General features: G+C 41.0%; 1 protein-coding gene across 1 annotated transcript; it reads left to right on the forward strand.

Moving 5' to 3' along the window:
- The first annotated feature begins 14,996 nt into the window (after nucleotides 1–14,996).
- LOC122563980 (doublesex- and mab-3-related transcription factor 1-like) lies at nucleotides 14,997–105,595 on the forward strand. The gene is made up of 6 exons (XM_087992915.1): nucleotides 14,997–15,296; nucleotides 17,822–18,002; nucleotides 101,593–101,879; nucleotides 104,282–104,302; nucleotides 105,146–105,326; nucleotides 105,549–105,595. Exons 1-5 carry the CDS (start codon nucleotides 14,997–14,999, stop codon nucleotides 105,245–105,247), a joined length of 891 nt encoding a protein of 296 aa, XP_087849041.1. The 3' UTR covers nucleotides 105,248–105,326; nucleotides 105,549–105,595.
- Nucleotides 105,596–144,179: the final 38,584 nt, after the last annotated feature.

Consider the following 144,179-nt stretch of genomic DNA (forward strand, 5'->3'; position numbering starts at 1 on the left):
AGGAACAGGATACTGATTGAGGATGATCAGCCATGATCATAATGAATGGTGGTGTTGGCCTACTCCTGCACCTGTTGGTTATAGTGGGCTAAAGTTGATGCCACCATTACATTGTTACTGTGATATTTTGATGCATAGAAGATGCTATAGAGATACAAATCATCATTGGTGAATATCAGAGAAAATGAGTTCAGAAACATGTGTAGTATTCAGGCAGCATTAAAAAGTAGTGAACACACAGTTGAACATTCCTCTGAACAGACCACATTAAATCATTATTAATATGTACTGATTAGAATTAGAATATTAGAATGTATTTACTAAATTGATAGTTATAGGCACATTGGATTAGTAGTTTTGTTGCTGATTGCCAATGAAGCTTTAACTAATATTCCAGAAGATGAATGTTCAAATTCCTACCTGACAGCTTGAGAATTTAAAAGTAGTTTAAAAACAGTAACAATAACATTGTGGTAATGTTATTGGATTAATAATCAAGAGCCCCAGAGTAATGTTTCAAAGACCCAGGCTCAAAGTAATTATTAAACCTGGCTCACCGATGTCCTTTAGGAAAGCAAATTAGCTCTCCTAATTTAGTTTGGCCTCCATGATCTCCATGATCCACCCACGCACAATGACAAGAACACATTGTGTCCAGTCGAACCTACAAAGTCCTCCTCAGTAACATTTAGAGACTTGTGCCAATATTGCAAGAGCTATGACATAGATTAATCAAGTTATAGCCTGTCATAGTCATACCTACCATGCCTTAGCTCACAGCCAATGTCTTAGAAACTTTCATCACTGTGTGTAGGAAGGTGGGAGTAGGGGCTGGCCATTCAATCTGTCGAGTTTGCTCCACCTATCCATTAGATCATAGATGATGAACTACTTTTCCCCCCACACTATCACCACATCCCTTGATGTCACTGGTATCCAGAAATCTATCTATTTATACCTTGAACATGCTCAATGATTCGGTTTCCACATCAGGTAGAGAATCTTAAAGATTCATTATCCTCTGATGGTAGAAATTCAGCTTTGCCTCAGTTTTAAATGCTGAAATTATGTCCCTTGATTCTAGACTAACCAGCCACATCCATCTAATCCAATCCATCGTGCCATGACCTGTAGGATTTTTTTTTCAGTGAGATCACCTCACATTCTTCAAAACTCTACACAAAGTACAGGCTCAATTTCCTCAGTCTGTCTTCATAAGAAAATCCCACCATCCCTAGTGAGGTAAACATCCATTGCACTCCCTGTAGAAAGTATATGTCTCATAGAGAAGGAGACAAAAACTGTACATAATATTCAAGGTGAGGTGCAATTATAGTGAGTCTCTTTGTGATAAAGGTGAACATATTATATTCCTCCCTAATTGTTTGTTGTACCTGCATGCTCACTTTTAGGACTCATGGAGAAAGGCATCCAGTGCTTAACCTTTCAGTATCATTGTCCACCAACAGGACAGCTCATCCAGAGCTGGTGAAAGAGTGGCATAGAATTAGAGTGAGTAGTCTTGGGAGTCCTCAACATTAATTTGAACCTCATATAGCCTCAAACCCACAGGTCAAATAGACAAGAAACATCCTGCTAATTACCACCAACTGCCTTCCCAAAAAATCTCTACTCCCCCTTATTGAACACCATCTGGTGAACAAAAAGTGGTCAGAACACAGAATGTAATTTGGACAAGGAACTTTAATGTCCATCACCAAAAGTGCTTTAGCACTATTACTATTGATTAAGCTGCTCGACTCCTGAAGGATATATCTATCAAACTAAGTTTGAAGCATTTGTTGAGGTGAAGAAAAATCTAAGATGGCCTCACCCTCACCAATCCATTTGCTACAGATACACCTGTTAATTACAGTACTGATAAGGGTGACCAATGCACTGCCCTTCAGAGATGGACTCCTGTCTCACATGGAGGATACTCCCCATTATATTGCAGGATAATACCACATGTAAAATAAAATGGAATAAAAACACATCTGGCAGCTTAAAACTGGGCATGAGTTATGTTAAACAACAGTCTATAACTTTATGGCCCAACATATCCCCTTTGCTACCAAGAGCAGAGAACATGATGCAAATCCTTCAGGATCAGACCTTGGAGTGCAGATTTATAGTTCCTTGAAGATGGATTCACAGGTAGATGGGATAGTAAAGAAATCATTCAGTATGCTTGCCTTTATTGGTCAGTGCATAGGAGCTGGGAGGTCAGGACATTGGTTAGGCCACTTTTGGAATACTGTATGCAATTCTGGTCTCCCAGTGATAGGAAGGATGTTGTGAAACCTGAAAGGGATTAGAAAAGATTTACAAGGATTTTGCCATGATTGGAGGGTTTGAGCTATAAGGAGAGGTTGAATTGGCTGGGGCTATTTACCTTGGAGTGTCAGAGGCTGAGGGGCGACCTTATATAGGTTCATAAAATCACGAGGACCATGGATAGGGAGAATAGAAAGGATTTCTCCCCGCGGTGAGAGAGTCCAAAACTACAGGACATAAGTTTAAGTTGAGAGGGGAAAGCGGGAACTTTTGTCATACAGAGGGTGGTGCATGTTTACAATGAGCTGCTAGAGGAAGGGGTGGAGGTTGGTAGAACTACAACATTTGAAAGCATCTGGATGGGTATATGAATAGGAAGGGTTTAGAGGGATATGGGCCAAATGTTGACAAATGGGACTTCTCCAAACTCTCCAATGGGACTAGATTAATTTAGTATGCATGGTCGACATGATGAAGGGTCTACTTACGTGCTGTACATCTCCATGACTCTATCTCACCTTCTGACCCCACAAAACCTGTCCACCATCTAAAACATAGGTTAAGCTTGGGTGCAGCTGCAACAATACTCAAGAGGTCAGACACCAACCAGGGCAAAGAAACACACTTGACCAGCACCCCATCCAAAATCGATTTACATACTCCTTCACTGGTGCATGACAGAGGCAGTATATATCACCTCAAGGATGTACTGTGGCAAATTGCCAAGCCTCCTTATACAGTACCTTGTCAACAATACCATGAACCAATTTTATAAAGATAGAAATACAAAATTGGTATTTGTAAAAATGTTTATGTTTTCTTGGACTTCTGTATTGTTGGCTTTTAACTGTCCTCTGCCCTGGGCCAGCTAGCCACTCAATTGAATTAACAGATATAGTTCCAGAAGACAATCCCCTGTTATATTTAAGGGTAACTTGTGATGGGCAATAAATGCCATCTTTGATAATAATTCTCCCATCCAGATAATGACAATCCTTCTTAAACATACATTTATCAATCAGAAATGACTGTGCTTCCAGACAGCCCAGCCTCCCTCTGAATACTGCTATGTCAAGATTTAACAATAAGTGGCTGCTTATAGTGGAAACAACTATTCACAAAGGCTTAAAATTAATTTTAAACAGTTTATCAAAGATTTTCCAAAGTAAAAATTAGTAGGCAATCATAAGGTGAGGCACAAACAGAATGTTTGGGCAGGCAAAGGTAACACACAACATAGCAATGCAGCCACCTATTTAAAAACAAGGGATATTGGTTAAGTTTTACCTCTATTTTTGAGATCCTTTGACCTTACCCTTAAAATAAGTATTTTTACCCCACAACAATGCACCTCTAAGATGTCCACTATGTCATCTCTATTCTAACCGGTGATTGGAGTATCATTGCTTTTTCTTTTCTTAACAGGTGTACAAATCTTTAATCAATTTCCACCACCAGGAAGAAAAGAAACCAAATGGCCAGTGACAAACAATTCCCTTCTCATCAAAGAGCAATGCTGTGTGTTCTCCAGGTTATATATTTTTTTCTCCTTACCCCCACACTATCGCCTTACTGCGGGAGCGTTCGCATTTTCCCCAGTACCCATGGTGTGTGTGTGCAGGTATGAAACAAAGTGAAATACACAGGGTGCACAAATCTTTATCCAATTTCCACCACCAGGAAGAAAGGAAACACCCGAGGGGCCAGTGACAAGCAACGCCCTTCTCATCAAAGGGTAATGCTGCATGATCAAAAAAGTGAAGGGGAGGGCAGGGATTAAATCAAAACAGAGTTGGAGGAAGAAATAAGACACTCCACTCCCTGTGGTACCCACCTCCCCCTGAACAGCTCGAGGGTGTTGATAGACACCGCATACTCCTTCTCCAGAGACACCCAGGCTCGGATGTAGCCGCAGAAGAGGGGCAGGCAATCGGCCATAATGACCCCCCTCACTGCTTTTTTATTTCATTTGTAATGATTGAAGTCAGGTTGACTATATGTTTGTTGATTGGAGTTATTTACATGGCTAATTAGGAAAGCCCTAGCTGACCAATCTAAACAGAGGACTAGAAGCTCCTCAGTTCAGGCGACTGACTCCGAGCTGGCTGGTCACAGCCGGTGTACTGTGCACAAGTAAATAAAGGGTGACTTGGTGACAGGATACTGGCCTCAGTGCAGTTAGGTCACATTGGTGCAGCACTAGTGTCCCTACCTCTGGGTTAGGAGGCCTAGGTTGAAGTCCCAGCTACTACACAGGTGTGTCATGGCATTTCTGAATAGACTGAATTAAAAACAAGTACATTCTTGTCTGTGTGTTTTGGTTTCTTGTTTTATGGTGACAGTGTGGTTCCAAAGAACTGTTTCCACAGAAGGATCATTGAACTTGAAAATTTAACTCTGCTTTCTACCCATGGATGATGTCAAACTTGCTGAGGTTCTGAACAATTTCTGTTTTTGATATTAACTGCAGATTTATTAATTTATGGAGTCTTAGATAGTGGTGAATAAAATGATATGTGGATTTTGTAAGTAAGGAGGACTGAAACAGTATCAGACAATATGATAGTCCCACTTCTTTTGTGTTTGGTGATGAAACTTGAAATTACTACAAACGGTGGAATTCCATGTATGATAGCAAGGGTAAGTCACTTCATAAGGTCAGATTTGGTATTCAGTGAAATACTTGCACCCTTAGTCAGCCTTCCACACAAAAGGCTCAAATCACAAAGAATTACACAAGTGTTACAGTGTAGAAGGATGCTAGTTGGCCCATCATGCCTACATTGGCTCATTAAATAAGTCTCATTAACTAATGCCAATCTCCTGCTTTTTCACCATATTGTTGCACATTATTTTTATCCAAATAATTATCCAATGCCCTCCTGAATGCCTCAATTGAGCTACTTGTTAAGTGAAAACGTTTTCTTTCACTTCCCAGTGCTTCTCTTGCCAATCACTTTAAAAATTAAATTGGATTATATATGGAATGTGGTGAAACAATTGTCTTTGGAAGTCTGTATTTGCAATTTACACAACTGGGACATTATTGCATTCCTTTAACAAGACATATCATCTCAAACAGAATTTTCTAGAGGTAGTAATGGCATTCGAGGGTAGGGATTTAAGAAAAAGAAGCAAAATATTTCAATGCTCCATCAAAAATTTGATACCCATTTAATCATTTTTAAGATTGCATGAAAAGTCACAGGCATATAGATGATGAATACTCTAAATTCATCAAAGGTATTAATGAAAAAATTGAATATTTGTAACAAGTGCAAGAGAATACATTGCAAGCCAAAGAAAGCCTTCCATTATTGAGCAATTTTACTGAAACCATAGTAATGGAGTAAAAAAGAACCAAATCTTCCACATTTTATAGGCATTGTCTAGATTTAGCATGTCAACAGTAATTTATAGTACAGACAAAAAAGTAATTGACAAAATAATGGAAAGATGGATAAAAATGGGGTTGGGAATATCAACTAAATTCCAAAGGACAATGGAGGAGAATTTGCCAATGAGGACTTCAGGAGAATGCGTGAGAATCTGATTATTACAGCAATGCACATAGCAGGAGCAAGTTCCTTTAACTAATGGGATTTAGGAGATAATTCACACTGTGAGTGACAAATACCTCTTAAAAATTTTAGCTGGCCAAAGGAATTGCCAATTGACAACTTCTTTAGTGCATATAGTACATGCAAAACAAAATGCTCCCAAGGCTGGAGTTTACAAGCTCTATCAAATAAGTAATGGCAGGAATTTGAAAATAACTTCAATCATATGGGATTGTGCTCCGGTTATGAAGGGGTCTTCAATTTGTTCACTTTTTGAACAACATGTGAATGAATACTATGCATGCTGGTAGAAAAGCATTTATTAAGGTGGAGGGTTGAGAGAGGAACTGGAGGGTTTTTAGGTATACCATCAGAAAGAAAATTAAATCTTGGGGACATGAATTACAAAAGGGTAGACCAATCAGAATGCGGAGGCTCAGGAAAAGTTATAGTCACTGATGTCAAAATGATAAACTTGCAACAGTAACCAAACTGTTAAAGCACATTCCACAAAGCTTATTGGCATCATTTGCAAGTTGATGGAACCTTGACAGATAATGGAAACAGAAGACGCATCATAAAAATCGCATAATCACATGATGGACATTTATGGACAGCAGATTGGGGGAGAAAATGGGCAAATTGCAAGTGAACCAATTGATAGTGAAGATTGGGATAAGACAGTTTATCAAAAAGATAAACTGCCAAAACTTTGACATACATAGCTAAGGGGCTAGTGGGTAGAATGGCAGGAAAAGCCGGAGGGAAATACAAAAACAAGGCTGAATGTTAACAATAAGAAGCAGAATATCAGAACGATAGATTGCCAGAAGGAAGTAGAAATGTAGAAAGCTAGGAAACTTGTGGAGGTTCACCCAATGGGCCTAACTAAGGCTGACCATAGTTTGGGAGAAGATTTGTAGCTCGGGTGCTTGTTGTTGTGGTTCTGTTCGCCGAGCTGGGAATTTGTCTTGCAAACGTTTCGTCCCCTGTCTAGGTGACATCAACAAACACATCGACCTGGACCCAATATACGGCCACTACAGCAGACAGCTGGAACTGACAACCCGAAGCGGCAGAGGAAACACCACAGAAGCGCTTCGCAGGAGGCTCCCAAGCACTGAGGATGTCACCTAGACAGGGGATGAAACGTTTGCAAGACAAATTCCCAGTTCGGCGAACAGAACCTCAACAAGGCTGACCATAGATCAAAAGCTTGTAAAAAGGAATCTAGTCTTAGGAGAGAGAGATTGAATGGTAGTAGCCCAGTCAAGGGTTGGAGGTTAAGTAGGGGGCATAGTTTAACAACAACAAGGATCAGAGAACAAGTGAGGAATGCCATAAGAAGCAAGATTGTCCTTACAATAGCAGGGCTCTAGTAACTACCAATATCACAGATGTTAAGTCAATAACTAAGGCAAAACAAAAAGAACTTGATAGTTAAAGAGTTAGACAAATGCACTGAGGAGCCAGACATGAAACAGCCAACATTATATCATTGATGAATATATGTAGAGTATGAACTTCTAGAAGACACAAATCAAGCTTGGGGATTTGAAGAACAACTGGGCAATCAGAAAGTGAGAATGGTGCACAGATTTCCAGCCCTGGATGAACCAGGACATTAAATTTGTTTGTAATGCCTCACATACTGATCTTCCTAATGGTTATTCATGTACGGGAAGATTCATTACATTTCTTGTGAGAAGAAATTACAAATGTTGTCCATTAGCCCAGGAATCAAAATGAAAAAGAGAGTTGCTAAAAGAACCTTAGTGGCAAAGACACTTATGCTGGTACAAGTGACAGATATGTAGGTATTGAATACATTAAAGGGACTCCTATATAAGGGGCAGTCTGGGAAAAAATGTGCCAACAGAATGCTACATTGACAACCATTTACGCTGAGTCTATCCACTCAACAAAGAGTATCACGGGTAAAAGATTGAGGATTGAGCTCACATATACAAAGGAGATTTTGGAAAGAAAGATTTCGAAAATAAAGTGAGTTGTCACAAGTCACCAGCTATTGGATTGTTTTACAGCAAGAAGTGCTTAACTATAGAAATTGTTGCATGTTCTCAAAGATGAACACCTTGAGTTAGAATTAATTATGAGAACATGGAAATAACCTGTTATAATTTTGTTCAAATTTCTTTTTAAACTCAACACAGGGAAATATGGAGTAGGTCAAAGATTATTTGTTCAATAATGTAACATAAAATGTATGATCATTTGTATCTTTTTTCATGAAGTTTTTTTGTTTGTATCTTAATTTAATTTTGGAGAAGAAAAATGAGAATCTGTTAGTATCTTCAGACTCTGTTGATGGATGGCAGATACAGGGAGTCCCTGATTTACGATCATCCGATTTACAAATGCTGGTACTTATGAGTGTGATCCTAGCTAGGAGTGCAACTTTAAAGATCAGACATGCGAACATTTGTTTTACTTATGAATGACTGCTAAATATTGTCCTGTGTTGTGTTCTAACTTGCGTACAAATCAACCAGCAAACAGACTCCAATGGAACTGAATTATAGCCGGGTGTCTGCCTGTATGTAGCAGCTGAAGGTAACAAGACGTTGGGTATTGATTAGTGTTCCACCTGCTGCAGAGATATGTTTAATATTTCTGTACGGTAGATTTAAAAATAACTGTAGTGAGATATATGCAAGCTCTTGTGGTGCAATGGGTTTAAGTTCCACGTTCCTTGCAGGTGTATCATGACATACCTGAACAGGCTAATTAAAAACTACTGAGTTCTACAAAGAGCCAACCTATACAAGGGGGAGTTATTCAGAAAGAAGTTGCAAGTTCTATGGCAAGCAATAAATAATATCCATCAAAGTATTCTACTCTCAGCCTATTCATAGAATCCTGACAGTGTGGAAGGAGGCCATTCAGCCCTTCGAGTCACGCTGCCCCTCCAAACAGCATCCTGTCTGGACCTACTCCCATTCTCTATCCCTGTAACAAAGCATTTTCCTTGGCTAACCCACATAGCTTGCTCATCTGTGGACACTATGAGCAGTTTAACACGGCCAATCCACTTAACCTGCACTTCTTTGGACTGTGGGAGAAAACTGGACCATCCCAAGGTAACTCACACAGACACAGGGAGATTGTGCAAAGTCCACACAGTCACAGACAGTGGAATCAAACTTGGATCCCTGGCGCTGTGAGGCATCAGTGCTAACCACTGAGCCACTGTGCTGCCCCAATCTTCACTAATAGACATAAAAGTCACTTCACATACAACATTTAGGAGGGTTCTTCTGACAATAATGCTGAGGGATTTTTTTATCTCATCTTATCCGAAAGACAATATCTCGGACAGTGCAGCACTCTCGCAGTACAGTCTTGAATTTTGTGCTTGAGTCCCAGAGAGGATTTAAACCACCTGTTCTTTAACTTATGAATGTTTCAAAAGTATTTACATATATTGATGTATAATATTGGTTATTTCCTTTAGTCTTTTTTTGATGAATTATCACCAGCATCCAGTGCTATTGCCCTCCTTTGCACCATTAGCAATATGTTTTATTTTAATTACTGCAATTTTTTTTCTGCTTAATAAAAATGAAGGAGTTGTATTGCTAAGTAGCCTTTCACATTTCACCAATCCTCAATTAGCATCTTTCAAACCCATGAACACTTCCATCTAGAAGAACAAAGACAACAGATACACGGGGACACAACAGCTTCAATTTCCCCTCCAAGTTATTCATCATCCTGACTTGGAACTATATTCTTTCACTGTTGCTGGGTCAAAATCCTGGAATTCCTTCCTTAAGGACATTGTGGGTCTACCTACAGCACATGGATTGCAGCGATTCAAGAAGGCAGCTCACCACCACTTTCTCAAGGGCAGCAATAAATGCTGGTCCACCCATTGTGCCTATGTCGCATGGCCCATGAGTGAATATAAAAAGTGGCTCTGATCTAATCAAAATTAATTCTTGTTTGGTTTGCTGTCATGTGAACTTTATTTCAAAAATATAAGCAGAAAAATAATTGTAAGAATAACAGACATTTTTAAAATTTAGACCTGCATAGTTGTAATAACATAGTAAATTAAAGACGCAATTGTTAGGACATGGAATGCAGAGAGCTGAACCAAATCAGCCTTTCTACCTCTGCATTCTCAACAGTGCAAAGTTAAAACCTTCAAAGACACTCAAAATTGACCCCAATGTTTGCTAACCAGACTTTTGAATAACCAATTTCAGACTCTGTGATAATCAATTCCAAACATTGGTTTGTGGGCATAGATAATGGTTTCTTGGTTGATTTTCTGAAGATGTTGAGTAGGATCACCTTCATAGTTCACTCAGATAAAGGCAGTAATACTTATAATTTAGTTTTCTGTTCTCTGAGCTTCCACAAGCTGCTCATGGGAAGTTAGGCAGAGAGCTTTCAATCTTCATGCTTCAGCACCAACTTCCAGGATTCATTTCCAGAAAACATAATCCAAAATACAATTCAAACTCTGACTGTTTCATGACAGATTGACCACCTCCTCTATGAGGTACCAGTTACCATTCAGCATCTGCCATCTGTTTGACCATAAGATATTTTCCGGACTTGCTGGAACCACTTCCCAGGTACTGACCTCATTAGTAGCTAACTCCTGCTCTCTGTTGAAACGTAATGCTCTTCCCCAGTGATGAAGCGTATGTAGAATCTTTTGATCAGGAACCCTTGCAATTAACTTCTAAGCCTGGCCTCATGAATAAACCAAAACTTGTTTTGTCTGTTTTCCTTTTAACATAAGCTATTACCTACAGTCCAAAAGTCATCCTTAAATCATAGTTCCTAGTTCACAGCTCCAAACCAAAATAGATAAAAGAATAAAATAAGAATAATGAAAAATCAATGAGGGTACTAACATAGTAAAGTATTTTCCTTGTAAAATACAATTGAAAATGTTGAGAAATACAAGTTACTCACAGGCTTGGCTGAACTATAGTGTAAAATACCCTTAATTTACATCAATGTTCTGAAGCTATCCCCAATCTCCCCACAACACTGCATTTGCCAAGGCTAGCCCACCTAGTCTGCACATCCCACCTAACCTACACATCTTTGGACTGTGGGTGGAAACTAGAGCACCCAACAGAAATTGGGAAAACGTATACGCTCTACACAGAGAGTCGTCTGAGGCTGGAATCAAACACAGGTCCCTGGCAATGTGATGCAGTAGTACTAACTATTGAGCCACCATACCTGGCACTGATGTGTCTGTGTGGGTTGTCAGTGTCGACAAACATGCATAAGTACACTCTAGGAGAAAGTGAGGACAGCAGATGTTGGAGGTCAGAGTTGAAGAGTATGGTGCTGGAAAAGCACAGTCGGTCAGGCTGCATCCGAGGAGCAGGAGAGTCAACGTTTCAAGCATAAGCTCTTCATCAGGAATGAGGGGGTAGCCAAGGGGACTGAGAGATAAATGGGAGGAGGTGGGGCTGGGGGGGGGAAGGTAGCTGGGAATACGATAGGTAGATGAAAGTGGGAGTGAAGGTGATATGTCGGAAAGGAGGGTGGGGCGGATAGGTGGGAAGGAAGATGGACAGTTAGGACCATTCAACAGGGTGGTGCTGGGTTGGAAGGTTGGATCTGGGATAAGGTGGGCAGAGGGAAAATGAGGAAACTGGTGAAATCCACATTGATCCCGTGTGGTTGGAGGGTCCTAAGGCGAAAGATGAGACATTCTTCCTCCAGGCATTGGGTGGCTAGAGTTTGGTGGTGGAGGAGGCCCAGTACTTGCATATCCTTAGTGGAGATGGAAGGGGTGTAAAAGTGTTCTGCCACAGGGCGGTAGGGCTGTTTAGTGCTTGTGTCCCCGAGATGTTCTCTGAAACGTTCCGCAAATTAACATCCTATTTCCCCAATGTAGAGGAGACCACATCGAGAGCAATAGACACAGTAGGTGACATGTGTGGAAGTACTGGTAAATCACCGTCAGATGACTGTTCCTCTGATGGAAAAGACTTTTTGTTTTCTCGAGTTCTAAACGTTTCAGGCTCTTAAAATGTTAGAAATGCAAACCAGCCGCTGAGAAGGACAGACTATTTAACATTCTGAGTTTTCACCTTTGATCAGAATCTACATTTAAGTTGGAAAAAGTTAAAGATTTTATACTGGTTCTTCACTCAGTATTTAGAATAGGGTTTTATAATGAATTGGTTGAAGGAGGTGGCCTGGAGTTATGAAGAAACTAATAGATGTTGCAAAGAGGGATTGTAGAGTTTTACTTCCCTCGATTAATTACCTCAGATGGACTCAAAGGTCTTTATTATTGATATTGATATTGTGATCAGAACTGGTAGAGAGTGGTCAGCATAATAGCATGAACATTTCCAGATGGTAAATGGGAATTCAGAATACAATGGACAGCACAATGTTCAATTGTGTTCATGCTAGAGTTAGATATTTTCCTAATCAATTTGTTTAGTGATGTTATTACATACTTTTTGGTACAGGTGGGTCTTGAAGCTGGGTCACCTGGCTCAGAGATAGAGTCACTACCACTGTGCCACAAGACCTTACCTCATGCTAGTGTTGTACCATCAAGTCAACTGTCTCATTGTCTTTCTCTGCTTTCTAATCCAATTGGCACAACAATTACTCCCTTGACCCCCTCAAACATTCAGATTTCACCATAACTGCAATTTTATTATAAGTAATGTATTATAAAAAGTGTGTTTTTGTGATGATCGATCAAGCCTCATTGCATGGGCTGAGAAGTGGCAGATGGAGTTTAATTCAGATAAATGCGAGGTGCTGCATTTTGGGAAAGCAAATCTTAGCAGGACTTATACACTTAATGGTAAGGTCCTTGGGAGTGTTGCTGAACAAAGAGACCTTGGACTGCACGTTCATAGCTCCTTGAAAGTTGAGCCGCAGGTAGATAGGATAGTGAAGAAGGCTTGTGGTATACTTTCCTTTATTGGTCAGAGTATTGAGTACGGGAGTTGAGTGGTCATGTTGCGGCTGTACAGGACATCGGTTAGGCCAATGTTGGAATATTGCATGCAATTCTGCTCTCCTTCCTATCGGAAAGATGTTGTGAAACTTGAAAGGGTTCAGAAAAGATTTAGAAGGATGTTGCCAGGGTTTGAGGATTTCAGCTATAGGCAGAGGCTGAAAAGGCTGGGGCTGTTTTCCCTGGAGCGTCGGAGGCTGAGGGGTGACCTTATAAAGGTTTACAAAATTATGAGGGGCATGGATAGGATAAATAGGCAAAGTTTTTTCCCTGGGGTCGGGGAGTCCAGAACTAGAGGGCATAGGTTTAGGGTGAGAGGGGAAAGATATAAAAGAAACCTAAGGGGCAACTTTTTCACGCAGAGGGCAGTATGTGTATGGAATGAGCTGCCAGAGGATGTGGTGGAAGCTGGTACAATTGCAACATTTAAGTGGCATTTGGATGGGTATATGAATAGGAAGGGTTTGGAGGGATATGGGCCGGGTGCTGGCAGGTGGGACTAGATTGGGTTGGGATATCTGGTCGGCGTGGACAGGTTGGACCGAAGGGTCTGTTTCTGTGCTGTACATCTCTATGACTCAATGTTGAGAGTTCACAAGAAACCTATCATTTGCAATCTCACCACATCTGTGCCTTTGAATGAAAGTGCTGCACTCTAATCCTGCCCATTCCCACTGTCCTTTTGCTTTGTTTCCCTAACAAAGCAAGCCAGTAGTCATTATGTTGGTGCTGCAAACAGGAGAGGCTTCAAGGAACATCGAGTGCCAGCTGAGAAAGAAGCAGGAGAAACGGAGGAGAAAAGCAAGGGGTCGGTGAAATGTTTGCACTGGATATTTGCAAAGGGCAAGATAGATATTTGCAGAGGGTGAAGGGATGTTTGCTGAAGGTGAGTTAGAAATTTGCAGAGGGTGGGTCGAGTGTTTGCAGTGAGTTAGGATACTTGCAAAGGATGTTTTGGGAAATTTGCAGTGTGTGCGTTAGATGTTTGCATGAAGCAGGTCCACTGATTGCAGAGGGTGGGATGAATGATGTTTGCAGAAAGTGATTTGGATGTTTGCAAGTGATGGTTGGGATGTTTGCATTGTGTGAATTAGATGTTTGCAGGGACTGAGTTAGATGCTATAGGGTCAGGGGAGATGTTTGGAGAGGGTTGAGTTTCACAGAGAGTGGATTGGGTATTTGCAGAGGGTGAGTCTGATGTTTGTAGGGGGTGTATGGGATATTCGTAGACAGTGAATTTGATGTTTGCAGAGATTGGGTGGAATATTTGCAGAGGATGAGTGGTATACTTGCAGGAGGTGATTGGGATATTTGCAGAGCATGAGTGGAATCTTTGCAGAGGGTGAATGGGATATTTGCAGAGGGTTTGATGATTGCAGGGAGTGGGCGGAATATTGACAGAGGATGAGTGGAATATTTGCAGAGAGTGAGTTTGATATTTGCAGAGGGTGAGTGGGATATTTTCAGGGGGTGAGTGGGATATTTGCAAAAGCTGAGTGAGGTATTTGCAGAGGTTGAGTTTGACGTTTGCAAAGGCTGAGTGGGATATTTGCACAGGGTGAGTTGGGAAGTTTGCAACAGGTTGATTTTGAATTTTTGCAAGGGGTGAGTTGGGAAGTTTGAATTAGGTGAGGCGAGATGTTTCCAGAGGGTGGAGTTGGGAAGTTTGCAGAGGGTGAAATGTTTGCAGAGGGGTGAGATAATTGCATCGGGGTGGGGGAGCCTTGATGTTCCCGGGGCACGAGCGGAGGGGATCGGGGCTGGAGCGCGGGCTCCAAGGGAGGGGGAGGCGGTGAGGGTTGATTGGTGGGGGGTGGGTGTGTGCTCGAGGCCCGGAGCCAATGGGCTGTCGGGGAAGTGGCGCCACGTGACCGGCGGAGCTGTCCCGGGAGGTGGGAAAAAATAAACCGCCAACGGTCAGCTCGACGCCTCAGAGCGGCTCCGGGGGAGCGGGAGGAACAGGGAGAAGAGGGACAGCAGGCAGCCTTCACAATAAAACCCCACACTCAAACTCAAAACTACTCTGTTACAACTCACCCAGACCTCCCAATTAAATTGCAATCACCAAAACAAAAAAAGTAAAATAATCAGTGAAGGGGGTGGTGGGGGGGGAGGGAGTTGGGTTCGGGGAGGAGGGGGCGGTAGGGGGTGGAGAAGACTCGTCCGATCGGAAGATGCCAAACGGAGCTGGCTCCAAGTCTTCAGCCTCGGCGGCGGCCGGGGTGAGCGACGGCGACTCGGTCCTCAACAGCGGCGGCGGCGGCGGCGTGAACGGCAGCTTCTCCAAGGCTCTGAACCCCGGCGCCGTGTCCCCCGCCTCCAAGAAGTCACCTCGCCTGCCCAAGTGTGCCCGCTGCAGGAACCACGGCTACGTGTCCGCCCTGAAGGGCCACAAGCGGTTCTGCATGTGGAGGGAGTGCCAGTGTAAGAAATGCAACCTGATCGCCGAGAGACAGCGGGTCATGGCAGCGCAGGTAAGCTCCAAGGGGCGGCCGTTCACTCACTCGGGGCTGTTCGCACTGACAGCGCCCGGGCTGGGGGAGGGGGTGGGGGTGTCTGTGTCTCGGGGTCGGGGGTGGGGCGCGGGGGGGGGGTAGATCTGGGTGTGTTGAGTATATTTAACACTTGAGATAGGTAGGTTCCTGAGTATCAAGGGTTAGGGGGTGAATGAGGTTGAGAAACTTAACAGCCATGATTGAATGGCGGAGCAGATGCGATGGGCTGAATGGCCGTGGGTCTGTGTGTGTGTGTGGGAGGTGTCTCTGGATCTGTGTGAGTGGGGGGAGATCTCTGTCTGTGGGGGTCTGTTTGTGTGTGTGTAGGAAGGGGTCTGTCTGTGGGGGTCTATGTGTGGGTAGGAAGGGATCTCTGTCTGGGGGTCTATGTGTGGGTAGGAAGGGGTCTCTGTCTGTGGGGGTCTGTGTGTGTGTGTGTAGGAAGGGGTCTGTCTGTGGGGGTCTATGTGTGGGTAGGAAGGGGTCTCTGTCTGGGGGTCTATGTGTGGGTAGGAAGGGATCTCTGTCTGTGGGGGTCTGTGTGTGTGTAGGAAGGGGTCTCTGTCTGTGGGGGTCTATGTGTGGGTAGGAAGGGGTCTCTGTCTGTGGGGGTCTATGTGTGGGTAGGAAGGGGTCTCTGTCTGTGGGGGTCTATGTGTGGGTAGGAAGGGGTCTCTGTCTGTGGGGGTCTGTGTGGGTAGGAAGGGATCTCTGTCTGTGGGGGTCTATGTGTGGGTAGGAAGGGATCTCTGTCTGTGGGGGTCTGTGTGGGTAGGAAGGGATCTCTGTCTGTGGGGGTCTATGTGTGGGTAGTGTTTGATCAATGCACGAGAACCACTTATGGTCAGGGGTGAGCACAGACAGTAGGAAGGGGTCTCTGTCTGTGGGGTTAGGAAGGGGTCTGTCTGTGGGGGTCTATCTGTGTGGGTAGGAAGGGATCTCTGTCTGTGGGGGTCTATGTGTGTGGGTAGGAAGGGGTCTCTGTGAGGGTATGAAGGGGTCTCTGTGGGGGGTCTATGTGTGGGTAGGAAGGGATCTCTGTCTATGGGGGTCTATGTGTGTGTGTAGGAAGGGATCTCTTTAGGGGTCTATCTGCGTGGGTAGGAAGGGATCTCTGTGGGGGTCCATCTGTGTGGCTAGGAAGGGGTCTCTGTCTTTGGGGGTCCATCTGGGTGAGTAGGAAGGGATCTCAGTCTGTCTGTGGAGAGGGCTGTTTCTGTGTATCTGTGTGTATGTGTGGATTTGTGTCTGTGTGGGCTGGGGAATGGGGTTCTGCTAAATCAAAGAAACAAAACCTGCTTGCAGCTCGAGTCTGACCAAAGACTCGTTACTGCAATACAACCGTGTTCAGATAAGTCTAAACTAACCGTGGCATCGAACAAAAAACAGTATATAGAGTTTTCATCAAAATGAGAGCCAAAAACATTGCGAGGTGCTGGAATAAAGTCAGGAAAGATGGGCAGACCCGCAGAGTAATCCCGTTATGATTTTTATCTCCAAACTCAATAAATCTGAAATAACAGGAATAACCCAGGGACCGGAGATTTGACAAAGACGATTGCAATAACTTCGTCGCTGTTGCAGCATTCTGAATCCACGCGAAAAGTTTCAAAAACCTGGATTTTCTTTGCCAGTTAAATACTGGCGGCGAAATAATTTTAAATCTGGAAAGACACGACCTTGATTTAAATTCTCTTAACGCCTTTGTAATGGAATCAGTCATGCTATTTGTTAACTTGAAGTATTTGCAACATTCAGTTGAATAAATTATGATTTAAAGCATATTGGTGTTTGCAGAAATACTGTTACAGTGCAGTCACCGAGAAATAAGTCTATCAAATAAACTACTTGAAATTAATGGTGTTTGATGAAATGATGCTATTTTGCTGTTCGATCCTGGAGACATCAAAAAAATGTGAACAAGCGAATGAATAATTTTAAATTTAAAGAAAGCAATGTTACAAAAATTTAAAACATTGTCTGTGCTAAATTTCGTTCTGGAGTTGAAATGACTTTATTGGAATGTCATAATTTGTTAACTGGGGTTGAAGGTACATGTGAATTGCTGTAAACCAATATGTGGTACATGTTAACGTGTTCGTTTTCGCTAATAGATCAATTTGCTGCGAAGCCTGTTTATAATGTGCGCAGTGGTCATGCGAAATCATTTTAATCATTAAATAGTTTCCGATTATATTCTGCGGTTGCTGAGTATTTACTGCATTACAAACCAAATCGTTTTCTCGTAAGATCTTAGTTATTACATTTTTTCAAAGTTCATTTAAAACTGACTTTTTCAGATTTTAAATTTCACGTTCAAACTAGTTTTCCTGTTTATGTTACAAATCAATTGGTGGTGCAAATGATAAAATCAGAACAAATTTATCAAATTTTTTTGGCGGTAAACCAATCGGCGACTAAGATTAGGATCAGAGCATGGCGCTGGTCTGAAGGGTACGGTCAGACCTTTGCTCCGCCTGAACTGGCTGTTCTTCTGTTTGTAGGTGGCCCTCAGGAGACAGCAGGCTCAGGAGGAAGAACTGGGCATCAGCCGACCAATTCCACTCCCCGGAGCCGCGGAGCTGCTCATCAAGAGAGAGAATGCAACCCCGAACAGTTCTTGCGCCCTGGGCACTGGAGGGTCTGGCTTGACCTCCAACCCCAACACACCGGTCACTTCCTCAGGTAATCCCCAGGCAGGCGGACACTCAGCGCCGGGAACGCTGGAGCTCTCGGTGGCGCGGGGGGAGGGGGAGGCCGCACTGCATTTCGCTCCAATTGCTGCTGCTGAACTTGCATCGTTTGCACCCGGACAGTGCCAATTTGCATTTTGGAATCTATGATGTTTCGAGTTCCTTTTTGCATCATATGTTTATATCAGAATAAAAAAAAGAGAAATGATCATTGGGAGCCAACACCTGTTTAACTGAAGGTTTGCAAAAGCCAGAATTGTAAATCGTTTACGATCTCACGTCAAATTACAACTGTTTATAATAAAGTTAAAAGTATCTAAAGTATAAAACAATGTTAATATGTTACATTCAGATCAAGTGACTAAAACTCCGATAAAAATATTGCAACAGAAGCTGCCGTTTAATAAATAAATACAAACTGCTGATAGTGCCATTTCATTCAGCCTGTTTGAAATCTTCCTCGCTGGTTCAGTTTCATACATTTCCCATTTAAATAGCGACGATTACTCCTCCGATTTTCCAAGGGCTAATGTATTGTTGAGAGAATGTTGGATCCTATCGTGATCCATTGGGACAATATCCGATCCTGTAATGATCTGTTGGGAGAATGTTGGATCTTGTAGTGATCCAGTGGAGACACGTTGGGTCTTGTAATGATCTGTTGAGAGAACGATTTGGCAGTACAGTTGTCGGACTGCGGTGTACAAAGTTAAAAATCACACAAGACTAGGTTATAGTCCAAATTAAACCTGTTGGAATATAACTTGGTGTTGTGTGATTTTTAACTGTTGAGAAAATGTTGGATTCACTCTGTTCTGTTGGGAGAATGTTGGATCCTGCACTGTTTCCTTGGGAGAATTTTGGACTCATCAATGTTCTGTTTGGACAATGATGTGTTTCTATCATTTGATGTTTCTGTTATTCTATAAGTCTTTCTGAGGAAAGCAATTTAACAATCCTATTTTGAGAATCTTCAAAATAATTTGTTAAATAGTTCATGGCAACATTTAAACATATTTAGGTATATGTTGCTACAGCAGCAATATTTTCTGAATAGCTAATTTGGCTAATCAGTAATTTAAGTAATATATACTGAAGCATAAGTTACAACACATTGTGAGACAAGAATAAATGGTTGGTATTGTACACTTTTTTGATATTCATTATATAAAGGAATTAAAGTGGTGGTTGTTGCAGTTTCAATAAATCAAATTCTGTTGGAAACAAACTGGAATTTATGGTGTAGATTGAATATTAAACTAAAGTAAGATTGGCATATCAATGATCTGAAGAATGGCGCTGCTTTTCCAACTCAAGTTATACTGAAAATTTTCATGTCATTGTAAAGTGGAAGCTGTATTGTAGCAACACCATGGTTTTGGTACAATCACACCCCAGGTCCTTTAAACCAGATTATTATTTTACCTTCCTCTTGTAGTTTCAATCGTTATAGATTTTGTTTTACTGTCCTGAAGAAAATAAGTAATCTAGATCATTCCTCTCCCAAAAATCTGTTACGAGTCTGGAGTCATGCAATATTTGAGCCATCACATTCTACAGCCAAGAGGATATGCTATAAGCGTGAAAATCAGGTTTCTACCTTGGAGTGCACTGGATTACAGTCAGTTCTTCCAATTTTATGCACTTCCTCAGATAGGAGCTGATCTAAGTTTGACTCTTCCCAAAAAGGGCTTTTGCCTGGAACGTCGATTTTCCTGCTCCTCGGATGCTGCCTGATCTGCTGTGCTTTTCCAGCACCACACTCTCGACTCTAATCACCAGCATCTGCAGTACTCACTTACGCCTTCTTTCCAAAATTGCATTGTTAAGTTTAGAAACTGGCAATAGTATTGGTAGCCAGTATTATGGTACTATATCTTGGTGTTTGATATGTCCTGCTATAATTATAATCTGAAAAATGAAGCTCTTAAAGATAAAATGTAATTTTTATTACTGAAAATGGTAGAACTATAACGTTAACACATTAACAGTAAAAGTGCCTTGAATTTCCTGGAACTACCAGATAAAAAGGGCAATTTGTGAAGAAGCGATATACTGCAACTGCTGGAAATATGAAATACAAACAGAAAATGCCTGAAATAAAACACTCTATAAATAATAATAAATAAAATGACAGAAACCATTACATTTTAGAAATTAATCTTAAATATTAAACCTGTTTCTGCCTGTAGAAAGGCTGCTAGACTTGATTATTTTCAGCATTTTTTGTAGGGCGATTGTGAGTTTTACTAATGAATCCAGGAAGAATGTGTACTATACTTGGTTTATAGGAATTGCTACTATTTTAGTTGGAATAATTCAACCCACAATTTACATATGTATGTTGTTACTGTGTATTTTTGTAAACAGCTTGATTTACTATATGATGATGGCATGCACGATTGAATAATTGGCTAATAAATTGTTCCAAACAATCTGAGACAAGTTAGGTTATTTGGTAAAACTATGCACAGTTATTAAAATCACATTCCACATTCCATCCGATGATTTAAAGACATAATAAGTAAAACAATATTGAATATTCAATATATTAAAATATTGACTGAGAATGTTTACCAATGTTTTGGAAATGGATCCCTGTTGCTCTCTATCATACTTAGTGACTTAAAATTAAAGGCACATAATTATCTTCCTTTTACCCTACTTAATCGTTGTACAAAAGCATGAGAAATAGGACTCAATTATGATGAAGAGTCATGTAGTATTGAAGCATTAGCTTGCTCTCACTCCATGGTTGCTGCCTGACCTGTTGTAATCTCCAGCATTTGTTAATTACAGTGCAGATTCCACATGTGCAGTAATTTGCTACTATGTAAGAAATAGGAGCTGGACCAGACCATTTGGCTCCTCAAGCATGCTCAATCATTCTGTAAGATCTTGGTTAATCTTCAGATGCACCCTCCCATATCCCTTAATTTCTTTCGTACCCCAAATTCAGTTGACTCTGTCACAATTTCATTCTCCATATACCAAAAAAGAATAGAAGTACTGGAGATGATACAAAAAATTACAAGGATGGTACAGAGTAGAGTGCTTATAACTACCAGGAAAAGCTGAACAAGCTGAGTGGTTTTTCTGTATGAACAAGAAGACTATCCTGTGATTTAGCAGAGATCTTTAAAATTATGAATGATTGTGGGGGTCAGCATTGAGAAGATGTTTCCGCTGTTGGCAAGTTCAATGTTAGAGATCGTGCAGAAATATAGGGTGGTCACTAATAAATCCAATAATGATTTCAGGGAAAATCTCTTCACCCAGGAAATGATTAGAGTGTGGAACCTGTAACCTCAAAGACCAGTTGAGGCCAGTAACGAAAATTCATTTAATGGGAAGCTAGATGAGTGCATGAGCGATAATGAAAAGCAGGATATGCTGATCAGGTTAGATAAAGGTGGGTAGAAGCTCTTTATGGAAGAGATATTGTTATTTAGTATTATTTTGATTACTTTTTCATGTTTCTATTTATTGACAGTAAATCATTTCTTGTTATGAGTGTAAACATTACTCTTCAATGTTACTGTTATATGTCTATGATTGAGGGTATGTTATTGACACAAAATTGCTGTCTAGGAGAAAGTGAGGACTGCAGATGCTGGAGATCAGAGTTAAGAATGTGGTGCTGGAAAAGCACAGCAGGTCAGGCAGCATCTGAGGAGCAGGAGAATCGATGTTTCGGGGATAAGTCCTCTATCAGATGAAAGGCTAAAGCCTGAAAAGTTGATTCTATTGCTCCTCGGATGCTGCCTAACCTGCTGTGGTTTTCCAGCACCACACTTGACAAAATTGCTGTCTCCCATATAAAACAAAGGCAGTATATTTCAAGTAGGATTAAGTGTTGAAACTTTGTTTTCTTTTAGCTACTTCTAAACCCCATAGTTAGATTTCAGTTTCAGATAGCTCATTATTATTTGTTATATTTACTGCCAATATATTAATCTAGCCAATTTCAGGTAATTCTTGATTTTGCAAGAATATTTAAATATTTCAGTGAAGATCTGATTGCATATATTGTTTATGAATTGTCAAGTCTACTGTTATACCTAAGGCTGACACTAAAGCAGCAAACAATCAAATTTGTGTTCACCAATCCCTCAATGCAAACAGCAAAACATAGCAGTTTTGGCAGCATCAGTAGAGAGTTAATATTGCGACAGATTTGTTAACTCTGCTTCTGTCTTCCGTGATACTGCCAGACCTGCTGAGTTTCTCCAGTACATTCTTTTTCTGATTCAGATTTCCTGCATTTGCAGTTCTTTATTTTTGTTTTAACCCTGCAGCGGTTTCAGTTTTACACCAAAGTTGCTTTGTAAATCATTCAGGATTTGCTCCTTTAGTTTATGTAGCCAGTTAAATCCCTCAGTGAGATTATTGCCTGGTAATTACATCCTATGTAATTATTCTCTATTATTGAGTCAATTTTCTTTGCCTTTCCTCAAAGTTAACATATGCAGACTTCAACTTACTTAGGAGCGGAGTAGGTGAGAAATAGGAGTAGCATCCATTTATTTGTCACAAACCTGCCTTCATGAGGAATTTGTTTAAAATTCAGGTTTTACACAAGGCTGAGTCTTTAACTGATATCGAGGCAGGTTTCCTGTACAATTAAACCTGTAGGGCTGCAAATAGAAATGCAATTCAGAGACCTTAGGCAGTTTAATTTGCTAGTTGTCCTGAGGGTGGGAGTTTGAGCAAAAGTGTGCCATTACACCACAGAGAAGTGAGATATTCCAGAGGAGCCAGAGGACTGACACCCATGAAGGAGAGAGGGGGGTCTTAATCTTGGAGTACAAAAAAGGCTACCTTGTACTGCCACGGAGACAATGATTTTAGAATAGTTTACCGTCAAAATATTGGACTGTATAAAAGAAGATATCAGTTCACTTTCTGAAAATGTACATAGCCAAAAGATTTTTGAAATGCAATTTGGATATTCAGAGATAATTTATGCAATTAATAATTGGTGGAGCAGTGATTATATTGTGTTGAGTTAATTTGTTTTTAATATATTTTGGTAACTTTTTGGTTACCATGCCTAATCCACCTAACCTGCATGCCATGAGGCAATTTTCACTCAGCCCTGTGAAAAGATGTTCTTTGGTTATGATGCACTCATTTTCATATTTTGAAGCATTTCAGTGAAAAAAAGCCTGTTGTACTTTGAGAAATATGAAAAGAAGTTTCATTTTGTCTGCATTGTTTGAATTATGATCAACAACCTATTTTTAAAGGCAGAGCTTTGAATTATTGTTTCATAATCCAATACCTCATAGAATCCTGACAGTGCAGAAAGAGATCATTTGGCCTATCCAGTCTGCACCAACCCTCTGAAGAACATCCTACTCAGACCTGTCCCATTCCTGCAAGGGGTTTTTAACATGGCTAACCCACCAAACAGCACGTCCGTGGATACTGGGGGGAAGTTTTAGCAAAGCTAATCCACCAAACCTGCACAACGTTGGAATATGGGAGGAAACCCACAGAGACACCAGGAGAACACGCATCTTTCATGCAGTTGCCCAAGGTTGAAATCAAATCCATGTCCTGGTGCTGTGAGCCAAAAATGCTAATCATTACGCCACTGTAACATACCTCATGACCAGGTCTATTATCCTCTTTAACGCCAAGGCAACATGTTATTATCAGCTTCTGTATGGATGACTAGAGTGGAATCTCTCCAACAATATGCAAGTATATCCAACGTTATGTAAAAAAAGATATTGCAAGTTAAAGCCAAAGGTAAAAGATGCAATAAGCCTGAAACAGAAATAGAAGAACAGTAACATGAGAAGGCAGACTGTCTGTATGGATGTTGCAGATTCTCCCCATGTTTGCCTGGGTTTGCAGGTTAGGTGGATTGAACATGCTAAGTTGCCGCATAACTTGCAGACTAGTTGAATTGGGCATGGTAACTGCACTGTTAGGGGATAAAGTTGGGGGCTAGGTCTGGGTTGGATGCTCTTCGGAGATTTGGCGCAGACTTGATGGGCTGAACGGCCTGTTTCTGCACTGTAGGAATTCTGTTCAATGATATAATCGGAACAGTAAGCTGTAATAGAAAATGGCCTGTTGTGACTTTGCTGCTAATTGTTGTCCATGTAGAAATTAACTGGTCTTCACTTTCTTATTTTAATTTGGACATTCAAGATTAGAAACTCAGCATGTGAGAATTTGTAAACTATATTTAGCTCTTTCTTGAAAAGAAAATTGGATTGAAAGATTCTGCTTGGTTGATATTACATTGAACCTTCTGGTGAATTAGGATACAAGTGGGAGTATCCACGTGCTATTTTGTTTTAAAAATTGACCAGGGTATTCACTGAAGTCACTGAATTGTGAAACCACCTCTGGCAGCTTGTTTCAGTGTTTGAGTTGGAATTATCTGGAATGTTCCATCAATAGTGTGACTCCTGAGATAGACCACTGATTTGGGCCTGATTCAGAGTTTAAACCTATCTATTCTGAAGTGGTGGTGTGAGCAATAGGCAAAAATATAAACTGCAACAAAGTAATTTAATGATTGTTTAAGGACTTTTATATTCATGTTTGTAAACACATTTTTTCATTTAAAGCTATCAGCATCTTATTACTAAAATTGATCTTTTGGTATTGATTCCTTAACTGCACACTGTAGATATCGATCTTCAGCTATTAGGAGCACATATCCTAATGATGCGACTCTCCTGATTTTTGATTCCAGAACAGAAAATTCTGAGGAAAGTCTGGGTTAGGATTCCACTTGTCCTTGTCGTATCCACCCCTTGTTCAAAATGTATTACGTCTCTGGTTTTTTTCCAGTACTGATGAATGGTCATAGATCTGAAACATTAATTTTGTTTCTGTCACTCAGATGATACTTAAACTGCTGACTATTTTGAAACGTTTTCTGTTTTTATCTCCTATTTCCTAAACTTTCTGTTTAAAGAACGTCTTTTGGTACTCAAATAAAAGCAAAATACTTCAGATACAGGAAATCTGGAATAAAAACAGAAAATACTGGAGAAATTCAGCAAGATTGGCAGCAGCTGTGGAGAGAGATATAGTATTAATATTTTGAGTCCTATAGAACTAGATTGGACTTGAAACATTAACTTTATTTCTGTCTTCACAGATACTGTCAGACCTGCTGAGTTTCTCTCGTATTTTCTGATATTATACCTTTTGCTTGTCAATTGCTAGAGTACCTTAGATAGATTCGGAACTTACATGATTCTGGCACTCCTCATTACTGGTATTTAAGATCCTACACATCTCCCAGTTTTCGTTATCTAACTCTCTTGGTGTATCCCTATATTCTTTTCACCTTCATTTATGTAGCTACAGTTTAAGTGCCTCACAGTTTACCTCAGCTACACCTTGTGGTAGTAAGTTCCACATTCTAACCATTTTCTTGGTAAAAGCATTCTTCCTAAATTCCTTACTGGATTTATTAATGATTATCCTACACTTATTTCTCCTAATTCTGCTCTCCTCCACGTGGAATCATCTCCTTATGTACTAGCCCCCTTTTTTAAAAAACCTTTCAATTTACCTCTCAGTCTTCAGTCTCAGAGCAAAGTGCCTGTTTTCCTTGAGTTAAATACATCAGCCTAGATTTTCTTATGGCCAGACAGATGTTTCTGAAGTGTAAATGGGAGTTGCATGTGGGACCCCACAGAATCCTGTCATAGCAGGCTCTGAATGAATTACCTGGGAATTGAATGTGGAATACTCGAAAAGCCTCAATTTAATTTGGAATCTGATGAAAATAAGTAGGTAGTTATGCTGGAGGATATTGACTGTTATGTACATAGTCCCCAACGTGAATGAATGAATGAATAAATGATAATTTATTGTCAGTTGTACTTCATACAGTAAAATAGAGTGAAAAGCCACAATCCAGCACCATTTGATTGCTTCAAGATTAAAATGCAAAGTTGAAACAAAGTCCATCTTTGTGCTGCCATCTCCATGATGAGTCCTGAGGATGCCAGGTCCTGTGCTGGACTCATACTTGCCCCGCCGCCGGTAGCCCCTTACCAGCTCTGCTGTTGTCTTGACCAACCAGGAGATCCAGGCTCCGGACCGACCTCAACCAGAAGCTGCTGCCACTGCCAGTCCGATAGCCAGGAGTCCCACCTCTGGACCGACCATATCCAGGAGTCCCTGGCTCCACTCCTGACTTGTCTGTGCCTGGAGTCCCTGCTCTGGATCCACCACAATCATGGAGTTCCTGGCTTCCCTGCTACCGCTGCCTCACTGGTGCCTGGAGTTTCCACTCTGGGCCCACCACAACAAGCAGTCCTTGGCTCCCCTGAAGCTGGAGCCTTGCTGATGCCCGGACTGCCTGCTCTGGGCATACCACTGCTGACACTTCAGCCACTTCCTCACTGATGCCTGGAGTCCCTGCTCTGCACCCACCATGACCAGAAGTCTGTGGCTCCACTGCCAGACCTCACCAGAAGTCCCATTCCGGCTGCTCCTCTCCATCATGTCACCCCCTCAAAAAGAAGATGAAAGTTGTACAGCATGGAAACAGACCCTTTGACCCAACTTGTCCATGCCTACCAGGTTTCCGAAACTGAGCCAGTCCAGTTTTCCTGAGTTTGGTCCATATCCCTCTGAACCTTTCCAATCATATACCAATTCAAATATGTCTTTTAAATGTTGCACTTGTACCCACCACCATCACTTCCTCTGGCAGTTCGTTCCATATTTGCACCATCTTCTAAAAACGAGGCTTTTTAAAAATTCTACTCTACCTTATATGTGAAAACATTTCCCCGTAGGTCCCTTTGAAATCTTTCACCTATCACCTTAAACCTATGCCCCCTAGTTTTGGATTCCCTTACCCTTGGGAAAAGACCTTGGCTATCCACCTTACTTCTGCCATTCATAATTTTATAAACCTCTGTAAGATCACCTCTTGGCCTCCTTCGCTCCAGAGCCTATCCAGTCACTTCTTATAACTCAAACCTTCTAGTCTTGGTAACATCCTTGTAAATCTTTTTGTCCATCCTTCCCAGTTAATATTCTTTCTATAGCAGGGCAATCAGAATTGTACGCAGTACCCTAGATGTGGCCTTACCAGTGACTTGTACAGCGATAAAATGATGTCCCAATCCCTGGGGTACTGAGTATTCTGACGAATGAAGGCAAGCATACGAATGCTTTCTTCACCACCCTGTCTACCTGTGACATCACTTCCAAGGAACTATGAACCCGCACCCCTAGGTCTCTGTGTTCAACAACACTTCCCAGAGCCCTACCATTAACTGTGTAAATCCTGCTCTGGTTTGTCTTACCAAAATGCAACATCTTGCATTTATCTGAATCAAACACCATATTGTGAATCCTTGGTCCACTGGTCCAACTGATCAAGATCCCAATATATTCATAGACAGCATTAGTGTGGGAGCAGTATGAGTGAGAAATTCATCGTAAATTTTAGTAAAACTCCTTAAAGCTTTAAAAAAAACTTGAAATTATCGCGTGCACATATTAACTCACCATTAATTATCTGCTTAGAATTACATTTAATATTGGAGTCAGAGAATAGTTTAAGAGAATAGTGGAGATGCAGGCAAAGAAAATTGATTTTAATCTGCCTTATTATAATGTAGATAATGGTTGTTGCACCATAATAATTGTAAATAAATTCTGCAGAACTATTCTCTTACTTATACAAGTGGTTTGTCAGCTTCTGAAGAAGGAATTTGTTTCTGGTTGTGAATGAGTGCTTATAAATATTGGCTTGTGGAGATCAGTTTTTGAGCCATTGCTTCTTTATTGTTTTTACAAATGATCTAAATACAGGCGTGCGGTAAATGGTCAACAGCTATCACATTGGGATGAAAATTTGGTCTAATGACAGGACTCTGTAAAGGAAGGGACTGCTCCAAGCAGATTTACCTCTACTTTATCTGCTTTAAGCTATGACAAAAACTCTTGAACGTGTCTAATACTCAATGTACTTGCTACATTATATGAATTTAAAATCAGCTGAGAGACAGTGATCTTGCCCTATGTTCCCAACTTGCTAAAGATTTGTGGCACATGCTGAGAAGCCAGATCTAAAACATGAGCTTTATAGAATAAGTTGCTCTAAATAAGACCAATTGGCCCATTGTGAATATGTGTCTGTGCCAGCTCTTTGAAAGAGCTCCTACTTAAAATTCAACCGGCATTGCTGATGATTTGTGGGGGTGGGTGGGTGGTTTGAATTGCAGGTACTGCCTTTATCCTGCTAGATGGTAGTGATACTGGTAGTTGGAAGGTGTTGCCAAAGCAGCCTTGCTGAATTTTTATAGATATTACACATTGTTTTCATGTTTTTGGGAGTGAATGTTTGGATGTGGTTGCTAGTGGGTTGCCAGATGGTATCGAGTATCCTGAGAGTTATTAGAGCTGCTCTTATTCAGTCAAGTGGCAGGGACTCCTGGATATGGTCGGTCCAGAGGTGGGACTCCTGGCTATCGGACTGGCAGTGGCAGCAGCTTCTGGTTGAGGTCGGTCCGGAGCCTGGATCTCCTGGTTGGTCAAGACAACAGCAGAGCTGGTAAGGGGCTACCGGCGGCGGGGCAAGTATGAGTCCAGCACAGGACCTGGCATCCTCAGGACTCATCATGGAGATGGCAGCACAAAGATGGACTTTGTTTCAACTTTATTCGCTCACAGTCCTTTTAGATGGTGGACAGGCTTTGAAAATTATAGAATCCTTATCCGTGGCAGTAAGCCATTCAGCCCATCGAGTCCATATTGACCCTTCAAAGAGCATCCCACCCAAACCCATAACCCCTACCTTATCCCTATAAACCCACATTTCCCATGGCTAACTCCCCAGTCTGCACATCCTGAGCACTATGGATAATTTAGCATGGCTAGTCCACCTAACATTCATATCTTTGGATTATGGGAGGAAACCAGAGTATCTGAAGGAAACCCATGCAGATATGGAGAGAATTTACAAACTCCACACAGACAGTTGTTTGAGGGTGTAATAGAATCTGGGTATCTGGCTCTGTGAGGCAGCAGTGCTAACCAGTGAGCCACCCATTCCACCACAGAAGTCAGGAGGAAACCTTTTGTAGCCACAGTGTTTAAATTGCTAGTCTATTTCAGTTTCTGGTTCATGGTGCACCCAGGATATTGATAATGGGCTATTTAGTGATCGTAATGCTGTTGAATATCAAAGGAAGATGTTAGGTTTTATTTTTGTCAGAGATATTCATTGCCTGGTATTGCATGGTGCAAATATTATTTGCCACTTATCAATCTAAGCATGGACAATGTCCAGGACTTGCTGTATTAGGGCACAGACTGCTTCAGTACCTGAGAAAACATGAATAGTGTGAGCATTGTGAAATCATCAGCAAACCTCCCCATTTCTGACCATATGATGAAGGGAAGTTTATTGATGAAGCAGCTGAAAATGAATAGGCCTAGGACCTAATTAATCTGAATCCTGCAGGCTTTCCCCTTAGCCCTTTACAAGTGTATATCCAATTTCTTTTAGAAATATACTATCTTGACAAGTTTCACTGCCCTTTCAGATAGTGAATTTCAGATCAAAGCAACTCCTTGTATCATTGTTTTTCTGTTCATTACTCCTCTGGTGCATTTGTTAATTGCCATAAATCTGGATATCCTCTAATTACTACAGTTCTTGATAGTGGAACACTTTCGCCCAACTGACTGCACCAAACATTTAAAAATTTTGAATACCTCTATTAAACTACTCTATAACCTTCAGTGCTGTAAGGAGAACAAGCTTCTGTAGTCTCTCTACATGTCTGTAGTGTTTTGAAATAACAACATAGAGACCAGTATCTGGTCACAAAGTCACCCTTGATTTACGTGTGCACTGTGCATGGGTTCTGACCAGCCAGCTCAAAGTCAGTCCCAAGACTGAGGAGACTGTCTGAGGGCTCCTTGATTATCCCAGGGTTTTTTTTAGATTAGATTACTTACAGTGTGGAAACAGGCCCCTCAGCCCAACAAGTCCACACTGAAGCGCAACCCACCCAGACCCATTCTCTTACATTTACCCCTTCACCTAACACCACGGGCAATTTAGCATGGCCAATTCACCTAACCTGCACATTTTTGGACTGTGGGAGGAAACCAGAGCACCCGGAGGAAACCCACGCAGACACGGGGAGAATGTGTAAACTCCTGAGGCGGGAATTGAACCCGGGTCTCTGGCACAGTGCTAGCCACCGTGCCGCCCCTATCGTTAACAGCCCCAATTATGTATCACATAGTCAATGAGATCCACCTGGCCCTCATTCCAATCACTACAGTGTCATCCTTCCATCATTATTGGAAGTCTTTTCTCCATCATCTTCAAGGATTTTTTATAGACCAGATTCTTTGTACAACAGCATTGTTAGACAGCATTGAATAACCAAATCTAAGTTTGATCCCTCACATGGTGAACAGTATGGAAGCTTTGGAAGTTAAGGGGATTGTGCTCAACCTAAAAGGCTGTAGCTACTCAAAAAAGGCTTTTCTTTTGAATGTGAAAACTTTGGGAAGATTTGATAGATGTCCATAAATGTAATTGTTAAAGGGCTGTTTGGATTCTTCCTGAGAGGCAATTTCAAATGGGCTAGTTTCAGAATTCCACAGGTCACGCAGCCAAACTACGTTTGGATAGGGCTAGGTTAGAAGATGCCAATTGTGGCAGAGTTGGGGGAAGAGGGATTTCCACCTGGCAGGCAATAGCTGGTGTCATTGCTTCACTCCCTGATAACCAGGATTGCCATGGATATGGGCATGGTGGTATGATAGCAGTAGGGAGTCACATGGAGGAGTGACCTGACCCAGTGGCACTACCCCATTACCTGATGCTGACCTCTTGATCAGGCAGCAAAGGACCCCCCCCAACCAAACGCCCAGAGTCTGTAATCAAAGATGTCGGGGTTTTCTTTTGCATCTCTGCATGACGAGATCTCCCATCTACCACTGTGTGAGTATCTGTGTCAAAAGACCATCCATGTCCCTTAATGCTTTGGGAGGGCAATAGCGAAAGGCCATGGGGCATTCAGTAATCTCCTTTATGCTGGAACTGTGTAAAATGTTGGTTTGACCACAGCTGGAGTACTGCATACGCTTCTGATCACCACATTAAAGGAAGAATGTGCTTGCACGAAAGAGGGTGCAGAGGAGAGTAACCAGGACATTGGAGGGTTTGAGATATAAGGAACAATTTAATAACCTGTGGTTGTTTTCCTTGGAGTAGTGAATGTTGGGAGGGAACCTTATCAAGGTGTTTAAGATAACAAGGAGCATAAATAGGGTGGATAGAAAGGCACTTTTTTCATTAGTAGAAGAGTCAACAATGGGGGGAAGAGGGTGGGGGTGGCGTAGGTTTAAACTAAAAGATGAAAGGTTAAGAGGAGAATCGAGGAGAAACATTTTCATGCAGAAGTTGGAGCGAGTCTGAGTCTCTCATAACATTTAAGCTGCATATTAGATATTCACTAGTAGTCATAGAGATGTATAGCATGGAAACAGACCCTTCGGTCCAACCTGTCCATGCCGACCAGCTATCCCAACCCAATCTAGTCCCACCTGCCAGGACCCGGCCCATATTCCTCAAAACGCTTTCTATTCATATACACGTCCAAATGACTCTTAAATGTTGCAATTGTACCAGCCTCCACCCATCCTCTGGCAGCTCGTTCCATACATGTACCACCCTCTTCGTGAAAAAGTTGCCCCTTGGGTCTCTTTTATATCTTTCCCCTCTCACCCTAAACCTATGCCCTCTAGTTCTGAACTCCCCGACCCCAAGGAAAAGACTTTGCCTATTTACCCTATCCATGCCCCTCATAATTTTGTAAACCTCTATAAGGTCACCCCTCAGCCTCCGATGCTCCAGGGAAAACAGCCCCAGCCTGTTCAGCCTCTCCCTGTAGCTCAGATCCTCCAACCCTGGCAACATCCTTGTAAATCTTTTCTGAACCCTTTCAAGTTTCACAATATCTATCCGATAGGAAGAAGACCAGAATTGCACGCAATATTCCAACAGTGGCCTAACCAATGTCCTGTACAGCTGCAACATGACCACCCAACTCCTGTACTCAATACTCTGACCAATAAAGGAAAGCATGCCAAACACCTTCTTCACTATCCTATCTACCTGCGACTCCACTTTCGAGGAGCTATGAACCTGCAGTCCAAGCTCTCTTTGTTCAGCAACACTCCCTAGGACCTTACCATTACGTGTATAAGTTCTGCTAAGATTTGCTTTCCCGAAATGCAGCACCTCGCATTTATCTGAATTAAACTCCATTTGACACTTCTCAGCCCATTGGCCCATCTGGTCCAGATCCTGTTGTAATGTCCACTACACCTCCAATTTTGGTGTCATCCGCAAACTTACTAATTGTACCTCTTAGAGACCTGTCACTTAGTGACCTCTAAGGCTATGGGGCAAAAGCCAGAAAATGGGAATGAGGTAGTCAGATCTCAGTTAATCAGTGCAGACATGATGAAACAAATGTCCTCCTTCTTTGTTGTGTCACAGACTCAAAGAACACTGATGAGTCTACTCTTCTGCTATCACCATCATCAAACCTGCCATGCACAAGAACATAAAATTGCTCCTTGTGCATGTAGGAAAACCACATGTTTTTGTGGTCTGTCCTGGGACATTGCATAACCGATGCTAGGCAGGTGGATTTATGAGCTGTTGGATATGGGTGTCTAATCATGAACATCACAATGTATAACATTGGCAGAATGTACCATTTAATCCTTTTTTGCCCATCATATTTGTATATTTAAAGTTGCCCTGTCACTGCAATTTTGGAAGCTAATAGCTTTGTAATGATGTAAAAGAAAACAGAAAAAGTCAGTGATGGTATGTGGTTGTTGCTACAAGGCCAGCATTTATTCTTCATCATTAAAGTGCTCTTGAGACATTTGTAGTTAGCTGTCTTTTTATCGGGCTGTAGTACTTACGGTGTAAGCATGCCCACAGTGCTGTTAGGAAGGGAACTATGATATATCTTTCTAAGTCAAAATGTTGTATGTATTTGAGACAAACTTAACAATTGGTGATGTTCTTATGCACCAGCTGAGCTTGTCCATCTTGGTGGTAGAGGTTGTGAGTTTGGAAAATGCTTTTGAAGAAGCCTTGACAAGCTTTTGCATCTTGAATATGGCTGATAATTTGTCGGTAAGTGAATATTTACGGCAGTGGATATAGTGCTGATGAATAGAGCTGTTTTATCTTGGATGGTGTTGGGTCTTGAGTGTTGTTTGCTCTGCAGTGATCCTGGTAAGAAGGGAGAGATTTCTGTCACACTGCTTATTTATGTTTTATAGGTGATGAAAGAACTTTGGGAGTACAGGAAGTGAGTTATTCACTGCAGAATATTCAACCTCTGTCTGAATCATATAGTCGCAGTATTAGTGTAGCTGTTAAATTTCTGGTCTACAGTGATCTCCAGTATGTTGCAGATGGAGGATTTGATGATGATATTGCACTGAATAACGCAGGAAGATAGCTAATCTCACTCTTGTTGCAGATGGTCGTTGCCTATCACTCGTTGCCTGTCACTTGTATGATGTGACCGTTTCTTGTCACTGCTGGCATGGGTGTTGTTCAAATCTTCCTATTTGTGGGTATACATTATTTCATTATGTGTGAATTGCAAATGGAACTGAACACTGCAGTTACCAGGAAACATCACCATATCTGAATTTTAATGGTAGAAAGATAATTAATGAAGCAGGTAAATGGTTGTCAGAAATGGGAATATCGTAGAATTGCACTGAATTCTCCCTTATATTCCTCTTGACCACTCCAATTTGCTTTGGTCGTGAATTCCATATTGGAACCACTCTTAAAGAGATTTCTTTCCCCCTGAACTTTTTGAGGGAGGTAAGTTACTTGGTGATCGTCTTGTCTAGATGGTTTCATGTTTACATAATTCAAAACGTTCTCTTGCTGTATAACTCTATTAAACCTGTAATTTTGAAGACCTTTCTTAGGGACATCTCAGCCTTTTCTATGCAGTAGAAAATGAGTAAATTTGATCATCCTTTGCTGAAACTTATGACTCCATATTTATGGTATCATCCCTGCAAGGCCAAAAGAGAAACCTTGTAGCAGATACCAAAAGTATCGACAAAGATTGTAGAAAGCCTAGTGCAGCATAGAAGGTACAGTTGTGAAATTACAAAAGGCATTTTGGAAAAGGAAGGGAAGGCATAGGAAAATACTTTTTGATGTAAGTAAAGTGAATAAAATTAAGGAAGCTGTGCAGATTTTCTATGAACATATAAAGACCAAGAGGATAAATAATGAAAAAGTAAGGCCAGTTTGAAATCAAATAACTAGTCTTTGGAGGTAGAAATTGGAACCATTCTTCAAAAAGTTGTGATTGTTTTCACCAAAGAGAGGGACGAAGAGATGAGAAGGGAAGAAACCTGAGATGGGGTAACCATAACAAGGGGAAATACTAAACTGTTCAAACTTCTTTAAAAAGGATGTATCGCTAATCCCGTTGAAAAATGTCTTGGACTATTAAGAGGAGAGGGAACAAACAATGGATGATCTGAATATCATTTTTCAAAGCTCACTGGCTAGGGGTATGTTGCCAGAGGACTGCAGATGTTGTACCATTGTTTAGAAAGGGAGGAAGGATAGTCTTAAGTAATTACAGGGCAGTCAGTATAGCTTTGGTGATGGGACAATTATTGGCAAAAATTCTAAGAAATAGCTGTGACTTTCATTCAGTATGGGATACTCAAGGAATGTGAGCATGTTAAGGGAAGGTTATGTGTCTGATTAATTTGATTGAATTTTTTGGGGTGGTAAGAAGCATGCTTGTGTGAATAGCACATTTGATGCAGTCGACATGGGTTTTACTAAGGCATTTGACAAGGTCTGTCTTGTTAGACTGATCAGAAAATTAAAAGCTTATGGGATCCAAAGGAAAGCTACAGATTGTTCCAGAATTGGTAGGAAATAAAGGTATATTGTCAATTCTGTTATATAACTAGAAGGCCTTTTCCAGAAGGGTTTGTAAGGCTCTTTATTGTGCCCCTTTCTGATACTGTATATGTACCAATTTTCAGACTTAAATTATTAAGCAGATTGCAGAAGATATGAAAATTGGCTATGATTAATCAATAAGATGTAAGCTTAAGTCAGCAGGAAAATATCAGTGGTCAGGTCAGATGTGTAGAAAAGTGACCAGTAGAATTTAATATGTTAATCTATTTAGGGAGGCAACAAAAGAGAAGGAAATGCAAACTAAAGCGTAGGATTCTAAGAAATAAACAAGAACAGGGTGACCTTGGAGTACATGTCCACAAAGCATTGAAGGTAGCTGAACAGATGAGTAAGATGGCCAAGAGAACATGTAGCTGAAAATGTGTTGCTGGAAAAGCGCAGCAGGTCAGGCAGCATCCAGGGAACAGGAGAATCGACGTTTCGGGCATAAGCCCTTCTTCAGGAATGAAGAAGGGCTTATGCCCGAAACGTCGATTCTCCTGTTCCCTGGATGCTGCCTGACCTGCTGCGCTTTTCCAGCAACACATTTTCAGCTCTGATCTCCAGCATCTGCAGACCTCACTTTCTCCTCAAGAGAACATGTAGGATAGTTGACTTTATTGGCTGAGATTTAGAGTATCAGAATTTGGACTTCAATCAAAATCTGTAAAAAATATTTGTTAGACTGCAGTGAAGGTACTGTGTACACTCCTGGTACCATATTACTTGAGTAATTACATGAGAGACTATACAAAGGACAAATATGATGATGTTGTCATGAATGTCAACTGCAAGAATGGTTTGACAGGTTGAGCTCTGTTCCCTTTGGAACAGAAGATGCTGAAGCGACTTTAAGATATATAAAATTGTGAGGGGCCTAGATAGAGTGATTTCTGGTAACAGAGAAATCAATAATTGGGGATGATAGACTTAAAGTAATTGGTAGAAGATTTAAAGAGGAGTTGAGGAGTATTGTTCTCAATCAGATAGTTGTGGGGGTCCCCAGTATCTGTAACATCACTTCATCATCTGCTCCAATTGAGCAGAGCTCAGTACATCAGGATGATGTGACACATGCTGTTTGGATTATACTGGAGGGCCCCACCAGACAGTCCAAGCAGTGGAACTATATGTTCAGCAACACTAATGTCTGCTTCATCACAGTCCTTATTGAAGCATTGGCAGCAATATATTTGTGCTCTGCATCACCCAGGGCAGTTCACAATGGTTTCATAAGCCTTGTTGCAATGAATAGGCCTTGTTCCCCAGTGACAAGCTTTGTAAGACTCCTGGACCTACGAACATACCAGGTACACAAGAGTGCACCAGGATGCATGAATTGTGACAGCTGCTAGGGTAGTGGGCACACGCCACCATGAAGTGGTAAAGGTAGTCACAGATTTTCTGAACATTAATTGAATGGAAACCCTTCCTGTTCATGAATTCAGTGATGGCATTCCCTGTAGAGGAGGGCTGCACACATTTTCTCCACACAGTGAGACAGCAGCGCCCTGATAATGAGGGCCATTATTCATTCAGCTTCAGACTCGGCATGTGCACCAATTTGGTGATGGTGCTGTATTGGTGAGTGACCAGCACAATACGGGAGTGTCTGCTGTGCTTTGACCCCCCCCCCCCCCCCCTTCCCTTATCACAAACCAACATCAGCAATGAAACTTATCATTGAATTCAATAGAGTCCATCTTTGTACTTGCATGATAGCTGATGAAGCAATATATCTACCTTCCATAGCACCCTTCATAGTTTCATGTTATGTGTCACGTTTGGCCAAGATTCACCTCTTTTTAAGTCTCTGCTTGTAACCTCTGTATCATTGAGTTGCAGTGTTCATCTTGTAAGGACAAATGCCATGGTGCAAATTGATTTTGATCAATCTTCGAAGCCTACACTTTTTTACTGCATGCATTACAAATGGATGATGAAATAATTGCAAATTAAATGTAGCTACGATTGCAAAACATGTTTCATGTATTGGCCCCTTCATTGTCCTAGCATCCTACATGTGTGGATCCAGTGCTTTCACCCCTCAAATTGACATTGACTCAGCTCACCTTGGGCATTGTCCCAGCTATTTTCCACTTGAAGTTAGCATCCACTGAATGGCAAGTAATGCTTGCACTTTAGCTTGTCATGGTCACTGTCTTCTGACTAGTCAATTAAGATCCATACCCATAGAGTCTCCATGACCTGTTTTACTTTGCAGAAACTGAAAGCCCATTTTCACTCAGCCCCTAATATGGAAACCTAACATATTGAATATTCCTCCTGCTGACCCCAGTTCCACCTGATATTACGATGTCTACCCTATGGAGGCCAAAGTGGTGGTCATTGCCAATAGCACCGCTCACTGTAACCTACCATGCCCTCCAGTACTGTTCTGCCCGTGCTGTGTACATCTTGAGTTGTTCCACCATCACATCATCACATCTTTGCCCCCACCTCTCCACATGCCTCTGCTTTGCTCCCTATAATCTTGACTGCCATGTGCTCTTTTGGAAATGATCCCCTTCTGTGCCCTCCTCAACGATCAACACGTGGACTCGTGGATGTTTATACCCTTGACCTCTGCCGATCTTTGAGTAATGCCTAAACATGACAGATCAGAATCTTGACCTCAATCCTTGTAGTTCACCAATTAATGATTCTTGATTCCTCCAATTGTTTGTGAAGGCCCATCAAGACTGGTCGTTGCCCACACTCTGGATTGTGGTCAAGCATAGGCCCTGATTGTATGCAAACTGTGCCCATGACTGACGGTAATGGGAGTTCTGGACTGTCACTGACCCACCCCTTCAGACTGGTATTTGGTGTAGCCCCCACCTGCGTTCCAACATGGCTATTTAGTTGAATAAAGGTGCAGTGTTTCTGCCACACAGCACATGCTATGGCTATTAGGTTGATGATGAACCTGTCCTAGTGCCTGCGTAAAAGAAATGTCACTTCAACAACAGTGATCGCCTTTAGGTTTTGGCTGAAGTGCCAACGCACCAACAAGCATGGCACAGAATAGTTGTTGCAAGCATGCAGGTAAGTGCTAAGTGAACAAGTGATAAGAGAGAAAGTGAGCACCCTTAAGAAGCAGCCATGTCCATTCTGTGAGCTGGGTGCCTGTTCCTCATGTGCAAAGTGTTCTTGCAGCAGTATTATAATGCTGGTTGCCAGAGAGGTCTGCAGTGCAAGGTTGTGGTTCCTAAACATTCGGCAGGTGGGTTAGAGAAGGGACTGAGGATCCTGAGGAGTTGGCAATTATTGGATACCGATGTCCGTGGATGAGATTGCGCGTAGCTGCCCATGGATCATACCCTGAGATGCTGTTGGTTCTTGACCAACATTGTGGAGGCTGTTCACAACTAGAGGTGAACTGAAGTCGCCAGGTACCTGACCTGAATTCCATGTTGAGAATTCTGAGAATCTTGTTTGCTCTCAGTAGCTGTAGGGTAGGAATTTATATATTAATAAAGTGAGGTATGCAGTTGATAAGGTTGTTAACAAGCAATAACCCCCCCTTAATAGGTAACTTGCTACTTCCTAGTGAGAACCTTGTGTTGATGCCCAGAACTGAGTTAAGAGATCAAAAATCACACAACACCAGATTATTGTCCAAAGGTTTATTTGAAAACACTAGCCTTCGGACCACTGCTAACCTGGTGTTGTGTGACTTTTGACCTTGTCCAACCCAGTCCAATGCGGTATCTGCACACGTAAGTTAAAAGATGCAGTAAGTGGTTCCAGACATTAAGATAGGCCTTGCTGGATTTGTCACGATTCTGCTATGAATATCATCATCAGCCAATGTCATTCAGGCTTTTATTTCATTTTCCCTTGTTCTATATTGATTTCAAGATTTTTAGCTGTAATATCCCAGTATCTTGAAAAGCAAGAAATGTACTTCTTGTATGGATTGAGGGAGAAGTGATCTAATACTGTGGAAATCTATTATAGCATAGCCACTGGTGTCCAGAACATTCCACCATGTTTTGGTGAATTGTGGATGGATGAACACATGCAGGAGGGAAGGAATGTAAGAGAAGTGAGCAAAGGGAAGTGTTGGGGACAGTGGAGAGGAAGTGAATTTGATCTGGCTGGAACTGATGGTAATCAGGTTGAGCTGAAAATTAGGATTTGGGTCACATCAAGAAGGATGTCAGGACCCATGAGACTTTTATTGTTTGTTTTATGCATATAGGCTGTGCTAATGAATTATATAAATCTCGAAAGAGGGCGTTCAAAATGACCGAAGTATCATAGAATCCCTGCAATGCAGACAGAGGCCAAGAGCAAGTGACTGACGTGTTAGTAGGTGAATGCTTTGGGACTACAGATCAAAATAGTTTTGTAAAACGACAAGCCTTCTGCAGAAGTTAAATTTCTTAATTGGAGTAGTGCAAATTTTAATGGTATGAGACAGGTACTTTCAAAAGTTGATTGGAATAGATTGTTCGCAGGTAAAGGAATGATTAACAAATGGGATTTTTTCAAAAGTGCAATGGAACATAGAACAGAACAGCACAGAACAGGCCCTTCAGCCCATGATGTTGTGCCGACCACTGATCCTCATGTATGCACCCTCAATTTCTGTGACCATATGCATGTCCAGGAGTCTCTTAAATGTTCCCAATGACCCTGCCTCCACAACTGCTGCTGGCAACGCATTCCATGATCTCACAACTCTCTGTGTAAAGAAAATAATGAGAGTTCAGAGGCATTATGTTCCTGTTAGGTTGAAAGGTAAGGCTGGTAAGATTAGGGAACAATGGATCAATAAAGATATTGAGGTTCTAGTCATAAAAAGAATCATAAGTATAGACAACCTGGATCAAATTAATCTCTTGAAGAGTATAAAGAGTGTGGGGGCATCTTTAAAAGGGAAATCAGGAAGGCAAAGAGGGGTTATGAGATAGCCTTGGCAGAAAAGATTAAGGATAATCCAACGAGATTCTGCAAGTGTGTTAAAAGAAAAAGAGCAACTAGAGAGAAAGTACGGTCCCTTAAAGATCAACGAGGTCTTAATGTTGAACCTCAGGAGATGGGAGAGATGTGAAATGAACATTTTGCGTCAGTTTTTACTTTGGAAAAAGAAATAGAGGCTAGAAAACTCAGGAAAATAAATACTTATGTTTTGAAAATAGTTCACATTACAGAAGAGGAAGTGCTGGAGGTCTTAGAAAACATGAAGGTGGATAAATCTCTGGGACCTGATCAGGTGTATGTCAGCGTGTTGTGGGAGGTTAGATAGGAAATTGTGGAGCCCCAGCAGAAATATTTTGTATCATCTATAACCACGGGTGAGGTGTTGGAGAACTGTAAGGAGAAGTCTGGAAACTGTAGATCTGTGAGTCTGACATTGGTGGTGGGTAAGTTGCTAGAAGTGATTCTGCAAGAGAGGATTTACATGCATTTGGAGAGGCAGGGAATGATTTGGGATGGTCTTAATTGTTTTGTGCGAGGGAAATCATGTCTCTCAAACTTGAACATGTTGTTCCGGAAAGACCACTTCCTCAGCGACTTCCTCGTCAGGTCCACACCCCTCACCAACCCAACCTCCACTCCCGACACCTTCCCCTGCAACCGCAAGAAATGCAAAACTTGTGCCCACACCTCCTCCCTCACTTCCCTCCAAGGCCCCAAGGGATCCTTCCATATCTGTCACAAATTCACCTGCACCTCCACACACATCATTTACTGCATCTGCTGCACCCGATGTGGCCTCCTCTACATTGGGGAGACAGGTCGCCTACTTGCGGAACGTTTCGGAGAACACCTCTTGGACACCCGCACCAACCAACCCAACTGCCCCATGGCTGAACACTTTAACTCCCCCTCCCACTCCGCCAAGGACATGCAGGTCCCTGGCCTCCTCCATCGCCAGACCATAGCAACACGATGCCTGGAGGAAGAGTACCTCATCTTCCACCTAGGAACCCTCCAACCACAAGGCATGAATGCAGTTTTCTCCAGCTTCCTCATTTCCCCTTCCCCCCACCTTATCTCAGTCCCAACCCTCGGACTCAGCACTGCCTTCTTGACCTGCAATCTTCTTCCTGACCTCTCTGCCCCCACCCCCTCTCCGGCCTATCACCCTCACCTTAATCTCCTTCCACCTATCGCATTCCCAATGCCCCTCCCCCAAGTCCCTCCTCCCTACCTTTTATCTTAGCCTGCTTGGCACACCTTCCTCATTCCTGAAGAAGGGCTTATGCCCTAAACGTCGGTTCTCCTGCTCCTTGGATGCTGCGTAATCTGCTGCGCTTTTCCAGCAACACAGTTTTCAGCTCTGATCTCCAGCATCTGCAGTCCTCACTTTCTCCTAGATGAGCTGAATGGCCTTTCTTATCCATAATTGTGGTGTTGAGATGCTGATTTTGACAAGTTGTGAATTGGGAATAGACTGTCATCTCGTGCAGTGAGTGGGGGTTCAGCTGAATAAAAATAGATTATGTTGTGGTTTAACAATGAATTCAGTACAGATGTGCCATCAGGGAAAGAAAAATGAACATTATTTGCCAGGTGATATTGTTCATGGTTTATTTCTTAATGTATTTCAACTTAAGGAGCTTATCATGTGTTATCTTATGTGTTATTCAGCTATCTTGAATTCTGACAGGTAGATGTCTTCTTATTAAGTGCCTGTCGGTGGTGCTTTCCCTTTCTACAAGGTAGACAAGCAGGACGCTAGGAGAACACAGCAAGCCAGGCAGCACCAGGAGGTGGAGAAGTCGACATTTCGGGTGTAATCCTACTTCAGGACTAGGGCTGGGGGTAATGAGAGCTGCAGGTAAAGGGGGTGGGGGAGCAGGATGGTGAGGTGGGGACAGGCGGAGACAGGTAGAGGGTGCAACCTGGTTGGTATATGGGAGGGATGAATGTAATAGGTGAGAGAAATATAATGGAGGGAGAGGAGTTGGGAAGGGATTCGGGGACGGGAAGGGAGGTTATTTGAAATTGGAGAACTCAGTGCTGAGACCTCCGGGCTCTAGGCTGCCCAGGTGAAAGATGAGGTGTTGTTCCTCCAATTTGGGGTATGATTCATTGTGGCAATGGAGGAGGCCAAGGATGGTCATGTTGGAAAGCGAGCGGGAACGAGAATTAAAATGGGTGGTGACTGGGAGGTCAGGTTGGCCCCTGCAGGCCCGGCTGAGATGCGAAATGTTCCCTTAGTTTACGTTTGGTCTACCCAATGTAGAGAAGACTACATCGAGAGCACCGGATGCAGTAAGCTACGTTGGAGGAGAGGCTGGTGAACCTCTGTCTCACTTGGAAGGACTGTTTGGGGTCCGGGATGGGGGTGAGGAGGTTGGTGTGCCGGCAGGTTTTGCATCTTTTACAGTTTCAGGGCAAGGTACCTGGGGATTTGGGGGTGGGTTGGTGGAGAGTGTGGAGCAGTCCAAGAATTGGCGAAGGGAACGGCAGAGAGGGGTGGGGAGGGGAAGACGTCCTTGGTGGTCAGGTCTAGTTGGAGTTGGCAGAAGTGTTTGAGTATGATGTGTTGGATGCAGAGACTGGTGGGATGGTAGGTGAGGGCAAGGGGGACTCTGTCTTGATTGCGTTTGGGGGAGAGATTTAGAGCAATGGAACAGGGAATGTAGATTGTGTGGTGAGGGGCTACCTGGATGACAGGGAGGAAAAGCATGTTGATTGAAATAGGTGGACATCAGATGCTAGAGAATGGAATGTCTCCTCGTCTGAGCAGATGAGGCGGAGGAATTGGGAGATGGATGGAATTCTTGCAGGATACTGGATGGGAGGAGGTGTAATCCAGGTAGTTGTGAGAGTCTGTGGTTTATAATAAATGTCCATCTGGAGACTCTCACCGGAGATAGAAATGAAGAGATCAAGAAAGGGGAGGGAAGTGTCTGAGATAGACCAAGTGAATTTGAGGCTGGGGTGAAGTTGTGGGTGAAGTCGGTGAACTGTTCCAGTTCAGCCTGGGTGCAGGACACTGTACCGATGCAGTCATCGATGTAACGGCAGAAGAGTTGGGGCACAGTGCCTCTGTAGTACGGAAGAGGAACTGTTTGACTTGGCTGACAAAGAGGCAGGCATAGCTGGGGCCATCCGAGTGCCCATAGCCATCCCCTGGATTTGGAGCAAATGGGAGGAGATAAAGGAAAAGCCAGTAAGGGTGAGGACTAGTTTGGCGATTCAGAGGAGGGTATTGGTGGAGGGGGAACTGGATGGATCTGTTGGAGAGGAAGAAGCTGAGGTCCTGAAGGCCATCCTTGTAGGGTATGGACATGTATAAGGACTCCACGTCCATAGTGAAGTTAAAGCGCTGGGAGCTGGGGAATTTAAAGTTACTGAAGAGATGGAGGGCGCAGTTGGTGTTGCAGATGTAGGTGGGAAGTGCCAGAACCAAGGGGGAGAGGGTGGAGTCTAGATAGGATGAGATGAGTTCAGTGGGGCAGGAGCATGCCGAGGGTTGGCCGGGGTATTGGGCTTGGTGGATCTTGGGGAGTAGGTAGAACTGGGCAGTGCGAGGCTGGGGGATTATGAGATTGGAGGCAGTGGAGGGAGATCACTCGAGGCAATAAAGGCACAGACAGTGCGAATGATTTTGGGATCATGGTAAAGGGGGAGGTAGTGTCGGAGGTAGTGTCGGAGAGTTGACGTTCGGCCTCTGCAGCATAGAGGTCCGTTCTCCAGACTATCATCATCCCACCTTGCGCCCCCGCCTCCCCACCTCCTTTATCTACAGCTCCCCTTACACCCAGCCCCAGTCCTGAAGAAGGGTTGCATCTTCCCCTTCTTCAGACTTCTCCACCTGTTGATGCCACCTTGCTTGCTGTGTACTCCTAGCTTCCTGCTTGTCTACCTTGGATTCCAGCATCTGCAGTTTTTTTGTCTCTACAAGAAAGGTTTTGTAAATCTAATAATAAAATGTGGTTAGATGGTTGCTTTAGCAAGTTTCAGTTATTAATGGCAGAATTAGAAACAGTGTTCCTTTAGATTACAGTAATGCCTGTATTGTTTGCACCAGTGGCCTTTGTGCATTCATTTTTTGTTAAAATATAAAGGCATTTGTAATTGCAGATTATAACCTGTCGAGAGATATTGTGCTAATATTAGTATGGAAGCATTAGCTATCAACCAGTCAGGAAGAGGCAATATGTGGAAGGAATTTATTGAAAAAAGATTTTTTTTGTTGTTATTGTGGAGTTTTTATCTAAAAGATAAAATATTGTCAATACATTGGTAACATTTTTAAAGCAATAGGGATTATTTTGTGAATTTTACATTCTGTGTACATTTCATGGATACTAGTTGAGAATATATAGTCAAAGACTTCAGTGCTACTGTGAAAAGTTGCAACAAGTTATTGTTTAATTATTTGATTGATTAATTTTTATTATGATATTTTCAAAAAAGGGAAACTAAAGTAGAATTAAACAGTGGGGTTTCAGATATCCAGTTATACAATTAATTCTGAACATTGTGAAAATACATGCTTTCAAAATGTTTTATAAACTGCAAGATAGATTTATAAACATGCTTTAGCTTTTCTAAATCCTGTTTAGTTTTGAAGATCAAGACTTTTAATAAATACCAATTGATGAATGATGCTTTTGTAAACATCAGTCTCAACCATAAACATTATATTTTGACAGCAAGCTAAATTGCTGATTCTCCTCATCTGTTGCAAAGTTTCATTGCTTATAAAAATAGACTTTTTAAAATATCTAATGATTCCAATGCTCCAGTCAAGTACTAATATGTTTGTAGATCTGAGTCACAGTTTGTTAGAATTAAATTTTAACTTGCTTAGATTTGATCTTTAAATCACATTGAAATTTACTTTGTATCATTATTTTTGAAGCAAAACCTTAATATATCAAAATAATTTATTGGCTACAGAGACATTCTGCCTTTTCAGGAAAAGAGATGGTGCAGCTGTTGGATTTCTTGACACAGCAGTCCTCAATGTAATTTGCCTGACTTGGCTTGTTTTAGTGGCAGTGGGCACCCATTTCTTATGGATTTCCAGATGTGCTGCAAGAACAATTTCTCCAGTCAATCCGTTGGTTTAAAAGGTTGAGGACAGAGTTCAGATCTGAAACGTGAGAGCATTGTAATGCTATCATTTTGTATCGTTTTGTCTCCAATCCAAACTGCACAATGATAGGTCAGAAAAGCTTGTTCTATGGCTTCAACCAAAAAAAGACTTGCTGGCTAACATGATGTTTGAATTAACAGGACAACATTTGTACATGTAATATTGAGTTTGTGTTTGTTTAATGAAGTGAAGCGCAAACTTTTTACACTAAATGGAAAATGTAATATTAAGGATTCAATCCTAAAGGATCATATGAAGTGATTATTGTACACAATTTTCTAATGGTTATGGCCTTGTTGTTCTTCATGGGGAGTATACAATATTTGTTCTTGGCTAAAGAATCAGTTTCTACAGAAGTCTTTTATGCTTGTCTTTAGCCAGTGACATCAGTAAATACTGTCTAGAGAAACTTGCATTTTTCTTGTTTATATAAATCAGTTACTGTTTCCTGCATCATGCATACAGTAAATAGTGTGACAATGCAATTCTTGAGAAAGTTGGGAATGAGCATTTGACGTCTTCAAGGGTAATCGTGTCGCAGCTCCCGATTGCTGCTCCAGAACACTGTTTCTAACCAGAGATTTACAGCTCTTTCTGATTTGGTAAAAGTGTTCCCTCAGTGCTGCATGACAGGTCACTTTGGATTCAAAACATTTCAGAAGTATTTTCATTTCTGGTACACGGTGAACGAACAGCTCCATGCATTGCTTCCCTGCGACTTTGACAAATACGTGTGATTTCCTTCTGTTGATGCCTATAATCAGTATAAAGTCAGGCTAATCGAAAGGATGAGTAATCAGTTTCTTAGGAAATGTTCTAAAATAAGTACAGTCAGTTCTTGTTATCTTGCAGGCAGGTTTTCTTTTCCTTCCTGTAGACCCTTCTTATAGATCAGATATTGTAATATACTTGGTTCTGTAAATTGTAAGAATAAACAAACTTATGCATGATTTAAGATAATAACTGAACTTTTTCTACCTGTGGAAGCCGGATTCTCTTTGGACATATTAACTTTGCAATATGGGCATGACGTAACAAGGTGATATTTTTAAAGAATGTTTTAAAAATGTGCTTACAAAGGAATTAACAATGGGTTATAGTTAAATTACAGAGTTTAATTGATCCAATAATTCTAACAGTTACTTGATTCCTAACAGCAGGTTGAAATTCATATTCTCACTAGTCCCTCCCTTTTTAGTTTAAGATGCAAAGAAAGTACTGTTATTAATTAACAAGCCATCTGAACTGTTCAGGTTGATTCTACTTTGTAATCTATTCTCAGGAGTTTACTATCTGTATATTTTACTGTAGCGCTAAGATCTGGCGGATGTAATCTCTTACTTTACATAACTTACATAAAGATTTAGATGTACTTCAGTATGGTCAGTAATAGGTGTAATTTAGCTCCAAGTATGTACAATCTATTGCTTAGTTGTAACATTCAACTGGTAGTAAATTACAAAAAAAAATTTACTGGCAAGCAAGATGTTTTAATGCTGTAATATGCTTGAGGCGTTTTAACATCATAAAACTAGTGGGTTTATCATTGCTATCCAGAACCCTTGAGCATGTTGCACTATTAAGTAAAAAAATCTCCAGTCATGCATTTTTTTGGCAGTTATTTTGATAAAACACGTTTCTACATTTTCCAGGCCTAAATGGTCTCTTTTCGGATTTTATTGCCCAGAATTTTTGTTTTCTGTTACTGTTACCAACGTTGTGATCAGCATTACATCTTGCTTGCTTTGTGACGGAAAGATGCTAAACTCTAAAGTTGCTAGATTGACACTGTAACTATCAGCAGGCAGAGCAGAGTTCATAGAAGCTGTGAGTGAGGCCCTCTTTAGAGCTTGATAAATTATTTTCAGTTTCATTTCTGAAAAGGTTGATGTCATTGAATTTGTCATCACTTTATGGCCTCAGGAGAAAAACAGCAGCAACAGCATTAACAGGGACGAAACAAGCTCTTTTTATCCAAAACCTCCTTATCTTCAGGATATTTATCTTGTACCTGTAGATGGTTTGGCTTTTTTGCAAATTTAATAACAGGAGAAATATATGTGCATAAATACTGACAGCGAACTCTTGCAATCCAGCTAATTATCTGACCCTTTGGTTATATTTGTGCTTAATAACCAGTTCTGGGCCAAGCGGAATGCTGTGACAGCATATATTCTTCTTAGATTGGAGTAGAACTAATGTATCCAATGGAAATTGTCAGCTGTCAGATGTTCAGATCTAATCAGAAGAATGTTTGTTTATTCAGCTGGTGTAAGGAATGAACTTGAAATCCTTGTTTTACCAATACAGATTAGTTCAGTTTGTTTTACATACAAAACTGTGTGGTTTTTAATTACTTGTTTTATTAATTTAAAGAAAATCGTACATATCACATCCAACTCACAAATGAAAAGTAGAATAATACTGGATTCAACTTTGTGCTTCTTCAGAAATCAGTGTTCACCCACTGCAAGTTCAACTGCCAGTGAAGTGAAAACTGTATTAAGTGTAGAAAGGATGGTACTTCGCTCTACAGATGACTGCTGTTGGCAATGAGCTCGTAGTTTTCTGCAGAGGAACATTAATTTGCTCATTTGATTGGAATTTATATAAAACAAATATCAATTGCATTGTTCTGTTCAAATGTTTCAGATGTAGATCTGTTCACTGGATTTGGAAGAATAAAAGGAATACTGACTGTTCCTACACCATGAACAGTTGGCTAGTGGTTTGTTGCTTGCTTTTCTTGCATTTTATCTCTTTGTGCCTAACTCCACTGTTTCACAATACAAGTGAAATAGGCGGTCCTTTGCCTTGGCCCTTCTATTGTGAAATAGATTGTTTTAACCCAATAATACTGCAGACTAACAATTAATATTTTGCTGAAGCCAATTAAACATGTGTTTTTATCCAATTTTAGATGTAATGGATAGTTGGTGTCGAAAAGTGTGGTGCTGGAAAAGCACAGTGGGTCTTGCAGCATCCGGGGAGCAGAAAGGTTGACATTTCAGGAATAACTACTTCATTCCTAATAAAGGGCTCATGCTGGAAGCGCTGACTCTCCTGTTCTTCGGATGCTGGCTGACCTGCTTTGTCTTTCCAGTGCCACACTTTTCGATGCTGATCTCCAGCATCTGTAGTCCTCACTTTCTCCCAATGGATAGTTGGTACCTGTTGTGTTTTATTGTTAAGTCCAATGGACACTTGAAGCTTGCCATGGTTTAAGGTGGTACAAAAAGATACACGTAACGGGGAAAACATATACAGAGACATAATGCTGATGCTGGAAATAGGAAATAAAGCCAGAAAATGTAGCAAGTTCTCAGCAGGGCAGACAACATGTTTGGACAGAAAAATAATTTTTTGGGCAGAATCCAATAGGCCCTTGAACTAAGTGGGCCTAGGCAAGGCCCTTTCTGTACTGTATGATTCTATGAATGGTGGCAGAATTGCATGGGAAGTCCATTTAAGGCCTGTCTTGACTTCAAGAACAAGTTGCTACATTCTTTACTTAAGTTCTGAGTTCAAAGAAAGATTCTGGCTAGGCAGCGGCGAGTTGCCTATTAAGGGAGATTATTGCTTGCTAATTACTCCAGGCACAAATATCCCAGGGTATGCCCCATGGACAAAGGCCACAAGCATGCTACATCTATGGACAATGGCCAGCCTCTTAAGAATCCTCATGACACATCTCCAATCCAGTTGCAGGATGCTTCTGCTCCTGGTTGCTGCAGCAAGGACACTGTGCAGTCAGGGACAGACTGTGGACTAGACCAGGTTGCCTCACTAACCTTTTCACTTGGTGTCTGAATGTTCACTCACCTTGATCCTACCTGGACACTGGGGAGAAAGTGAGGACTGCAGATGCTGGAGATCAGAGCTGAAAATGTGTTGCTGGAAAAGTGCAGCAGGTCAGGCAGCATCCAGGGAACCGGAGAATCGACGTTTCGGGCATAAGCCCTTCTTCAGGATTCCTGAAGAAGGGCTTATGCCCGAAACGTCGATTCTCCTGTTCCCTGGATGCTGCCTGACCTGCTGTGCTTTTCCAGCAACACATTTCCTACCTGGACACTTACAACTTTGCCTTGCTTTTTGTTACTTGCCCCTCAGCCAGATACATGAGGCTCAGAGTACTGCTGTGTTGTCCCTAATTAGAATTGATAAGATAATGCTGAATGTAGACTGGTTTTGAAGCCTGGGTTCATGTTCCTTTCGGACTCTCCAAAATAATTATTGCCAGCATGTAGAGAAGCAATTCGTTGTTGTTTCTGTTAGCTGCATATGAAGTCAAGTCTCAGAAATTAATCTTAACTAATTGCATTATCCAGTTCCTTAGTGTTGTTTAACGTTAGTGTTGTGTATTAAGACTCTCTGCTTTCATTTCCTGGGATAGGAAAGTGAAGGAAACCACACTTCAAGGTATCGCTTTGCCTCTCACAACCTCTCCTCTGAGGGTGCTCAGGACTTCCCAGATAACAACAGCTTTCATCCAATTGCCATATTTCAAGTTTAATGATAGACTGTAGCTAGGCAGAAGTAGGTACTGCAGATGCTGGAGATTAGAGTCAAGATTAGAGTGGTGCTGGAAAAGCACAGCAGGTCAGGCATAATCCGAGGAGCAGGAAAATCGACATTTCAGGCAAAAACCCTTCATTAGGAATTTTTGGTAATGGTAACTAACGGCAGACTGTTAACTGTACAAGCCAGAAGAGCTTATTCCAATCTTTTTCACTGCCATTCACTCATATTCACTGACTAGCAGAAGTCACTCAATGGTAATTAAGAGGGAGGACCCCAGAGAAACACTCTTCTCCCGTCTCAGGGATGACATTACAACTTCTGCCTGAGTGCGGTCAGCGAAATCCAAGACTTAAGATAATATTATTTTGAGACAGAAAAATATTTTGTGTAACTTGTGGAGCTTGTGGGGAATATAATTATAAAGACTGTAGCCATATTTAATTCAAGGACAATAGTTTTGTGCTTCAGAAACAAAAGTAAAAATTACGAGAAAAGCTCAGTGAGTCTGGCAGCATCTGTGGAGAGAAGTCAGAGTCAACGTTTCGGGTCGAGTTACCCTTCCCCAGTTCACAGATGCTGTCGGACATCCTGAGCTTTTCCAGCAATTTCTATTTTTGTCTCTGATTTATAGCATCCACTGTTCTTTTGGTTTTTAATTTTGTGCCTCAGTCTTATGGATTTACTTGACTGCTGCCAAGTACAATCAGCCCGACTAGATAGAGACTTTGGAAGAACTATGTCTCAATTTCTCAGTCACTGAGGTGCAAAAGATGAGTTTTGCATTAGAAAATTCTGGACAATCTTGAAACAATCTAAACATCAGAAAAAGATAGATGGGCTGAATTGCCCGTCACTTTTGCGTGGGTTTCCTCCGGGTGCTCCAGTTTCCTCCCACAGTGCAAAGATGTGCAAGTCAGTGAATTGGCCATGCTAAATGCCCGTAGTGTTAGGTAAGGGGTAAATGTAGGGGTATGGGTGGGTTGCGCTTCGGCGGGTCGGTGTGGACTTGTTGGGCCGAAGGGCTTGTTTCCACACTGTAATGTAATGTAATCTAATCTAATCTAATCTTAATTGATGGCATGTTCTTATATTCTTGAATGAATATTTATATGTGACAGTCGCAACATGCAGTTCATTTTGAGTTAAGCCACCACCAGTTAAGGCACTGATATATTACCCAGTAACCACATGGCGACCAAGGCTGTATATTGGATGTATTTGTACAGAAATGGTGGTATAATTTGAGGTAATTGTGTTTCTGGCATTATTTAATCATTTTACACATATGTAATGTGCTTATCATTGAGCTTAGTGAAAGTTACCTGGTCGATCAACTCAGAAACTGGTATTCTGGCATAATGCGCGCAACTTTTGTGAAACAATCAATCTTTGAAATTTCTTAAAGTAAGAAAATCATTGAACACTGAAGATAAATTTGCAATACGTATGATCACATTAATCATTTTGATAATTCACTATTTTAATATAAATACTAAAGAATATAGGAAAAAGTAAATCTGAGAAAGGAGATTTAACCAATTGTAATGCATTTAATATTTTAACACATTTGCCTACTATTCAACTGAATTTGAATGCTCCTCAATTTGTTTAGAAATAGAATAGAAATTTATTGTCATGTGTACTTTTAAGTGAAAAATACGGTCAAAAGTTTTATTAGTTGCCCCACCATGGTGCCTACAGCAATGACAAAGTCATACATAATAGTAAGACAAAGTAAAATTAAGACAAAGTTCATCACAGTTCAGTTAGCAGCTCCTGGGCTCAGGGAAAACTGGTTAAGGAACGATGGAATATCCTGAAGACACAGCCTGCATGAAACCGCCATGTTAGGTCGCTGGAATACTGGGCCAGATGCCTCAGTTGAAGAAGACCACCATTTCAGGACGAGACCTCCCATCACTGGGGCCACAGGAGTACCTGAATGCAGAAGACAAATAAGACCTAAGCACGAGGACGAGACCTCCACGTTGGGACAAGACCGCCACACAAGGAGATTGACATACAGGAAGACTACCGCGCCAGGCTGAGCGCGCATTTTTGTTCTTTCAGGTGCCCGGGCCTAGCTGCGGACCTGGACCCTTAGCCTGCCTGCCGGCCCAGGCAGGGAGAGTCAGCCGGGAGCTGTTCCTCACATGCTGGGAGACCCCAGGCTGGGTCCGGTCCATCCTGGCATTGCTACAGCTGCAGCCTCCTCCTTTTCTTGCTGCTCTCCAGGCATGAATCTTGAATTCTTCTTCAAAGTATTTTCTATTTAGGTGAAGCTCAGGACCCTGTGTGCTTCGCTTCATAGAAATCTGTTAAGCTGTGTCTTAAGAACATGCTTTGAATCTGCTTTTTATTCACTTAGCTTTATACATCCAGGTCCATCTGACATGACCTATTTTGAATTATTAGTGAGATCGCTATTGAATGCTTTATAGATCCTAGTGGATCCTGATCCACTGTGGTAATCCACTGCGATGATAAATGCCACACTCTAGTCCAACATAGGTTCTAGCAATATTATACCATTGCTTTGGCAAATGCTATTCTCCTACCCAGCAGTAATCCCAACAGTGTAAAATCACTGATGCCATATGTCCTATCCAAAGATCATTCCAGTATTTGGAACTGCAGAGTTTCAGCAGCATTATTTGAATTAATGAGAGTAGGCATTAAACTTTGGGTAGATGAGCACATACTGGCAGATAACAGCAGTTGGGACACACAAGTGGGTTTCCTCTTTCCTGCGTGGACATAACTGGCCAATTGGACAGAATGTGCTTTCTTAAGTGTATGAGACCACCTTAACAGTCTTCTTATTCTTTACTTGAAGATTACACGTCCAGGTTAATATCTTAATGGTGGTAATACACTGTCAGATTTTATTAGCTTTTGACATTCACTTTGATTATCTGCTGTTCCCCCAGTGAAGGCTAAGCCTAATGTTTCTTTGTCCTCGCTGGAAAAAGATATGAACGGCTGTTGTTAGGATTAACTCCGGGGTGACTAGCTCAATGTGATCCTTTGTAGCAATGGTTTGCCAGGGAGGTCTAATGTGCTAGATTATGATAATGTGATTGACCTTCCCTAAATAATGGAATCTGGAAGGGCAGATTTGTGACTGAGAGCTGAGGTTGTTGCCCCTTAGTTCCATGCAGTGCTACTTGAGTAACAGAGCTGAAAATGTGTTGCTGGAAAAGCGCAGCAGGTCAGGCAGCATCCCTGGAGCAGGAGAATCGATGTTTCGGGCATGAGCCTTTCTTCAGGAATGAGGAAAGTGTGCCAAGCAGGCTAAGATAAAAGGTAGGGAGGAGGGACTTGGGGGAGGGGCGTTGGGAATGCGATAGGTGGAAGGAGGTTAAGGTGAGGGTGATAGGCCGGAGTGGGAGTGGGCGCGGAGAGGCCAGGAAGAAGGTGCCTCCACTCCCGGCACCTTCCCCTGCACCCACAAGAAATGCAAAACGTGCGCCCACACCTCCCCCCTTACTTCCCTCCAAGGCCCCGAGGGATCCTTCCATATCCGCCACAAATTCACCTGCACATCCACACACATCATTTACTGCATCCACTGCACCCGATGTGGCCTCCTCTATATTGGGGAGACAGGCCGCCTACTTGCGGAGCGTTTCAGAGAACACCTCTGGGACACCCGGACCAAGCAACCCAACCACCCCGTGGCTCAACACTTCAACTCCCCCTCCCACTCCACCAAGGACATGCAGGTCCTTGGGCTTCTCCATCGCCAGACCATAGCAACACAACGGCTGGAGGAAGAGCGCCTCATCTTCCGCCTAGGAACCCTCCAACCACAAGGGATGAACTCAGATTTCTCCAGTTTCCTCATTTCCCCTCCCCCCACCTTGTCTCAGTCCCAACCCTCAAACTCAGCACCACCTTCCTAACCTGCAATCTTCTTCCTGACCTCTCCGTCCCCCACCCCCACTCCGGCCTATCACCCTCACCTTATCACTCTCACCTTAACCTCCTTCCACCTATCGCATTTCCAACGCCCCTCCCCCAAGTCCCTCCTCCCTACCTTTTATCTTGGCCTGCTTGGCACACTTTCCTCATTCCTGAAGAAGGGCTCATGCCCGAAACGTCGATTCTCCTGCTCCTTGGATGCTGCCTGACCTGCTGCGCTTTTCCAGCAACACATTTTCAGCTCTGATCTCTAGCATCTGCAGTCCTCACTTTCTCCTACTTGAGTAACAGTTTGGATGATTGGGGCTGGATAGATAATGAGGAAGAAGCTTACTAGTGGCATATATAGATAAGCTAGTTAGTTAAAATTAAGTTAAATCCTAATGTACAATCTATATCAGAGGAACATCAATTCTAATTGCATTAATTTATTTGTAGTTTAATTGTCTCGTAGAATAATGGGTTTCCGCAAATCAGATATTGAATTGATCAAGTCCTAATAATGTAAATATGGCACTACTGCATCCAGGAGGGCAAAGTTTGGCAACAAATTCACAAAGATTCTTTGGAAATTAAAGCTATATTTGATAGTTTGACAGGCATATTCTGAATATATATTGAGTGTCAGATAGTACTCAAATTTCTCATTGTGTACTACGATATGAAAGTTTGATTTTCTTAACAAATACCTACAACAAAATGCTCTCATTTGGAGGAAGATAAAAGTAACCTATTGTAGTTTGCTAGAAAAAAATATTTATGGAAGATATTTCCAAGAGCAGATTATTCAACAGAATAAAGGACATAATTTCCATAATTCAAAACAAATGAGCAAAAAGCTTTATTGTTTAGATATTGTAGTGATCAGTAATTATTTTTCCATTCTAAATTACATGAATACATAAATGATTGAAATGTTTAAAAACTTTGGAGAAACGTTTTTTGATACATAAGTACTGTAAAATTCAGCACAGCACAGTCTGAGGCAATCCCCTGGAAAAGAGACAGAACAGAATGATCCATAATGTAATGTTCTTGATGGGATTACTGTACCCAATGTGCAAGGAATGGTACTTGTCATAGTAATCATAGTTAATTTATTAGAACGTCCAAAACTGACAACAAATTACAATATGTGTTCATCACAGCTGAAATTATTTTTTTGAGATTCATAGGGTTTCATAGATTTCAATTTTGCTGCAAAGTTCCTGTTCCGTCAATTCCATCCTCTACCTTGGCTGCTTTCTCATTCTGAACTAGATTGTGTTTAGCCTTGCAACCTATACAGTGCTAAGATGAATTTTTGATTTGGAGATGCCAGTGTTGGACTGGGGTGTACAAAGTTAAAGATCACACAACACCAGATTATAGTCCAACAGGTTTGGAAGCACACTAGCTTTCGGAGCGACGCACCTTCATCAGGTGGTAGTCTATCACCAGATGAAGGAATGTCGCTCCGAAAGCTAGTGTGATTCCAATTAAACCTGTTGAACTATAACCTGGTGTTGTGTGATTTTTAAAGATGAGCTTTGATCCCCATAGCTCTTGCAGAGTCTGCTTGCTTTCACCACAGTACCATTGGCCTCCTTATCTCTGACCACACAACTGCCAATGAAATCCAAATTCTCGCCTTTGTTTCCTGAAGAGATGGCTATACCACTGTTCTTTTACCATATTTCGTCCTCTACTCCCTATAAAGTTCAGCTCATCCAGGACACTTCTAGCTCTGTCCTATCCAGCACTAAGCTACTTACTCTGTCACTCCTGTTAATGATGGACATTGGCAACACTTGAATTTTAAAACTGTCGTCCTGTGTTCAGTTTTCTTCATGGTCTTTTTAACTTGTGACTACATCTACCCTGACAACTCTATATATAGCTTCTCTCCTTCAATTCTGGCCCCTTGCACCTCCCTGATTTTCAGTGTTCTGCCTTTGATGGCCATTCCATCAGCTGCCTGTGCCCGAACTCTGGAATTTTTTCCCTGAAACTCTCCACCTGAACTTTCTCTTTCTCCTTTTTAACTTGAGCCTTAAAACCATCCTCTTTGAATAAATTTTTAGTCACCTAACTTAATATCTCTTTCTATGGCTTGATGGCAGACTTTGTATGACAGTTCTCCACAGAAATGTCTTGGGGGTTTTTGTTAGTTAAAATAACCATATTGATGTAAGTTCTTCTCCTTGTGTTCAAATTCGCAATAATTTTATCTAACTTTAAACGTTCCCTCTCCCAAACTGTTTCTTTGACTCTTCTCTCTAATACAACCCAGCCTCCACTGCCCTAGCAATGGCAGTAGTGCCTCCAACCGCGGAGCCGCCATGGTCTGCGGTTCGCTCTTTGAACTAACACTGTCACTTTTCTTTATTCCTTTAAGACTCTCTTTAAGCTATTGGTCAGCCCCCTAACATCATCTTCCTTGATTAACGATCAATTCTTGTTTTGATGACATTTTTGCTGTGCACTTGCGGATGTTCTATAGGTGAAAGTCATTGTATTTCACTTTAAAACACAAATGTATTGCATTGCAAGTTGCACACCATAGAATTGAAATCAGCTTTATTGTCACATGTACAGTGAAAAGTTTACAATTCGTCAGTTACGATGCCATATTAGGTACAAAGGTACCTAGGTACAGAATCTTAGGTACAAAGCAGAGAAACAAAGAAACACAGTTCACCGTTCAACATCACAGTCTGTAAGCACCAAGCCATGCTGGGTTCACACTCCTGACAAGGGCTCGACCTCTCCTGCTCCGGGCTCAATTTGGCCCTCGCGCTAGTCCCTGCCATCCCGGGCTGCTGGCTCTCGCCGCCTTGCAGGCTGTTCTTGCTCCTGCTGCACTTGCGAGCTGCTGCTTCCTGCTCTTGCCGCCATCCAGGGCTGCCCACTCCCACTCTCACCATCGACTGTCCTGGGTTGCTTACTCCCACTCTTACTCTCAGCTGTCCCGGTTTGCCTACTTCCCATTCTTGCCACCAGTAGTCCTGGACTGCCCTTACTTCTGCGCTCGCCGCCATCTGCCTTGGGCTGCCTCCAACCCAGGAGCAGTTGCCTGCTGTCACCACCAGCCAGATTGGGCTGCATGTTCATGCTCTCCTCACTGCTCGGAATGACTGTCATTGACATTGTGGACCACTCTTACCTCCACATTGGGCTTGCCTGCCCAGGCTAGCTCGATTTCCTCTGCAATGACCTCCTTTGCATTGTACAAACTCACAGTGGATTAAACTAAGAAAAATAATAACAAAAGAAGATAAAAAAAAGAAAAAAAAACCCAACGTGGATGCAGCAGGTGAGGTCCAAGCAGGAGCGCTCCTACTCTGCTCCCACTTTGAGCAGTTCAGCAATTATATTAATAAATTATATGGGTAATTAAACCTGAACTTCTTGTACAGTTTAAAGCATGCACATCATGTTCAGGAATATCCAGGGTACCTATTCTTCATAATAAAACCAGAGATATGAAACACCAAAAACAAAAATTGCTGGAGAAGCTGAGCAGGTCTGACAGCATCTGTAGAGAGAAAGCACAGTTAATGTTTCAAGTCTAGTGATCCTTTCTCAGAACTGATAATAGCTAGGAAAAAGTGTTTTTTAAGCTAACGACAGGGTGGGCAGAGGAAAGGAGTGAGTGGATAAGTGGAGACAAAGCTCAAAGAAAGAGACAAAATGTTAGGTGGACAAGATGAAATGAAGTGCAGGTACAGGTAATCTACTGCTTCACCTGGTAGTTGTGTAGAGCCTTGGATATGAGAAGGCAGGACATGAATTGGCAAGTGTTGCATTTTGTGCAATTACAGAGGAACCTTGATTATCCGAAGGACACAGGCGGGGAGTATTTCGTCCAGTTAATTGAATTCCGGATAGTTGATCGCCGGATAACATTAGGACCTTGTGATCTTGTTCGGATAATCTGAAATTCTGTTGATTGAATGCTGAATAATCAAGGTTCCTCTGTATATGGGAAGGTGCCGTGGAGATATTGGGAGTGAAGACGTGGACCAGGGTGTCCCAGAGGGAACAGCCCCTCCAGAATGTTGACAGAAAAGGCAAGTTGTATATTTGTATGGTGATGGAGTCCTACTGGAGGCATTGGAGGATTGTTTATAATCCTTTGAATGTTTATGCTGGTGAGTTAGAAAGTGAAGACCAAGGGGATCCAGTTGGTGTTGTGGGATGGACGGGAATAGATGAGAGCAAAAATGTGCGAAATGAGTTGGTCATAGCCAAGGGCCTGTTCACCATGGTTGTTGGAAATCCTCAGTTGAGGAAAAAGGTGCAAACTTCTGTTCTTTACCTGTGTCAGAAAACAAGGTCATGATTTAATCATAATGTCTTTTTTCTGTAAAAGCATCTTCTTTACCATTTTAATTTCGACATTTGAACTGAAAGTTACACTCCAAACAGTGATCTGTTAACGAATTGTAGTTTTCTCCTTGTTTTAATTGTTGTATGATATTATGATAAATATTGCTGATGTGTAGTTCATGTTCCCTAAACATAGAATTGTAATTTGATTGTGCTTTCATTGAACAGCAACCGAGATATACTGATACAACATACTTTTCAGGTTTGATATTACAAACTTTAATATGTTGGTTTCACCAGATGCTTATGGTTGGTGTATCTGCTTTAATTTTGGCAGTGAACCTACGAGAAAGAACTTGAGTTTATCTGACAAAACATTTTAAAAGTGATAGATCATAAATAAACTGCAATCTCTATCGTTTTAGGTTAATTAACAAGCTAATTGATACATGACAAAGCCCCATAAACATAGGAGATTTTGAAATTAAGTTTTGATCTTCAGATGTCAATGAAGTAGCATCTAGTTGCACAAATGTCAATAGCAGTCAATTGTGTAAAGTGAGAAAGCAGCTACACGTTGTCTAGATGAAGTAGGAATGGCACATGCCCATTTCTGAAAACTTGGTGCTTTAATGGTAATATTTTTAGCTAACCTATCAATTATTAGTTTTGTTGAACTTGGTTTCACTGCTTGCTTCGTGGGATTTGAAATCGTGTGCACAGCATTCATATGTTTCATCAGATTCTCTGATACTTAGCACAATCGCAAGCCTCAAATCTACATTTCACAGTTTGTGTACACTGCTTGCTATTCACATAGAAACATAATTAATCATACAAACCGATTGCATAATACCCCACAGTTCCCTGCCCTTTGGTAGGTCAGAGTGCACAATTGGAGTTGCAGGAGCCAGCTAAAGATGGAGAAGAATGCTTGAAGGCCCAATTCCCCAGCGTTAATGTTATATGGACACTGTTGCTGAGGCTGGCCTGGGACTTTGAAGATGACAGTATCCTCATACTTAATTCTTCTTCTCACATACCACACACCATACCATGTAAACTACACAAATAGGCATCAACTGCAAAAATGACAGGCACAAGTTGCCCCCTTTAAGTCAAACAAATCAGCTGCAACCTACAAAAGAAATCAGAGGGTACATTGAGCATGCATTTCCTTAACCCCAAACATACTTCCAATTTAAAACTGTTTCCCCTCCTGCATCTCAACCTTACCATTGTGTCTTTTCCCATGCAGCTGTCGAAGGTGCCCAGCCTGGTCAGGCAGTGGAGACCACCAAGAAGACAACAGTGATGAAGACACAGCATCGTCACTTGATTTTGCACTCACAGCCACCAGTTTAGATATTGACATTACAAATACCTTAGAAAGTAGCTTAGAGATCGAATACACAAGTGGTGAAATGTTCAACATTCGTGGGCTATAGTGAGGACAGGGAGCACAAAGAATACAGGTGCCAACTGGTTGAGTTTGCACAAGAGTTCCACTGCAGAGACTCTTTGTGAGGACCTCTTTGAGGGAGCCTAATGATGGTCAAGTACAACAAAATGCCTCATACATTGGGAAAACTGCCAGAAGGCCAGTAGTTAGGTTTAAGGAGTATGGAAGAGTCCAGCACCAACTGGGCACAGAACTTTGAGTCCAGCTTAGGATCCATAGTTTGTTATTTTGGAAATGGCAGCCAGCTGTTTTGAACCCATCCCTGGTGCAGTGCCTGATGGCCACTGCCATAGCTTCCGTTGCGATGATAGTATGAATACCCTTGTCTGGATGCAAATGGATTTTGTGGAAGGCTTGAAGTTGGCAAGAAACATTTGCACCTACAATAATAACTTGTTGAGGATGTTTGCAAGCAACATCAACCAAACAAAGTGTCAAAAGCTTACAGGATCCTAGCAACAGTCAGAAATCATCGAACAAGTGACCTCTAAGTAGTTGGCGATCCCCTGAAACAGGCTGGTGGGAGGTTCTTCCTTCTGTTAATACCATCTTGAGCTGTGCAAGGCTAAGAGAGGACTTTAGCAGGAACATTAAGTTCCAATATTGATTTGATTTATTATTGTCACATGCACCAAGATACAGTGAAAAGTATTGTTCTGTGTGTTAGCCAGACAAAGCATACTTTGCATAAGTACATCTGGCAGTAGAACAGAATGCAGAATATAGTGTTGCATCTACAGAGAAGGCATAGAGAAAGATCTCTAATATGTAAGATAACAGTGTGGAAGAAACTGTTCTTAAATCTATTGGTACCTGTTTTCAAGCTTTTGTATCTTCTACCCAATGCAAGAGGATGGAAAAGAGTATAGCTGAATTGGGAGAAGTCTTTGATTATGTTGGCTGCTTTCCCAGGGCAGCTGTAGATGGAGTTAAAGGAAGAGCTGTTTTCATGATGGACTGGGTTGCGTTCACAACTCTCTGTAATTTCTTGCGGCCTTGAGCAGAGCAGTTGCCATACCAAGCTGTGGTGCATCTCGATAGGATGCTTTCCATAGTGTATTTATAAAAATTGGTAAGAATCATTGTGGACGCACTGAATTTCCTGAGCAATCTGAGGAAGTGGAGGCATTGGTGTGCTTTTTTGACTGTGGATGGACTAGGATAGATTGTCGATATTTGTTCCGAGGAACTTGAAGCTCTCGACCACCTCCACCTCAGCCCCATTGATACAGACAGGGATGTGACCTCCACTCTGCTTCCTGAAGTCTATGACCAGCTCCTTTGTTTTGCTGACATTGAGGGAGACATTGTTGTCTTTACAACATGCCACTAAGAAGTCTGACTTTTTCCTGTACTCTGTCTCGTTGTCGTTTGAGATCCGACCCACTGTGGTGGTGTCATCAGCAAAGTTGTAAATGGACTTGGAGCTGAATTTGGCTGCACAGTTGAGAGTGTATAAGCAGTATTGTAAGGGGCTAAGTATGCAGCCTTGCGGGTCACCGGTGTTGAGGATTAGTGTGGAGGATGTGTTGTCGCCTGTCCTTACTGATTGCGGCCTGTGGGTCAGGAAGTTGAGGATCTAGTTGCAGATGGGGGAGCAGGTTTTTTTTAGAATTATAGTGTTGAAGGAGATGCTAAAGTCCATATATAGGAGTCTAACATAAGTGTCCTTGGTATCCAGATGTTCCAGGGATGAGTGGTAGTGCTAGGGAGATAGTGTCTGATGTGGACCTACTGTAATGGTAGCGGAATTGTAGTGAATCAAGGCAGTGTGGGATGCTGGATTTGACTTTTGCCACTATTGACCTCTTGAAGCTCTTCATAGTAATCACTGTCAGAGTCACTGGACGGTAGTCATTAAGGCACGTTGCCTGATTTGCCTTTGGCACTGGAATGATAGTGGTCTTCTTGAAGCAGGTGGGAACCTCACATCAGAGTAAGGAGAGGTTAAAGATGCCTGCGAATGCTCCTCCCTGCTGGTTCTCAAGATGTCATTGCACAACCCAGGGACTCCATCGGGGCCGGTTGCTTTCCACGGGTTTACTCTCGTGAAGGCCAATCTGCCCCCTGCAGCAGTGACTGTGGGTACAAATTGACACCACTGGTGTCAAATTAGCATTAACGAGAGATTGACATCAGGATCTGCCTGCTTGGCTTAGTTTTGATGGCGAATCACTGCATATTCACTAACATCCTCACCAATAAGATGTCCTACATGACAAGCATTCCTGAATGCTTTGATGCCATTTTGGAATTCTGAGGGCAGTTGTAGTTCTCAAAAAAAAAGTGCACCTGAAATTCAGCTTCTCATGAAATGAGTCTGGTATGCTAACCTTGCATCCTCCTTTAGGCCACATTTAGGGAATGATCAAATAAACGCTGTATGCTGGAGAAACTGAGCAGATCTGGCAGCATCTGTGGAAAGAGAAACAGTTAACATTTTGAGTCCAGTATGATTTCTTCAGAACTCAAGTTCGAAAGAGGAATCATTCTGACTTCAAATGTTAACTTTGTTTTTCTCTCCACAGATGCTGACAGACCTGCTGAGTTTCTCCAGCATTCTTTGTGTTTGTTTCAGATTTCCAGATCTGCAGTATTTTGCTTTTATTTGAGTGATCAAATAATCTGTTTTTGGGAGTGTTAATTGTAACATTAACATTCTGCAATTACTTCTAAGTAAAACTAATTAAAAATAAATAGTGCTGAATGTGTAATTTCTTATAATTGACTTTGATATAATGGAATGTGGGACTTGCCACCTGCATTGTGATGTTATTTTGTTTTGTATTATGGAGACAGTATATGGGAGCATTTGTGAGTACCGCCTGTCACTCCCCTGTGCCCTTGAGGTTCGTGTACCCAGTTTGGGGTCAAGGCTTCCTGTCCCACTCTCACTCTATCTTTGGTCACGAAGACCAATGCATGGGCGATTGAGTGAAGGTGTTGTCATCTCTCCAACAGCCCCCGAGTGTGCTTACCTGACTCTCCATGGCAGTCACCAAGTTGTGCATGGAGGCAGATTGTCACAGGACATCTGATGAAAAACCTGGGCTGTTCAGGGTAAAGTTTGCAAAGCTTTAATCTAATATGTAGCTTTGAGAGCAGGTTGAAAGTCATTTGTAGATTTTGCATGTGTCATAATGTTGTGCTCCAGATTTTGTGAGGACTAAAAAAAGACATTTGTTTTAAACTGTACTTTTAACATAGTATGATCCTCATAACTCTCAAGTGCATGATAATCGGCTGCATATTGAACTTGATGTATTCCTCATCAATGGAAACTGCTACATAACTTTGGGGTTTGCTGGGAGTTAGTTCATGTTCATTTTATTACCCTCCATTGATTTTATGCAAATAAGACTATATTTGATAATGGGTTTATAATATTCATATCAACCATGTTGTAGTGAAAATTCATAATACATCATTATTATTTATAAAATTGTTGAACATCTCTGTAGCATGCATAGCTTACCCTGCTGTGCCTTGCTCGGTAATTGGCACACACTGCCTAAGTTATAAACTCCTGTACACACACAGCTGAACAGTAGACAATGATGAATGCAGGGTTGGGAATGACACAGAGCACTTCAAAAGACCTACAGGCAAAGCAGATATAGAGATGACCAAATGCTCATTGAAATGCATGGATTTATGAAATATAATAACTACCAAACTAACATTATTTGAAAATCAAATTTGAAGCATGACATTGTTTGAAAAGCAGAGGTATTCCTGATGAAGGGCTTTTGCCCGAAACGTCGATTTTGCCTGTCCTCGGATGCTGCCTGAATTGCTGTGCTCTTCCAGCACCACTGATCCAGAATTGTTTGAAAAGCACACTATGTATATTCTATCACATGCTAAACAACTATTACATCACATTCTGTGCTGCACAAAATATTGACATGAGTTTCCCAGTTGATGCCAATACGTGCCCTTAAGAGAGTTTTATCCTCTTTCTCCTGCTGTGATGCATTGAATTCCCTGTTCCACAGATGGGGTGGAGGGAGTCTGCTCTATTGTGGATCCCATTGGCCCTGGAGGTGTAGTTGGGCAACCCCTGGTGTGTTTATGACTGGATGGCCAAATGTGGTGGGTGTCTTCTTGCCAAAGGCTTGAACTTCCAACAACCTGTGGAGATGTAGAGATAGCAGAGTGGAGGTGAAGGGTCTGGCCACCTTTTTAGTCTCCTAAATGGAGACTAGTGAGCAGCCTCTGTGGGGCTCATCCTCTTGCTGGGTGGCTTCTGTCATTGCCCTGTGTCCTCGAGATTGGTGTACCTGGATTAGGGTCAAGCCTTCCTGTCTCACTCTTAATCTGTCTTTGGTCACAAAGACCAATGCATAGGCGATGGAGTGAAAGTATTGTCACCTTTTCAACAGCCCCCGCGTGTTCACCAGACCCTCCATGGCAGCCACCAAACTATCCATGGAGGCAGACACGTAGTTGCAGGACATTTGATGAAGAACCTATGCTATTGACAGCCTTCAAGGCAGTGAGGAATGGGAGGAATGGCTACCTAACGGGAACATAAAGGATGTGTGGATCATTTTGCATTTTGGATGGAGATTGTGGCTCACTCACAAGGACTTTCAGTCTTGGATTGAAAGTTAACTGCAATAAATGGCTGCTGCCCCACATGCAGATGGATGAAGTAAATTACATTTTGCTATTTGGGGAGGAGTAAAACCGTTGGAATTTGCAGCTGTGCTGGGCTTGGGGCATTTGCAGTACTCATGACGTCAGCAGTTCAGTAATGTCACCTATCTGGCTTCAGTTTGCACTTCATTGGCAGCTCATTGTCCAAGGATGCAGATTGAAAACTGTGGCATTAAGCAATAACGAGGATTGCTTTTTGCATACTGTTACCTTGTTATTCAGATAAGCAGCTCGAATCAGGCACATGGAGTTAAAAGCTTCACTCAAGCTTTTAATTTCAGAAATTCATTTCTTAGTTAGATAACACTTTGCAGCTGCCACATTTGCACACTGGTGTAAATGTACAAGGAAATGGACTGTGATGTGCAAGGGTGTCTTCTTGGGATTGGGGAAAATTTGTCATCATGTTGGTTTACTGTCAGAACCCTACTCCCCAAAATAGTATGAAGACTTTTGGTTTTGATGAGCTCTACATCTTTGAACTCCTTATGAAGGCACAGCATTGATCTTGAGAAGCCTCCAAGCCATACTGCATGAGGAAATAACAAGATGCTTCATTGTGATGGCTGTGGAGGCTCAGGAGTTTCTTCCATAAACTTACCTTAGTGACCGCACCTTCGCTATGGATTATCCACTCACTCATCTGATATGGACATTACTTTGACTGGAATCCTTGTATTCTTGCTTCATATTCTAACAGGGCGTAGAAAAAAGACAGCAATTAGAACTTGGTCAGCAAGAATAGCAACTCCTAACAGCTCCCACACAGCCTCCAAAGGGAGATGTAGCAGATGAAGATCACCAAGTTGATGAAGAAACTATGTATCTACAGGCCTGATTTTTATTTTCCACCACACTCAACACACCAGTGCAGCTGCTGTTTAAAGATGCTTTACCCCATATCATCAACCTGAATCATCAGCTGAAGCAAGACTTGCACTCTGGACTGGATAGCTGCATCCCAATGACCATGAAGGTCGCAGCTGTCTGAAGTTTTAGGAACTTGCTCTTTTCAAGGAGAAAAGACCCATTTCCCAATCATTTGCCTGTGATGCATTTGGAATATGGCTGATTCAATGTTTTCCAGATATCATCTGATCAGATCCTTCCCCTTTGATGAGAACAGTCAAACAGGCCAGGCAGTGGGATTGGCTAGCTTTCCCCAGGTGCTGGGCACTATGGGGTGCATCTGCGTTGTTTTGAGAGAACCTTAGCACAGCATTGAATCTGTGAAAGAGACTTCTCTGCTTTGAGAGAAAATGCCATGTGAGCTGCCCATCTCCCAGCCTTAAATGGCAATGTGCTCCCTTGAAAATCCAATATATAGAAGAGCTTTTTTCCTGTGGAGATATATGGAATCATTATTGATTGCATACCGTCATTCACAAGGTGAGTGTTAGTTTATAATTATGTGTGCAGGCCAAGCCCTAGCAAAATCATTGTGCATTGCACGTAGCTTCAGTGTTGTCCGTGTTAAATTCCAGTCCTACAGTTCTTCACTACGGTCCTGAAAACCACGTGTGCTTGGTGTAGCAGACCAATGATGGTGGCACTTAACCTTGAGGAACACGTAAGAACATTGATCTTCTCCCTGGGCCTTCCTGTAAACTGTGGACACAGCACTGTCCTGAGCCACGGTTGGCTGTGTCAGGTGGTGTGTCCTCCTTTGGCAAGATAAAAGATTGCCCATCTTTCTACCACATTGTTCACCTGCACCTCCAGGCCCCCGTCCTTGAAGCACAGAGGAACTTTGCCTTCTAGGATGTGTCCTGAGTGATTATAGTCAAGCACCACAGTGTGAGGGGTGGTTCCTGGCTTGCAGCACCTGAAAATGGTGTGCTGTTGAAATATGGTGCCAGTGAAGTGAACACCAGAAGGTCCTGGCAGTAGCAAGTACTCCTGCATCTACTGCAATGTGATTGCATGAGAGGTATGCTGAAGAGCTAGTTGCATTATTTAATGAGATGGAGAGCAGAAGGTTGTGTGAGAAGTTAGGGTTGATTCTGAATCTTAATTGACAAAACAAATGGGAAATTCCATCCTACATTTCAACGGTTTTCTTATACTGAACTTTATTATTGTCCACATTTCTCAAGCTCATAATAAAGTGGGCAGAATGCAGCATCTTATGTATTTTTCCTTGTTACAAACTTGAATTTTATTGTTGTTAACATAGCCTTCATCTTCATAAAATAACTTCCAACTACCTTCTTCTGCTTTCACCATCACATGTACTATCTACTATTATTATTTGTCCTTAATAGACCAACTTTTATCAGTGTGAAACCATCCACTTCACGCTAATTTCTTTTCTAATGGATTCCTTCTGACCAACATTGCTTTTGTGTTTTTCCTGTTTATAGTCCATATTCTAAGTTTCTGTATTTTATTTGATCTATGATATTTTGTAGGATGACTTCTGATTCTGCAAGCAGTACTGTGTCATTGATATGTTGCTAGTTTGATGTGGTCATGTCAGCAATTTTTACTTTGGAAATACATCTGATTCGCTATACAGTATATTTGTTTTGTGTTCAGATTTAACAATTTAGGCAATAATACATAGTCTTGTCATAGTCCTTTCTTCAACTGAAACATATCTGATTGTCCATGTCTTAACCTGAAACTTGCTGTTTGGTCCCAGTATAAGTTCTAGATAAATCTCATATAATCATAGAATTCCTACAGTGGGAAGCAGGCCTTTTGGGCCTACCAAGTTCTCACCAACCCTCTGAGGAGCAGTCAACACAAACTCTTCTCCCCACCCTATCCCTGTAATACTGCATTTCCTATGGCTAATCCGCCTAGCCTGCACCTCCCTGGATGCTATGGGTGATTTAGCATTGCCAGACCACCTAACCTGCATATCTTGGACTGTGGGAGGAAACCCATGCAGATAAGGGGAAAATGTGCAAACTCAATACAGACAGCTGCCCAAAGGTGGAACCGAACCCAGGTCTCTGGCTATGTAAGGCAGCAGTGCTAATCACTGAATCACTATGCCACCAATGTAAAGATCTCACATCTTGACTGTCAATGTCAGATTTCAGCAGCACATCTATCAATTTTTGGTGATAAATCCAAATCAATGCTTCTTGATATTCTGTGAGTCATATGTATATATTCTGATCTAGCACCAGATATTTATCTTAAGCTTGTTCTTTGTTTAAATATTTCCTATTGCTTCTAATCAAGTCTATATCCAGTCTGCATTTCACCAATTTCTGCTTCAAATGCATTTTTTCCTTTCTATTATGATTTTCAAATCGCTTGAAGAAGATGGTTCATTATGCTGCAGTTCTTAAATGATTGCTCTCCATTACTTTACCTTAGGAGCTGTAACAGATCCAGAATATCTCAAGTCACTTGGAATGTATCATTTGGAATTTTTTTTTCATGAATTTCTTTTATCACTTCTATTTCTGTCTCCCCAAGGGCTCTTAGATATTGTTGTTACTTCATCTATGCCTGAAACGTTTTCCATACTCATCGATTTGAAAGCATTCTTTATCTCTGATATCACAATGTTCGGTGCATTATTTGCTTCTGTGTCTTTAGGAATCTTTCAGTTTGGATAATCATATAATTCACTTATATTTTCAGTCTATCTTTTTGTCCTTGTATCCCTTTTGCCTTCTTTGACTTTTATGCACTTAGTATTTGCTGTTATCCTTTGCTTTCTATTTATTAAAGGTAGTGGCAATATTTGACTGGAATTTTGAAGAAATCTGGGAGAAATAGCATAGAGGCACTTAATACTGTTTCTCCAATCTACTCCCACAATTACAGGGATACCAGAAAAGTATCATAGCAAATTATAGTCAGTCCTATTTTTGCAAGTAGTTTTCAGACGTTATCCATAATTTTTGTTATGGAACATGTATACAGCATTTCGTATCTTGGATTCTCATCACTGATAATGGTATTACATTTTTAATTTGTTTTATAGACAAAGACGGTTGTATTTGGTGAATTTTCATTTAATCTTTGGAACTTCTTTATTTCAAATATCTCATCATAGTTTAAAGTTTTCAACTTCTGCTTATCTTCACAGCTTCTATTCCCCTTTGGCGAATAGTGTTGGAATGATTAGCAGTCTGCTGAACTAAATTAGGAACTTCCAGCTTAGAAGAAGCAGCACAGTATTTGAACTACAAGACCTCTTACTATGATTGCGATCATTTGTTAAACTTTTGAAGCAAAATGTTATTTTCACATCTTCACTATTGCACTGACAACACTACAATTTACTGACACAACTCCAGTGTGCAATATCAGAGCACAAACTTGTGTTGGTTCACTTAAATGATCCACATGAATGGGACTTGTAATCATCTGCCCAACCTTCTCTCCATTTTGGCAAAGTACAAAGAAGCTTCGATTGTGTTCTCAAATGCACATAGACTCAGATGACAATATTGGCCCTTTCATAATCAAGACATTTTAAGATTAATGTTGAAGACAGTGATGTTGGTACGACTAAGCAGCAAATTTCCTTGCCTGCCTTTTGCTTCCATTGAATTAATTGAGCTGGTTACTGATAGCTGAGCTGACGTTATGTGTTTTAAATATTATTAATCAGTCTATTGTAAGATGCTTCTAGAACAGGTGAGACTTGAATCTGGGTCTTCTGATCCAGAGTAGGTGCACCACCACAATGCCACCTATTTCTGTGTTTTTCACTATTGTCAAGAGTTAACATGGGAGAAAGTGAGGACTGCAGATGCTGGAGATCAGAGTCGAGATTGTGTGGCGCTGGAAAAGCACAGCAAGTCATGCAGCATCTGAGGAGGAGGAGAATCGACGTTTCGGGCAGGATCCCTTCATCAGGATACTGCATGACCTGCTGTGCTTTTCCAGCACCACACACTCTCATTCCTGATGAAGAGCTAAAATGACCCTCCTTGTACATTTTTTGTTTTGGTTATGAGGGGTTTGTTGATTTTATTCTGTCTATATTTGAGAGTGGTGTAAGAGAAAATCAGTCAGGGCTGTCTGTGCTTCTCTTGAACCAGGGAACACAGACTATTACACATCTATACTGTACTTAAATGTATTCATAGAGTTCATCTTCTGAGGTTCTTTAAAGCCTCAAGGAATTAAAAGGTAGTGGAAGATAATTATTGATTTCCTTTTAAATTTAACTTTAAAAGCTTGGCAGCAATAGATGCACAGCACTATGAATATGCCATAAGATGTTTTTCCACAATGCACTATATAAATCTAAGTTGTTATTTGCAGCTAACTTCCTGTGTCTGAAGCCAAACAATTGATTACTATAAACTGTAGTACCACAATACTGTATCCAGTGCACAAGATTGTAGCCTGTTTTGCTTATTAGATAATGGTATTCCAAAGACTGACTGGAGAGATCACAGTATGGGTGAACATGAGGTTCCTGCACATAACTGCACTGATGTGCTGCTTTCTAGCCTTCCAGCTTAATTTTCCCTTGGTACAAGTTTATATTCTGAATGATCTAGTGGACGTTATGGGGGAAAATGCTCAAGGAGTTATTTACTCCCTTATCAATAGCACCATGGTCTGCATAATTAGGCCCTGGACCGATAGTTCTGCAGAAATGACAGTCTTCAAAGATTTGGAGACAGCAGTTTATGATTACGCTAAACATAATCACTCCATAACAATGGCATAATTCACAGCAGGATAGTCTCGTTCTAGATCTCTCATAATGTTTTGCAGAACAGTCTCTCTTTTGCCTACATAAGACAAGTACTTCTAGATCTTAAGGCTGCCTTGAAACGCTCTACCACACAAAACTTTGATGAGATATTAGTGAAACTTGCATTACAGCTGCTAACTGATGAACTTTGATCAGAAACCCATTGCATTTGTTTCCTTACCATTCACTGCTCAGGGCTGTTTTCCTTATTATCTGTCTCTTTTGGTGCACACCTCCCACAACAGCATTCAGGTCTCCCCTCCAGCTGCAGTCACAACTGACTCTGAGCACTGCAGTTGATCTGCCAATATCCATCTATTCGGAATTTAGAAGAGAGACAGTCCTGAGGAGGAGGGAGAGCCAGGTGCACTGGCTTGTTGTGTGGCAGGAATTACATCATGCAAACTGGGCCATGATTGACTGGTCATGTCAGAACAGACCTACTTTACAGTCATTGAATCAAGTGGGAGGCAGTCACAGACTCATTGTCTCTCCTGCAGACCTGCATGCTCTACAAGACCACCCTGCTTGTTAAGATAAAAGTCATAACATCATTGAACTTCCATGTTGTGACTCATTTGGAAATACTATGGGTGGCTTTTCAAATATCTGCCATGGCTCAGTGACTATAATTCATGCCCCTATATAGAAGGCTGTAGGTTCAAGTTTTACTTCCAGCCAGATGCCACTTGGGCTGGTCGGACTGTGGCGACTTTATCTTTACCATTAATAGTAAACTTTGTACCATTGCTGGTGTTATCTTTTATCCAGTCCTTTGGTAGTAAAAGATTCAATGATGATTATGAAGAGGTGCATTGCTGGGGGTGGGGGCACACTTTATCACAACAGTGAATACCTTTCAAAAGTGCATAATTGGCTGCAAATCTAGACCTGCAGTTGTGATAGGCTGAATGTAGATCAAAATCTTTCTTTGTTAAATCTATGTCAGATGTAGACCTGGAAATCCATTTCTAATATAGCCCATTTCTATATAATGTTTTGTTTGCTCAGGTAACATACCTCAGGTAACTTTCACCTTTTTCCCATTGGGAGAGCTATTGGTGATAAAAACATCATTGATTGAAGATTATCACTTAATTGAGTGAGGAAAGGGATTGAATACATTTCTTTACACCAGAGGTTGTGAGAGAGTGATGTCTCCCACAGGTAGTTTTTGAAGTAGTTAATTTATAATAAAATTACATTTTAAACATGAATTGAATGAATATTAGATTTGTGCATTGCTGCTTCTCTGAGAGGTTTTGCTGGCAGCCACTACTTAGGCTACAATGGTCATTAAAAAATTCTCAGGACTAAATGTTAGAATATAAGGATTGAGAGTGAATAGGGTGATGGTGTGAGTTTTGTACCTGGTACAAAGCTGATGGACCAAATTGCCTTTTCCTGTACTGTGCCATTCAATATTCTACAAATGTTGGATGTCAGTTAGAAGGCAGAGGATCCAGTTTTAGTTTGAACTCAGTGTTAAACCTGTCAACCTGCCACAAGCAAACTTATATGCAGAATCTTCACTCCCATATTTTGTTGTGTTTACAAGCTATCCAATACAGGTAGTGATGAATTGAGAACTATTGAAACTCAAGATCCAGTGATGTCTTTTGGGTTCTAACAGCTTTAAGTTTTTTGAGATTTCTCTCCTGCCTGAATCCTTCTTCAAATATGGCTGGAATTAAAACCAGTTAGAACAAATTGTGACCCTGTCAATGCCATTAGTTTGAAGATTTTCTTGGAGAATTATTTGGAAGACCCACTTCATCAAAGGCAACTGGTCCATCATATGTGAAGGTTCTCTGCTGCTGGTCATGAACAGCTTTGTCCCTTTAAAAGAGAATACAGGGAGAAACAGAAGAGGCACCCCAGTGTGCAGTCCCCACCCCATGTCCCACCTGGTGTGACAGAATGAGGGTTTGTGCAAATGCAACTTGGTGCCAGTGAAAGGAAACTAAAATGGAGACTATACAGGTATGCAAGTTAGTTTAACTGAGTCAACGCTTCAAGAGGCGCATTACAAATGTCACAGCATGCTATGGACTGAGTGCTTTGTGAATGCACAGTACAGTCACTGCCTTGCTTTGAAGGGCATCCATTAACATTTCCTACTCAGTATCCTTTCTTAGCCCAGAAAATTTGTTTTTCATTTATTTCTGTAGGCAACAGACTGAAATGACAGCATTCACATTGTTGGTGCCCTGCCTGTTGTATGTGATGTTCTATTTGGAGGCTTTTCCTGTATTGAGAAAAATAGTAATTTCCTCAGGGTCACATCCTGCTGTGAAACCTTGAGGCTGCTCCAAATGTGTTGTCCAGAGACAGCCTCAAAAGATTTCGACACAATTTAGGAATGCAGCGGCCTTTTAGAGCTCATATCCCATCCTCCCTCAGGTCCTTGAATATTCCCTATGAATGTAAAGCAATGTCATGAGATTTTAAAAACTGTGTTAATGATTTGACTCCATGTAATTAGCTTATCCATTCAACAAACACGCTGATATGGGAGTTTGAGACCTGACTCTGTGGACAAATTGAAAATGAACTTATAAAGCTGCACAGGAACCTGACATAATGTATTCATGATAATTGTGAGCATAAGGGTAACAATTAGTTAGGCCCATTATTGGGAGCACTGCTGTCCAGAGATTTGTGCATTGCTGCTTCTCTGAGAGATTTTGCTGGCAGCCGTTATTTAGGCCACAGTGGTCATTTAAAAAAATTGTCAGGCACAGCATCTGCTCTGTTCTGTACTGATCAATTTAGCAGAGGGGTACTGAGGATCCAGTTTTAGTTTGAACCCCGTGTGAAATCAGTCATCCTGTCACAAGCAAACGTACATGCAGTTTCTGAACTCCCATATTTTGCTGTGTTTCCAGGCTGAGAGTGTGGTGCTGGAAAAACACGGAGGAGTTGTTGACAGTGAGGAAGGATGTGGCAGGTTACAGCGGGATATAGATAAGCTGCAGAACTGGGCAGAAAGGTGGCAAATGGAGTTCAATGTAGCTAAGTGTGAGGTGATTCACTTTGGTAAGAGTAATAAAAAGATGGAGTACTGGGCTAACGGTCGGATACTTGGTAGTGTGGATGAGCAGAGGGATCTTGGTGTCCATGTACACAAAACTTTGAAAGTTGCCACCCAGGTACATAGTGCGGTGAAGAAGGCATATGGCGTACTGGCTTTTATTGGTAGAGGAATTGAGTTCCGGAATACTGAGGTCATGTTGCAGTTGTATAAGACTCTGGTGCGGCCACATCTGGAGTATTGTGTGCAGTTTTGGTCGCCATACTATAGGAAGGATGTGGAGGCACTGGAACGGGTGCAGAGGAGGTTTACCAGGATGTTGCCTGGTATGGTAGAAAGATCGTATGAGGAAAGGCTGAGGCACTTGGGGTTGTTTTCATTGGAGAAAAGAAGGTTTGGGGTGACTTGATAGAGATGTATAAGATGATTAGGGGTTTAGATAGGGTCGACAGTGAGAATCTTTTTCCACGTATGGAGTCAGCTATTACAAGGGGGCATAGCTTTAAATTAAGGGGGGGTAGGTATAGGACAGATGTTAGGGGTAGGTTCTTTACTCAGCGAGTCATGAGTTCATGGAATGCCCTGCCAGTAGCAGTGGTGGACTCTCCCTCATTATGGGCATTTAAGCAGGCATTGGATAGGGATATGGAGGATAGTGGGCTAGTGTAAGTTAGGTGGGCTTGGATCGGCGCAACATCGAGGGCCGAAGGGCCTGTACTGCGCTGTATTCTTCTATGTTCTATGTCAGGCAGCATCAAGATGTTGTCTGACCTGCTGTGCTTTTCCAGCACCACACACTCAACTCGGATCTCCAGCATCCAACGTTTGCAAGCTATCCAATACAGATAGGTGACGAATTAAGAACAATTGAAACACAGATCCAGTGATGTCCTTTGGGCTCTAGCAGCTTTACGTTCTTTGAGATTTCTGTCCTGCCTGTATCTTCTCTCAATTATGGCTGAAATTAAAACCAATTAGAACAAATTGTGACCCTATCATTTGCCAAAACTAGTGAAGGAGTCCAGTGTCTGTTTTAGGCTGTGGAAGGATGCCTGAAAAATCATCTGAATCAACTTCAGATTGAATATTATTCAGATGACCTTGTGGCTTGTAAAACAAGCCTGATGTTAGCACTCCTTCCTGTCCTACACACCCCTGCCACCACCTTTATCTTAAGCAACATTCACAGCCACTCTGCAGTTCATAATAATATAACAAATAGGAGCAGGAGCCACTTGAACCTGCTCCGTCATTTAGGAAGCTTGTGGCTGACCTGATCTTAGCCTCAAATGTGTTTTATTCATGTTACCTCCCCCATAGGTCAGAAATAAATCCGAAATTGGAAGCTTGTCTCAGTGATAGTAACCATGAAATGATCATTGATTGTTGTAAAAATCCAAATGATTCACTGTTTTCTTCAGGGATTGGAATCTGCCATCCTTAGTGCTTCTGGTCTACATGTTCCTCCCCACCCACAGCTATGTGGTTTACCCTCCCCTCTGCAATGATATAGCAAGCCACTTATTTTAAAAATGATTAGAAATAGCCTTGATAATGACACCCATGGCCGATGAAATCATAAATAAAAGCAGTATATTTAAGACTGTGTCAGTCTTAAATGTACTGCCATAGCTGTCCAAAGTAGAGAATTCCAAAGATTGACAACCACCAGAGAGAAGAAATTCCTCTTTAGCTCTATTTTAAATGAGTGACCCCGTATTTTGAAACCATGAGCCCGAGGTCTAGACTCCCCCATGACTTTTGAATGTCATCTCAAAATCTACCTTGTCAATTTCCCTTAATTTTATATATTTCAAAGAAAAAGAACTTCTAAATTTCAGTGAATACACTAAAGTTTTGTGGTTCATATTTGTCCTTTGCGAATTCACTTATCCACACAATTCTTGTTATCCACCATTTTGCCAATTGCAAATTTAATAGTAACGTATCACACTTTAAAAGAAAAAATGGAGAAAATCGTAGTTGTACATCATAAAGGTGCACCTGAAGTCCACAATTTCACAGTTTGTGATAATACCTGACTGTGATGTTCTCTGGGAACATATCCCCTATGAAAGTGGGCCATTACTGTATTGGCCCAATGTGCCCAGCCTTTTCCTCGTGAGACAACCCTTCAATCCAGGGCTCAACTTAATAAACTTTTTCTGAATTCCTCAAATGCAATGACACCCATTCCTAAATAAATAGATAAATATTTTATGCATCAGCACCTATACAATTGCAGGAAGTTTCCTTACTTTTATACTATATTCCTGTTGCATCTAAGGTCAGCATTCCATTTGTCTTCCTAATTATTTGCTCTGTCTACGTGCTTTTTTTCACATGTGCAAGAACGTTCTGATGCTTCTCTACTGTTATATTCAGTAGTTGCTATGCATTTAAATAATATTTTACTTAAGCGATTTTTGAGAAGGTTTGTAGCTCAGGTTGATGATAAGTATGCAAGTTAGCTTGCTGAGCTGGAAGGTTTGTTTTCAGACGTTTCATAACCATACTAGGTAACATCATCACTGAGAGTCTCTGCTGAAATGGTGGTGTATGTCCTGCTTCTCTGTTTATGGATCTTGGTTTCTTAAGGTGGGTGATGTCATTTCCGTTTTTTTTTTCCAAGGGAAGGCAGAACTCTATCAATAATCACATCAATTTAGTTCCTATCTACCCTCCCTTGAACAGATGAACCGGAAATGACATCACCCACCTTAAGAAACCAAGACCTATAAATGGAGAAGTGGGACATACCACCAGCGCTTCACTGGAGACTCTCACTGATGATGTTACCTAGTATGATGATGAAACGTCCGAAAGCAAACCTTCCAGCTTAGCAAGCTAACTTAGTTAAATATTTTACTTTTCTATTCTTTCTACTAAAAGTGGAAATCCTCAAAAATCCTTTATAATAGAAATTCTTTATCCCTGGAATCATACTATTCTGCTCTAGCTCCCATGCCTTCACATGTTTCCTATAACGTGGAACTCAGACTGAGACTGAACAAATGTCTTAAATGTTGTAACTGAACCTGCATCTACCACTTCCTCTGTAGTTCATTCCACACAATAATCACCCTCTGTGTGAAAAGGTTGCCCTTCAGGTCCTTTGTAAATCTTTTTCCTCTCACCTTAAAATGACACCCTTTAGTTTTGAACTTCCCTTCCCTTCCCTCGGTAAATGGTAAGTTTTCATTTTATTTATCTTATCTATGCCCCTCATGGTTTTATAAACCTCTGTAAGGTCATCCCTCAACCTCCTCTCCAGTGAAAAATGTCCCAGCCTATCTATCCTCTCTCATAATTCAAACCTTCCAGTCCCGGTAGCATTCTTATAAATCTTTTCTGTAACCCCTCCAAATTAATAATAATTTTTCTTTAGCTGGGGAATGTCCTTTTTAAAACTATCTTCCTCACAGTGAACAGTGCTTCAAATTTAGCATCATGCACCAATTTTGAAATTGTGTCATATACACCAAGGTCTAGATAATTCATATATACTAGGAAGAGCAAAGTCCTAACATTGACCCCTGAGAATCTCAGCCAGAGAAAAAAAATCCATGAACCATTATTCTTTGTTTTCTGTCATTCAGCCAATTTTGTATCCATATTGTTACTGTCATTTTTATTCCATGAGTTTGACTTTCCTTGCAGTCTGCAGTGTGGCTGTGTATTTACTGCCTTCTGACCATCTTGCTATTTGTTTTCCACACAGCTGAGATTTTGCTCTCATATCTTCTCCATCACCAAGAAATCTGTAAAATGTTTCCCCAGAACCCAATTCTCTGCCCATGTGTTGCCAAACTCTTAGTAGTCCCAGACTTGTCTGTCTCTCTCCTCTCCTGGCCACTCTTGTATGCTCCTTCAGACCCTTCTGCATATCCAATCTACTACCGGTACCAAGTTCATGCACCAAGTTCCAGCTGCCTATTATGTTTAGTGTTCAGTGATGTACTTTGACTTCAGATCTTCAATGTCTCAAACTCAGCACTTATGTCCTGATGCTTAGACCCCTCCATGATTTTACTCCTCCTTAATCTCCTGCAGTGTCACACCAAATCATCTATTCCTCTGCCTTTGGCATGTTGTGCATTCTCCTTCCCTTGGATTCTGCAACAGCAGCCCTAATTTCAGGAGCCAAGGCTGATTTTTAAACTTTCAATGTCCCTCGCTGCCCTGTCTTAAGACCCTTCAATAAAAAAACATCTCTGAAGTCACTCACTCCATTGTTGACCCATGCCTGTTTTTGCCTATGTAAAACACCTTAGAATTTTTTTCATTACAGTGTGCTATAAATGTAAGTTAGTATTAAACTTGAGAAGAGAGAACTGCATTACACCATACTTCTACCTACCACTATGACCCTTAAAGAAGCAGCAATTGAAATAAACTGTTGCACAATATATTCTGGATATATAGAGATGAACTGTTAGGGAGAAACAACACTGAAGTATCACTGGAAGGATGTCCTAGAAAGTCATTGGTACCAAGCCCATAATTTTTTATTCATTATCGGAGCGAATGTAAAGAAAATGTAATTATTTTGTATTCCTCTTTTCTGTACAAACCATGTACACCAAACTAAGAAGAGCAAAGCCATAATAAAATATAGCAATATTCATACGAGACTGAAGCAGCCAGCCAGCTAAGTGCCAAGATGGTCTTTTCTTGCAGTCAATTCACCCCTGCTGTTTTGTGGGAGAAACAACTTGTTCCTTGCTTCTGATTGTATGTTCAGGGGATGACATGACACCAGTATGATTCAAGGCTATTTGCAACCTTCAGGAGAATCAGGAACAAACCTAACTGACAATGCTATCAGAGCAGTGATAGAGTGGAACAGGGAGTGACAGGTTTTGGCTAACAAAGAATTAAGACAATGTGACAAATGCAGATTTAATTTTAATAATATCACATTGATACTAAAATGCTTACTGTCTTTATTGGAAGAGACAAAGAGCAGGTCACATATCACATAAGGAGTTTACGAGCAAAGTTGTGGATTAGTTATGACTCGTGCAGTTTATTTAGATAAGGAGTATTTAAAGTTTTGAATTTGCATCAGTCTTCAAATTAGTAATATTTTGTTATGAACAGAAGCACTTGTATACTTGTTAAAAAAAAATCTGATTTCTTAAATGAAGTATGAAAAGAATGATAGTCTATTAAAGGCAGGCCATAGCTCCAGCAATTTTGTTGGAGAAGGCATTTGTTCCATTGTAAATGCACAACAAACTAATTTGTATGTGAAAACTGTTAGTATTGTGGAGAAGGTCAAGTGTGATCAATCTGGCCAAGGTCTTGACTTCTGAATTGTAGGAAGTGTTGTGTAAGGATAGAGGTCTGTGGGTGGGTCTTTGTTTTGAATTGTTTTTTAAAATTTATTCAGTGAAAACGGGCTTCACACCTGGGCCAGCATTTATTTCCCACCCCTAAATGCCCTTGAGAAGGTGGTGATGAGCTGCCTTCCTGAAATGCTACAGTCCCACAGTGCAGTTAGGGAGGGAGTTCCAGGATTTTAACAAAGGAATGGCAATATAGATCCAAGTCAGAATGATAAGTGTCTTGGAGGGGAACTTGCAGGTTAGCATGTTTCCATGTTTCTGTTGCCCTTGTCCTTCTAGACAATACTGGTCATGGGTAAGTAAGGTTATCAGGATCCATGGCAAATTTCTGCAGTGCATCTTGTGGATGGTACATGCTGATGCTACTGAGCGTCAGTGGTGGAGGGAGTGAATGTGAAAGTTTTTCAGTATGGTGCCAATCAAACGGATTGCTTTTTTCTAGATGGTGTTTAGCTTCTTGAACGTTGTTTAAGCCGTACTCATCCAAGTAAATTGAGCATATTACATCAGACTCCTAACATGTGCCTTGTAGATGATGGATAGACTTTAGGGAGTCAGGAGGTAAGTTCATTGCAGGATTCCTTGTCTTTGACCTCCTCTTGTAGCCACTGTATGAATATGGCTAGTCCAGTTCAGTTTATGGTCAATGGTAGCACACAGGATGTTGATAATGGGCAATTCAGTGAGGGTAACACCATTGAATGTGAAGAAACAATGGTTGGATTTTGTCTTATTGAAGATAGTCATGTGGAGCAAATGTTGCATTCCCTTAGCCCATTTAAGGAGTCATGAATGCTGCTGAACATTGTGCAATCATTAGTTAATATCATAGAACAGAGAACATTACAGCGCAGTACAGGCCCTTCGACCCTCGATGTTGCGCCACCCTGTCATACTAATCTGAAGCCCATCCCACCTACGCTATTCCATGTATGTCCATTTGCCTGTCCAATGACGACTTAAATGCACTTAAACTTGGCGAATCTACTACTGATGCAGGCAAAGCAATCCATACCCTTACTACTCTCTGAGTAAAGAAACTACCTCTGACATCTGTCTTATACCTATCTCCCCTCACTTTAAAGTTGTGTCCCCTCGTGTTTGCCGTCCCCATACTTGGAAAAAGGCTCTCCCTGTCCACCCTATCTAACCCTCTGATTATCTTGTATGTCTCTATTAAGTCACCTCTCAACCTTCTCTCTAACAAGAACAGCCTCAAGGCCCTCAGCCTTTCCTCGTAAGACATTCCTTCTATATCAGGCAACATCCTAGTAAATCTCCTCTGCACCCTTTCCAAAGCTTCCACATCCTTTTTATAATGCAGTGACCAGAACTATACACAATACTCCAAGTGTGGCCGTACCAGAGCTTTGTACAGCTGCAGCATAACCTCCTGGTTCCGGAACTCAATTCCTCTATTAATAAAGGCCAAAACATGGTATGCCTTCATAAAAACCCTGTCAATCTGGGTGGCAACTTTCAGGGATCTGTGCACATGGACACCGAGATCTCTCTGCTCATCTGCACTCCCAAGAATCCTACCATTAGCCCAGTATTTTGCATTCCGATTACTCCGGCCAAAGTGTTTCACCTCACACTTGTCCACATTAAATTCCATTTGCCACCTCTCAGCCCAGCACTGCATCCTATCTATGTTTCTCTGCAACCTGCTACATCCTTCGTCACTATCCACAACTCCACCGACCTTGGTGTCGTCCGCAAATTTACTAACCCACCCTTCTAAGTCCTCATCCAGGTCATTTATAAAAATGACGAACAGCAGTGGACCCAACACCGACCCTTGCGGTACGCCGCTAGTAACTAGACACTAAGATGAACATATTCCATCAACTACAACCTTTCTTTCAGCAAGTCAATTATTGATCCAAACTGCTATGTCTCCCACAATCCCATTCCTCTGCATTTTGTATAATAGCCTGTGGGGAACCTTATCGAACGCCTTGCTGAAATCCATATACACCACATCAACCGGTTTACTCTCATCTACCTATTGTGTCACTTTGTCAAAAAACTCAATAAGATTCATCAGGCATGACCTACCCTTCACAAAACCGTGCTGACTGTCCATGATCAGATTATTCTTTTCTGGATGGTTATAATTCCTATCTCTTATAACCTTTTCCAACACTTTACCAACAACTAAGTTGAGACTCACTGGTCAATAATTACCAGGGTTGTCTCTACTACCCTTTTTGAACAAGGGAACCACATTTGCTATCCTCCAGTCCTCAGGCACTATTCCTGTAGACAATGATGATTTGAAGATCAATGCCAAAGGCTCGGCAATCTTTTCCCTTGCTTCCCAGAGGATCCTAGGATAGATCCCATCCGGCCCAGGGGACTTGTCTATTTTCATACTCTGCAGTATTTCTATTACCTCTTCCTTGTGAACCTCAATCTCTTCTAATCTAGATGCAAGTATCTCTGTATCTTCCTCGCCAACATTTTCATTTCCTATAGTGAACCCTGTCGAAAAATATTTATTTAGTGCTTCCCCTATCTCCTCTGACTCCACACACAACTTCCCACTATTATCCTTGATTGGCCCTAATTTAACTCTCATCATTCTTTTATTCCTGACATACCTATGGAAAGCCTTAGGGTTAACCCTGATCCTATCCGCCAACAACTTCTCATGTCCCCTCCTGGCTCTTCTGATCTCTCTTTTTAGGTCTTTCCTGACTTCCTTGTAACCCTCAAGCACCCGAACTGAGTTTTCACATTTTGTCCTAACATAAGCCTTCTTCTTCTTCTTGACCAGGGATTCCACTTCGTTCGTAAACCACGGCTCACGGGTTCTATATCTTCCTCCCTGCCTGACAGTACATAGTTATCTAGGACACACAGGAGCTTTTCTTTGAATAAGCTCCACATTTTTAATGTGCTCATCCCCTGCAGTTTCCTTCCCCATTCTACGCTTCCTAAATCTTTCCTAATTGCATCGTAATTTCCCTTCCCCCAGCTGTAACTCTTGCTCGGTGGAGTACACCTATCCCTTTCCATCACTAAAGTAAACCTGACAGAATTGTGATCGCTGTCTCCAAAGTGCTCACCTAAATTGAGATCGCTGTCTCCAAAGTGCTCACCTAAATTGTGATCGCTGTCTCCAAAGTGCTCACCTAAATTGTGATCGCTGTCTCCAAAGTGCTCACCTAGCCGTCCATCTGACATTATGTTGGATGGAAGGTTGTTGTTTTAAGCAGTTGAGGATGGTTGAGACTAGATCCAACTCTGAGGAATTCCTGCAGGGAGGTCCTGGATCTGAGATGACTGACCTCCAATAGCCATAATACAAATCTTTGTGACAGGTATGACTTCAACCAACAGAGCCCCCGGGTGGGTGGGGGGAGCAAGAGGGCTGAGAGATAAATGTGGAGGGCATGGGGCTGGGTACCTTGAAGGTAGATGAAGCTGGGGGGTGATGGTGATAGGTCAGAGCGGAGAGTGGAGCGGATAGGTGGGAAGGAAGATGGACAGGTAGGACAGTTCAAGAGGGTGATGCTGAGTTGGTGGGATGGAGTTGGGGTAGTAGTTAACTGAGTTAGATTTGTCTTGCTTTTTGTGTACATTCCAGAGCAATTTTCTACATTGTCACCCAGATGCCATTGTATCTGTACTGGAACAGCTTGGCGAGGGAGGTGTATCATGTTATGTTTGATGCGATGTTGACAGTGTTTGGAAGAGCTTCAGAATGGATTGTGCATGAATAGAACTGGGCATTGTAAACCTCATCGAAATAGCTGTTTGGTTCTGGAGTTTTACCGTATCAGAAATTTTCTATCTCAGCCTGAGTTTCCTTGATTGTAATTTGCAGGGCTATCAGAATGTGGTGACAAATTCTGAGGCAATTGGGAGCCTTAAGATCTGCAAAATTCAAGGATTGTTGTCTGGGTACTGGTTGCTGTGGTTGTGGCGATGCTCGTTGAGCTGGGAAGTTAATTTGCAGATGTTTTGTCGTCTGTCTAGGTGATATTTTTAGGGCTTTGGAGCCTCCTGTTCAGCACTTCTGTACTGCGTCTTCTGGAATTTATTTGGTTCTGTTTCTGCTGCTTCCAGTTGTCGGTTCCGTAGATCGGTTGTTGTGACGGGTACATTGGCAATAATTAGCAATCTGCATGTATGAACTCTGACTGGCCACTAAATGCCACGACTGGTTATCCACAGTAGCCACGCGTGCACACACTCACTGAAATGGGACAACACAGCGATCATACGGCACACTAAACAGGACAGCCAGAGAATTTCTAGAAGTGTGGTACTCATTCATGGTCTCCATTAATATAGACCGAGACCCAATATACTGGCCACTACAACGAACTACCAGGAGTGGCAACCAGAACCAGCAGGAATGGAACCACATAAATTCTAGAAGATGCAGCAAAGCAATGCTTCACAGGAGGCTCCAAAGCACTTAAGATGTCGCCTAGACAGGGGACAAACATTAGTCCCTTGTGAAACCACACTTGGAATATTGTGTCCAGTTCTAGTCGTCCTACTATAGGAAAGATACAGAGGCTTTGGAGAGGGTGCAAAGAAGGTTTATCAGGATGCTGACTGGACTGGAGGTCTAGCCTTACGAAGAGAGGTTGACTAAGCTCGGACATTTCTCTCTGGAGAGAAGGAGGAAGAGAGGTGACCTGATTGAGGTATACAAGACAATGAAAGGAATGGATAGAATCAGTAGCCAGAGACATTTCCCCAGGGCAGGATTTGACTGGCATGAGGGGTCATAGTTTTAAGATATTAGGAGAAAGGCATAGAGGGGACGTCAGAGGAAGGTTCTTTACGTAGAGAGTTGTGAATGCATGGAATGCGTTGCCAGCGGACATTTAAGCAATTGCTGAACATGCACATGGATAGCAGTGAATTAAGGGGTGTGTAGGTTAAATTATTTTTTTTACATTATGATTAACTCTCGGCACAACATCGTGGGCAAAGGGCCTGTTCTGTGCTGTACTTTTCTACGTTCTTTCTATGTTCTAACTTCCCAGCTTGCCGAACATATCCACAGCTACGGCAATCTGAAAAATTACCGAGGCTAGAGAAGTAGACAATATTGTATCATTTGATTGTTCTGTCTGCCACTCAGAGGTCAGCAGTAGATGAATGCAAGTAAGTATGATCTAGTTGGGATTATAGAGACATGGCTGCAGGGTGGCCAGTGTTGAGAACTGCATATTCAGAATATTTAGTATTTAGAAAGGACAGATAAAAAAGAAAAAGCAGTGGAGTTGCATTGCTGGCCAAAGTGGAAATTAATGCTTTAGCGTGGAAAGATATTAGCCCCAAAGATCTGGAATCTGAATGGATACATTAGCAAAAGAACATTAGTTATGCTTGTATATAGAAATCCCAAATTGTAGGGGTGTTTTTGGGAATGGCATTAAATGAGAAATTTGGGATTTATGCAATAAAGGAAATTGAGTAAATCAAATTAGTAACAATACTATAGAGGAGAAATTTGTGAAATATATATGGCATAGTTTTCTGGACCAGTATGTTGAGGAACCAAATAGAGAGCATGACATCCTAGACTGTCCACAACCACCTGATAAAGGAGCGTCGCTCCAAAAGCTAGTGCTTCCAAAAAAACCTGTTGGACTATAACCTAGTGTTGTATGATTTTTAATTTTGTACACCCCAGTCCAACACCGGTATCTCCAAGTCGTCCAAGATTGGGTATTATATAACGATAAAGGAATAATTAGCAATCTAGTTCTGTGTGGCACCTTGTCAATGAGCGATGATAGAATGATACAATTCCTCATCAAGAGTGATGTGGTTGATTCTGAGACTTAAGATCTAAATAGAGGAAACCGTGATGACATGAGGGCACAAGTAGGCAATGATAGATTGAGGAACATTACTTAGAGGGATGACTGTGGAAAGGCAATTGTACACATTCAAAGAGCATAAGGAGGAATTGCAACAATTATCCATTCTTACCTGGTGCAAATGTAAAATGGCAAAAGTGCCAAATTACAAGGCTCAGAAGGAAATTAGACATGATTTGGAGATGACGGTGTTGGACTGGAGTGTACAAAGTTAAAAATCACACAACACCAGGTTATAGTCCAGCAGGTTTAATTGGAAGCACACTAGCTTTCGGAGCGACGCTCCTTCATCAGGTGATTTTTAACTAAGGAAATTAATGACAGGTTTAGATCAAAGGAAGAGGCATATAAATTGGCCAGAAAGAAAGCAGCAGACCCAAGGAGTGGGTGCATTTCACATTCCAGAAAAGGGGGATAAAGGAATTAACTAAGAAAGGGAAAATAGACGATAAGAATAAGCTTGCAAAGAGCATTTGAACTGGCTGTAAATTTCTATAGAAATGTGAAGAGAAAAAGATTAATGAAGACATTTGCAGGTCCCTTATAATCAGAAACAGGGAACTTAAAATAGCAAATAATGAAATGGCTGACCAATTTGATACATACTTCAGTTGTATGTTCACAAAGGAAGATATAAATATCAGACTAGAAATATTGGAGAGTATAGGGTTGGTGAGATGGAAGTGCTGAAGGAAATCAGTTTTGGTCGGGAAATAATGTTGAGGCAATTGATGGGATTGAAGACCAGTAAATCTTCAGGCCCTGATAATCTAATTCACAGTGTACTTAAGGAATTGTCTGTAGAAGTAGTGGATGCATTGGTGGTCATCTTCCAAGATTCTACAGATTTTTGAATGGTTCATTCAGATTAATGTAACCCCTGTACTTAAGAAGGGAAGCACAGAAAAATCAGGAATTATAGACCAGTTAGCCTGACGTGAGTAGTGGTGCAAATGCTAGAGTCCCTTATAAAATAATTAATATCTGAGTTATGGAAAACAGTAGCAGGTTAGGATAGTGTCAGCGTGGATGTACAAGATCAAAATCATACTTGACAGATCTGGAGTTCTTTGAGGATAGAGTAACGTAACTAGCAGAGTTGATGAAGGGGTGCTAGTGGATGAGGTTTGTTTTCTGGACTTCTGGAAGGTTTTTGACAAAGTCTCACATAAGAGATTAGTGTGTAAAATTACTAGGCATAAGATTGGGAGTAGTGTATTGAAGTGGATAGAGAACTGGTTGGCAAACAGGAAACAAAGAGTAGGAATAAGCAAGTGCTTTTCTGAATGGCAGACAGTCACTAAAAGGGTACTACAGGGATCAGTGCTGGGACCCATGCGGGAACTAAATGCAATATCTCCAAGTTTGCAGACAGCACAAAGCTGAGTGGGAGGGTGACCTGTGAGGAGTATGCAGGGATGTTTCATTGTGATTTTGATAAATTGAGTGGGCAAATGCATGACAGATGCAGTATAATGTGGATAAATGTGAAATTACCACTTCAGTAACAAAAACTGAAGGCAAATTATTACCCATACGGCTGCTGGGAAAGGGGAATGTGCGATAAGACCTGGGTTTCCTCGTACATCAGTCGCTGAAGATTAGCAGGCAGATACATCGGGTGGTAAAGAAGGCAAATGGAATGTTGGGCTTTGTAGCGAGAGGAGTTGCTTACAGAAGCAGGGATATCTTACTGCGATTCAACAGGGCCTTGGTGAGACCGCACCTGGAATAATATGTAGGTTTTGGTCTCCTTACCTGAAGAAGGTTGCTCTTGCTGATGTGGGAGTGCAGTGAAGGTTTATCAGACTGATTCCTGCATTGGCAGGATTGATGTATAAAGAAAGGTTGAATTCGTTAGCACAATATTCGTGAATGTTAGGAAAAATGAGCAAGGCAGGAGTCTTACCGAAACATATAAAATTCTAACAGGACTATGCAGGAAGGATGTTCCTGATGGCAGGGGAGTACAGTATCAGGGGCCACAATCTAAGGATATGGGCAAACCATTGGGGACTGAGATGCGGAGATTTTATTTTACCCAGAGTCTGTGGAATTCACTGCCACAGAATGCAGTTGAATCTGAAACATTGTATGATTTCAAGAAGGAGTTGGATATAGCACTTATGGCTAAAGGGGTCAAAGGATATGGAGGAAAGTAGGAGCAAGTTATTGAGTTTAATGAATGGCAGGACAGGCGCAAAGGGCCATATGACCTACCATGCTGCTGTTTTCTGTTTTTCTCTTTCATTACCGGGAACATCCCTAGAACCAGTGGCTGGTGTCTGGAATGCTCTAGAGACTTCAGCAGGTATCGTGGCTGGATCTTTGAGCTCCGGTAGATGTGGCAGGTTGAAGGTTGTGGGACAGGGGGTTGCAGTACTTTCAAGTGAAGAGGGTGGAGTTTTGGAGGCAAGAATAGGGATTGGCTTTCAGCTGTGCGTGTCTCCATTAAGCAGTGAGTTCCTGTGAACATGTTTCCTAATGTGATGAGCTGATTGTATGTGATGGCTTTCCTTACTTCCTTCCCTCAGTTTATCTGGTGTGCATGGTGTGCTGTATGAATTTTTCTGGTCGCACAGATAATGGGTTGTTGGGTATGTCATGCTAACAATTATGGTCTAACAATGAAACAGACATTGTAGCAAACAAACTGATTTCCTGTCTGTGTCAGTTACAAATCCACTGCAGAATAATTGTCAGGCAGAATCGCAAACTTGTATACAGACAGCTCACAGTCATTAAAAGTAGTATAAGGGCAGGGTACACATGCAACAGAGTTAGTTCACCTCTGACATAAAGGAGAGTCTGTTCCTTTTCTGATTTGTGTCTTTTGTACAGGTAGTTCCTGTGTTGGGAACGGATTCTGCTCTGGTGTCCATGCGCAAGTTGATTACACACAGGTCAGAATGCAATGCAGGACAACATAAAGCAACTGTTATCATGTGTTTAAAATTATACCCTTGTATAGGATTGGATTCATAAGTACAAGTGTTTGTAAGTCAGACATAAACTGAGGAACCCTGTACCTACTTTTTGATGCACTGCTCTTTAGTTTAGATTTCTCTGGGTCTGTTATACTGTATACTTTTGTGGTTGGTTCCCTTAGTAATTTCCCAGAGAAGTGTATGGAAGCTATCGGCATATCATATCCGTTCTCCTTGATGCAGTTGTTATGCCAATAAGCAGGACATGATCCCTGGACCACCAAGCAGTGCTAGGTTTACTCACCATTTTTGAAGATGTATTTACTGAGGGTGTGTTCCAGAGTTCACAGTTATGATTATTCTGTGTGTGTGTTATGACTGCCATGTATTTTTGTGAAAGAAAGACTTGTGTTTATATCTCACTTCTCACAACCTTTAGTTGTCTCAAATTGCTTTACAGCCAGTGAAGTATTTTTGAAGTATCGTCGCTTTTATAGTTTGGGTGATGTGGCAGCCAAACCATAAAAAGCATACACTTCCAAACAGCAGTGTGATAATGAAAAATTATTCAGCTTTTGTATCCAACTAGGGGGGTTAGACTAGTGGGTCTTTGATATAGAAATAAAGTTGGGATGTTGAATAAGGAAATATTATGAAATCCTCCATTCAGAGTGCAGATGTTGGACATTGTTAATCCATGAAGTGGAGAGGCTTGTGCTAAAAATGGCCCAGGCGAAAGTGAGGACTGCAGATGCTGGGGATCAGAGTCACGATCAGGAATGAAGGACTCCTGCCCCGAAACGTCGATTTTCCTGCTCCTTGGATGCTGCCTGACTTGCTGTGCTTTTCCAGCACCACTCTAATCTTGACTAAAAATGGCCCAGTCTGTGCTCTTGGGTGAAGAAGGTGAGGACATAATTTGGTCTATCCAATGCGCGATTAATTTGACTTGCACCAAAGGTTGAAGGCAGGTCTCCTGCTTCTTGGGTGAGATCAAGGTTTTCTTCCAATTGATTTGGTGATTTGCTCCCTTGAAATTAAGGCACATGACTTTGATTGCAGCCAACATAGGCGTTGAACTGTTCTGTTACATACAGATTTAGTGACAGAGATTGGGGGGACTCAAATCTGTTCAATGATCTGATTTACTCTGGGTGCTGTTTAAAATGGAGAGACTATCCCTGTCAGCTGGAACTTCATCTCTTTATTCCTCTTCTTAACATCTTTCATTCATGGAGTTTGAGTTTTCAATTCATTGTAATCCACTGTTAGGAGTTTGATTTCCCTTTGATTTCCCTTTTCTTATTCCTAAATTCTTGCCTATTGGTCATATTGACCTTGCCCTCCTTGGTTTGAGGTTTGCTGATCATGATTGACCTTTTTGTGCTGACCTTTGCTTGTCTGGTTGGATGCTTATGAAGGAACTAGGGTATCTGCAAAGCACATCTCAAACACATATGGTAGGCTTCCTATGTCTGTGTGCATTCTCCTTTGTGAAGGATCTTGAGGTTGCCATATGAGGATATCCCATTTGAAATGAAGGATATGCTTACTCTTTGTAGAAGGCTGTGGTTCAGAGTTTTGAAAGGTGTTGAGGAATCTTTTGCCAGAATTCTCAACTTTGAAAAATAAATTAAGTCTAACTGATGCCTTGATTGTGAAGGCATTGTGCTTCATTTTTGAGGGATAAGTCTCCAAAGATTTTGAGTGTTAAATGCATATTTAGTCTCATCTAAGTCATTTGTATCCCCTTCTTTTGAAAGTCGAGGAGCCCCATAAAGACAAATTACATTCTCAGTCCATGATCAATGAAGCTACAGTTGTGTGCGAAAGTGTCTTGTCTGAAAAATGACAGAGGGGTGTTTTGGATAAAAGGATTGTTTATTTTGGATTATACTGAAGATCTGACTGTTATTTCATGGAATCGTACTTGAAGCTTTCCATTGTGATAATTGTTTCTAATCTCAACCTGGTTGATAGATTCATTGAGCTTGCGATTTTGTTACTATCACATCTTTTTGATATACCCTGGCCCCTTGGTCCTGGTCCTCTGCCTGGGAGTTTCTATTACAGAACTCCCCTGCATGGTGAATTAAAAATTTCACAGAATATTCACTTCTGTGCTAAGTCTGACTGATCCACTGTGGGTGTCAAGGTTTAATTTACAGATTAAGACATGAATCAGTCATGATCTTATTGATCCTGTATAGGGGGCTAAATTGCTTACTCTTGCTATTGTGGTCATATCTGGGTTGCCTTCAGTGCTTAGAGATAAGGCTACACAGGTTCCACTTGCTGGATGGGTTGTTGGCCTCTGACTTTTAGACTGGCTGTCTAAATGCTTTGGACATTGAATTTTGTACATGTATACTGGTAATTCTGGTCCATCGCAGGTATTTTTGGGAAAAGAAGGTTGTCTTTGGTTGAACAGTTAGTGTTATATCTCTCTGGGATTCCTGGGGGCTCCAGTTGGGAAAATTGTATCTTGTTAAGTGCTGTACAGATGATAGACAATGCATGCTTAGCCCCTCCATTATCAAGGTTCCTAGTGGACTATTGGGGGGAAGTGATCAGCAACTTCATTGGGGAAAGAGGTGTTAAGGCTGAGGAGCACATGTATTGGTCAGTTCTGTAGCTGAAGGCCTCCTGAAACAGATCAACTAACTGTAGTAGACAGGCTGGCAAACTGTTTAGTTAAATAATTGCATTCACACATCACGCTGCATCCTCAGGATCCCTGGAGTGCACCTCAGCCTGTGAACTACCTTTTGAAGTGCTATTATTGGAAATGTTAGAGATTTGCTTTGATGCAGAAGGAGGCCATTCAACTCATTGTGTTCATATTGGTTGCCTGAGCATTTTAATTTAGTCCCAAGCCATTGTCTTTCCTCTGTGGCTGTGCACTTTGTTTCTGTTTAAATATCCGTCCAGTGCCCTCTTATATGCCTCAATTGAATCTGCTTCCACCAGAGTTCCAGGCACTGCGTCCCAGACCCTGCTTTGTGAAAACAATTTTTCTCATCTCATATTTGTTTATTTTACAAAGCACTTTAAAAATGCCCTTTGGTTGTCAATCCTTTTCAGAGTAGGAATGGTTTTCTGAGATTTGGTCCAGTTTTATGAAAGGCCGTTGATCCTTCAGCCCTCTGTCCTCACCACTTCCGTACCCACCCACCCACCCTCAATGAACCTTGTACTCACTTAAAACATAGAACCTTATAGAGCAGTATAGAACCTTCAGCTCTCAATGTTGCGCTGACCTGTGAAACCATTCAGAAGCCCATCTAATCCACACTATTCCATTATCATCCATCTGCATATCCAATGACCATTTCAATGCCCTTAATGTTGGTGAGTCCGCTACTGTTATAGGCAGGACATTCCACTCCCTTACTACTCTGAGTAAAGGACCTGCCTCTGACATCCATCCTATATCTGTCATTTCTCAATTTAAGGCTAGCCATCATTATCCAAGGAAAAAGGCTCTCTCTGTCCACCGTATCCTGTGATCGTCTTGTATGCCTCTACTAAGTCACCTCTTAACCTCCTCTCTAATGAGAACTGTTAAATCGCCTCTGCACCCTATCCAATTCTTCCACATCCTTCCTAACATTTGGCGACCAGAACAGTATTCTATACTCCAAGTGCAGCTGCACTAGTTTTGTACAGCTACAGTTTGACCTCATGGCTCTGAAACTTAGTCCCTTGACCAATAAAAGCTACCGTATGCCTTCTAAACAACCCTATCAATCTAGGTGGCAACTTGCAGGGAGCTATGCAAATAGACATCGAGATCTGTCTACTCATCCACACTACCAAGAATATTACCATTAGCTCTGTACTCTGAATTCCTGTTACTTCTTCCAAGTGGATCACTTCACGCTTTTTCGCATTATACTCCATTTGCCACCTCTCAGCCCAGCTCTGCAGCTTACCTATTTCCCACTGTAACCTGCAACATCCTTCTGCACTGTCCACAACTCCACCGACTTTAGTGTCATCTGCAAATTTACTAACCCTTCCTTCTCTGCCCTCATCCAGGTAATTTATAAAAATGACAAACAGGAGTGGCCCCAAAACAGATCCTTGCGGTACACCACTAGTAACTAAACTCCAGGATGAACATTTCCAGCTAGCCAATTTCTGATCCAGACTGCTAAATCACCCTCAATCCCATGACTCTGTATTTTTTGCAATAGCCACCGTGGGGAACCTTATCAAATGCTTTACTGAAATCAATATACACCACATCAACTGCCTTACCTTCATCCACCTGTTTGGTCATCTTCTCAAAGACCTCAGTAAGGTTTGTGAGGCACTTGCCCATTACACAGTACAGGCAGGTCTCAGGAAACGTGCAGGTGAAAATACATTGACTTTCTAAAAATTTATTACAGAATCTCAAGTGGTTAATCTGTATTAGCAGCTAACTTCTATTTAATAACCAGATCAAAGCCAGCTAATCATTCGAAAATATTAAAATAGCTTGTTAAAATGTGGACTCATCCCGACTCCCTGTGGGATAAGTGGTTTTGAAACTTTTGAAATTCAGCCAAATTGAAATAAATCCACCAAGGCCGGTATTCTATCACCAAGTCACCGTTTATTTATACGTACACCGTAAATGACAATGACCTGGCTAGCTCAGAGCCGCCTCATAGAGTGAGCAGAAACCTTGACACTCCTGTCTATATCTGTAATGAAGAGGTGTCAGTGTTGGACTGGGGTGGACAAAGGTTATAGTCCAACATGTTATAGTCCAACAGGTTTATTCGAAAGCACTACCTTTGGGAGCACTGCTCCTTTGTTAGGTAGCTAGTGGGGCAGGATCATAAGACACAGAATTTATAGCGTGTAATCATAGTGTCATGCAACTGATATGATATATTGAACAGAGCCAAATTGCTGTTAAGTCTTTCATCAGTTAGAATGGATTACAAGTTTCGATTCATTAATATGTAAATCCCAGAGCTTCTTTCAAGTCAGGAATGTGACTTGAAAGAAATTCTGGGATTTACATATTAATGATTTGAAACTTGCAATCCATTCTAAAAGATGAAAGACTTAACAGCAATCTGGGTTTGTTCAATATATCTAAGAGAAAATGAGGATTGCAGATGCTGGAGATCAGAGTTGAGAGTGATGACCTGATGAAGGACTTATGCCCGAAACATTGATTCTCCTGCTCCTCGGCTGCTGCCTGACCTGCTGTGCTTTTCCAGCACCACACTCTTGACCTTGTCCAATATATCGTATCAGTTGCATAACACTATGATCTTATGCTATAAATTCTGTGTCTTATGAACCTGACGAAAGAGCAGTGCTCCGGAAGCTAGTACTTCCGAATAAACCTGTTAGACTATAACCCCTGGTGTTGTGTGATTTCTCTATCTGTCAGCTAGGGCACCCTGATTGGGCCAGTTTAACAATCCTAATCAAGGAACACATATGCTGTGAGTTCTAATTGGCTGGCCTCGTTGCAATCACTACACAAACATTGATGTCAGATTTGAAACTGCAGGAACCAAGATAATGACTTTTTAAAAACAGCACTTTGTGATAATTGAAAGCTTCAGCCTAATTAATTTTAAAAGGCTGAGAATGTACATAACTTCAAAACATGACAAAACAGAATTTATTCACCCTTCAAGAGCATTTATGCCTCCTTCATAACTTCATGACTTTCACACTCTGTGTTAAGGGCCTTGGAACAGTGAAATTGAGTCTGTTTAAACATAGCATTGTATTTAAACAGTCCAGGAGATTTGTCTGATGCCTGTGCAATTGATAACCAGCTCCTTTCCCCCAAGGATGAAACTATATTGGCCTTAAATCCCAACTTGTGAAATTCAAACATTTTTCTCCAAATGCAGAAGTGCTCTACTGAATTCTGCTTGTGTCTTGGAATTCATGCAATCTGATACAGGTCAGTACTTATGTTGGTGAGATTTGCTGTAGGAGTTGCTGTAGGCCTTTTAAATTATCGAGGTTGTCAGGTGGAATTGTGATAAGTTGGAAAATCTACTGTTGTGGCAATAACTGATCCTGTTGGTCTGTAAAAAGGAATAGACTTTTAAGAGACTTTCCAAGATGGCTCCTTCCAATACAACTGTTGTCTTTGTCATCAGGTTGGATAGCCAGAAAAATGAATCTGGCACTGAGGCAAAGTTGAGGAATGGGTCAACTTGGTTAGGTTTGGAATTAGGACCAGTTAACTATTTTATAATAGTTCTCCTGGGTAATGTCCTTTGGGAGAAACTTTATCATGGTTATTCTCACCTCTGTGCTTATAGGCAGAAATTTACAGTAGATTTGGAGCTGCTTGATTGAAGTATCTCCCTGTTCGAGTGTGATTTAATTTTCTCTAAATGATGAACAAAAGAATGACAAATGAATGGGTTAAATATTTGTTGGCTAAATCAACCAGGTTTGGCAGCCTTTGTTCTTGAAATGAATCAAATTATAACATAGCAAACAGTAGCTCTTCATTACAGTAACTATCACAGATTCTACAATCTTTAATAGAAGATGGATGCCTGCATTGCCTTGACCTTGTGTAATTTTCCATTTTATGCTTGGAGCCAGGACCTGATGTATTTCTTTGAATCTCACAAGAGAAAGACGAGTGTGTTCAGTTTCACGGCATGAATCTTGGCACATCTTGACAAGGACTTCTATTGTATTTCTTATTTTTAATCAAAACTACAGCTTGTACTTAACATAGAAAAATGACCCAAAGAGCTTAGGGAGGCATAACCAAAAAAAAGGATATTGAGCCAAAAGAGATGTTGGGAGATGTAGTCAAAAAAGTAAATTTTAAGGAGGCATTGAGTGTGAGGGAAGCAGGATTAAGGCTTTAGGGAGGGAATTCCAAAGGTGTAGTGTAGCAAGACGTTATGCAGAAGAGGTTCGAGTCACAAGAAAGGAATTGGTGGAGCCTAGATGTGGTTTAAGATTATTAGGAGATCAGAGATAGGGACTAGAGAGATTCAATCATGGGGATGAGAATCTTAACGTTAAGGTCTATGCAATGTATATTATCTATGGAGTTTAAGAAAACTTTCAGAGTGGCACGTCAAAGTTGGTTAAAAAATCAAGGACAGTTGAATAGGATGGTCAATGTCCGCTTGGATAAAAGTTTGCCCTAAAGACAGGATATCGCGGGTTATAGTAAACTGTTATTTATTAGACAAGAGTAGTTTTCCCCAAAGGCTAGTGCCAGGAGCACTGCAATTTTTTGATGTACATAAAAGGCTTAGAAAATGAAATACACGGTGAAATCTTGGAAACTCCAGGGAGTGGGAGGCAAGGATGATATTGTGGTTACTATGAGGACACTTAATTGAATGGGAGGAAGAATGTCAACTTATTGATGGAGAACTGAAAGTTGAGTGTTAAGTTTGTTTCACATTGAAGATGGATCATATTTCTTGAAGGCAAGCAGTGGGAACATTTTTTTGACATACATCAGTGTATTGCATATGCTAAGTAAAGCATCACTTTACAGGTGAAATTGTACCTTTGGAATTAAAAATGAGAACCATGTGTGTTTAGATTCATGTTGCTAAAATGTGTCATGGAGCAATCAAGTCGTCCACCTACTGGATTTGGACTGAGTGGGAGCTTTTTTTTCTCTAATGGTTCCTCCATAATGAGAACGAGAGAAGAATTGATGCATTGAAATTATGGTTGTGGCTGTGAAGGTGGAAACTGAGCATGCCTGACCAAGGATATGAGGAGGCAGCCCTACAAAGGCACATGGAGGACTGATGGAGGAAATGATACTACATAGGGAAGCATGATTATGCGGAAACCATAGGGAATGTCAGTGGTGAAGTATGGAGAGTTGAAGGTAACAAGGTCAGGTCAAAGATTTGAGGGAGATTCAAGGATGATGGATTGGAGGTTGAAGGTAATGGCAAGAAGGGAAGCTCTAAAATGATTTGATTTTTGATTTTGATTTTATTGTCACGTGTACTGAAGTACTATAGTGACAAGTGTATAATGTCACCACACAAGGTGCCATTTAGGTACAGAATCTTAAGAACAAGATAGAAAGAAACAGCAGAGAAGAAAGTTGAACATTGAAGCTTTTCACTGTGCCTCGGTACACGTGACAATAAGTTTAATTCAATTCAATTGCAGTAATTATAATAAAGCGTGAAACTAACAAAATAAGGTTAAAAGTTACACATTGCAGACTTTCTTAGTTTAAAGTAGAAAATAAAGAAATAAAACTGCAAGTTCAAAATAAAAGTTCAAGATTAGATGGGATTGAGGTTGACAAAGAGGGTTTTTTTAACAATTTTGGAAGATCTGAAAATAGATGAGACCCCTGGGCCGGATGGGATTTATCCTCGAATTCTCTGGGAAGCCGGGGAAGAGATTGCAGAGCCTTTGGCTTCGATCTTTATGTCATCATTGGCAACAGGAGTAGTGCCAGAAGACTGGAGGATAGTGAATGTTGTTCCCTTCTTTAAGAAGGGGAATTGGGACAACCCTGGTAATTATAGGCCAGTGAACCTTACTTCGGTTGTGGGTGATGCGTTGGAAAAGAGAGAGGATTTATAATTATATAGAAAATAATAATTTGATTGGGGATAGTCAACACATTTTTGTGAAGGGTAGGTCGTGCCTCACTAAACTTATTGAGTTCTTCGAGAAGGTGACAAAACAGGAGGATGAAGGTAAAGCAGTTGATGTGGTGTATATGGACTTCAGTAAGGCATTTGATAAGGTTCCACAGGGTAGGCTATTGCACAAAATACGGAGTTTCGGGATTGAAGGGATTTAGCGGTTTGGATCAGAAATTGGCTTGCTGAAAGAAGACAGAGAGTGGCGGTTGATGGGAAATGTTCATCCTGGAGCTCAGTTACCAGTGGTGTGCCGCAAGGATCTGTTTTGGGGCCACTGCTGTTTGTCATTTTTATAAATGATCTGGATGTGGGCGTAGAAGAATGGGTTAGTAAATTTATGGATGACAGTAAGATAGGCAGAGTTGCAGACAGTTCTGAAGGATGTTGTGGGTTACGGAGGGACATAGGTTAGATGCAGAGTTGGGCTGAGAAGCGGCAAATGGAGTTTAATGTGGAAAAGTGTGAAGTAGTTCACTTCAGAAGAAGTGGCAGGAATGCAGAGTACTGGGCTAATAGTAAAATTCTTGGCAGTGTAGATGAACAGAGAGATCTTGGTTTCCAGGTGCATAAATCCCTGAAAGTTGCCACTCAGGTTGATAGGGTTGTTAAGAAGGCATATGATATGTTCTGATTTGGAGATGCCGGTGTTGTACTGGGGTGTAGAAAGTTAAAAATCACACAACACCAGGTTATAGTCCAACAGGTTTAATTGGAAGCACACTAACTTTCGGAGCGCCACTCCTTCATCAGGTGGCTGTGGAGGACACAATCGTAAGGACCAGAATTTATAGCAAAAACGTAGTGTGATGTAACTGAAATTATACATTGAAAAATACCTTGATTGTCTATTGCGTCTTTCATCTGTTTGAATACCATGATAGTTTCACTTCTTTCATGTTCAAATCACAAAACCTTATTTTAAAAGTAGCATTCTCAGGTTAACTGTAACAATTGGTGTTAGCTAGACAATATGTTGAAGGTGTTCGCCCCCTGTGTTCTCTGTCTGTGCTAAGATGTTTAGATTGATTTTAATCTAAAAAGTGAGATAACAGAGTTTTACATGAGTTCATGCAGCTTTTGAGCAAAGTACAATGTAACGCTGCAAGTACAAATTCACCCCACAAAATATATGTATATGTGTGCATGTGGGTCTTTGTGTCTGTGCGTGTCTGGGTTGGGGGGTTGTGAGTGTGAGAGACAGGGTGTATGTGTGTATAGTGAGTGAAGAGTGTCTGAAGTCTGTGAGGGGGTGCATGTGTGAGTGTGGGAGTGTGTGTGTGTCTGGGGTGGGGGGTTGTGAGTGTCTGTGAGAGAGAGTGTATATGTGTGTGCGTGAGTGTAAAGTGGTCTAAGTCTCTGAGAGGATGCATGTGTGAGTATGGGAGTGTGTGGGTTACATAACTTCAGTTACATCACACTAAGTTTTTGCTATAAATTCTGTGCCTTACAGTTGTGTCCTCCACAACCACTGGAGCTGCGCTCCGAAAGCTAGTGTGCTTCCAATTAAACCTGTTGGAATATAACCTGGTATTGTGTGATTTTTAAATATGATATGTTGGTGTTTATTGGGAGGATTGAGTTTCAGAGCCACGAGGTCATGCTTCAACTGTACAAGACACTGGTAAGGCTGCACTGTTCTGGTCACTGCGTTATAGGAAGGATGTGGGAGTTTTGGAAACAGGAAATTTACTAGGTGTTGCCTGGTTTGGGAGGAAAATCTTATGAGGAAAGGCTGACGGAACTGAGGCTGTTTTCGTGAGAGAAGGTTGAGAGGTGACTTAATTGAGACTTATCAGATAATCAGAGGGTTAGATAGGGTGGACAGTGAGCGCCTTTTTTCTTGGATGGTGACAGCTAACACAAGGGGACATAACTTTAAGTTGAGGAGGTGATAGATTTAGGACAGATATCAGGGTGTACAAAGTTAAAAATCACACAACACCAGGTTATAGTCCAACAGGTTTAATTGGAAGCACACTAGCTTTTGGAGTGCCGCTCCTTCATCAGGTGACCTGGTGTTATGTGATTTTTAACTTTGTACACCCCAGTCCAACACTGGCATCTCCAAATCATGACAGATATCAGGATAGTTTCTTCATTCCGAGAGTAATAGGGACGTGGAATGGCCTGCCTGCAGCAGTAATGGACTCGCCAACATTAAGGACATTTAAATGGGCATTGGACATGCATATGGATAATAATAGAATGGTTTGGTTAGACGGGCATCAGATTAGTTTCACAAGTTGGCATAACATCAAGGGCTGAAGGGCCTGTACTGCGCTGGAATGTTCTTTGTTCAATGTTCTATAATTGTCTTTCTTAAGTGCTTGGCCATAGTGGGATGGCACATTGTGGAATCACCTTGAGACTGGAGGTCCATGCTAAGGCAGTGCCAGACCAAGAGAGTCTGCCATGCCTGGTCGAGGGTCTGCCACACTGCGCTGAAAGACAACCGCGCCAGGCTGAATGTTTGCCTCTTCAGGCCAGGAGTTTGCTTCCCTGGACCAGGAGGCCCCTCGCCGGGTCTGCGCTGAGTCTGTGGCCTGGAGAAGAAAGAAGAGAGATGAAGGAAAAGAAACACAAAAGAGAAGAAAAACAAAAGGGAACTGATGAGCTCCATTTGAAGTATCCGACTCCATTGCCATCTTGGACAATATGTCAGGGGCTAAGTAATGTGAACATAGGAAACTCTGGGATATAAAGACCATATTATGTTCTGTATCTTTGATTGGAGACTAAGTTTATAATATTTTAAAACCAAGAACTGTAAGGAATTGCTGTACTTCTAAAACAAGTTGCTGAAACTTTTTGTGTGGTGGTTACACTAGTGCTTTGTTCAAGCAGTGGAAATATTTGTGGGAGGCACGGACCTGGGTTTGTGTGCAAAGTGAGATTTGGCAGGCAACAAGTAGCTGATTGGTGTGTGCAGTTTTGACCAGATGTGGATGTCAAAAGGTCACCAGCTTAGTGACAGTTCTCTCACCGGTGTTTGGATAGTTGAACAGCTTGTGGGTGTAAACGAAACAGTGACAAGGCTTTGGGCTGCTGGAAGGATTGTGTGTGGGTGTGTGATAATACCTGAAGCCTGAAGGAAGCAAATTATTTTCTCTGACCATTTGCTGTCAGCTGTTCCCTTGAACCAGTAACTAAGATACTTTAGTTATTATACCAATTGCCCTGTGCCTCCTGAGAAGAAATTATAGAATCTGGAGAAAGGAGATTAAGGAACAATGTCTAGCCAGCAAAACAAACATCTAAAAATTTTCAAAATTTTGACTAATTGGTAAGATTTTAGTGGACACGCATGAAGTTGGATAATTTGAGGTAAAGAAAGTTGAAGTTCCAATGTGTGTTGTCTGTTTGTCAGAACTAGCTGCAATAACCTGCAGCTGAAATCATGACAGCTATTTCAAACAGATCTGCAACGCTACTTATAAAAAATTTATTCTGTTGCTTCTATTACATCAATAAAGTTACAACTGCAACTTTACTGAGTCGTGCTGTACTTTCTTGCTATGATTTTATTGATACTTCATGATTCTACATTCCATACAACTAACCCCGCAAGCATACAGTTCCGTTGGATATCCATGTAGTGTTCTGCATTTTCAAGTTTGCTCATAAATGTTATTCTGATTACACAGTGCTTGCTTAGAGAGTTCATGAATGCAGTGAAATTTCTTGATGTGTCGTGTGTGTACTAGAAACAATGAAGCTTCAAGGGTAGAAGCAATTTGTTTGTTCTTGGTACCTGAAGTTATATTTGGTTTCGTAGAACATGAAGTTCTCACCAATGGAGTAGACACTCTTGTGCGGACTATTGTAGCTAGTTTGGCTAATCTGTTACCTCCTCCAGGAAGATGGTTTTGCAATGAGCAAACTGTAAAGCTGCAGGGGAGGAATATCCAAGTAGTAACTTGAGTGGTTGTGCTTATTTTATGGCAAGAAATATATTTTTAGCGTTCACCAGTGACCAAGAGAACTAATTAGAGGCGTATTTTCTGGGTCTACCTATTTGTGCGCTCATTGTAGTGGTGATCTTCACAAACCCTGTATGAAATGAGTGTCAAGTGTGGCACATGGAAACTGGACGGCAGCATTTTTAATGGTGGTCCAGAGCATTACAGTGGCAGCACGTGTAAAGCCAGGCAAGAACGAGTGGTGCTTGACTCTCCAATAATTTTGGGTGTTAACAGAAGTATCTGTAGAGATAATTAACTCATTGATTGTAACCTTCTAAAACCTGTGAAGTCTGGAAAGACCCCAGCAAATTGTACAGCTGCAGATATAACATTCCTATTCAAAATAGGAGTGAGATATAAATCAGGAAGCTATAGGCCAGTTAGCTTGTCTTTGGAAATCTGTAATTAAGGAATAGTCTGGTTGGATATTTGGAGAATCATAATACAATTAGAGTCAGCAAGGTTTTACGAAAGTGAAATTTGTTTGAACTCTGCCAGGATGTAATGAGCAAGGTGAATTAAACTGTAAGCAGTAATACGTATTTGAGTTTCCAGAAGATATTTGATAATGCATCATTTAAAAGATTATTGCATAATATAAGACCTCATGATGTTGAGGAGAATATATTAGCACGGATAGAGGATTGACCAATCAATGGGAATTACAGCCAAGGTAACCGGGTCATTTACAAGTTGGCCAATTAACTTGTGGAGTGGCGCAGGTATCAGTGCTGCGTCCTCAAATAATTATGATCTTTTACTGATGATACAAAGACTGGTAGAAAAATGCATTTTGAGGAGGACACAGGTTCTGGTATACATTTTCTAAGCTCTTTAAACACAGTGGGAGGCAGCAAGCCTGGCAAAATAGTTGTGGGATGTGTTTGGTGTGGATAATGTCTTACTGGAGAAAGTGAGGTCTGCAGATGCTGGAGATCAAAGTTGAAACTTTATTGCTGGAACAGCACAGCAAGTCAGGCAGCATCCAGGGAACAGGAGATTCGACGTTTCGGGCACAGGCCTGAAGAAGGGCCTGTGCCCGAAACGTCGAATCTCCTGTTCCCTGGATGCTGCCTGACTTGCTGTGCTGTTCCAGCAATAAAGTTTCAACATCAATAATGTCTTACTACCTTGCCATTTTACCAACAGTAGAAAGTTGATAGATTGTTCGTTCAGCAGGAGCTCTGTGGAACCAGTTATTCAAGGGCCACTCTTGGCTTCACACCACAGTGTCTAACCTGCTGCCACACTGACTGTCTGACACAGCTTTATCAGTGATAATACCCCTCAGTGCTCATTCTTGTGACATATTCTTCCTGGAGTGTTGAGTTCAGCCAAGGTATTGCTAAGTCACCAGCCCTCTGAAGGCACCTCTTGGAGATAGGACTCAATTGAATGCCAGCATTTGTGGTCATTTGTTAATTAGCAGCTACCAGCAAGTGCAGCCTGAGGTTCTATCATCTTCTGAAGTTGGGACTCCTCCCACTTCCACCATGGCAGAAAGACATCTGTTTTCACAAGATTACTTGGCTTAAAGAGTCTGTAAAGGCATAATGACAAAATAAGTAAATGGGCAGTCGTTTTGTGGATAGGTGCTAAAAATATGTCTCCCCTTGTGGAGGAACTATAGTGCATTGTTTCAGAACGAGCTGTCACCTATTTAAGTTGAAGATGAGAAAATTCTTCTGAGGATTATGAATATTTGGTATTCTTTACCCTATAAAGCTGTATCGGTGAATATATACAAGACAGAAATTGACAAATGTTTGATCTACAAGAACATTCAGGCTCACTTGGGTAGAAGTGGAGTTGAGGCCAAGATCACATCAATCACAAAAATAACAGACTCAAAAGCCTCTATGGCCTCCTCTTCCTCGTACGTTCTTAAGTTCTTAACAGCCCTAAGTAAATGTAAATTGTTGTTCCTGTAGAGAAAATAATTCTGGTGAAAGAATAACTAAGTGGATGTTGCTTAATACGCTCTTGTCCAATTATACAGAGAGATTATCTTGTTTATTTTAAATATATCAATCATTAGTCTGCTTGTATCACAAGATGTTGTTTCTGATCTTAGATATTTATTGCATGCTTTGACTTTAATTTGTTACTTTGATTTTAGCATTGGTAAAAGTGGATAATCATAAATATGTTTGTTCTTTTTGCTTCCTGTACAGAGGGACGTTTGCATCTCCAGGATATCCCTTCCATAACCAGCAGAGGGCACCTGGAGGCCACCCCAGACCTGGTAGTGGACTCTTCCTACTACAGCAACTTTTATCAGCCATCTCTCTACCCAGCTTACTACAACAATTTATACAACTATCCCCAGTACCAGGTGGCGGTGGCAGGAGATTCACCAGCATCTGATGTAAGCTCAACACTGGGAGGGACAACAGTGAAAAACAGCCTTCGGGGCCTCTCTGCATCATTAGTGTCTGGTCAGACAGGAAACCAGTGGCAGGTAGGATAGTCATTGATTCCTCAGCAACAAAATATTATAGTCAGTTTGCTAATATGTATGAATATTAGAACTAAGCTGATAATTGCAGCAATAACATAATAATTAGAATTCTAGAATTAGAATTAGATTTTATTGTCATGTGTACTGTGAAACTAATTGTGTATAAAGCAACTTGCTGATTTTTTTCTGCAGGAAGTAACCTAGTTATGAGATTGGAGAAAAGGGGTGGGAGCTGATAGAACAACTGCCAGATTTTTGTTCACTCAATCATCCTATATATTTGTCTGCAAACTCTTGATGTCTTTTTCACAACATACATTCTTAATAATATGTCTACCTTCTGCAAATTTAGGTATTATGCTTTCACTCTCTTCATCTAAAATCTTATAAGCTCTGCTTATTGTCAGCCAATCTTCTATCCATGATAATATACTATCTCCTAACTATGAGCTTTTTCATAAACAACTTTGATGTAGCACTTTATCGAATACCATCTGGAAATCTAAGTATAGTATATCTACAGGCTCCTTTTATTCACAGCACCCGTCATTCCTCATAATAACACAAGTAAATTGGTTAAACATGATTGCCCTTTGATGAAACTGTGCTGACTCTTCCCAATCACCTTGAGGTTTTGAAATGTACAGCTGTAATATCTTTAATGATTAATTCTGACACTTACATGACAGATGTCAAAATAACAGGCTTATAATTTCCTGTTTTCTGCCCCCCCCCCCCTTCCAGAATCAACAGATTACATTTGCTCCTTTCCATTCTGATGGAACCTTTCGAGAACCTAGGGACTTTTGGAAAATTAACAGAGGGCATTTACTATCTTGCAACCTCTTTTAAGACCATAAGATGAAGTTCATCAGGACATAAAGACTGTCAGCCCACAGCACTTCATCTTCATTATTGTAAACCAGTAACTCCTTGTTCTCATTCCCGAATTAAAAATCACATAATACTTGGTTATAGTCTAACAGGTTTATTTGGAAGTACAGGCTTTTGGAGTGCAGCTCCTTCATCAAGTAGGTAGTCTAGTAAGTGACATTCGGTACCTGATGAAGGAGCAGGACTCCAAAAGCTGTTGAGTTTCTCCAGGATCTTTTAAAAAATTATTCTGCGTATTCTGAAATATCCCATTAAATTTTGCGACCACATCCCTATAGGTCGCTTGCCTAGTATGTCAGTTCACATCACCTAACTCAGCTTTTTTGCTCACAAAGTTGCCCTTAGTTTAAAATACTTGTTTTAGAAACCTCTCCTCCCTCTCAATCTGGATGCAAAATTCTACCATATTGTGCTCACGGCTACTTAGGGGTACTTTTACTCCAAGGTTATTAATTAATCCTGCCATCCCACAATACCAGTCTAATATAAATTGTTCTCTGGTTGGTTCTAGAATATATTGCTCTAAGAATCTACCTCAGAAGCCTTCTACAATTTCCTTATCCAGACTACTTTGTCAGACTTCGTTATTCAGTTTAAGAGGTTGTAGACCCCTCCCATTAGTGACTTCCTTCCCCTACTATTCCTCACCTCCACCCAAACCAAAGGATGGGAGGTGCAGCCAAGAGGCATGTTCACTTTTTAAAAATTTTAATGGCTCTTGGATACTCGATTTTAGCAAATCTTTCCAGACTGAGAAGACCAGCAGCTTAAAGCAGGAAAGGAGATGCTTAATGTCCTTGCAACAAGGCTTGTGGACCAGAAGCAGAGGAATACAGAATTCCACCCACCAAGCTACCTTATTCCTGCCATTTGTCCCAAACACTTAGCCATGTGCTTCTTCTTGCCATTGGTCCACTCCCCTCTGCCATCTGTCCTTTTCAGGGACTGAACATTCCCTTCGCCTTCAAAACTCAGACTTCCCATTAGAGTGTCAGTTCCTTTCCTGTAGCCCCAACAGTATATTCTCTGCCTTAAAGGGAACCAAGTTTGTCATTCAGGCTGGCTTTGGGTGTGGAACCTATTGAAAAATAATAGATGCATGCTGTGGAGTTAAAACTTTGTGATCAGAAGTCTTTCCAACCCAACTTAAGTTAGTCATCGCTGTCAGTATAGGTCCATTGCATTTGAGCAACCAGCCAATTATGATACAGCTTTCTTATTTTATTATGAATATTTAATTTTAAGTTCCTGTATGCTGGTTAGCAGTTCAAAGTGGAGCTGTGCAGGCCAGCTATGTCCTCACGACCTGTTTGGATAGATTGATTAATCAGTACTTAAAAACTCAAGCAGTTTGATAATTTGACACCTTTTAACTATTCAGTTATTTACTTTTGACTTACAGATCCAGATTAGTTTGTTACAAATAGATTATGTTCATTAGATATTGAAGCACGTTGTATATCTGAGACAAAGTGTATAATTTAAATTGTGTACGTTTTAATTTTCAGAGAAATGAAAGTGATGAGAAGGTAAGCTATCTTTGTTTTTCAATTTATTAATTTTTGCATGGTAATTTCTTCTCCTTCCACTTGTTCAAAATCCTTTTGGATCTAAATACCTTGTTTCATTCAAATAATTTAGTTCATTGACTTAGTTTACATTTCTCCTCATTTTGAGCATATTTAAACCTTGTCTTTATAGCCGGGTCCATGTGCACAGCATTTCCTTGTAGCTGAGATGTACAATGTATGACTTCCAACATTATAGGTCATCCCTGTGTTAATGCTGCGCTGACAGGTCATATAAATATTATGAAGAACAGGAGGCCCTGTATATGTTACAGACAGAATTTCTGGCTAACCCCTACGCAATCAGGAGGATCATAGAGGTGTAGGTATCCATATGAAATACATTATCCTATACATCCAGTACTATATGTCATAATATTCATTTCTTCATAAGTTTCAAGAAAGATATTGAATCAAAATGAGTGGCTGATGGAACTGGCTAGTAATTTGAATTCTAGGCATGAAAGAATGTCTGAAACTATCCTGCTGATTAAAGCAAATACTAGAGATGCTGGAGACCTGAAATAAAAGCACAAAGTGCTGTAGAAACTCAGCATGGCTGGCTGCATCTGCAGAGGGAGAAACGGAGTTAACATTTCAAGTTGAATGTAACTCTTCTTTGGAACACTACTGCTGATAATAGCCATGTTAGTCTGAAAAAATATACAAGCACTCACTTCCTTGTGATTCTGCACCTTGTTTAGTTTCATAGAACAGTCAGTTTTCAAAAGGAAGAGCACACTCTGGGGAAACTGTAAGTAAAATAATATAATCAAAATGTTTAAGCTTTGTCAAATTGTACAGGTTACTGTAGAGAAGAATGACTGGGCTGAGACAATTGCTGAAAAGCAAACTTCTGTTCAGTGCTCAAGGAATAAAGACATGATTGTGTTGATAGGCCACTGAAGAAGTCTAACTTAAACAAAGGAACAAGTATGAAACTCTTCAAAGTTGTACCTGATGTATCTGGATTTGCAGATGTTGAGTAAGTTCTAATTACATTTATCTCAACTATGGTAACTTGCAGTATAATACAGAAAAGACCAAAAAAACATAGAAATGTAACATAAAAACAGCAAACTCATATGGTAAAATTTCATAGTACATTTACTTTGTGCTCTTTAGAACTTTTGCAAATTTACTTTTCATCTCAGTGTATTATATAATGATTTAACAGTTTGTTTGCCATTACTTTTTGTGTTCACAGATAAGCCTCAATCAACTAGTTCCAGTCCATCAATTATGGAAAATGAATATTTTGGAGAACACTGTGGACATACCAGAATACGTTCATACTGATTTTACAGGGCTTTTGCTTGAACTGCAGAGAGAGATCAGGCAAACCCCATAGAAGTTCTCCTCTCAGGAGTCAGCTAACGAGAAAAACTTGTTGCCTGGAAGCAACATTACATTTCCAGTTGGAGACAGTATTTCAGAGTCAGCTGTTGCATGGTTGGAAGGCTAATCTGTGCCAGCTTCTTTACATGGTTTACCAGAAGCTTCTCAGTCTTTCAGAAGGTCTGTCATTCATTGACACAGATTCTCATGCCACCCTCAGAAACTCACATTTGAGAGTTCTGGGACTTCTGATGTATACTATCGTCAGTAACCATGCAGACACTAGCTTCAAACCACATGATGTTGTACAATTGGTTAGGTATGAATGACTGAGCTCCGTTCCCATTTGCTTATTACAATGACTGTACTCATCTGTTGTTAGCACAGTTAATTTAGGGCCCTATTTATTTTTCCATTCCTTGGATAGCCTCTATTCCTGTTTCATCTTTTCAACCTTAGCTTGTGCATGGGTTGTCCCCTGCACTTTCTGTGCAGAATTAGAACTGTCTCTGGAATGTTCAGGTATGGTAACTTTACTATTGATAGCTCTGACAACCATATATTAAAAATGTGGAGAAGGCTCTAGCTACACTGGAAAGTAAGTTTGTGACTATAATATAATTTGCATGTTCTTTATATAGCAGCTTGCTAAGTCCCAAATTCAGTAGCGGTATTGGAGGTTAAATTGGGCTGAAAAGCTATTTTTGTTTTGTGCATAACATGTGTTCCTACAGAATTGGCATGTCGAGTAGAAGTTTATGTACAGTTGAGACTGGAAAGCTGCTGCCTAAATTCTAGAATGGGATAAAGCACACACTTACCTGCTGCAGCTTTGGCTTTCCCTGACACAGCCAATGCCAGTCCCTAAGAAAACTAACTTAAAAGACCATATATGTATAATAAAATGAAAGAACTCAGCACCAGTCACTGCTACTTCACTGATGGTCCTGACCCCAGGCACACAGGATAAGCTCTTACCTTTCATAACAACCCCTCTCTATGCCAAATTTATGATGATAAGATCCAAACCCTCAGCATCTAAGGCCTGTCATATCTTTATATTTGTGTTCAGGTAAAAGTGGAAACAGCGGAATTTAATCGTCACTTTTATTAGCTTGTCATTGAATCATGTCCTGTTGGCAAGTGTTCAGTTGTGGTTTGGATCGAGTGTTAAAACTGAGTGGAATTTCCATAGGAGATTGAGAGTATCTTCTTGGAAACTCAAATTCAGTGAGTTTACCAAATTTATGATTTAGAGTTCAGCAATGTGTGTGGTGTCTTATCTTGGAACTGCTGGTCAGATCATTACATTTCTTTCCTGTGCTATAACCAGGTTTTGATTTGCATTTGTATACTGTACCCTTTCATCAATTTACCTTGAGATCTGTTGACCCTCCAAGGGGAACAAAGATATGCTTCTTTTTAAAAAGCTGCTCACCAACCTCCTCAGGGCTGAATTTCAAAACTCCAGGGCTCTCCTGGAGGCTCTCTTGCCTCCAACCATCTTCCTACAGCTCCAAAATGTTTCTTCCCTACTTTTGCCACAAAAAAATGTAGCTCCTTTTAAAGCCACGCCAGAACATGTTTTTAATCAACGTGTTCAGAGATGCTGTTGTTGTATACATCTCTGGATCAGGTAGGACTTGAACACAGGAGGCCAGAAATTGAGACACTATCACTATACCATAAGAACTCTAAGCTATGGCAGACTGTTAACAAATTGCGGCAGCGCCAAGTTAATGAGCTGCAAATAGAAAGTTTACTTTATACTGACACCTCAAACAGAATCTATCAAGCCAGCCTGGAGTTCAGAAGTGTGAGTGGGAGAAGTTATTGGTTGGGAGGCAAAAAGTCAGTATCCCAAAGTTTTACTGGTAAGTTCTGAGAAATTTGTAGTGGGATTTTGTTTTGCATTCATCAGTGTGACATGAATGCTCATTAATACCATAGCGCTTGGAATTATGCTTACGGGTGTAATCTTATTATCCAAAAACAGGATACCCTTATGTTCACAAACCCCACTTCATATTATATACATGAGGCGTGTATCTGGTGGAATAGATTGCTTCATCAAAGCTCCGATGAGTATAAACCTCGCTGACTTGACTCCTTCATTGCAAATGCTGAGAGTGTAAGGAGTGAACCCTGATTGAGTTGACCAGCAGATGAGAGGTTTCAATCATTTGAAGACTGCTTTCTTACAGTTGAATGGTTCCATTATAAGGGATGAAACCTCTTTTTTTTCCCAGCTCATCAAAAGTGTCAGTCATATGCAGCAAAGATAGAATTGCTGGAGAAACTCAACGGAAGAAGGGTCATTGGACTTGAAATGTTAAGTCTGCTTTCTGTCCACAGATGTTGCCAGATTGGTTGAGATTTTCTAGCAGTTTATGTTTTTCTTTCAAATTTCCAGCAATTGCAGTTCTTTGTTTTATTTCAGCAATCTGGCTTGTTGCTGTTGAATGTTTATAGTGTGAGGCGTGAAGCCTGGCCAAACCACTAAGACTTCCTAAACGAGACAGTAACACTGGCCAGTGCCAGAAAACCTGACCAGTGCAGGCAAGCGGGGCACAACTCAAAAGGGCTGTCTTATGGAGTTTTGCATTCACCTAGTTGTAATGGTCAGTGAGCTGATGATGTGTGAGCTGCTTAGTGCGGTAGCTCCTTTGATCTTTTTAAGTTTGAATGTTGGTACATATGTGAGAGACAGTACCACAGGATATAAAATTAAGTGACATATGACTGTAGATGAGATATCTTATTGATACATCTGCCACCCAACTTCCTATGTAACAATTTCTGCAGAGGCAACTCACTAACTCATGAGAATATGAAACATTGAGTAGACGATGCAGTGCATAGAAGATCATTCATCCTCCTGTGGCATGTGAGCCAGGTTCTCTTGCTTGCCTTTTTCTCTTCGAAGCTACCTTTTACAATATGGTTCATAGAATCCCTACAGTGTGGAAACAGGCCCTTCAGCCCAATAAGTCCACACCAACCCTCTGAAGAGTACCCCACCCGATATTTGTTAATGACTTTGAGAAAGAGAGAAAATATACTGTTAGCCCAGTTTGCAGATGACACTAAACTATGTGGAAAAGCAGGTTATGAGAAGAATACAAACAGTTTACAGAGAGATATTGATAGGTTAAGTAAGTGGGCAAAATGTTGGCAAATGGAGTATAATGCAAAGTTGTTCATTTTGGAAGGGAGAACAAAAGAACAATATAATTTAAATGATGGGAAGCTGCAGAAAGCTGCAACACAAAGGGACTTGGGCTATTTGTGCACAAACCTTAGAAAATAGGCACACATACAGCAGGTAGTCAGGAAGGCTAATGGTATGTTGGCCCTTATTTCATGGACTGAAAATGTGTTGCTGGAAAAGCACAGCAGGTCAGGCAGCATCCAAGGAACAGGAGAATCGATGTTTCGGGCATGAGCCCGAAGAAGGGCTCATGCCCGAAACGTCGATTCTCCTGTTCCTTGGATGCTGCTTGACCTGCTGTGCTTTTCCAGCAACACATTTTCAGCTCTGATCTCCAGCATCTGCAGTCCTCACTTTCTCCTCCTTATTTCATGGAGGTTGGATTATAAGAGTAGAGAAGTCTTACTGCCACTGTACAAGATGTTGATGAGACCACATTTGGAGTACTGTGAGCAGTTTTGGTCCCTTTAATTAAGGCAAGACATCACTTCATTGGAGGCAGCTCAGACAAACTCCGTTATGATGATGGATTATTTTATGAGCAAGGCTTAAACAGGTTGGTACTCTACTCACTGAAGTTTAGCAGAATGAAAGATGATGTCCTTGAAACATGTAGGAATTGTAAGGACCTTGACAGGGTAAATACTGAGAGGATGTTTCTGCTCACGGGAATGTCTAGGACCAAAGGGCATCATCTCAATGAAAGAGGTGCCAATTTAAGACTGAGATGAGGAAGAATTCTGTCATTTGACCTCTTTGCCACAGAGTGCTGTGCTGGCCGACTCCTTGTTTATATTTACGATTGAGATAGATTCTTGATCAGTTGGGGAATCAAGGGTAACATGGAAAAGGCAAGAAAGTGAGCATTATTTGGTCAGCTGTAATCCTATTGAAACCTGGAACAGACTTGAGGTGCTGAATGACTCGTGTTGCTATTTCTTATAGTCTTATGGTCTTAGGTCCACAGAGGCAGGCAGCCTATAACTGAACATCCAAGACACTGCACTCAGAAAGCAATACAAGCAATACAGAAGCTGGCAACTTATAATTCAGTGCTGTAATCAATGAGTGAGGACTCAGAAAGCAAGAAAAGAGCTATATAATGCATTAGCCCATGCAGCGCAAAGATATCCCATGTAGATGTATGAGATGCATGTATGGCCTTGTGCACAAAGCAATCTGGCAGAAGCATGTACGTCACACATGTCCCTGAGCATCAAGTAAAGTGTTGAAGGGCTTATTTTGGTCTTGATTTGGTCCCAGAGCAGGCATGATCTGTCAGTGCTATCTTTCATGGATGAAGAATCCAGGAGAATGGCATCCATGAAACATGCAGGGACATTATTGTGAAGATGCAGTGGTCAAGACAAGTGTTCAACGATCTGCCGCCACTACATGCCCTCTCTGACTCATCACTCAATAATTCCCTTCATTTAGTTTTTCGATGTTGAAGAGGAGAATTGGAAGTGGGTGTAACTAAAGAGAGTTGGGTCTTCAGTGAAATGCAAATGCATGGAAGTAAGGTAGTTATCACTTAATGAGAGGATTCTAAAGTTGGCACTTAATGTTTGTGGGGAAATTGGAAAAACATTACTCAGTGTCAAGAATCAGATTTTTTTTTCATTCTTACTATATTTTCTCACCTTTCTAGCGCCACACCAGGCATGAGAAAATTTGGCCCTACTGTTTTGCTACTGGCAAAGTAATGAGATTTAGAGAAACTAAGTCCTTTTTTTTTCACTGTCTAACTTGCCAGTTAGAGATTTATAAAAGTTTTATAATTCGAAAAATAAGTAAGATCAAAACCCATATAGAATAGGTGGTAAATAGTCTAGATGAATTGACATTTGGTTTGGCAACCAAGACAGAAGCATAAATGGTTTGATTGTAGAGTTTGTCAGATGGAAGTAACATGGTGGGGTTTCCAATTTGTTATAGATGTTTTGCATCGCCCTTGAATTTTTGATATGGCTCTTGGTTATATAATCAGACTGAGTTCCTGTTCTGGTCTTATGGGGATTTTATTTGGTTATAACTGATACTTAATATTACATCTGCAAGTATTTGTATGCCTGCAGTTTACTTTTTAAGGCTAACAAGTCTTCAAGTTGGAACATGATTATCTTTTATTTTGAATTAGTGAAGCGATTCATATTATTGCAATTGCATCACAATTGTATAGGAGCAGTTGTAGGCATACTGAATGAGATACCTCAGAGGAGAGGTACTCTCTTTGATGCTCCATGGTTCCCGCTTCACAGCAGAATTGTCCATGATGCCCAGTTTAATAAAGTCTTCAGAAAACTCAAAACCTGCGTCCAAATAAGGAAAAAAAAAGTCACAAAAAATAAGATAATGCTAAAGAGTCCTACAAACAGCAGCTGAATCAAGTTTGCATGTTTCATGTTATTTCCTTCCATTCTTAGAAATGTGTATTGTTAACCCATTCGAAACATTGATAAGACTACATTTTAATGTATGGGCATAAAAGACCAGGTCTTCTCTTCAACTTGTTCATGACTAAATTGACATTTGTCATTTACTAAAGATACCAAAGGAAGTAACTATAAAAATTGTGGGTGCACTGGTATTAATCTTCTGAGAATCCTTAAGTTCTGGAAAGTCCTGGAGAATTGGAAAACTAGCAATGTAACACTCTTTATCTAAAAAGGAGGGGGCCAAAACCAGGCAACAGTAGACTGGTTAATGTAACACCAATTATTGAGAAAATGTTAGTCTATTCTATTAGTAATAGTAGAGTATTTTAAAAATATATCATTCTGAATTAGCAGGGCTTAATGAAGGGGAATTCATGCCTGACAAATTTGTTACACTTTTTAAAGAAGGTAACAAGCGGAATAGAGATAAAGGGGAACCAATAGATATAATATATTTGAACTTGCAAAAGACATTTGATAAGGTACTGCATGTAAGACTATTTGATATGATGAAGGCCCATTGTGTTAGGGGTAGTATATTAGCATGGATTGAGCATTGTCTCCCTAATAGAAGACAGAGTTGGGATAAAGGGGCTTTATTTCAAGATATTGACCTCTTTAACTAGTGGAGTGCCACTAGAGGGATTAATGCTGTGGCCACAACTATTTACAATATTTATGAATGAAGGAAGTGAACGTACTGTTGCTAGGTTTGTGGATGACACAAAAATAGACAAGTGTTATGGATGATTAAAAAAAAGTCTATAGAGGGATAAAGACAAATTAAATTTGGCAGACAGAACATAAAGTGGGAAAATCTGTGGTTATGTACGTTGGCAGGAAGATTAGAGGAGTTGAATATTTCTTTAAAGTAGAGAGACTCCAGAAAGCAACAACACAGCAGGATTTGGGGTCATTTTGCATGAATCACAAAAATCTAGCTTCCAGTCGGAAGGCAAATGGAATGTTGGGTCTTTATTTTATCGGTCATGAACTATGGAAATAGGGAGGTCTTGCTAATCTATACAAAGTAATAGTCAGACCACACCTGGAATATAGTGAACAGTTTTGGTTGCTTTACCTAAAGAAGGGTAATGGAGGCGGTCCAGACAAGATTCATTTGGTTGGTCGCGGGTATTGAAGGATTATTTTACGAGGTGAGATTGAGTATGTTGGGCCTGTAATCTTTGGGATTTAGTAGAATGAGAGATGATCTTTTTGAAACATAAGAATCGATGTTTGACTGGGTGGACATGGAGGGATTTGGTCCTCTTGTACAAGAATTCATAACCAGAGGGTATAATTTCAGAGGACGAGACTGTCCATTTCAGAGAAAAGAGGAACTTCTTAGAGAGCAGTGAATCTGGAATTTTTTACCCTAGAGAGGTCAAAGCTAGGTTCTTAAATATATTTAAGGCTGAGATAGGCAAATATTTAATCTGTAAGAGAATCAAGTATTAGGGCGTAAAGATAGGGAAGTGAAGTTGAGGGTTATCAGATCAGCCATGATCTCATGGAATGGTGGAGTGCATTCGATGACCTACTTCTGCTCTTACATCTTGTGGATTTATTTGCCATTTCAACAGCATTGACAAAATAAATGCATATCTTTATAAATAGACATATTTTGGCTTAGAGCTGGCTTCTTGGGTCAGTTATCATTTTTCCATTTATGTGAGGGTTTGTCGAACTTGTTAATGCATTACTTGGCATCTCTGCAGGCTTCTAAGTCCTGCAGTAATACCTGACTTTCTGTTTCCAACTTGTATATAGAATCCCTACAGTTTGGAAACACGCCCTTCGGTCCAACAGGTCCACACCGACCCTCCAAAGATTAACTCACCCAGACCCATTCCCCTACTCTAGACCAATGCACCTAACCTACACATCCCTGAACACTATGGGCAATTTAGCATGGCCAATTCACCTAACCTCCACATCATTGTACTGTGGGAGGAAACTGGAGCACCCGGAGGAAACCCACACAGACACGGGGAGAATGTGCAAACACCACACAGACAAATCTCCCAAGGCAGGAATTGAACCTGGGTCCCTGGCGCGGTGAGGCAGCATGATTCCCCATGATTTCCCAGTGATGGGCCTTTCCACATTCGAAGTGAAAGTTACAATGATATAAAATTATTTTCAGTGTTAACATTTAGTTAGTCGTATGCGTTTTCTCTTTCACTTTGCCATAATTCTGCTTGCATTGAGTTCTAGTTTACACATATAAGGGACTAAATGTCTCTTTCTGGTAGCCTCTAGAGGCACCTGAAAAATGGCCCAATTATCCATCGTTGTGACATTTTTCACATTCTAATTGTAAGCAGAGTGCTAATATTGCTTTGAAATTAAATTTTTTTGTCATATTTGTTTGTGGGCCAAGACCAAAAGTTAAGATTGAAAGATGTGCGGAAAGGGATGGGGAAAAAGTGCATGAGTGAATAGCAATAGAAAAGTCTAAAATTGACAGTTAAGGCAGTAAACTGGTAAGAAGCCCTGTCTGTGTGTTGGATGGCTTTTGAGGCTTGTAACACGGGAGAAAGTCAGCATCTGAAAAAAGATACGTTAAACCTTTAGCAAGGACTCCTCATTAAAACCATTTCTCCTGGTAACGTATCTCTCTCTTTCAACTGATAAGTGATTTCCAGCTAATTTCCAGGAGATTCTAGCTCACTTGCATATAATGTTGCATTCCATTTACTAATGTTAAGCACTTTCCATTTGATTTTTGTAAAATTCTTGCCATTCTTCTTAGAGATATCAAAATAGATTAGACCAACAGGAAACAGAATTTCAATGTGTAACAGTGCTGCTCCTTGTTTGTCTACTGGGTTATTTGGATTCTTATCAGCACCAGCTTACTGCAATAAAGATCATTTTCTCATTTGAGTTGTGGTCTCCTTTTTAAAGAAATTTCTGTAAATCTTCACAATTTTGCTGTTCATTCCCAAGATTCAATTCTAGGCAATAATTCCAACCAAAGTGATGTAGCTTTTAAGAAAACATTTAAATCATTTTTACAATTTGAGTGCAGTCATGAGTGTATAGCATTTTAATTTGTGACACTGTCTGAACCGCTTGCATTTTAAATTGTTCCATTTTTTTAATCATCTTTGTTTACTCTTTTATGCATTCTGATGTTTTGACAGGAAACCACAAACCTTTTATTGAAATGAGAATTTTGAGTGCCTCAGGTTATTGATGAAACGGATAGTAGATTATAGTTTATGAAAATAAATGAACATTATTCAGATTGATTGATTAACAAAAACAATGAGATTGACATCACTATAGCATATGCTGATTTGATTACAAAGAAATTAAACAGTGGAACATAGAGTGTGCAGAAAAACTGCAACATGTCAAACAGGGCCACCAGGGATAAAAACAGTACAGAAAGTGGGCACAAAATAAAAACAGAATGCGCAAGAAATGAGCTGCAGCTAGTCGTCTGCAAATTAGCATTTTAGTTATTCGCTGTCACCAGAACCCTGTAAATTATTGTATTAAAAGACAATGGATGGAACTTTGTGAAGGCAGTTTTAACTGCTGACCAGACAGCTGGCAAGAATTCCACATCACCTGTTTTCAAGAAAAGCTTCTTGTCTATTGTACACATTGCACTTAAGAGGCCAATGATGGGTCTTCCACCAAATCAAGGACCGAAGTCAAAAGTGCCACCTGCTGAGAGTTGTTGATCAATCAGAGGCCAGCAGCAGTGGAAAGGAGGTTCATAGTGGAATCGGGTAGCATTCTGCAGCCCCACGTGCACCCTCAGTGACAAGCCCCATGGTCAAGCACTGAGTGCTTTTGAATGAGGAATGGGCTATTATCAGTGATGGTGGGATGATTCCCTTACATGGGAATTACTGCTCTTTCAAAGGCCTTAATTGATTGTGGGCATGCCATCCATAGGCCACCTTACCACAGGTTTAATCAAGATGGAAGTGGGTAAGTGTGGACGTCCCACCTGTAACCTTCCCACCTGACTTAGCCGTTAGCAACCAAATATAGACTAGGAGACAGCATAGGATTCTGCAAATTAAAACATTTCTATTTTACTTGACACATAGTTTTTGACCTGGCTTTTTACCTCTGGTGTAATATCATATGGATATCATGTGACTCATCATAATTTAAAAAGTAGAATTTAAAGTATAATTGTTCACTGACTGCAGATAAAAGAATTACATTTCAACCTTTTGCTTCATACAATTACATAACTTGCTGTAAATACTTAAAGCGTGGCATGTCACAGTTACATAAGTATTTCCATTTGCATCTTATTAGCTTTTGCTCTTTAGATAATTTTGTAATGTAGATGAGCGTACAAAATAGTAAACTATTTAATATGTTTAGTTGTATACATTACAATGTTTACCCTTACAGCTATTTCATTTCCTCAATGACCCACACATACAAATAAAAATGTGGGCAGAATCTGATCGGGGTCTGTGGAAGAATCATGTGGGACATCGTGCAAGATCAGTCTTGACATTGAGAGTAATTCTGTGAACCTTTTAACTAAATTCCAAGTCTTGAAGTGAGATGCTCACTAGGCAATATTGAATTGGCTATTAAGAGGGATTATTATTTGTTAATGATCTTATTAGCAACAAGTCTTGCTTCATTATTATGCATCTTCCTATTCAATTGCCCACTGAGAGCAGAGATTTCTCAACATGGAAGTCAGTGTGGCTATCTGGCGAATACAACACTGCTTGCTCTAAAGGACGACCGTGTTTGTATACTGAGCATCAACCTCTAAGGGTACAGGCCACAAGCACCCAATGGCCGCAGACATTGGCACCTTTCATGTGTCAACCTTTAAAAATATTCATGGCACGTTTTCAATTTACTGACAGTATGCCTCACTGCTGCATTTTGGGGCAAAATAGTAGCTATCATTGTAGTGCTGCAGCAAGGATGCTTTGCTGTCAGGGACACGCACCCAGCTTATGGACTGGAGCAGGTTGCATCTCTGGCCTGATTGCTTGCTTTCGTTGTGCTTACTGTCTCTGAGCCTTTCTGAATGCTCATAAATTCCCTGCCTTGCCTTGTTTTGCCATTTTGCACTTCTCCCCTCGGCCAGAGCTATCAGGCTACAGTGCTGTGTTTAGCTTCCTCAAAGTTAGGAAGCTCATCATGATCATCAGCAATAGTCAAGTCAAGTGCTTTATTGGTGTATCTACTACAGTAAGTCAAAGGCAGTCTTTGATGTCAGTCCAGAATGGGCCTGGTTGGTTTGCTGCTTGAGATGGTCAGAGTGAAGAATATCTCCTTTTAAAGAGGTGAGGAGCCAACTGTCAGGCAAGTCGCCACACTTCCTCACTCCTTTTACTCAGTTGCAGACTGTTTCCACCCTGGAATAAGAAAGAGGGAGATAGGTATTAAGGGATCAATGTGGGTGGCTCAGCTATTAGTTTTAGTGCAGTTAGAGAAGTGCCCTGAGTGATTGAATAAGCAGCGCGGAGAGCATGCAGGGTTAATGGGATAGGTGACAGTAAGTGAGTTTAGATATTACAGGCAGTGGTGAGAGGTGCAGATCATGAGCAGTAGCAGAGACAAAGTGAGTGCGGTTTCACTGTTCATAGAATCATAGAGATGTACAGCATGGAAACAGATCCTTTGGTCCAACTTGTTCATGCCGACCAGATATCCCAACCCGATCTAGTCCTACCTGCCAGCATCCAGCCTATATCCCTCTGTACCACCCTCTGCCTGAAAACGTTTCTCCTTAGGTCTGTTATATCTTTCTCCTCTCACCCTAAACCAATGCCCTCCAGTTCTGCACTCCCCCACCCCAGGACACTTTGTCTGGTGGACTGGAGAAGGACATTGACCTTCTTCCTACAGTGCTAGGCATTCCTTAAGACTGCTGAGATCACGTTTACCTAGATGACCTCCTCTGAGGGTCCTGGGGAAAGATGACATCTTGCCTTTGCATCACTGTCCAGAATCTACAGTATGACAGTCACAAACAGATTTCAACTTTTCCCTTTCCCATATCCGTGGCAAATGACAGGAATGGAGTGGGGCAGCTTCAGGTTGACAGAACTCATCTAGATCAGCACAACATTTTAAAGATAGCTCCAGTATCCCAGTAGTGATGAATTGTTTCATGACTGGAAAATATAGAATGGGGTACACACCCATGCATACAGACCTTGGTCTCTGATTTATCAGCCTCACCCCCATCATCACGGCACATTGCTGATCCATTTAAATACAGTTCTACACTTCAACGTGCAATATCACCTTTTATTGCAATACTGTTAAAAGGATACTTTATACACAGGGAGAAGCTCCTGACTCATTGAATCTGACCAAGTCATTGAAGGGAGTGGGTCATTGTCAGTCCACTGGTCCATCAATTAAAAGTCCGGGGTGGTTATAAGGAGTTACTGCTGCAGGAGAGAACCTTGGGAAATAACTTGTTGCTGGAATGCAGAGAGTATAACTGAAGGGAAAGGAATAATGCAGGAGGAGTTATCATCGACAGTCGGCAATACCTTAGTTTTGATGGGGGTGCAAAGGACCACTATATCTGACATGCTGACTTTATATTCCTGGGGTTGTGTACATTTGGGGGGTGCAAGAGATTGAAACTCACTGTGTGAGGAGTGACTGTTGTTTCCTTCCATTGTACTATCAATAACAAGTGAAAATGGATGTGACCACATCAGAATGGACAGGTTAAGGCCTCCTCCGCACCAGTCTATTCACCAGCTTCTCCAGCTCCCTGTCCACACAGGGCAGCACCATTTTCCCTTTATCTGCCACATATAGAGCAAATTTGTTGAACTGTACAGGTCAGGTCCAAGCTGCCAGCAGTTGACCAGTTGCTTAAAGATGGCACTGGTGCCTTGAATCCTGAATGTCCTTGTAGCAGAGTGTATTTTGTCCAAAAGGAGTGGGAGAATGCGACGAGCTGGTCACCATAGTGCATGGTTAATGACGCGAGTTTGAGATGAAAGTGTGAGAACACTTGCTGGGCCTTGTAGAGAGAAATTCTCCGTGACATTGCTAAAAATGACACTGCCGATTTCTAGTAAGATTCAACTCTGAATCACGAAGGATGATACTATGTTTTGGAAGGTTTGACTTCCATTCAGCATTCTAATCTCTGCTCCTGTTGCTACTTAAACAGATATCTCAAGAATAAACTGCAGCAGCTAATACTCGAGACAAGGCCAGCACCTCACATGACTCTGCATCACTCATATCACCTGTCACAAACACCAAGGCTCCAATCTATAAAACACTCTCTTTTATGGCTTGAATAATGGGGATGGACTGAGAGAGCCATTGCATACTGCCTCCCTTCACTGCCTTCATAATTATCCTGAGATTTATTTCTTGCAAGTTAGTGGACTTCCTGAGAAGGTGCCCAACAACAGTCAAGTGCTTGAGTAGGTGTAGATATGGCTGTTGTCTCTCTATCAAGACCATCCAACCTAGTCCACACTTCTGTAAACAACAGAACATCTGACAGATGACCAACTGAAACAAAAGCCATTGAGGAATTAGGTACAGCAACACAAGTTACAGAGCCGTCTGATGACCCATGGCAAGGAGCCACAGGATCAATGAATTGATGTAAATGCAGGGGTGTAGCATACTGAGCAACCATATGTTGCATGGTGGTACAGATCTTGGGAAGCCTTCTTTCAACTTGAGTTTGGTGCTGCAGCAGTATTGTAATGAGGCTTCATTTCTCAACTTGTAGACAATACGAAAGGTGATTGGCATAGTGCAATAGCTACCAGCACTGTGTTCCATTGTCACCTGGAATGTGTGTACTGTACTGTGCAGTTAAGTGCATGACAACATATGTAGTCTCTGGACACCTTGATAATGCTGTCTCTATTTACCTTTTTTGACTATTCACATTCCTGTGGAGAATTTGAAGTAAAACTCCAAGGTACGGCTCATGACCACGTTCATGTAATTACCCTTCCTGAGCCTCTTCGGCTGGCTACTCCACTCTCTAGCAGTCTCGAAGCGAGGAGAACTCCTGCCATGCAGCCTGCATCAAGAGCTTGCAACGTGGTGTCTTAACGTGGGGAGGCTGCTGCATTGCAGTTACCCCACAGTTCTGGGTGACCAGGAAATATTCCCACTCTTACCTCCTGCCAGAGGTATATTGGAAGAATTTGCAGATTGTGAATCAATGTGCTTGCCCACCCCACAAGTGGCCATCACATCCTGGGGTTGTCGCTTGAACCAGAAGCTATGTGCCTTCTGGTAGGGAGACTATCAGGAATAGATGAACAGCTCTGAGACAAAACATTTTCCCTCATTGGGGTGCAAAGCCTGTCTAAAACTAGTTCATGTTTCTTGGATTATGAAGTGGCTTCAGGGCAATGCTGCTGTAAGAATATGATTTACTGCAAACTTAGTTGGCAACAGAAGGGAAAATTCTGCCACTGGTAACATCTTTTCTGTGCATAAATTGCAGTCTGTCAAGCAGGTGTCCAACTAACAAGTTTTCCATACTGGTCCACAGGGGGAGCTCCTCAGTCATTTACTTGTCCTTTTTGTTAACCTCCACATGCCTTTATGCATCCACTTTGTATATTTTTTCCACTCATTAAGTATATTGTAAAAGTAGATTTGAATATTAAACAACTTCTCTATTTCATACCCTGAATGTTCTTTTGCTAGTCTTAGCAAACGGGAGAGTATACACTTGTTACGCGTTTAATTATTATTTGGTCTATATGGATTGGCTCATACTTCGGTAAAATGCTGTAAATTAACAAAATAACCAAGCATTCCATACAAACATACCATACAGTCATCTTCCTATTGTTTATGCAAGAAGAATTTATAGGTGAATAATGTGTTTTCAATTTAAATTGCAGCAAATGAAGACCCCAGAGAATCGGTTTCCAGGCCATAATGTGACACCACAGTACAGGATGCATTCTTACTACTCTGCAGCCTCATACCTGGGCCAAGGCCTGAGCACAGCTGCTTGTGTTCCTCAGTTGTTTACTCTGGAAGATGGTTCTTCTTTCTCAGATGTAAAATCCAATGGTAGGTAGTTTTTTTTTCCCTAGTTCTATTATTAGAGATGCAGTGATTTAAATAAGGCATGTTTTAATAAATCTGCTCAGCATACATTCCTTTCAAAGCTAACATCAACTTCAAAGTCATTTTTTCGAGTGGATGAATTACACGCTCATCACGGTGAATAGAACTGGGCCATAGAATCTTTTTCCTTTCTTAATTGAATGTCACCGTCAGGCACTCCAGAGATCTCATATTGCAGAGGTGAAATACAGGATAAATTCTTCTCGAGGAGAAAGTGAGGACTGCAGATGCTGGAGATCAGAGCTGAAAATGTGTTGCTGGAAAAGGACAGCAGGTCAGGCAGCATCCAAGGAGCAGGAGAATCGACGTTTCGAGCATGAGCCCTTAACCCTAACCCTCATTCCTGAAGAAGGGCTCATGCCCGAAACGTCGATTCACCTGCTCCTTGGATGCTGCCTGACCTGCTGCGCTTTTCCAGCAACACATTTTCAGCTAAATTCTTCTCGACTCAGCCTAAGTCCTGTGAAGTGTACTCTCCACTGCACCAGTGTGACTTTTTCTGTTTCCCAAAATTTCCATAGTTATTGGTATTAAAATTATTTTAACCCACCTTCTTATGTAACTTCAAACATTTTTATATCTTACTTTTAAACATTGAAAGCTCAGAAAGTATTGGAGCACTGCAGTTGCAGTGCATGTGAATTGTAGAAATAGTTATTCAATTAATTTGCATCACAAAAGTTTAGGACATAATTAGCCAAGGAAGAACATCTATGACAAAATAAAAGCAGAAACAATAAGAAACTTATCATATTACTCTCTTCAAATCTGAAATTAAGTTTTTATATATAAATCCATAGTTAATGCTACAGATTTTACACGTCAAGAGAACACACTAAGTGCAGAATAAGTCACTCAGCATTTGAAAATGAAGTATGAATAAAAATTTAGAATGTCAATCAGAACTGAAAGTTTATTATCTTTGTTTAATTAAGTGATCTCTCTCAGCTAGTTCTTTAGTGCAAATATCTGGGGTGTTCTTTATTTTAAAGCAGGTATTACTTATTAAACATACCTTAAACGCACTCAAAGACTACACATGCCCAATCCTTTGTTTTCGGAGGTTCACAATCCTCTTAGTAAAATAATTTCTCCTTACCCCGACCTAAATGGTATCTCCCCTTTTTTAAACTGTGCCCCAGCTCTAGATTCCCCAATCAGTGAAAGTATCTTGTCTCTTTAAGTATTTGAAAGGTTTCAACGAGATCAACTCACATTTTTCAATTCTGTAGAGAATACAGGCCCAGTTTTCTCAATCTCTCTCTTCATTATCAGCTCTGCCATCTTGGGAACAAGTCTGGTTAAACTTTTGTAGCACTCCCTCTACAGCAATATTATCCTTCCTGAAGTAATGAGACCAAAACTGCACACAGTACTCCAAATGTGGTCTAACCAAGCTCTTGTACAATTGAGACAAGACTTCACTATTCATGTACTCAAATCCTCCTGGAATAGAGGCTAACATTCTATGAAATAAAAAAAAATGCTGGAAATCAGAACTACAAACAGCAATTGCTGGAAAAACACAGCATATGTGTCAGCGTATGTAGAGAGAAAGCAAAATAAACATTTCAGCTCCAGTGACCCTTCTTCACAACTGATTGTAGCTGGGAAGAGGTTGGTATGTATACTAAAGGGGGAGTGGGAGGAGGCGGGAGAAGTAAATGATAGGTTGGGATGGAGCCCAGCAAAGGAGAACAACAGTTAGGCCGACAAAGGAATGGATAAGGGTCTTTCTGGAAGAATCAGTAGCTGCTAATGGGCACCACTTGAAGCTAACAGTGGTTTGTATGTAGTGACCCATGATATCAAGGCTTAGTGTGTGGGAGTTGGGGTAAAGTCATGGGAGAATGAGCTCAAGCCCTAAAATTATTGAACTCAATATTGAATCCTGAAGACTGAAGGATCTCCAAACGGAAAATGAGATGCTATTCCTCCAGCTTGTGCTGAGCTTCACTATAGCACTGTAGTAAACCAGAGACAGGATGCTGGCGGGGAATACAGTAGTGTGTTGAAATGGCAGGCATCTGGAAGTTCAGGTGTTTTGCAAAATGGTTGCTCAGTTTGTGTTTTGTCTCCCTAATATGGAGGAGAGTATGTTGTGAGCAGCTAATACAGTAGACTAGACTAAGTGCAGCTAAATCACTGCTTCACCCTGGCAGGTGTATTTGGGGCCTTGGATAGTGAAGAGGAAAGAGGTAACGAAAGGAGGAAGTGTTATACCTGTGATTATGTGGGAAGTTGTTGTGAAGATGTGGGCACGTATTGAGAGTGGAGGATGACTAGACCATGGTGTCCCAGAGGGAACAGTCTCTACAGAATGCTGATAAGGGTGGAGAGATGAATATGTGTCTCGAGGTGGCTTCCCAGTTAGTGACTATTCATTATTCTGGACAGATCTTTACCCATTCCTTTTTCCGCCTAACCATTGTGCTCCCTCTCTGAGCTTCATCTGCACCTGTCATTTGCTTCTCCTCCCCCACCACTACCACCACCATACTCTTCAGTAATCTTTTCCCAGTTACAATCAATTCTGAAGGAGAGTCACTGGACCTGAAACGTTAACTCTGTTTTCTCTTTACAGATACTGAGTTTTTCCAGCAATTTCTGGTTATTCTTCCAACATGACTTAAGCCTTCTTTGCTGCACCGGCTTTTAGCCTCCAGTGACTTCTGACAGGGAGACCTAGGTTTCTTTGTACATCTCCACTCTCTAACCTCTTAACTATTTAAGAAATTCTCAACATAATTTTCTACACATGTTCTTTCGGTCTGCCATGTTCTTGCCCATTCACAAAGCTTGTCCAAATCTTCTGTTGTATTGTTTTAGGGCCAACATTATTAAAAATAGTTGCTAAGGATTAAAAAACGTTTTCCTGACTTTTGCTCCTTGTTTTTTCCTTAGTTCCCCCTTAACTACACAATTTGCAGCCATACTATTGTCAGTTCATGAATGTGCTCTCACTCTGACCATTAGCACCACTGCCCTTTTTTAAAGCCTCAGTTACAGGCTTTGTGGATGAATTTTGTTGAACCATGACTGTCCTAATGTGAGGGTCACAAGTTGTTCAACTGGAATTCCTCTGGAATAAAAAACAAAATGTCATGGATAAACTCCTTTATAACTTGCTTCATTTGGATGATTTTGAATTCCCACAGTAAGCAACTTGCAGTCCATGCTTTTTTGGTATGTTTCCATACTACTAGAAGAATTCCTGTTCACAGCAAACATGAGGGAGAAAATAAGATTAGTTGTGAAGATACGTAGAGTGACTGTATGCTGTTGAAAGTAAATCGGCCTACTGAGTGAAAGATGTTTTGTAAGGAGACTGAAAAACTGAGGGAAGGAAATAGTACTTTATCCTTGATTCTTCAGTGACATGTTCAAAGATAAAGTTCTTCATCACTGCAGAACAGGTTCTAATGAGTGGGATGCTGATGCAGGTCTGTGTGTTATTTAGGTGTCCTTTCTATATCCTTATGGTCTCTCATTGAGTGATTGCCAATTGAACTAAACTATGCCAATATTTTGGGCTTGACTTTCTAAAAAAACTTGTTATAATTATAGTGAGCAGAGGGAAACGTTTCCATTTGACCTAATGGAAGACAGTTAACTAAGTTTTGGAGACTTAGTACTGCAACAGCATTTTTTTCTGAAATTATTTTGCTGCCCTTGAATTTGATGCAATAAGTCCATGCTCAGAGATTTAAAAAAATATTATCTTTTACAAATATGTTTATCATTCCAGTACATTTTTAAGAGTCATTTTGTCAGCTTCTGTTTCTCATTGCTATTCAGTATCTTTTCCTGGAAGGTACATAGATATCTGCAGATACATGTACAAAGGTTGGGTTAAATTTGTGATGGTATTCATAGAAAAATAGTTTAGCAGCACCCATTGTCTCAAACTCTGATGAGGAATTAGACCATTGGCTAAGGTTTCAGAGAGATGTCAGTATCTTTTGAACTAACCTCCAACATGAGACAGAGTCTTCAGGAAGAAATTAAACAGGTTGAGGATGAGTAAGAATTGATTGCGAAGTGAGATTGCTAAATTTCTCTTCCAGAAACTCCCTCCTGCTTTAAAAAATTGTCTTCAGTAAAATTCCTTCAGTTCTTAAAGGAAAATATTATTGCCGCTACATATGTCCTCAAGTACCATATTTGCCATTACTATGTCATTGGAAAAAAACATGGTCACTTGCAGCTGTTTGTGTGTCTTCAGCCTTCTGTGTTGCTAAGGGCCTAGGAAGAGGATGTAAATTTTAACTAGCTGGCTTTGGCAATGTCTTTGTGGAGTGATTGACTGTATTAACAGAATTGCCATTCAGCATTTTGGATCATTTAAAATAAAACATTAATTGCTGGGAGGTGACCATGACATATCACGACAGCTAGTTGTCTCCAGTCTTTGCCAGGGTGCTTGTACCTGTCCCTGCTTTGTCAGCACCTGCCTAAGAAACTTAAATTCACCTGACTCTCAGGATAGTCAAAGAACAAAGGGCAGGTATGAAATGAAGTTCACTGCACAATGAACTTTGGCCTGCTAGATGTTACATCATTATACATTAATTGACAACAGGACAAAGTAAACGTCACCAGCAAGATCAGCAGACACCAGTACTGTTCACAAAGAAATGTGAAACAACTGAAAACAATCACAAAAACTAATTGTGGAAGACACGGATTTGTGTGAAAGAAAGGAAGATTTTAATACTATTATATAGGTTCCCTTTAATCATGTTTCTAATTTGATTTAATTCATTTATTTAAAGATGCATGCATATTAAAGAAAAGCTTTACTCTTAGCACTTAGAGTCTCCTGTCTCATGTAATGCACTGGAACGTGGAAGCGCACTAGTTGAGCACTATTGTTTCATTTCATTTTGAATCAACCCACACTGATGGGATAAAGATCCCTGCTATCTGTAAGGATCCCAATGTGAAATGAATCAAGATAGCCTCAATGCTGTTCCTAATAGCTATGGACACATAACATAAAACTGCACTTAATTTGACACTAATTGGCAACCTTACAACCTTGCTTATACCCGAAACATTAACTCGCCTGCTCCTCGGATGCTGCCTGACCTGCTGTGTTTTTACAGTTCCACATGTTTTGACTCTGATCTCCAGCATCTGCAGTCCTCACTTTCTCCTAATCTTTCTTAGAGAGACTAGTAAACGAGAAATGAAAGTATTGCACTGATGCAGTAGGGACTACTCTCCTGTGGTTAGGACTGAGGCTTGTGGTTGGAGCAAAGTAAAGGGAGCTTTACTGTGCGGCTGTTGTTGCTGTGCCTGACCTGGGAGTTCTTTATGCTGACACTGGGTGACTGAAAAGAAAATGTTTTCAATTCCGCATCCCACCCCCCAACCCAAGAACAATCATTTCATGATGACTAAAATTCATTTTATAAAATCCACAGTGATTAAAACTGATGTTCCCATCAATATACCAAGTTCAGATCCTCTCTGATGATACTGTTGATAACATCTAGAAGTCCTGGTCACCCTTCAGGAATGCCATTCAAATGTAAGCTGCTGAGTGCCTCTAGAGACAGGAACCTCTGAGTCCCTGAAGGTAAAGCTTCTTGTTAGGGTTCTTGTCACATTTTCTCTTCTAAAAGTGCTCAATTATCACCGTTGATAGAAATATAATGTTCCAGTACTTCAGTAAAGGAATGGAAACATTATGCTGGCAGTACTATATGAGCCGTACAAACACTGTTTAGTTTGCTTACCAGATTCGCCAAAGGAATACGAGTGTGAGGACTTCTCTGCCTGAAACTGTTTCATCACCAGAGGTAATGTCAGGGACTACATAACAAATAAAATATTCTTCTATCTGTTTTGTGTAGTGAACATTTTGTGTTCATCCCTTTATTTTTTGCTGTTTTTTATGAACCAGACTCATAGGATTTATCTAAATCAGTTCAGAATGCTAGATGAATTTCTCAAGAAGGTAATTGTATGCATGATTTCTGCACAAAGTTTGGAAAGATGGAAAAATGAGGCTAAATGGAGAAAGTTGTCTCAATTCATCTCAAGTTTGGAAACCCCTCTAGTTCTGGGAGGGGAGAGATTGTGATTTCCTATTTCCTAACTGATACAGCAGCAATATACCTAGAGTAACTGTAGTGGAATGCACTTAGCAAGTACATCTGGCTCCCCTCTTCGAGCTCCCTCTATCCTTCTCATTCAGCCAAGTGGTGAGATGAAGATTAACTAGTAATTAATTTGTGTAACATTTGGGCAGCGAACAAATTCTTAACACTTTATTATTCAAAGTTTGGGAGAAGATTTGTAGCTCGGGTGCTCGTTGTTGTGGTTCTGTTCTCCGAGCTGGGAATTTGTGTTGCAGACGTTTCGCCCCCTGTCTCGGTGACATCCTCAGTGCTTGGGAGCCTCCAGTGAAGCGCTTCTGTGATGTTTCCTCTGGCATTTATAGTGATTTGTACCTGCCGCTTCCGGTTGTCATAGGACTACATAGCACTACATAGGACAAACAGGAAGACAGCTAACGGTCCGCCTCCATGAACACCAACTAGCCATGAAACGACATGACCAGCTATCCTTAGTAGCCACACACTCAGATGACAAGCAACATGAGTTCAACTGGGACAACACTACTATTATAGGACAAGCCAAAAAGAGAACAGCCAGGGAATTCCTAGAGGCATGGCACTCATCCACAGATTCAATCAATAAGCACATCGACCTGGACCCAATATACCGGCCACTGCAACGGACAGCTGGAACTGACAACCAGAAGCGGCAGAGACAAACCACTATAAATGCTGGAGGAAACATCACAGAAGCGCTTCACAGGAGGCTCCCAAGCACTAAGGATGTCACCTAGACAGGGGACAAAACGTCTGCAACACAAATTCCCAGCTCGGCGAACAGAACCACAACAACACTCTTTATTATATTGGAAGAAAAGCCGAGCCAAAAGGAAAGTGCTTTAGAATTATAGAAAACAGATTGGATCGAAATTTGTTTTGTTATTTTGATAATCTTTGTAACATTGTTAACAATTATATTTGCATTTCACAAAGATATGCATTAGCAAATCTTACATCATGTAGCATGAATTGGGAGATTAAAAAGCTGGAAACTAAAGCCTGCTAGGCTATTGTGATAGTTAATGTTACACCTCAGTGTCTTTGTATGTGACATTGAAGTCATTTACTGACACATTCTTGACTCTGACTTTAAATCTGTTTTCCAAGTACAGCTTTTCCCAACTCTGGTCCTTGTTCAACCAGTTAATAATCTGTATGAGTAGAACAGTTGTTGGTGCACTTATGGGATCAAGTATTGCAAATGTATGAATGAAGAGGTGACTGCAGCAAACGTCGGCATTCAAGTTAATGCTGTAGTGATACTTCAATGTACTTTATCAACTGAACAAAAAATGCATTTGGTACATTATCTACAGATTTTCTGCAGGTAAGTAGGACACGTTTTTAGGTTGTTATTTGAAGAAAGTTAAAAATTTCCATGGAAGCATAAACTAAACTTTTCTCACTGAGTTGCCATTGTATTTGCCATTTGCATTTGCAATCATACTTTCTGCTTCCCTTTTACTGAATCATTCGGTGCCAATCAATTTAAAGAAGGACAAACATTGTTACTTACCTGAATATGTTGTTGATAATCTATTCAAGGTGACCTATGATTGAGCTTACTGTCATTTTTCTCAATGGACTATAGGAAATAAAAAGTTATTCACTCAGATCGCTGTGCTCTGTAGATAAATGTGCCTGAATAAATGTTCAAAATCTGTTCATATCTGACCATTCTGATCTCTTCTTCTTGTAATATTTAGACAGTATCAGTATTTCCATTTAGAATTTTTCAAATCACCATTTTTAAGGTGACTGGAGGAAGGTTTAGGGGAGCTGTCAGAGGTCAGTTCTTTACACAGAATGGTGAGTGTGTGGAATGCACAGCCAGTGGTGGTAGTAGAGTCAGATATGTATTAGGGACATTTAAATAACTCTTGGAGAGGTACATTGATTGATGTAAAATGAAGGGTATGTAGGTTAGTTTGATCTTAGATGAGGCTAAAAGGTCAGCACAACATCAAGGGCTGAAGGTCCTGTACTGTGCTGTACTGTTCTATATTCCTAATATGCAGTAAATCTTACACAGTGGTGCAAAGAGTTTTACTTACACTGCTAAAACAACTTGTGTCACAAATTTCATAATGTACCAGAACTGACCAGGAAAAAATGTCCTGGTGAATTTCTGCAGTGCCTTTTGTAGATAAGAAGCTATTCCACTGCTAAGAGCATTGGTGTGGAGGAAATAAGTGTTTGTAGAGGTGATGCCAGTCAAGCATTCTGGATGCTGACAGGCTTTCTGAGTGTTGTTGGAGCTACCCTAATCCAGGTAAGGGGAGTATTCCATCACTTTCCTGACATGTGCCTTGTAGATAGTGGACAGGCCTTGAGGAGTTCAGAGGTGGGTTAATTGCTGTAGTGTTCCTAGCCTGTTACCTGTTCTAGTAATCACAGTATCAATATGGCTGGTCCAATTAGTTTCTGGTCAGTAGTAACCCCAAGATAGAGAGAAATTCAGTGATGGTAATCTCATTGACTGTGAATGGTGATGGTTAGATTTTCTTGGAGATGGTCATTGCCTGGCACATGTTGCGTGCCATTTGCTGCATCACACCTAGATATTGTCCAAGTCTTGCTGCATTTGGACATGCACTGCTTCAAAATCTGAGGAGTTGCAAATTGTGCAGTCATCATCTAACATAGAGTCATAGAGATGGAAAGCACGAAAACAGACCCTTGGGTCCAACTTGTCCATGCCGACCCAGATATCCTAAATAAATTTAGACCCATTTGCCAGCAACCCTTCCTATTCATATACCCATCCAGATGCCTTTTAAATGTTGTAATTGTACTAGCCTCCACCACTTCCTCTGGCAGTTCATTCCATATACGCACCACCCTCTGTGTGAAAAGGTTGCCCCTTAGGTCCCTTTTAAATCTTTCCCTTCTCACCTTAAACCAATGCCCTCTGGTTTTGGACTCCCCCACCTCAGCGAAAAGACTTTGTTTATCCTAGCCATGCCGCTCATAATATTATGAACCTCTATAAAGTCACCCTTCAGTCTCCAGGGAAAACAGCTCCAGCCTATTCAGCTTCTTGTATAGCTCAAACCCTCAAACATCATTGTAAGTCTTTTCTAAACTCTTTCCAGTTTCACAACATCATTTCTATAGCAGAGAGACCAGAATTGAATGCAGTATTCCAAGAGTAGCCTAACCAATGTCCTCTAGAGTTGCAATTTGATCTCCGAACTCTTACACCCAATGCACTGACAAAGCATGCCAAACACCTTCTTTACTATCCTGTCTACCTGCAACTTGACTTTCAAGGACCTATGAACCTGCATTCCAAGGTCTCTTTGTTCAGCAATACTCCCCAAGACCTTACCATTAAGTGTATGAGTCCTGCTAAGATTGGCTTTTCCAAAATGCAGCACCTCACATTTATCTAAATTAAACTCCATCTGCTATTCCTCAGCCCATTGACCCATCTGATCAAGATCCTGTTAAAATCCAAGATAATCTTTTTCACTGTCCACTTCACCTTCAATTTGGTGTAATCTGCAAACTTACTAACCATACTTCCTAAGTTCACATCCAAATCATTTATATAAGTGATACCAGCACCAATCCTTGTTGACACACCGCTGGTCACAAGCCTCCAGTCTCAAAAACAACCGTCCACCACCACTCTCTGTCTTCTACCTTTGAGCCAGTTCTGTATCCAAACAGGTAGTTTTCCATATAAACCATGTGATTGAACCTTGCTAACCAGACTCCATGTTGAACATCTTTAGTGAGGTCCAGATGAAGGGCTTTTGCCCGAAACGTCGATTTCAAAGCTCCTCGGATGCTGCCTGAATTGCTGTGCTCTTCCAGCACCACTAATCCAGAATCCACATAGGTCACGTCCAGTGATCTTCCCTCATCAATCCTCTTTGTTACTTTTTCGAAAAACTCAGTTTAGTGAGACGATTTCCCATGCACAAAGCCATATTGACTATCCCTAATCAGTCCTTGTCTTTCCAAGTATGTGTAAACCCTGTCCCTCAGGGTTCCCTCTAACTACTTGCCCATCACCGATATCATGCTCATCAGTCTGTAGTTCCCTGGCTTTTCCTTACTGCCTTTCTTAAATAGTGGCACCATGTTAGCCAACCTTGAGTCTTCTAGCACCTCACCTCAGGCAATCGTGAGGGAGTCATCGATCACTTCCCTAGTTTCCCATAGAATTCTAGGTTACACCTGATCATGTCCTGGGGTTCTATCCACCTTTATGCATTTTCAGCCATCCAGCACCTTCTCCTCTGTAATCCCTATTTCTGACCTTATGGTGGAGAGAAGGTCATTGATTTAAGCAGCTGAAGATGGTTGGGCCGAGGACACTACGCTGAGGAACTCCTGTGGAGATGTCCCGGAGCTGAAATAACTTACCTCCAATAGCCGCAATCCAAACCTTTGTGCCAGGTATTACTCCAACCAGCAGAGAGCTTCCCCCCTTGCAGTGATTATAATGATATCAGCCAGCTAGAAAATGAGCTCCTTGATTAGGGCTGTTAATCTGGTCTAATCAGGGAGTACTGGCTAACATATAAAAAAGCTGAGTGTATTTTGATTTGATCCCTGGTCTCCCATTCACTGTTTGATCACACAGCATTGCCCTTTGGTGTGAAGGGCACTTTTTTGTCACTGGCAACTCGGGTGTTTCCTTTCTTCCTGGTGGTGGAATTTGAATAAAGATTCGTGCACTTTGTGTCTTTCACTGTGTCTCACACCTGCACACACACACCATGGGTGCTGGAAAAAAAAATAGGATTATCCCTTCGATGTGAAGGGCACTGCTTGAAAAAAAAACCAGGAGTGTGAGCATTACCCTTTGATAAAAAAGAAAAAAAAGCTGAGTGTATTTTGATTTGATCCCTGGCCTCCCATTCACTGTTTGATCACACAGCATTGCCCTTTGGTGTGAAGGGCACTGCTTGTCACTGGCCACTCGGGTGTTTCCTTTCTTCCTGGTGGTGGAAATTTGAATAAAGATTCGTGCACCTTGTGTCTTTCACTGTGTAAAAAAAAGAACAAGAAAAAAAAGATTTAAAAAAAGCTGAGTGTGCCCTTTGAGAAGGGCATTGCTTGTCACTGGCCACTCGGGTGTTTCCTTTCTTCCTGGTGGTGGAATTTGAATAAAGATTCATGCACTTTGTGTCTTTCACTGTGTAAAAAAAAAGAACAAGAAAAAAAGGATTTAAAAAAAGCTGAGTGTGCCCTTTGAGAAGGGCATTGCTTGTCACAGGCCACTCGGGTGTTTCTTTTCTTCATGGTGGTGATTTACACACTTATTGTTTTTCACTGTGTCCGACACCTGCACATAAAAAGAAAATAAAGAAAAATAAACAGGAGTGCCAGAGCTTCTGTTCACTCTGAAAGCTAGCTCTAAAGGAGCTGGATCGGTGTGAGTGAAAGACTGTTCACTTTTCTGTATAGGAGAGAGGAGAGGAGAGGAGAGGAACTCCTGAATAGCCTGGAACCACCCAGTCAGTGTATCTTATTTATTGCTGTTGGTGTGTTCCTGCTGAGGAGGAGTTTATTTTGAATCAGTTTTTTTTTAAAAAAACGGCTGACTGCTCAGGACCTCTGGAGGAAGTCAAGATGAACTGTCACTGGGCTTTTCTGACTGACGATTGTTGCAGATGTTTCATCCTTGTCTTTTGCACTATTGCTTGTGTTCCACTGTTGTTTAGACTGGGTGTATTTGTATACTGAGTATATTTCCACATCTCTAGTGAGTTGTTTATTTGTCCATCCCCATCCATAACTCGTTGGGGCAGGACTGCAGGCTTAGATTTCATCTATTGGTTGTGGAATAACTTAGCCCTATGTATCATTTGCTGCTTATGCTGTTCGGGGTGGCACAGTGGTTAGCACTGCTGCCTCACAGCGTCAGAGACCCGGGTTCAATTCACGCCTCTGGCGACTCTCTGTGTGGAGTTTGCACATTCTCCCCGTGTCTGCGTGGGTTTCATCCGGGTGCTCCGGTTTCCTCCCACAGTCCAAAAAATGTGCAGGTTAGGTGAATTGGCCATGCTAAATTGCCCGTAGTATTAGGTGAAGAGGTAAATGTAGGTGAATGGGTCTGAGTGGGTTGCGCTTCGGCGGGTTGGTGTGGTCTTGTTGGGCCGAAGGGCCTGTTTCCACACTGTAAGTAATCTAATCTAAAATGAATCTTGTCACCACAAACAATTTTTTAAAAAAAGAATGCAGGTAGCCCTGTTTTGTAGCTTCATTAGGTGTGCACCTCGTTTTTAGGTGTGTCTGATGGTAATCCTGGCATGTCTTCGTACTTTGAACCAAGGTTCATCCTTTGGTTCAATAATAATGGTAGAGTGAGGGATATGTCAAGCCATGGGGTTGCAGATTGTGTTGGAGTACAATGATGCTGCTGATGGCGCACAGTCTTGAGTTGCTAGATCTGTTCGAACTCTGTCCTATTTAGCACAGTGATAACTGTGACAGCATGACCGAGGACATCCTCAATGTGAGGACTCTGCAAAGACTGTACAGTGATCACTTCTATCAGTGCTGTGATGGACAGATTAATCTATGGCAGGCAATTGATGAGGATGAGATCAATTATAAATTTTTCCGTTGTTGGCTCTCTCTCAAAATGTGGCAGACCTGGAACAAAAAGAACAAATGAAGAACAAAGAACAACACAGCACAGGAACAGGCCCTCCAAGATTACACTGACACATTTTGCCCTTCCATTCTAAAACTGTCTTCACTTAGTCTTCACTCTGTATCCCCCTATTCCCTTTCTATTCATGTATTCATCCAGGTGCTGCTTGAATGCTGCTATTGTGTCTGCTTTCACCACCTCCTCTGGCACTGCCAGAGGAGGTGGTGAAAGCAGACACAATAGCACCCTTTGTGTGAAGAACTTGCCTCATACATCTCTCTTAAACTTCCCCCTTTGCACCTTAAATCTGTATTCCCTAGTAATTGACCCCTTCACCCTGTGAAAAAGCCGCATACTTTCCACTCTATGCATACTATTCACAATCTTATAAACTTGTGCAATCTTATAACCTTCTGCATTCCAGTGAAAACAAACCCAATCCAACCTTTCTTCATAGCTAAAATTCTCCATACCAGGCAACGTCCTGGTAAATCTTTTCTGTGCCCTCTCCAAAGCATCTACATTCTTTTGGTAATGTGGTGCTCAGAACTGTACGCAATATTATGAGTGTGGCCGAACTGAAGTTCTATAAAGCTGCAGCATAACTTGTCTATCCTTATACTCAGTCCCCCTTCCAATGAGGGCAAGCATGCCATAAGCCTTTTAATACCTTATCTACATGTACTCCCACTTTCAGTGATCTGTGTACCTGCACACCCAGATCCTCCACATATCAATGCTCCTGCCATTCACAGTATAATTTCCATCTGTACTCGACCTTCCAAAGTGTACCACCTCACATTTGTCAGGATTAAACTCCATCTGCCATTTTTCTGCCCATGCCTCCAATTGATCTATATCCTGCTGTATCCTCTGACAATCCTCACAACCCACAACACCACCAATGTTTGTATTGTCTAAAACTTACTAATTAGACTAGCTACGTTTTCCTCCAAATCATTTACGTAAATCACAAATAGCAGAGATCTCAGCACTGATCCCTGTGGAATACCACTAGTCACAATCCTCCATTCCGAAAAAACATTATCCTTTGCCTCCTATAATTAAACCAGTTCTATATCCATCTTGCCAGTTCACCCTATTAGGGAATTTTAAGGATTGTTCAGTTTTCCACCTTCATGGGCAAACAGAGGAAGAAGATGCAGAAGACCAGTCTCTCTGACTGCTCCCAGTGAATCCCATTTTGCATGCTTTTTTCTCAACCTCGACAAGGCAGACACCATCACTTCACCCTTGGTGCCAGTTTGCCATGTGGGACCTTGTCAAAGGCTTTACTGAAGTCCTTGTAGACAACATCAAATGCTTTTCCGTCATCAATCATCTTCCTCACCTTCTCAAAAAACTCGATTAAATTACTGAGGTACGACTCCCCTGCACAAAACCATGCTGTTTAGCGCTAATAGGTACATTTGCTTCTAAATGCTTATAGATCTTATCTCTGAGAATCTTTTCCAATAATTTCCCTACCACTGATGTGAGGCTAGCAGGCTTGTAATTTCTAGAATTATCCCTGCTACCCTTCTTAAACAATGGGACAACATTGGCAATTCTCTAGTTCTCTGAAACCTTACCTGTGGTTCAACCTGGTCTGACAGCTTTGTCCTCTAGGACCTGACCACCACAGTTGGTGCTGGACATTGAAATTCCCACATCCAGAGTACATTCTGCGCCCTTGCAACCCTCAGTGTTTCCTCCAAGTGGCATACAACATGGACAAATACTGAATCATCATTCGTGAGGTTTGGTGTGAGGAGGGTGCACCCTTGTCCATGTTTGACCTGATAACTGTGAAACTACATGTTGTCTAGAGTTAATGTTGACAATACCCAGGGCAATCCCTCCTGACTGTATAGTACTGCACTGCTATCTCTGATACACAATAAAAAAGATTAATGTTGATCTTTATCACAATGAAAGACAAAGGACAGCTATACAGACCCTGGGTCGGATAATGTCCGGCATACTGTGTTTTGTATTGCTTTTGAACACTAACATCAGAAATAATACAATAATGGAATATACCAAGGTAAAAGAAATGAGACAGGTTATGTAACCTTGTTTGCTATTGCCTTAAATGTTGAAGGTTTTGCAGTGATCCAATAAAGCACTTAAAATGTTACACAAACTTGATGGACTATATACGCAGGTAAATTATTTCAACAATTAAAAAAAAAATGGATTTGCAGGGAGATTATAAAACAAAAATTTGACGCACAACCACATGAGAAGATGTTTAGACAGATGGCAAAAAACATGGTTAAAGAGATAGATTTTAAACAGCATCTTAAATGAAGAGATAGAGTTTGAGAGGCAGAGAAATTTGTTTTGGAAAATCCCTGAAGTTAGGCCCTAGACAACTGAGGCATGGTTTTCCGTGGTGGGGGAAATCAAAATCAGAGATGTAAAAGAGATCAGAATTAGAAGAGTATATAGATACCTAAGAGTTGTAGGCTAAAAGGTTTGCTTATATAAGGAGAGAAGGGTGAGGCTGTGAGGGAATTTTAAGGATTATGCACTTTTCTGCCTTCATGGGCAAACAGAGGAAGAAGATGCAGAGGACCAGTCTCTCTCACAGCTCCCAGTGAATCCCATTTTGCATGCTTTATTTTCAACTGAGACAAGGCAGAGCCCATATGCCATCAATATTATTACCCAATCCCTTTGAGAAACCAGTTTGAATAAATTGCAAAATTTGAGCTGCTTTTGCACTTGAATTGTGCCTTTGTGAAGCACGTTTTCTTTATTAAATGTTTTATATAGTTGCATATATGTTTTATATATTCTTGATCTGTGCGGAATAGTATTTATGATTTCGACTGTAGGGATTCTAAAAGAAAAAAAGCAGGCTTCATAGTTCAGTGTTAGACTTAGAAAAGAGGCTCTACATGTTCACCACTAGGCTAAGAGCGCAATGAAGTCTTCATTTATCAATGTTGTGGAGGGTGAAGTGAAAACATCAATATATTTAATCTGTCAAATATCCGACACCTTGATATATTGAGCTATCTAAATATTAGAGCTTTGATAGGATGAATTGTTGTTTAATATTGAATTCACATTACTGAAAAATAACCAGATGGTATACACTTTGTAAGAAAAACTCGTTATTCTAAGATTAACAAAGTAAATTGGTCCAACATGTTTTAAAAATGTATAAAACACTGCAATAACAGTATATTGGAACTGGGTTTTACATTTATACATTAAAACAGTTGGGGCAATATTATCAGAAATGCGCTCACTGAAAGGATGTAAGTCATTGTAGCACTTCGTGAAGGTGTGTTGTGGTCGTGATTTTCACCACAACGGATATTATCTCCAATGCGAGGGAAATGTTGGAAAAAGTCAGGAATCACAAGAACTGATCCTGAACTCAGCATTTCCTGTTTTTCTGAGTGTGGGATTGGAAGTAATCTATAGTTTGCACATGATCAGTTCCAGGAGACAGTTGATTATTTCATTAACTAGTTGCCTCCATTAAAATCAGATTTTAGAATCCTGGCTGTCTGAAACCTGGATTATGGAGAATAGACCAGATAAGAGCTATTCCGTTTTCACTGTATTTCTTTTGGGTAGCCATGGGACTTCTTTGAAGGTTATATATGGTCCAGGAACACTTTGGGGGTGGGGCCAGGGCTTTTTTGTTTTAGAAGGAGTTGGTGCTGGAGTAACCCTTTGGGTGGAGGTCACAGATCCTTTGGCGAGGAGATGTCAGCTTTTTAGCAATGGAGAAGATTGTGGTTGGAACTGTCCAACCTGTGAAGAGGCCAAGCAGTTAAACTGGTGTCAAGAAATTTCAACAAGAGTCAACATTTATTTTATGATTGACAGAGCTTTACTCAAATTGTAGCTGCAATATAAAACTTGAATAATAGACTATATTTTGTTTTCCTGTATGCATAAATAGTTGTGGATACTCAATTAGATGGCAGGGTAAGTAAAAGGGAAAGATTGGAGGCTGGAACTGGGCACTAAATTGGCATAGATGTATGAGAGGCCATAGAGGATGAAGAGCAGGATCTAGCTTGCTTGGATTGGCCTGGGAATTATTCGAGGATGTGTGTGAATGAGGTGGTTATGTTTTATCGTTCTTCCCTTGTTGGAGAAGGAAAATACCCTCTTGAATCCTGTCCTAAGGACCTTTGGTGGAAGTAAGGCACCGTTTAGCATTGTAAAAATACATACTTGTGCATGAAAAGTGCATAACCTCTTTGACCCTGGCAAAGTTATCAAGAAAATATCTGAACAAGTTTCAATAAAAGTTTTTTGAATTTCAGATAATCATGTTAGGATTTGTGTTGCCTGACTGATCTCCCAAACTGTCATTTCACAGTGGGTTGCATATCACTTAAGCATTTTGGTAATTAGCTTAATGAATGGAAGTACTTGTAGACATAAGGGATTAAGCACTTAAGGGTGTAAAGCACTCAAGCAAAACGTTTGTTTCCATGAGTGAATAATTAAAGGAATTTCAATATATTGACCTTTTTTGTTATCAATGAGAGCTTTTTTCAGTCATGGCATCATCAGTTGATATATCCTGCAAGCCTTCTGGTTGAATATGGTGGTGGATAGGAGATTTCTGAGTTGATGTTGGGGCTTAAAGGGCCATGGGTTTTATTGGAGACAGGCACAGGAGATAAGAATGACTGGTACAAGGAATTGAGGGTTTGTGAGAGATGGTTAGATGGGCATAGGATGACGCAGGGGCTATAAAAGGCCTTTGGGATGAGCTAATAAGCATGTTAGTGGCACAGACATATGAGGAGCCATAAGGATGGGTAAAATAGATAGGTGCCATTGCTGGTGTGTGTGAGGTAATGGGGAGTAAGCAGGAGGAATGTTTTAAATTTTCATTTTTAAACTTTGACCACAGTGCTGAAGGGCTGATGCAGGATTTCCATCCAGTCCAGCTCAGAGGCAGTCTTTCAGGCTCTTCCTGGGTCACCTGGTCTGACTCCCATTCCAGGCTATCCTCAGGATGAAAATGAGAAGTGTGGGTGGCCATTTTAAAAGTCAGATTTGCACAGCTAAAATTTCTGCTGCCTCCTCACATTCAACTTGAGAACTAAAGTTGGGACCCATGTGTTTATCCAGTTTTCTTCTGAATGGTTCTTTGCTAGGTTACCTCTTCTGGTAGTAACTCTTAACTGCCCTATGAAATAGCTTGAGCTGAAAATGTGTTGCTGGAAAAGCGCAGCAGGTCAGGCAGCATCCAAGGAACAGGAGAATCAACGTTTCGGGCATAAGCCCTTCTTCAGGATTCCTGAAGAAGGGCTTATGCCCGAAACGTCGATTCTCCTGTTCCCTGGATGCTGCCTGACCTGCTGCGCTTTTCCAGCAACACATTTTCAGCTCTGATCTCCAGCATCTGCAGAACTCACTTTCTCCTATGAAATAGCTTTACAAGTTACTCAGGTCAAGAGCCAATAATACCCACATCCCATTAAAGAATAGAGTTCCAGTATTAAGTACCTTCTTGATCATGAAGTTACTTCTCAATTCCCTCTTGGACTTAATAGTTACATATATTATGTTGGGTAACATATGTACCTAACAGGACCATTGGAGAAGAAAAGTGAATTAGAGACAAATCAAATCTGCAAACGAAATAAACCAAAACCAGTAACTAAACAGTGTAAATTGGCCAGCAAGCTCTGGAGTTTTGGAATTCATGGCTTACCTTTTCTTCAACTAACTTTGCAGACTGATTTGTGCATTGATGACAACATGTTATTTCCTCAGTTAGTTTCAGTCCAAGCATGTCTTCTTATTTCTTATAATTGTAAAGATAATCAGCACCAGCTGTACGTTGCCCTCACCAAATCTAAGCTATTGGACAAACAAGATTAGGAACCTCTTGAAGAACTATTGCTTAAGTAAATCACTTTATTGCTGATAATTCTATTCATAGTGCTTGAATCTTTTTTAGTTTACCATTCATTTTTGATTGAGGTAGAGTTTTGCCTTATTCACCTGCTATACTATCAGTTCATTTCGTGCCATAACACATTTCTGAGCAGCTTGAATTTTAGCTGGGTACTATTGTAGATCTTATCCATATACCTTTTACTTCACCTTCTCTGGTCTCTTGAGTAGATTGCATGTTTGCAGCAAATATATGATGTGATACTTTGTCGTCATTATTACAATTGATGAGAATTGCTGTAGTATCAGCTGAGAATGCTACTAACTGTTCTTTTGGCCCTTGGCTTTGTTTATCTGCATCACTGATGCAAGCATTGGGTTATGCAATCAGAAAAATAGTCTTTATGTGACAAAGTTTTTCATTGATATTTTGAAGTTAAATTCAATATATTAGACTTTCAAGTTTGCAAGGAGGCTGAAGCATTAATATGTTTTATATATTTGATAACTTCAAAATTTTAGTTAAACGTGATGTGGTCTGAAGGACGATTCCTGTTGCATGTAATTTGTGTAGCAAGTGTGACCTTTGCTCCATTTACTAAGCTTACCGTTAAGTTGAATAACCTTCAGAGCTGGAGCTCTGTCCTTCTGTTGGCTGTTGTCTTTGAAAATTGCATCCAGAATTAGTGAACAGGAACAGTTAAGATTTACAAACAATGATGGAGCTTGTCATGCTTCTTTCACAATTTATCATCTGGGCACAGTGGCAGGGCGGTGAAGTGTTCTTCATAAAACCAGCCAGTGTGAAATACGCCTCACTGGAGTCTATGCAGCTCTAAAACGCCTTGGCAGTCTTCACTGTAAATCCGCATTGCCACCTGACATTACAGTATATCATTAATGAATGCAGGGCTTGAATCTGTGCATGAGTGCAGTTGACATAACGCTGAACTGTTCATAGCTGCATTAGGGTGAAGTCGTTATCACCACCTTGGTGTTGCTTGGGGCACTTTTTTTTTTACTGTAGAATAACTTAAAATTTGAAAAAAAAAGTTTTGAGTTACTGCTAATGAATTGCTTGGTTAGATGTCATTTGTACATTTTGAGTATATTCTTTAAATGCAGCTATTCTATGAGTCCGTACTTTGATTATTTGTGGTTCTCTAGTGTGACAAGATTGTGTATGTGTAAAATTCAAAATCTACATTCATTTTTTAAAAAATCAGATTGTGTATTCCCAATACAGGAGATAGGGTGCCACCAATAAAAATGGTCACTGACATCAATCTGCAGTTGTATCGAGTGGATTTATTGTCTTTTCTGTATCTTGCTTTACAGGTACTCTTGTTATAATTGTAGTTCTAGCTCATTTGTGGCTTAAAGCCTCCAATAAATTATGGAGTTACTAACTTCAACCATTACTTATGCCACTGCAGAATTACTAAAGCTGAGCTGCCATTGTGATTATGACTTAGATCATTGTGGAAAGATGTTGGTGGGCTTAGTAATTTTGGTGGAATAAATAGCAACTGTAGCAGGTCAGGCAGCATCCAGGGAACAGGAGAATCGACGTTTCGGGCATAAGCCCTTCTTCAGGCTTATGCCCGAAACGTCGATTCTCCTGTTCCCTGGATGCTGCCTGACCTGCTGCGCTTTTCCAGCAACACATTTCCAGCTTTGATCTCCAGCATCTGCAGACCTCACTTTCTCCTAAATAGCAACTGTGTCTGATGCAAAACAGAAAAGCAAGCACATTATTTATTATTGCAAGAATGTTAATCTAGAGATCCTGGGAGTATTCTGGGACCTGGATTTGAATCCTGCTGTGGCAGATGGTGAAATTTGAATTCACTAAAAATCTGGAATCTCGCACCTAATGATGACCATGAAGCAGTTGTTGGTAAAAACCCATCTGGTTCACTAATGAACTTTAGGGATGGAAACGGCTGTTTCCTTACCTGGTCTGGCCCATATGTGACTTCAGATCCACAGTAATGTGATTAACGCTTAACTGCCCTTTGGACAATAAGAGATGGGCAATAAATGCTGGTTTAGCCAGTGACATCCACATCTCTGTGAATGAATAAAGAAAACTGATGAATTTCAGACTGAATAAAGGAGCTTTTCTTTACAGACACTACCCAGAATGAACTGTTAATCATATTAACGTCATGCGCTATAATACAAGGTATTGTAATTATTTGTACATCACCCCCAGATGAGGTGATTTCTTTTATAAATGAAACTTCACTACTGGAAGAGAGTTAAAAAGCATCACTCCAATTTTATGGCTACCATGTGCAGTATTCCAATTATAGTGGCATTGGCCGCAAATATAACACTAACAAATACCAAGAGATTACATTTGATCTGCTTTTGGCCCCATATGCTATACATCACTAGGATCACTTTCTACTTCCAGTTTTATAACGTTGTCTCTATTCTTGTCTCAGATTGTCTGCTGCTGAAATCCTCTTCCATTTCTTTCCATTTCTCTGGCTTTTGTTAGGTCGATCTAATGCTCCCCTCTCCAGCAATGCACCTTACACTTTCAATAAATCTACCTTCATCCAAAGCTCTGTTGCTTAACTATTTACTTGCATTCTCAGTCTAGAAAAGTCTCAATATAACATTTCTTGGCATTGAGTTTGAATTCCACCACGGCTTTTACTCTCTCTCTCTCTCTGTCTCTCTCTCTCTCTGTAATGTCCAGACTCAAACTCCTCTGAGATGCCTACACTCTACCATTCCTGATCTTTGCAAATCCCCAATTCCATTTACTCCACCATTTTCAGCTATTCCTTCAGCTTCCTAGGCTCAAACTCTGGAATTTCCTGCCTATATCTCTCTGCTCTATTGTGTTTCTTACATTCTCTGGAAAGCTTGTCCAAAATTCCCCATCTGTCCAATTTTGAATATTTCTCCTAATATCTCCGATATGGCTCATTATCAAATTTTATTGAATACCTGTTCCTGTAAAGTGCCTTGGGATGTCTAACTACTTTAATGGTATAATTGCACATTGTTTAAAAGAACAATAGCCTTGAAATTTGTGTATACTGAGCTGCCAGCCTGAATTTGAGCCTAATTCATATACAGCTGGGAAACTGTGGGTGCCTGCCACGCAAGATATGAAGGACTTGCTCATGTTGGTGCTGTTACTTGGGTTGATCTTGGAAGAAGAGGGAAAATGCTGTGAAGGGAGAAAGAATATGATCAGGGGTCAGTATTAGTTGCTGGGACTCTACATTGCTTCCCATTCACATGTTTTTGTGAATATATGACTGCAAAAAGACAAGCAGTAGTTGTGTACCAGACTGCACAGTATAGCATTGGAAGCCTCAAACAAGAGTCAGGCCTTGCTTTTTTTTATATGTGGAGGTCTCCTGCAAAGGCAAATATTTTCTTTTAAGCTTTTAAGAAAATGTCATACACTTATGGATAGTAATGAACATGAGTTTCACTTACCATTTTGGATGTTTTTTTTACTTTAGGTTGTTCAAGCATTTTTTAATATTAATGAGTTCCACTTTTAGGGATGCTCAGTGTGTGTCAGCATTGTAGCTCGCAAAGAGAGTAAATCAACCAGGGTGGGAAAGGGAACTTCTGAGAGGGAAGATGACCTGGCTAATTTCCCCGACATCTGATTCTGTTTAATATGTAAAATTAAAATATGCATTCTTGCCTTATTCTTCCTAAGAGTTTTCTTTGGCTTAGTGAATTGATTTGTTGGAGAATTCTTCTCATTAGTTTTAATTTTGGTTGAAGAACTGCAGAAGCCTTAGCCGATACTTCTGTCTTTTTTTTTTGCCACTTTGCTGCTGTTACAACAGAAGAATAAGAAAACCTCTGTGGCCGCTCAAGCTCATGGCTATTGGACTGTGTTGGAGGCTGGTGGGAGAGGGCTATGGCGGTGGTCACTGTAAGCAAGACTGATATTCTAATCTAAAAACGAGCTCAGCTCACTTAACAGGCCTTCAGCAGAGCGCTGGGAGCAAAGCATTAATGGTACAATAAGCTGACTTGGTCATGGTCACCTAAGTTTGACAAGCACATGTTGTCTTTGTGCTGTCAGGATTGCATTAACATTATGCTTACTTACCTTTTCCAAGAGGTAAATTGATTTCCACCAATAGAAAGAACCACACTGGTATTGAGTTTATTTTCAGCAAAACTACAGCCAGCTCTCTGCCTGGTATTGAAAGTTAAAATCTACCCTGTAATCTCCATTTAATTTCTTTGTTGTGATAGCAAGTTGTTTGGGAATTAGTTATAAACCATTGTGGTCCTATTTTGTATGGCAATCACAAAGAAAATCTGTTTTGAGTATTTAGAACACCTGCTTGCTGAAGAGTTCAAATGACTATTACATTTCTCACTTTATTCGGGCTTGGAAAGTAAATCCCATTACCTTGATCACTTTCATGAACACATTTCATTTTTGATACTAAATTCTTTATATTTGTAGATAAATTGATAATCCTTCTGAGATATTTTGTATTACTTTGTCTCATTAATTTTATAATACTATGGCTATAAGCTATAAAATTAGTAAAGTTACATATATTAGTTAATTTTAATAAGCTGTTGACATATTTAAATATGGAACCATGGACAGATTTAAAGTGAATACCAGTAACAAAATTGACCCTATTTGCACACATTCCCTCCTTTTTGGTCAGTAGTGGCTGGGTACTGCATGTAAGTGCAGATTCAGTTCTCACTGCTGTTAAGATCCATTCTCAGTTACTGTACAATGGAGTGTCATTACATAGATACCAGCCTACTGTCCATCCAGTTTGGGAGAGTCATGGCACAGATTAATGCTACATGCCGCCTAATAATTAACTCAGAGCAGCATTGGCAAAAAAAAACAACAATGGTGGCATGGCTGTTCTGGGATGCAGATTGTCCTGGCATGTGGAGACTAGAGAGCTTTGGTGACTGCCACATGATAACATCCAAAAGGTTGACAAGGAATAAAACAAAACTTGCAATGGTTCTTCAGTGTTCCTCATGTTCCTCAAATGCAAAGGGTCATCATGCACGAATCTCACTTTTTAGTGGAATAACTTGCAGCTTCATTTTCTGTACTGGAAGTTAAATGAATAGAATA

Source organism: Chiloscyllium plagiosum, unplaced genomic scaffold, assembly GCF_037043375.1.
Source record: "Chiloscyllium plagiosum isolate Xiang-an unplaced genomic scaffold, Cpla_swu_hap1 HiC_scaffold_2, whole genome shotgun sequence".
Lineage (NCBI taxonomy): Eukaryota > Metazoa > Chordata > Chondrichthyes > Orectolobiformes > Hemiscylliidae > Chiloscyllium > Chiloscyllium plagiosum.

What these genes read in the sequence shown, in the direction of transcription:
- LOC122563980 (XM_087992915.1), top strand. Translation starts at nt 14,997, where the DNA reads ATGCCAAACGGAGCTGGCTCCAAGTCTTCAGCCTCGGCGGCGGCCGGG. An exon ending in AGCGGGTCATGGCAGCGCAG is followed by an intron (nt 15,297 to 17,821) that starts GTAAGCTCCAAG and finishes TTCTGTTTGTAG; the next exon opens with GTGGCCCTCAGGAGACAGCA. An exon ending in CACACCGGTCACTTCCTCAG is followed by an intron (nt 18,003 to 101,592) that starts GTAATCCCCAGG and finishes CTTCCTGTACAG; the next exon opens with AGGGACGTTTGCATCTCCAG.